This window comes from Carassius auratus, chromosome 16, assembly GCF_003368295.1.
Source record: "Carassius auratus strain Wakin chromosome 16, ASM336829v1, whole genome shotgun sequence".
Taxonomy (NCBI): Eukaryota; Metazoa; Chordata; class Actinopteri; order Cypriniformes; family Cyprinidae; genus Carassius; species Carassius auratus.
Genome location: NC_039258.1, coordinates 24264924 through 24395418, shown reverse-complemented (window position 1 = coordinate 24395418; position 130495 = coordinate 24264924). Strand labels below are relative to the sequence as shown.

Below are 130495 nucleotides of genomic sequence, written 5' to 3'. Positions count from 1 at the left end.
CTTTTTAGGACAATTGCAATAGTTAAGAGAACCAATACAGATGTATATCACATTCTGTCTGTTTCCTGTGTGTAGTATAGATTTAGTGTTCTCCCGTCTTCACAATCACTCATTATTTCCATCACCTGTCTGTAGCTCTGTTAATGAGTCTAAGTTTTCTCAACAAGTCACTCACTTATAGTAGCTTCTACTGCTGAATTACTGAATGTTCTCATGTGAACGCTGATATCTTTCTGTAAGCCTGAAAAATATGTATAGAATAAAAAAGTGAAACATGTCTTTAATTAAAAAAAAACAAAAAAAAACAGGAGCCAATAAAATGTGATTAAAGCCGGGCTCTTGGATTATCTCTGACAAGCTGCACATTTAAACGAGAGAAAGAAACCCTTATCTGACAGCCGTTTGGACGTCGGCCAGCTTTTATCGTGAAGTCTGAAAGAAACTTCACCAGAGAGAGCCTTCATTAAAAATCACTGATCTTTTTAAAGAATCTTCCTTAATTTGGGTCAGTGTTTTAAAACAAGCTCTCTCACTCCGAGTGACGTCTTAAACCAGCCATTGTTTATTAGAGCACATTAGCATGATCAAATGCAGTGGCATTGCCATGATTAGAGGCCACAATTACCATGACAAAACACTGGCTTTTCTGGTCTCACAATAAAAAAAAATATATTTTTTCATTTTTTGGTTGGCTGCATTTATGTCAAAAACTGGGAAAACAAAACTCACTAAAAGCTTTAAGCATGCAATAAACTTTTTGCTGTTCCATTATGAGTTAAAGTGCTGAATACTGTTGGTTCTGTATTTAAATGGGTCAAGCTGGACTGTAAAGCTTTTACTATTAATAATTATATGTTGTGTTTCTGTATATTTATTTAAGAACATGAACCAGAGATAATCACCAGACAGATCTATGAAATAAGACGCACATGTGTGCGCACGCACACACACACACACACACACAAACACGCACTCACTCTCACATGCACTCACACATTCACTCACTCTCACTCAGACACACTCACTCATATGCACGCACGCACTCACTCATGCTCACTCAAGCACTCACCCACACTTTCACTCACTCACTCACTCACACACACACACACACACACACTCTCACATGCACCCACACTTTCACTCACTCACTCACTCACACACACACAATCACAGACGCTTGCTCACATGCACACTCACTCTCACACGCAAGTCCTCACTCACTCACTCACTAACGCACTCACTAGCAAGCACTCACTTACATGCACACGAACGCACACACTCATGTGCGCACTCACTCACTCACTCACTCACTTGCAAGCACTCACTCACACGGATGCATGCACTCACATATGCACACACTCACTCAATCACTCACTCACACGCATGCACTCACTCACTCACTAGCTCACTCGCATGCATACCTGCACACACTTACATGCATGCACACACAGTCACTTGTGCACGCACGCACTCACTCACTTACTCACTCTCACACGCATACATGCACTCACTTGCATGCTCTCACTCACACACACACTCACTCACTCTCACTCCCAAGCACTCACACACTCACTCGCAAGCACTCGCTCTCTTACTCTCACATGCACTGACTCACACTCACACTCACTCACTCACTCTCACACGCATGCACTCACTCGCACGTATGCACACACACACGCACTCACTCACTCGATCACACACACACATGCACTGACTTGCATGGACTCACTCAATCACTCTCTCACAAGCACATGCAAGCATTGTCACTCTTGCTCTTACACTCACTCGCTTACTCTCACGCACACACACACTCATGGACTCACTCACTCTCACGCGCATGCACTCACTCGACTCGCACTTACTCCAACACGAATGCTTGCACGCACTCACACTCTTACACGTTCACTCTCACTCGCATTCACTCACTCACTCTCACTTGCATGCACACACTCACTCTCTCACACTCATGCATGCACTCACTCAATCTCACTCACTCAAACTCACTCTCGTACGCATTTACTTTCACTCACTAACTCGCACGCATGCACACATGCACTCACTCACTCTTACTCATACACAGACACACACACTCACTCACTTTCGCGCACACACACACACACACACACACTCACTCACGCACTCACTCGTACGCATACAGAGTCACTCACTCTCTTACGCTGGCACACACACATGCACTCACTCACTCTCACACGCACGCACGCACACACACACACACACACACACACACACACACACACACACACACACACACACACACACACATACTCATTCACGCAAGCTCACACTCGCTCACACGCACACACTCACTCACTCTTGATGTCATCATTTTCAGTCCAGTTTGGTTTAGCTGAATATTTATTACATTTTTGACTGTTTAATTCCTCCTCAGAAGTAACTGAATTAGACACTCAGATTTATCACTCTACACCAAAGTAAATTCACATGAAGGTCTACAGTGCTTGCAGATGGACAGGATGAGCAGATTTACTAAAGACTGAACATTTACTTCACAACCCACGTCTGTTTAATTAGTAAACTGATTAGTGCTTCAATCAGGAGTTCATTTAACAAATCAAATGCATATTGCCGGATTACATTTATAATTTAATGGCTGTGAAGTCTTTTTTCATTTATTTATTCATGAAAATGAACTTAATAACATCAGTTTGTATTAAGAATGTCCTAATGACCTCTGAACTGTTCTTTAGTACATTAATGGACATATAGTACAATAATGGACAAATCGCCAAACCAGGAGCCTATAAAGCCAATACTGAAGGGAAAACTTCAATGTGAACACTAAGTTAATGTTATGGTATGTTCTATATTATTACTGAATGTAGGGGGAGGGTGCAATGTTGCTGAACATCTCTTTTCCCCTTGTTTATACACTCTCTCAGAAGAAAAAGCTGTCATTGGGGCGGTACCTTTTCAAAAGGCACACCTTTGTACCTAAAGTGTACATATTAGTACCTAAAAGGTACAAAATTGTACCTTTTGAAAATGTACTGCCCCAGTTGTTATTTTGGCTGAGCCTGCCCCTGGAGTTACTATTCCCTTTTTGTCCTTATTGAATTTACAAGCTCTGTTGTGGTTATTTTGTTTGAGATTTCTTACACTTTCAAGTGAAAACAGTATTCTTTCTCTAGAAAGTTGTTGTGTTGATTCTGGGACAGGAGGATTGATCTGATCTGGTTCTCTCTCTTTTTTCTTCAGCTAATTGGATTATTCTTTTTATTTTCATTACTTTGTTACTAGCTCACCAACCCTAGACGGGTAGCATGTAACACATTTAAAAATGTTAGATGAACATCCAACTAAAATGTTTCAGAAGTAAACAGTTCATGTTTTTGTGCTAATATTTTGGATAACATAACTGAACGAAAGTTGTGTTTCCATTACTGGAAGAATGCTTGTTCTGAGTTCTGAGAATGTTTAGCTGGATCATCATTTCTGTGTAACTGTCTATCAGCACTGTTTGTTTTGATCAATCTATTGAAGATAAAACACTGATGTACCTGCTGACTGCAGCCAGTTCTTCAGACTGATAACTCGTGTTCATTACACTCAGAGATAAGTGTGTGTGTGTGTGTGTGTGTGTGTTTATAATGGTCATTGGCAGTGACAGTTTATGCAGGGAAATTATCCCATCAAAGTGAAAAGAGAAATCAATTAAAGGGTGATGTACAGTAAGTTTGAGGATACACAGTGGGAGACGGATGGCCCTCGTCCTGTTCCTCCAGTATCTACTGCTTTCTGTTGCGTCAGACCACTGATTCATTACTGAGCAGACAGACAGGTGTCACATTATCTGCTGGAAACAGACTGCGCTGCTGTGAGCGACACTCTGTCAACCGTCAGGAAGTGTGTGTGTGTGTGTGTGTGTTTGTGGTCACAACGTTCAGATTCTATCTGATTTTCTCAGGCGTTTAGATGAACGATAAGAAGTCAGCACTTTTTGTGAATTGAGAGTCTTATCTCCATCAGACGGGAAACACCAGACCCCAAAGCCCTTTTTAAAATATATATACGAAACATTAAAATGGCATGCTGATACTTCATAAATGCTGCTAATCTCATGAGAATTGATTACTATCTTGATCTGATATGCTTTCAACATCCTCGATGGAAAAATGCACAATACTCTGTTTCAGAGCCACAAGGTTAAAAAAGGAATACATGAAGCACATTTTCATGTTGGATCTCTGACTGATGGACTCCGTGTGTAGCAAGATGCTCCTGCCAACTTTGTTGACATTTACTGCATTTTATGTTTACACTCCATTTATGACTGTACACTTACAACATTACTATACTGCATTACATTTACAGTCCCATGTAAATGTAAATGTAAATTTCTGAAAAGCCTACGCTTCATTTGTGAACAATAACAGGTTATAGAGGTTCATCTGTAAACTGGCTTTTGATGAAGCCTGATGAAAGTTTTGAAACAGTTTTAAAGAGAATTTATTTTAATGTTCCAATGATTGTTTTCCATGCTGTCAGTACAGTAAATCCCAGTGAGGGTTAAATCATCTACAGTGGTATAATCAGAATGTGTTTTTCTCAGGCTCTGAATCACATCGATCATCACATTTTCACCTCAGCCTCTCGTCTCTATGGGTTGACTTCCTGAAGCTGCTGTGCACTGAAAACACACGTGTGTCTATAAATACAGGTCACAGGAAGCCAGCAGAACTCATATCTTCACATGAGCCAGCGCACGGCTGAACCATGAGCAGAAGGCAGGCTTTCGCACGGCTCGGGTCCGTCTGTGACGTGTCAGAGCGATGCAGGCACACCGCTGTGGGCGATATGATGCTTAGTTCAATTCAGTTCAAGTTTATTTGTATGGCGCTTTTCACAATATAAATAATTTTACAGAACAGCTTTTCTAGTTAGAGGAAACTGAAATTATAAGTGTTATGTTAAAGCAGTAGGCTAATCATCATCAGCAGAATTTAGAAGATACACACATCTGAGATCATTTATTTGAAACATAAAAAATGTAAAATAAATAGTGTATTTGCTTTTTAACTTTGAATACAAGCTTCTCTGCTTTTAGTTTTGTAGCTATTTTTCTAGTCAGCTCCTGACACAATGAGATGCACTATATGTGCAAATTTAAAGTGTCGTGTCTGGGCTTATCAACGGCACTTCTGTTTTTTTAAATTCAAAATAAGCAAGTGATCTTTCCAGAAATTATGCTTAACAACAGAACAGGTTTATGCAATCATTCCAAAATAGATGAAAACAACTCACACACCTGCATTTGGAGTACTTCTTTGAGCGCCTGTTTAGCTGCTTGCATCACATAATGCGCAGCTGAAGGACGTGTTCATTACGCAAACAGTCAGAAGACAGGACCCGCTTTAAAAATGCAAACTTCTTTGGATTCATTGCAGATGAGCGACAATTCAACTATATCCAATGTACAATGAGGCTAGAATTTGCTGCCCGTCTTGACTGCTGGACTGGCGTATACTAGGGGATGTTACGGTTATGGAGGCCCCTCGTCAAAGCATGAGGCCCGAGGCAGTCGGCCCTGCTGTAGAGGGAGTAACAGTACATATCTACACTCCTATAAATAAAGGTGCTTCAAAAGAACAGCGGTTCCCAACCTCATTCCTGGAGGCCCCCCATCTCATGATCTGGTCTCTGAACTTCTGTTAATTCACCACCAGAGTTCATCATCCACAACACAGACTCTCACACTACACAGTACACCCTGGACTACAATTCCCATGCTCCATTGCACCAATCACATTCACGTGAAAACTACCACACACAGCTCCTCTTGCTTAGCCCTCTGGATATTGTTAGCTCATCGAAGACCCACACTTGCCCCAGGATTATTCTTGTGTCTTGCCCCCTATATCCCTGTTTGCCAGTGTTTAACCCATGCCTGTTATGACCACATCTCTGTCTAATAAAAGCTTGCACATGGATCTGGACGTCTCATGACTCATGAAAGTGAAAGTGAAGTGACATTCAGCCAAGTATGGTGACCCATACTCAGAATTTGTGCTCTGCATTTAACCCATCTGAAATGCACACACACAGAGCAGTGAACACACACACACACTGTGAGCACACACCCGGAGCAGTGTTCATCATTTATGCTGCGGCGCCCGGGGAGCAGTTGGGGGTTCGATGCCTTGCTCGAGGGCACCTAAGTCGTGGTACTGAAGTTGGAGAGAGAACTGTACATGCACTCCCCCCACCCACAATTCCTGCCGGCCCGAGACTAGAACTCACAACCCTTCGATTGGGAGTCCAACCCTCTAACCATTAGGCCACAGCTTCCCCAAAAAAATTAAACCCTGTTACACCCTAACACTGCACATTTTACATCTCTCCTTCCCATTTCAGGTCTCAGAGTCTCTACTAGTGAACTGATGATCTGAATCAGGTGTGTTTGATTAAGGAGATATGGAAAATCTGTAGTGTTGGGGGGCCTCCAGGAACATGGTTGGGAACCACTGCCATAGAAGAACCATTTTTAGTTTCCATAAAGAAACATTCATTCAAAGGTTCTTTAAAGAACCATCTCTTTCTTTCCTTTTTATAATCTGAAGAATCTTCTTTTGCCACAAAGAACCTTTACGAAAAGGTTAATGGTGCTTAATGGAACCATTTACATGAAAAGGTTATTCTATGGCATCGTGAAGAACCTTTATTTTTAAGAGTGTAGATGCAAATTGTAAGAGATTCTTTGAACAGATTTTTGGTACAATAAGTAAAATCTCTGTCTAATCTGAATTTAATAGGAGAAAATTATTGGTCACACTCTGTTAGCTTAGATAATTTAGAAGTTTTATCTGGTTTGGTTGAGATACAGTATTGTTCAAAATAATAGCAGTACAATGTGACTAACCAGAATAATCAAGGTTTTTAGTATATTTTTTATTGCTACGTGGCAAACAAGTTACCAGTAGGTTCAGTAGATTGTCAGAAAACAAACAAGACCCAGCATTCCTGATATGCACGCTCTTAAGGCTGTGCAATTGGGCAATTAGTTGAAAGGGGTGTGTTCAAAAAAATAGCAGTGTCTACCTTTGACTGTACAAACTCAAAACTATTTTGTACAAACATTTTTTTTTTCTGGGATTTAGCAATCCTGTGAATCACTAAACTAATATTTAGTTGTATGACCACAGTTTTTTAAAACTGCTTGAGATCTGTGTGGCATGGAGTCAACCAACTTGTGGCACCTCTCAGCTGTTATTCCACTCCATGATTCTTTAACAACATTCCACAATTCATTCACATTTCTTGGTTTTGCTTCAGAAACAGCATTTTTGATATCACCCCACAAGTTCTCAATTGGATTAAGGTCTGGAGATTGGGCTGGCCACTCCATAACATTAATTTTGTTGGTTTGGAACCAAGACTTTGCCCATTTACTAGTGTGTTTTGGGTCATTGTCTTGTTGAAACAACCATTTCAAGGGCATGTCCTCTTCAGCATAGGGCAACATGACCTCTTCAAGTATTTTAACATATGCAAACTGATCCATGATCCCTGGTATGCGATAAATAGGCCCAACACCATAGTAGGAGAAACATGCCCATATCATGATGCTTGCACCTCCATGCTTCACTGTCTTCACTGTGTACTGTGGCTTGAATTCAGAGTTTGGGGGTCGTCTCACAAACTGCCTGTGGCCCTTGGACCCAAAAAGAACAATTTTACTCTCATCAGTCCACAAAATGTTCCTCCATTTCTCTTTAGGCCAGTTGATGTGTTCTTTGGCAAATTGTAACCTCTTCTGCACATGCCTTTTTTTTAACAGAGGGACTTTGCGGGGGATTCTTGAAAATAGATTAGCTTCACACAGACGTCTTCTAACTGTCACAGTACTTACAGGTAACTCCAGACTGTCTTTGATCATCCTGGAGGTGATCATTGGCTGAGCCTTTGCCATTCTGGTTATTCTTCTATCCATTTTGATGGTTGTCTTCCGTTTTCTTCCACGTCTCTCTGGTTTTGCTCTCCATTTTAAGGCATTGGAGATCATTTTAGCTGAACAGCCTATCATTTTTTGCACCTCTTTATAGGTTTTCCCCTCTCTAATCAACTTTTTAATCAAAGTACGCTGTTCTTCTGAACAATGTCTTGAACGACCCATTTTCCTCAGCTTTCAAATGCATGTTCAACAAGTGTTGGCTTCATCCTTAAATAGGGGCCACCTGATTCACACCTGTTTCTTCACAAAATTGATGACCTCAGTGATTGAATGCCACACTGCTATTTTTTTCAACACACCCCTTTCAACTAATTCAACTAATTGCCCAATTGCACAGCCTTAAGAGCGTGCATATCATGAATGCTGGGTCTCATTTGTTTTCTGAGAATCTACTGAACCTACTGGTAACTTGTTTGCCACGTAGCAATAAAAAAATATACGAAAAACATAACCTGGTTAGTCACATTGTACTGCTATTATTTTGAACAATACTGTATATAGTTGAGTATCATCAGCATAATAATGGAAACTAATCCCGTATTTTCTAATAATATTACCAAGGGACAACATGCATATTGAAAAAAAGCAGAGGACCTAGGACATATCTTTGTGGCACTCCATACTTTACTGGCGATTGGTTGAAATGATTCCCAGTTCAAACAGACAAAGCAAAGTGGTAGCGACCGGACAGGTAGGATCTAAACCATCTTAGAGCCTCTCCTTGCATACCTGTATCGTTTTGTAATCTATTATTATGTCAGCACTAAGATCAAGTAAAACTAGCAATAAAATTCATCATAGGTATATATTTTTTTTGCAAGGAGGAGCACAGTTGAGCAGACACAACATTTTATATAATTTTAGACATAAACGGAAGATTTGAAACGGGTCTGTAATTTGCCAGTTCACTAGGAACTCTCTAGTTGTTTTTAAAACACACAAGATGATGGCAGTTTTAGATCTTAAGATTGTTTTCCAGACATTGGTTGAAAATATACCTGAATCCATATTCAGATGAGATCAAAGTCACTGTTTGAGCTGCATACAGAGGGAAGTGTGCTCATGTCCAGTGCTTCCTAAACACCTTCCAGAGATCGGTTTTGCAGTAACATGTGTTGAGAACATGATCAGAGGTGTTCAGCGTCACACATGCTCAAATCTGCTGAGCGTTTGAAGTGGAGCAGGGGTGTTTTGCTCCATCTTCTCACTCTGAAAGACTCCTGTAGTAATCAGAGCACCTCCTCTGACTCTGCCCTTGTTACACATGTTGATGGCTTAAGTGCTTTATCTCGCCTCAGTCCCAGACTAAAAGCTTCCAGTGAAATTTTCATATTCTTCATAATGCGGTCCGGCTTCTGGATCAGCCGCAGTGTAGACGGGACTTTACCTGTCACACGACTACATGCGGTTCAGCATTCACACACTTCAGAACTGTATCATGAATAAGTGCTGTGTGTCTGATCTTTCAGAGTCTCTGCTCTCATTAGTTTGTGCAAGTCTGCAGGCCACTGATAATAACCTAAAATTAATCCAGTGTTGCTGATTATACTAAAGCCATTACTCTGAAATGACTTAAACAGGGCATGGTTCTTTAGCTTTTCTAAAGTTGTACTTTTGGGTTTGAGAGCTTCATTTACTCACACGTATATGGAGCCAGAGGAACATGACTTGATCTGTCACAGCTCCAGCACTTTATTTCATGTAGTGTGGAGTCTAATCAGATTTGTTTGAGTGGTTTTTAAACACTATTGGGTAAAAAGCAAAACACTGAATATTTTCTTCTGACATTCACTGTACATGTCATCCAACCCAATGCCAAGAAAGCAGAGATCTAGATAAACACTTGTTATATGTTTTAGCAACAGTCTCTCACTCCTAATTCATCACATATGCATGTTTGGTCAGGCTGGATGTGATTAAATAATCATTAAATCATCATTAAATAATATACTGAGGTATAATACTGCTGTTATGATGTATGTTGTAGTATAATTTTATATATTTTACATTACATAACTTGTAGCACTTAACCAGATCCCTACTCCTAAACCTAACTATCTGTCAATATGAAACATTACATTTGTAATATTTCACTTTCCTTTGAAGTGCTGCTCTTTTGCTCCCTCAACAAGCTTTTTGGGAACTTATTTTTTTATTTGTTAAACTGGTATTTTTGCTCACACTTTAGTTTGCAGACCAATTCTCACTGTTAACTATTAACTCTGACTTTTGCCTCAGTAAACTCCTAATATGCTGCTTAATAATTGCTAGTAAGGCAGTTGTTAGGTTTAGGTATGGGGTTTAAGGATTAAGGGATAAACAACGTGATCATGCAAAATAAGACATTAATATGTGCTTTATAAGTATTAATAAACAGCCAATATGCTAGTAATATGCAAGTGGTTTAGTATTGAGAATACATCTCTAAACTTGTGCTTCTTTTTGTATCAAAACAATCTATGTGGGCTAATAGTACAATTAAGTTTATATATGTAAAAATAGCTTTTCTTTAATGTTGATCGCCATACGAATGTAATCCCCATAAAAAAAGAAAGAAGGGTTTAGATCATTAGAACAACTCAAGGGTCAATAAAGGATGACATCATTTTCATGTTTGGGAGAATATTTGAGATTAGATGCTGCTTATAAATGAGCAGACAGTTTTAGATGAATGTGATTTGTTCCTCTGCGATGTTATTCTGAGTTTAATAAAGCGGCACACATCTCAGGCTGTAAGCTGTGGCGGATTCGCTGGGTTTGCTGAGCTGCACATCAGCGGTGCGTCTGATGACTGAAATCGCCTGAAAGACTCGGCTAATGTTCCAGCTCTTCTGGAGGCCATATCTCTGTCTCGCAGAGAGCAGATGTAATCACATGTCGGCTTATTTTAAGATATTGGTTTGGCTGTGCAAATGACAAGGGTTTATACCTATGCAGCGGTTGCTTAGCAACCGTCAGAAAGGTAATTTTCAGCTAGCTAGGTTTTATTTTTTTCTCTCTCTTTAATTTAATACAACCAGAGCAATGCTTCTTTTGGAGTCATTTTGGATTACCGGCAAAGCCTGTGACTTAGGCATGGAGAAATAACACCAAATGATGACATGATTATTAAAATAATCATAGTTATTGTGCTGATAATAATTAGATTGTGTAACGTATGTGAACAGTGTCTGTCTGATTATCCTGATACGTGAGGATTGTAGGAAACTGGATCAACGCCGGATCAAAAACTGCTTGTTTGCCTACATCCCATAACATCTCAGAGCAGGTCTTTGAGAAACTCGGCCTTGAATTTGGTTTAGTGCTGAATATCATGTATTTGGGATTTCTTAACTATGAGGTAAGCCAGTGGGGTCTCTTTTTTTTCTCCATAAAGGACAGTAAAAGGCGTTCAGAAGCATGCTCGATCAGAACCTGCCGGTGAAACGCCATGAAACACACATTCATCATACCTGACGCAAGGACGCCTGATATAATGAGAATTAGCATTTGAAATGGAGACTTTATGTTTGCAGGCTAAAATACAAGCAAAGTGTAAAATCAAGTGCTACTTGCTGATAAGTGTCTCATCCTGAGATTAAGAGTACAATTTCCTCATGAATATATTAACATTTTATGAGCTAAATCAGGCTACAGCAATCTCCTCTGCATAAATAATGTGTGAGCTTAATAATACTGCCTAGCAGGAGGCTGCTCTCAACATGTCACACGGTGTGTGTGTGTGTGTGTGTGGGTGTGTGGGTGTGTGTGTGTGTGTGTGTGTGTGTGTGTGCGTGCGTGCGTGCGTGCGTGCATGTGTGTGTGTGTGTGAGTGCGTGTGTGTGTGTGTGGGTGCGTGTGTGTGTGTGTGTGTGTGTGTGTGTGTGTGTGTGTGTGTGTGAGTGTGTGTGTAAAAAATAAATACACACTGATGGTCTGATCAATACTGGATGTCAAGCCTTTCCCTGAATTACTCTTTATATTACCTTATCAACTGCTGGTTTTATAGAGATGAGGCAATATGCCAACAATTGGATCAAGGTTCCTGTAAACCCTTCACAGCAGGCCTGATGCACTCACTCAGCCGTTCTCCTCATATAGGGTGCATATATTTACTGTTCTCAAGGGAACCACCGAACAACAGCGAGAGAATGAGCTTCATACCAGCAGATAACTGCGCTTGCAGCATTTGAAAGAGTGTTTGTGATCTCTCAGTGGTCTTCGAACAAGTCCTGTTCAAGGTTATTGAAGATCTTTTGTGAGATGGAAATGCTCTGTGGGTCTAAAAGCTTGTTTTCTATTTGAATCTGCTGGAGCAGAAACACTCGCAGGCCATCACTCCACGGCTTCTATGTGGGATATTTGCATTAATGATCGATTGCCAGAATAGTGAAGGTGTTTGGAGATCACACCATGAGAATAAACAAGAGTTCAAGAGGATCAAAACATGAAAAATAAACACTGGATAGTGCTGATGTAACCATTACTGCTCGTTTCCTATAGACCGATAAATCTCACTCAGACTTCCTCACTATAATATCATAAAGAGAAGCAGTGAGTAAAATCACAGTCAGTGAATCCATAAACCCTGAGGAGGACCAGCATCTCTCCTGTGGATGGAGAACCTGCAGTGTATGAGTCTTCAGTTTAGTGTGTGTTTGAGCTCCAGACACAAACCCTTCCTCAAATCATCTGTGTCGTCCAGTAGAGCTGTGTGGCTACTTTCCTTTTGTTTTGGACAATTAAGCAATGCCCTAGCAACCACACAGGGCACCCTAGCAACTATAAAGCAAGTCCCCTGGCAACAGTGAACACTGAAGAACATGTAGAACTGTACTTATCTCATTGTTATTGGTACATTTGTTCAGGTTAACACAGATAATCATAATAACATTGCATGTGTGATATGGCTTATGCATTAAACACATTCAGCATGATTGGAATTTGTCCCGTTACAGACTGGTATATGACCTCCTTCATCATCTTTATTTATTCTTGTCAGGGATAAAATGATAGCATTTCTCAGTGAGAAGCTTCTTGGATTATGATCACTAAATGTGATGCATTAAAAATCATCAGTGATTTTATAGCTGGCGTCTCACTGGTACAGACCATCATCAAGAAAAGATCAACAACAAAGACTCATTTTGGCTATGAAACACACACACACACACACACACACACGCACGCACGCCTCAGTATATTCCCTGCTTTAGTTCTTGGCTTATTCATCCTATTACTCCGACAGGATTTAAAAAGGATATTTTACATTTTAAAATGCAAATGGGTGAAACTGGTCTTTCAGTAACAAATTACCTTTCCTTGGATTCACTTCATAATGAAAAGCTATTTATAAGGAAATATTAATCACTGCCAGGTGAGAAGGCGCAAAAGCCATTATTTCCCACTACGGCGAGGCTCTTTCATGGACTCAGTGGGAGTTTAATGAGAAGAGCGGCTGAGGATGGGAGAGAAGCTCAAGGCGTTGAAAGACGGATCACAGGGTGTTTCTTTTCTCACTTCCTCCAGCTCTGCTCGACTTCCACAATAGACCTGACGACAGAGAGACCAGAAAGGGCTTTTAGCTCAACACGGCATCAGGAGCGAGAGAGACAGAGCAGTGAAAGTCCCGTCACCTTGAGAAGTCACGGGTCGTCACAGAGCCACACGACTCATGCTAATAACTGAACTATGAGCAGCCGTTCAGTTAAGAGTCAGCGACTCGAGGGACACAATCCCAGTCCCAGCAGGAGATCGGCTCGGGTCTGAGACAGAAGAAAAGGACCAGCTCCTTCAGCTGCTTTAAACACACTTGGCCTTATTTAAGCAGGGACAGACACACACAGCTTCAGCTTAACCCTGCATCCAAAAACTGTTATTCTCTGGCATCACTGGGAAGAACTTTTAAGCACCTTTATTTTTAAGAATGTACTGATTTGAAATCAAATTTATTTGTTATTTGTTATCACAATTAATATGATTTATTTTCATCATTTTCATGACTCATGAACACTTGAAGGAATATGGAAAAGCTTAGATTCAGTGGTTTGAAATACTGTTATTGTGAGGAGAAAAACTGATCTGAACAGCAATGTGTAAGTTGTGACATCACATGGGTTTCTGATATAAACTCTATAACTAGAATTATATAAAATAAATCATGGAATATGATTGTACATGTGTGTTCAAGCTACACGATGTTCACTTTAACATTACTATCAGCCACGCTGAGCGTTCATCATAACCTCTGACTGTGATCTAGTGTGGACTTATTAAGAAACCAAAACTAGATCCTAGTGAACTGGAAAATTATAGGCCTATTTCAAATCTTCCATTTAGGTCTAACATTTTAGAAAAAGTTGTGTCTGCTCAATTGAGCTCCTTCCTGCAAAAATAATATCTGTATGAAGAATTTCAGTCAGGTTTTAGGCCCCACCATAGCACAGAAACTGCACTTGTTAAAATTACAAATGACCTGCTCCTTGCGTCAGACCAAGGCTGCATCTCATTTCTAGTCTTACTTGATCTTAGTGCTGCGTTCGACACCATAGATCATGACATACTCATAGATCGATTACAAAACTATACAGGTATTCAAGGGCAGGCTCTAAGATGGTTTATACCTGTCCGATCGCTACCATTTTGTTTAAATGGGGTGTCATCTCATTTATCATCAGTAAAATATGGAGTGCCACAAGGATCCGTCCTAGGTCCCCTTCTATTTTCAATATACATGTTGCCCCTTGGTAATATTATTAGAAAATACGGAATTAGCTTCCACTGTTATGCTGATGATACTCAGCTATATATCTCAACGAGACCAGATGAAACTTCCCAATTATCTAAGCTAACAGAGTGTGTTAAAAATTGTAAAAGATTGGATGACCAATAATTTTCTCCTATTAAATTCGGAAAAGACCAAAAAACACTACACAGAATCTTGTAGATTACAATCTGCAACTAGACGGATGTACTGTTACTTCCTCTACAGTCAGAAATCTGTGTGTTATATTAGACAGCAATTTGTCTTTTGAAAATCATATTTCCAATGTTATAAAAACTGCATTCTTCCATCTTAGAAACATTGCCAAGCTACGAAACATGTTATCTGTTTCTGATGCAGAAAGGCTAGTTCATGGACTTTTGGTAGTTCCTAGGATAGCAAAGTCCACTAAAGGAGGTAGAGCTTTCTCACATGTGGCTCCCAAACTCTGGAATAGCCTTCCTGATAATGTTCGGGGTTCAGACACACTCTCTCTGTTTAAATCTAGATTAAAATCTTTCGCCAAGCATTCGAATAATGTATCTCTTAAATTGTGAGTGTAGTTGCATCTGATCAGATGTGCATTCTTATTCTTTAGCTTGGGTTAAACTCATTTTACTTTGTTGGATCAGCAGCTATGCTAATGATGTCTCTATGTGTTTCTCTGTTTCTGCTGGATCTTCATCCCGTGGTAACTAGGATTTACACAAGCTCCAGTCTGGATCCAGAACACCTGAGAAGAGATGATGCTGACCCTCAGAGGACCTCAGATGATGCTAACCCTGAATCAACAACAGAACTAACAAATATTGCTACAAGTGTGACTGCATCATATAATAATTGCTGTTAATAATGTTCATCGTCTGGCTGACTACGTCTTGTAATTAATTGTATTTAATTTTTCATATGCACACAAACTGACAGTCACCACTTATAAGCTACTACTAAATATTGTAGAAACTTAATTTTCTCTAAAGTTTCTTTGTAACGATTATTATTGTAAAAAGCGCTATACAAATAAACTTGAATTGAATTGAATTGACTTAGGCAGAAATATATTGTTAGTTACATTCTAGAAGATTTTTTAGGGGGTAAGATATACACAATTACTTGGGGTGTGAAAGAAAAGTAATGTACTAGTGTAACTAATTACTGTTGTCGGGAAGTAGTAACTAATGTAACAATATTACTATTAAAAGAAGTAACGAGTAATGAGTAATAAATTATGTTTTTGAGTAACTATCCCAGCACTGCTCAAGAGTGTTGTCTAATGTAGAAGCTCTTTCAGCCAATGTCAAACTTAGATCGATAAAGGCCACATGTGTCCGGTTTGTCTTCCATCACTTAACTGTACAATTGGTATCACTGAGACTCTTTAACAAATTTTAACAAATAAATAAATAAATCTCTTTTGGCTGTCATTTGCAGTGATGTAGAAATAAAGATGTTGTGTGGTTATACAGGAGCAACTTCTAAAGGTATTTAAAGCAATATCAGCAACACTTGTGGAGTGGAGAAGTCAAAATAAAAAGTATATATTTTTATTATAATATATATATATATATATATATATATATATATATATATATATATATATATATATATATATATATATATATATATTTTTTTTTTTATTATTATTATTTTTTTATTTTTTACTTGCAGTCTTTTAGCCCCAATGAAGGCCCACGTGCAGAAATGAGTTCCAGCAGCTGGTACTGGTGATGTTTGCAGATATAGTCCCAGTGCTTTAACAGCTGGATGAAGCTCTGGATGTGAGTGACAGGACATGTTTCAGATGGTGCTGAATGATAAAGAGCATCATGTCCTGAGGAGCGTAAGAGATTCACGAGTCTTTACATCTGAGCACATCTGATGCAGATTAATCATCATTCTGCTGTCTGTCACGTCTTTCCTGCCATCTTTCGCAAGAGCATAACAACAGTTTCCCAATGTGTGTTAAAACAGAAAAAAAGCAGACAGCAGAGCGTTATGAAACCAAAGGCTTGTTTATTCACCGGTCAGATATTGATCCATAAACTGCCTCTGTCTCAAACCAAAAACATGACATGGAGGTGTTTCTTTTTACATAATAAAATACTCATTCAGTGTATGGAACGTGAAAGAGGCTCATTGTGTGCTGGCATGATGTAAGGATATTTTATGGAAATGTCAAAGAATTTATATTACTGTGAGAAGAGAGATTTAGAGACTGTGTTCAGCGCACTGCTCTGAAAGTGAAAGTCATGACATTTGTTATATTGTAACCCATACTCAGAATCTGTGCTCTGTGTTTAACCCATCCAAGTGCACACACAGCAGTGAACGAACACACACACACACGCACACACACACATCACACACACACACACACACACACACACACACACACACACACACACACACACACACACACACACGCACACACACACACACACACACACACACACACTCAGTGTTTACGAGTCCAACTCTCTAACCATTAGGCCACAGCTGTTTTTCTGATTTGGAAATCCTCACATAGTGTGAATATATTTCATGTAAACACAGAAATGTGTCCCTGTAGCACAGAAGCAGTCATCAGTAGCACAGGTGTATATCTGTAGAAATACACAACAATGCATTGTGTGAGTCACAATTGTACATTTTGTCTTTTTATGCCAAAAATCATTAGGATATTAAGTAAAGATCATGTTCCATGGAGATATTTTGTAAATTCCCTACTGTAAATATATCAAAACTTCATTTTTGATTAGTAATAAGCATTGCTAAGAACTTCATTTGAACAACTTTAAAGATGATTTTCTTTCATATTTTCGAATAGTTGTATATTCTTCTGTATTTATTCAGCTTCCAGATGATGCATAGATCTCAGTTTCAAAACATTGACCCCTATGATTAGTTTTGTGGTCCAGGGATGATTTGGTTGCATGCATATAGCCATATAGCCATGTGTTGCCATATAGCTGTTCCTGAACATATCCTTTGTCATGAAAAACAGTGTTGGTGTTGTGTTCGGCTGCTCAGGATCAAATTAAGCTTCATAGCCCTACACTTTCTATAAGAACTGTTGTGTCTTATTCATTGTGAGAAAGCATTAAAACATCTGAAACTGATCCACTTCAACATTATCATTGAAATTAGGAAAACATGCCATAAAACCATGATGATGTGATGAGTCCCAATGTAAAACATCTCCACACAAAATAAAAACAATTCCAGCATTTAGTGTTGACTGGAGTCTGAAACACAGCGTGAGCTAATGTGATGACCCAGCCTCAGCTCGCACACACACACACACGCACAAACACGTACACATACACATACGCGCGATACGATACATGACCACAGAAACACCAGTGGTGTTACGATCACACGAGTGTGTGACTGAGACAGAGCAGCTGTAATCATGAATGATCTAATACAGCATCTGGATACAGCTCCAGGTTAAGAATCAATCAATCAATCACCTTTATTTATATAGCGCTTTAAACAAAATACATTGCGTCAAAGCACTGAACAACATTCATTAGGAAAACAGTGTGTCAATAATGTAAAATGATAGTTAAAGGCAGTTCATCATTGAATTCAGTGATGTCAGTTAAATAGTGTCTGTTTTTATTTGCAATCAAGTCAATGATATCGCTGTAGATGAAGTGACCCCAACTAAGCAAGCCAGAGGCGACAGCAGCAAGGAACCGAAACTCCATCGGTGACAGAATGGAGAAAAAACCTTGGGAGAAACCAGGCTCAGTTGGGGTCAGTTCTCCTCTGACCAGACGAAACCAGTAGTTCAATTCCAGGCTGCAGCAAAGTCAGATTGTGCAGAAGAATCATCTGTTTCCTGTGGTCTTGTCCTGGTGCTCCTCTGAGACAAGGTCTTTACAGGGGATCTGTATCTGGGCTCTAGTTGTCCTGGTCTCCGCTGTCTTTCAGGGCAGTAGAGGTCCTTTCTAGGTGCTGATCCACCATCTGGTCTGGATACGTACTGGATCCGGGCGACTGCAGTGACCCTCTGATCTGGACACAGACTGGATCTCGTGGCTACGGTGTCCTCGGAACAAGAGAGAAACAGACTAATATTAGCATAGATGCCATTCTTCTAATGATGTAGCAAGTACATTGGGTGTTATGGGAAGTGTTTCCGGTTCCAGTTTACCTAATTAATGCAGCCTAAAAATCCTTTAACGGATTTGGATATTAAAAGCATATTAGTATGTTATGTGTAAGCCATGTTAAAGAGATGGGTCTTTAATCTAGATTTAAACTGCAAGAGTGTGTCTGCCTCCCGAACAATGTTAGGTAGGTTATTCCAGAGTTTAGGCGCCAAATAGGAAAAGGATCGGCCGCCCGCAGTTGATTTTGATATTCTAGGTATTATCAAATTGCCTGAGTTTTGAGAACGTAGCGGACGTAGAGGAGTATAATGTAAAAGGAGCTCATTCAAATACTGAGGTGCTAAACCATTCAGGGCTTTATAAGTAATAAGCAATATTTTAAAATCTATATGATGTTTGATAGGGAGCCAGTGCAGTGTTGACAGGACCGGGCTAATATGGTCATACTTCCTGGTTCTAGTAAGAACTCTTGCTGCTGCATTTTGGACTAGCTGTAGTTTGTTTACCAAGCGTGCAGAACAACCACCCAATAAAGCATTACAATAGTCTAACCTTGAAGTCACAAATGCATGGATTAATATTTCTGCATTTGACATTGTGAGCATTGGCCGTAATTTAGTTTTACAAATGCTAGAAACGTGGCTTTCTAAGGAAAGATTGTAAACAAGTAGCACACCTAGGTTCCTAACTGATGACGAAGAATTGACAGAGCAACCATCAAGTCTTAGACAGTGTTCTAGGTTATTACAAGCAGAGTTTTTAGGTCCTATAATTAACACCTCTGTTTTTTTTTCTGAATTTAGCAGTAAGAAATTACTCGTCATCCAATTTTTTATATCGACTATGCATTCCATTAGTTTTTCAAATTGGTGTGTTTCACCTGGCCGCGAAGAAATATAGAGCTGCGTATCATCAGCATAACAGTGAAAGCTAACACCATGTTTCCTGATGATATCTCCCAAGGGTAACATATAAAGCGTGAAGAGCAGCGGCCGTAGTACTGAGCCTTGAGGTACTCCATACTGCACTTGTGATCGATATGATACATCTTCATTCACTGCTACGAACTGATGGCGGTCATATAAGTACGATTTAAACCATGCTAATGCACTTCCACTGATGCCAACAAAGTGTTCAAGTCTATGCAAAAGAATGTTGTGGTCAATTGTGTCAAACGCAGCACTAAGATCCAATAAAACTAATAGAGAGATACACCCACGATCAGATGATAAGAGCAGATCATTTGTAACTCTAAGGAGAGCAGTCTCAGTACTATGATACGGTCTAAATCCTGACTGGAAATCCTCACATATACCATTTTTTCTCTAAGAAGGAATATAATTGTGAGGATACCACCTTTTCTAGTATCTTGGACAGAAAAGGGAGATACTAGATTGGTCTATAATTAACAAGTTCTTTGGGGTCAAGTTGTGTTTGTTTTATGAGAGGCTTAATAACAGCCAGTTTGAAAGTTTTGGGGACATATTCTAATGACAATGAGAACAGAGAAGAGACTGCTAAACATATGACCATGCCTTGTATATTAGATCAGAGAAGATTACCCTTTGATACTGAGACACCTGAGAAGAGATGATGCTGACCCTCAGAGGACCTCAGATGATGCTAACCCTGAATCAACAAACAGAACTAACAATTATTGCTAAATGTGTGACTGCATCATATAATAACTATTAATTAATAATATTGATAGTTCATCGTCTAGCTGACTACGTTTTGTATTATTATTATTATTTTATTTTTTCTAAAATCCTGTCAAATGTGCACAAAGTACTAGCTACTACTAAATATTGTAGAAACATAATTTTCTGTATAGATGCTTTGTAACGATTTGTATTGTAAAAAGTGCTATACAAATAAACTTGAATTGAATTGAATTGAAATACTGCTAAAGAAAAAATAAATAATTTCAACGTTTTATGCTACTGAAATGAGAACTCAAATCCTGAAGTGTGAAATTTCACTCGAGACACTAGAATGAACAGAATGCATAAAGAAATGTCATGAGACCTTCGATGGTAAATGTCTTTATTCATAATTATTTCATGAAAGTATGTTAATTTCTTTAATACAAATAAAAAGCACATGGAAAATGCATGAGACTACAAAAAAGGCAGTTAAAAACAACATCATGAAATCACACATATTCATAAGACCAGACATATGAACCATATTTCCATCTTTCAGTGTTTAACTGAACACATCAGCATCTGCATGTTTCTACTTCGACCGTATGAATGTGAGGTCGATCTGAATTATTTCATATCTTTAAGTCAGACGTTCATAAGGGCAGAACATGTTCCAGCTGTAACATCAAAAATGATTGAAATTAAATTGGCTAAATGTGTTTTAAATAGAACTAGATGTCTGAAGTGATTTATTAACATTTGCAGTAACTAAAATACAATATATTTTTCATTATGTTCTTTGTCCAGCAAACATGTTTCTGAAACTCTTGTCCCAGATTAATCGATTTTATTAAACTGTAAATCATCTGTAGTTTAGTTTAAATACATAATATTTAAAACCAAAGCACAACGTTACACAGTTTCCTTGTACTCTGAGCTCCTGTAGGATAAGTCTGCATCATAACTGTCTTCTCTGAGCTGCACACACTCTTCACCTGCAATGAGCATGGAGAAAAAGGATGAGTGTGTGTGTGTGTGAGAGAGAGAGAGAGGAAGAGAGAGAGAGATAAGCGTAACACACTCACAGTGAAACAGGAGGCGGAGAGGGAAGAGATCCGGAGGATTCACTCGGAGACGGTCCGTGGCTCTCAGCTCCACAGATGCAGACGCTAGATGTGCTCCCCAGCGCCGGATGATGAGAGCGGCTCAGAGCAGCCCCTAATTCTCCATCAACGCCTGACTGATTGATCACTGCAGGAGGAGACGAGGAAGAAGCTGTTAGAAAGAGCTGTCCCCAAGAGATGTGGCGAGGTGTGCCAGTTTCCCTTCGCCCGCTCAGAGAGAGAGAGAGAGAGAGAGTCACACACACACACACTCGCTCGCTGCTGAGGAGCTGTGCAGCTGTGCTTCAGACAGCGCTGGGATGGATTCAGGTCAGTTCGTCTGGGGCAGCTCTCTCCCGTTCACCGCTGAAAGCAGGACCCGGGAATCTATTATCCAGTTATGGGATGATTCCAGCTGTCTGAGAAGCGGATAGAGACAGGCCTGTGGCCAAAGCCTAAAGTCTGAAGCAGAAATGCTATCTGAGTCCATCACGACGATCCGGTGCCACGCAGATGAAAGACACTGTGTTCACTCCTTCAAGAACTCTCGCTCCTCTGGGATCTCCAGCAAGAGCACGAACTCTTCGGGGTATTCCTGTATTCCTCACAGAACGCGAGCGTATAGATCCAAGCCTCAGAAATCCACCTCCAAACTTCCCAGGCATGTTTGTGTCCTCAGAAGAAAGCCTTCCATGCGAGAAGAGACTTGAAGAAGGAATAGTTTGGGAGAGACAAGACAAGAGAGCCGCCCCACTCCCTCCCTCCTAAAAACAGTAGCGAGTGCAGTGTGTGTGTGTGTGTGTGTGTGTGCAGTGGCTGCCGCAGTGCGTCTGAGGGGAGAGAGGAGTGAAACACGAGCAGCCCGACTCTTCCCAGAGATCACGGATCAGCTGACAGTCTTCCATCGGCTGAGGAAGGAGAACGAGAGGACCGGGAATCCCTCGCTCGCTCCGCTCCGCTCCTGATACTCTAAAGCTCCGGGCTTCTGATAGCACTGATAGTCTCCTGAACATGAGATGCAAGTTCAAATCAGTCTGTGAAAGCTGCTCCACCACTGGTCAGAGCCAACCATAATACTTTATTTGACAAAGAGGGACGTCGTAGTGAAACTTCTTAACACTGTTACTCTTTTCACTAAACATGAAAAAGCATGAGTGTGCAGGATGAAGGTGAAGTCTTCTAAAACAGTATCATCAACAACTGATAACTCTCACAGCCCTGCTGTAGCTCTGTCTGGTCCAGAGAGGAACCTGCTGAGACACGACGCTCAGAGCCAAGGATGGATGCACACAATCAGCCTAAACCTTTCTTAAACTCACACAGTTTCGTGAGGTCAAGCCCCATGCTCATCAGACGTGTTGAACGGGGGAAAGACCTCGCTGCTCTAAGGTCACTTCAGAGTCAGGTGAAGGTGTTAATACACCATATGCCTCGTCTGGTCAACACCACCTGCTCAACACCACTCTCCGTTTCATACACAACACATGAATTAAAGGCCTTCCTGAACAGCTGCTTCAGATGAAAGCTTTGGCTACATGTGTTGATGTGTAGAGTACAGAGTTTCTTACAGAAGTCACTCTCACGCTAGTTGTGTTAAAGGCACATTCTCCCATTACTGCTAGCTGCTATGATCATGACCACATACTGTCAGAGGAGACAAGTGCACTAGATTTAAAAAGAAAACCTCTGTCATAAGAAGAGGAAGGATAGAAAGATGACGTTAATGCCACTTCAGAATTTCATTTCTGCTTTTGAATGAATGGTAAACACATCTGCCCCTCTTTCCAAACACAACAAAACACACCGACCAGACAATGTTGAGTGTTTTGCATACACATTTCCTTAACATTCACATTGAGTGCGAAGGCAAACCGAAAGCCTTAACCCTTAATTCTCCATTCGTGTCTCTCGTCTGCCCATCAGGTGTGAAGAGCTCGGGGTTTGCCTGTAACTGCTGCTGAGTAACTGTTATTTCACAGGAAAATGTGTCAATCTGAAGCTTTGCTTGTGCACTTCCACAAATATATTGATATTTTGTTTAGCATTTTCCTTGAATATGAACAGCAATTCATCTGTTTTCAGTGCAGTTAAAGTATCATTTTATTCCACAATAGAAAGTGTAATAAAAGCTATTTCACAGTGTTTCTCTCACACTTTTTTTTTTGTATTTTCAGATGAAGTCAGTCACTCTTTCAGAGCGCCCCAGGGACAGAGCTGTGGTGTATATGAACAAAACCACAGGGGAATCACTGAGACTCCTCCAAACATATCTCCAACAGTGTGTGTGTGTGTGTGTGTCTCTCTCTCTGTGTGTGTGTGTGTCTGTGTGTGTGTATGTCTTTCTCTCTCTCTCTCTCTCTGTGTGTGTGTCTCTCTCTCTCTCTGTGTGTGTGTCTGTGTATGTGTGTGTGTGTGTCTCTCTCTCTCTATGTGTGTGTGTGTGTGTGTGTGTGTGTGTGTCTCTCTCTCTCTCTCTCTGTGAGTGTGTGTGTGTGTGTGTGAATCACACGTCCCAGAGGATTTCAGCTGCCTGGCTAAATCCTCTCCATCAACAGGTAGCAGGGAAATGTTTATTTTTTTCTATTAATACTATTTAACTATTAATGCTTTAAAGCTTTTTCAAAATGAGATTACACTCAAGTACACTTAAGAGAGCCACCATTCTGCATAGTCCAACATCAGAAAAAGACCAACATCTAATCTAATCTCTGTCTGTTACACTTGCATCCAACCTTGACACCAGCAGATGTACACTACTCTAGCTGAACTTTCAAAATCAAAGTTTGACAACAAAAGTCTGGTCAGTGCACGCTGGGATCTGTGTTTAAATGATTAACCGGGAATCACCAGACAGCTGCTCGGCTGATGAGATAAGATGTGTCTGAAGCAGCTGTTCAAATACACTTTGCATGATATGATGATCAATATCTTCATTATAGCGCAGCAGATGTGCTGTTTCTTGTCAGTGCGTGACACAGATTTATGTACATGTGTGACCTACGTATACGCAAGGTGTCTGTGTCTAAACAGAGAAGCACATGGATCTCGCTGTGCACACATGAACTCTGCATGTGTTCTCAGAGCAGATCAATTATTCATCACTGATCATTAGATGTGTGGGCTGTGCACTGCAGAACCGTGGAATGAAGTGAAAGACCTGCAGATGACATTACATGTCAAGCAATAAGAGTAATGGCCTGTAGTCTATACTTCATTAATAGTAGCTAAAAACTGGATATGCCAGTGACCATGCAATAATAGCCTACTGCCATTAAATCTGATAGTAGGTTGTGGTTATAACGTTGGCTTGTGTGTTATAGACGCCCTGCACCTGCTGCTTTGCCATTTGCATGTTTACAGTCGTGATCTGTTTAGCCATAAAGTTATACACCCCTCGTGAATAAAGATAACGTGTTTTATTATCATTATTTACTCACGTCCATCGTGCATTTAGGTGTGCTTTATCATATTTAATCAAATATAATGTTTTGAAAAGATGCAAAGAATCTAAAAATATTCTAAACAAAGAGAAAATAATAAAACGCAATAAAAGACATATAACGTTTTCATTGTATTTGTTAAGTTTTTAATTAGAGGTTCTATAAAGATACAATAAGCATGATGTAATTATGCCATGTCTGAGAGTAACTGTTATTAAGTGCTATTCTTCTTTGAACAATGAATATTCCTCTCATGACCCATGGACACAAACAGATGCCTGAGGTTCCTCTGAAGCCCTCAGGCCTGAGCTGATGGTAAACCATAACAAGGATGTGAAGCAAACCATTGTGAAATATCTCTTGGGTGCTCGTTATGTAATTCTCAGACAAATATACATTCTGTTGCATTAACAGCAAACGAACTGCGTCCCTTGGCTCCACTGCGCCACCTGGTGTCGGTCACTGCGCTCCAGCGTTTGCTCGATGAGTGTTTTAACCCGTTTATGGCCGTAGACCTCCAGACAGTCCTGGTCAGAACATGCAGCAGTGTCTGTGAAACATCACGGGCAGGAGGAGGAGCAGATGTACGATGCAAACTTGTTCTGGTGCATTCAGTGAGCTCATATCTAGAGCGTTTCATAGCCTTGACTCTGATGATGCACGCGCTGCTGCTGTGTTCAGGGTGAGGGGCGTGTCTTCTGTTTTAAGGACCGCCCTCTTCAGACTCCGCCACAACATTATCGCGCACAGACTGAACTCTCTCACTCTGCATGAGCTGAACCCAGCACAGCAGATACTGGCCAGTACACTGAAAGACCATCGATCACTCATAGAGAGAATACTTTCATTCACATCGACGTATTGGCAATTTAATCTCGTTTTGTTTCTTTATATGTGAGTGTGAATGCAGTCTGACATAGAAATCTCCAGATTTATTTTCTTACTCTACTATTTTCTTCTAAGGATTAAAAGATCACGCCTCCCTTGTCGATATGCAAAAATGAAAAATACACATCAGCGTTTACCTTTAAAACCAAGTTTGTCGTGTACACTGGAATGAGGTCAGACCCAAAGCTCCTCATTGCACGCGTTGATTATTATTAGATTCCTCTTTTTTTGCGCCAATGAAAAGAGAGTGGGCGTGTTTTTGGCTCGGGGAAGGGTAGAGACAGCAGCTCATTGGCCGGCCGCCGTCGCTATTATACCATTGGAAACGGATAAAGCTGCATGAAGCAGAATACAGTCTGTTGAAACTTACAGACTGCTTTAAGAGACGAACTCTTGTGCTAGCATCACATCCCGGTTTTCCCGCATGGTTTGAGCGGGGAAGGCTATGCAGAAGGATTCAGATATCTTCAGAAACTCGAACAGAATACACACTAACACTGAGCCCTCGCACCACTGCGCTCATATACAAACTTTCAACTGCTCTTCGACTGTTACAGCATTATTACTGGATGCACGGACACTGTGGAAATCGGACATGTTTTCAGCTCCGTGAACTCTATGAACTTCAGACACGCCAAGCCACGGCACTGAGCACGACTGAAAGCGCGTGTGTGGTGCACCAGCTCTCCTCAGGACTACTATCAGACTGAGTTTTCTCTGGCGACACGTTGGAGTTGAGAGTGCACGCTCTCTCGCTCTCAGACCGCTGTAGCGATGGTCCAGAAAACCAGCAGCACGGAAAACCCCGATGCGCTGTTTGCTGGGGACTCGTCCGATTCCGGCGCGCTGGATCTGGACATGGCTTCTTCCCCGACCCCCGGCTCCACGGCATCCGGGGGTGACAAGCTTGACCCCGGCTGGTGCAAAACCCCCAGCGGTCACATCAAGAGACCGATGAACGCGTTCATGGTGTGGTCACAAATCGAGAGGCGCAAGATCATGGAGCAGTCACCGGACATGCACAACGCGGAGATCTCCAAGAGACTCGGCAAGCGCTGGAAGCTCCTCAAAGACAGCGACAAGATCCCGTTCATCCGAGAGGCGGAGCGCCTGCGGCTCAAGCACATGGCAGACTACCCCGACTACAAGTACCGGCCGAGAAAAAAGGTGAAGTCGAGCGGCTCCAAACCGAGCGAGAAGGGAGAGAAGCTCAGCGGGAGCAGCTCCGCCAGCGCCGGCTCCAGAGCGACCAAGAAGAGCGGGAGCTCCAGGTCCACGAGCAAGCCGCACAAACTAGTCCTGACCGGCGCCAAGGCAGCGTTCCCCGCAGATCACCACTCTCTCTACAAATCCAAGTCCGCGTCGGCTTCCAAGCAGATTCCCGACAAGAAGGCGAAGCGGGTGTACGTTTTCGGGGGCGGCAGCGGCATAAGCCCGTCTTCAGCAGCCGTGCCCGGCAGCCCGACCCTGAGCAGCTCCGTCGAGTCCAGCGACCCGCTGAGTCTGTACGAGGACGGCGCGAGCAGCGGCAAGGAGGGGGCAGATTCCCCCAGCAGCGCGTCCTCGGACCGCCACCGGTACACCGGCATCCGGGCGTCCTCGCCCGCTCCGTCCGCCTCGCACTCCTCCTCCTCCTCCTCTTCATCGCAGTTTTCCTCTTCCTCCGACGAGGAGCTCGACGACGACATGCTGGACGTTAACCCGAGCCCGGGCTTTGACAGCATGTCCATGGGAAGCATCGGCTCGTCGGTGCTGGACAGAGACTTCGACATGCACTTCGAGTCCGGGGCTTCTCATTTCGAGTTCCCCGACTACTGCACGCCGGAGGTGAGCGAGATGATTTCTGGGGACTGGCTGGAGTCCACCATTTCTAACTTGGTGTTCACGGCTCACGTGCTGAACTAGGGGAAATGCGTCTGAGGAAGAACACCGAACACAAGGGATAACAGACAAGTGTGTTTGTTTGTAAAATAAGCCACAGTGTGACGGCTCCAGAAGCTGAACAGATGCTGCGGTGCTTTGGTGAAACGCGGACAGGATGGAGAAGCGAAGCCGCGCGTCAGACGCTTTGTCGCGGCACGGCCGGAGTCATTTCCCCTCGCTCGGAGCGAGAGGAAGAAATCCACCAGAAGTGCTTGAGAAAACACGTTCTGAACTGGAAAACTGTGATTGATTTGCACGTACATGAAGGCGGCCTTTGGTCGCCTGTTTAATCGTTTTTACTTCGGAAGAGACGTTCATGAACTCGAACTTCTTATGAACATTCGCCTTGTGGACTTGATTGTTTAAAGAGGTACTGATATTTAGGCTGAGTTTCAGCGCGGTGGATTTATTAAGAAGGTGGGTTGACAAAAGACAAGCCGTTTTTTACATGGGGGGTTGGGGGGGGGGGCATGTTATCTGTCGTCTCTTGTATCGAGATCTCTGTAAGACTGTCGAACAGTTCAACTAGAGTTAGGATGATTTAAATGGATAGATGGCGCTATGTTTGATTTCTACTCGCAGTAAAAAAAAAAGAAAGAAAAAGGAAAAGAAAAATCACCAGCTGTTTTCATTTATTACCTTCAGGATTCTAACACAAACTCAAATCTGTGCTGAACTTTATATACTACTCTCTACAATTCAGGACCAAACTGTTAATTTAGTCATGGCTGTTCTTTTCTGTTCTTCAGATGCCATGTTTATATGGATGTATTTATAATGAAACAGTTCGTCTTATTTTTGCATCTGTCTGTCTGTCTCCTTCTCCGAAGAAGGGCTAGAGTTTCACCTTTGTTTTTATATTTAAATGTAGACTTTTGACACTTACAGAGAGGAAACGTTTGATTATTTTCTCAGTGTATTTTTGTACAAATATATATAAAGGGGGGGATTTTCTAATTTGAAGAGCCAGTTGGGTCTGAATCGACCTCCTGTTTCATGTTTACAGTCTCAATCTGCAGGCGTCTTAAAGACACACACACACACACACTCCAAAAACACAGTTCAAGCCAACATGTGCTTCGTTTTTACATTTCCCTGATCGTGCCGAATTAAACCGATTGTAGCTTTAAAACGAGCGATTTTCTTGAGGTTTTATATCTAATATCTGATCGTTACACATATTCAAATGGTTCATTTGAGTTTCGCGACGATTATGAACTGTGTTCCTCATTGTATTTGAATATTTAATCTTTTCTACTTGTCGGATAAGTATAGCTAATTGTTTTAGTATCTTAAGGCATGGTGAATAGATTTGTATTTCTGATTCAGGTTTATAGATGTTGTGTAAAAAAAAAAAAAAAAGGAAAAAACCCTCTGTACAGCTGTATCATAGGCTGAAAAGATTGTGTGTTTTTGTATGTTATTGCGCTTTATCTCGACAGGCACTATCTTTATACATCCTTGCTTAGCCTTTTCTTAATTTCAAGGTGCTTGTTAAGGATTTTTATATACAGTTGAAATATATTAACTTTTTATTTCTTCCATTCTGTGCAATATGCTGTGTAGAAATCTTGTTTTGTCTAATCATGCCAACACATGCCAGCTTATCGTGTCAAGTCCCTGCCTGTCAGATTGTTATATGCTCCTGTACAGAACTTTTTCATAAAGGAAATAAACTCAGCTGGAACTGAACCCTAAACACTGCCGTTGACTCACTTTTGTTCTTATTTGCATAAGTGGGCGTGTCCCTGTGCTCCAGTTGAACCGTCGGTCTTGTCTGTTTGGACTTGCAAAGCACACATTACCTGCCTCAACGATTTTAACGCTCACATAACAGCAGCTGCGCGTTGCTTACTGTAAATGGCCTTTCTATCTGAGCACGTTTATAAGTGTCTGGGGTCAACATACAATACGCCTCATGGTGACAGTCATTTAATGTGCGCGTGCCAGGTCACTGGAGTTCGCGTGCTCCCTGATTATGAATGCACTGAAAGGTGATCCATGTGGCTTGATGCACTCAGTGACTGGCTGTGGCAGACTCTCCTCCCCTTCCCCTTCCCCTTCTCCAGACAGTCTGGGCTCTCAGACAGGGGGATGGGCTGCGAACGACTGCATGCATGATATCTCTCCTGCACTGACACGCACAGAGCAATATAAGTGAATATATTTAAGAATGCATATAAACAACCCGTGTGGCACTGGAGGTGCACGCACTCAAAAGAAGCTTTGCTGCTGTTGCACCCCCAGTAGAATATTCTGTAGAGTCTTCTGTCTCGGGTGGTGTGGGGGTCTCCAGAGGGAGGGGTGTCAGACCTGCCTGTGTCTGAGGACTGCAGTCAAAGAAAGACAGCTCAGATATCACATCGGAAGTATCCTCGGTGCAGTTTCGCGTGGGTGCAGTCATTGTCTTGTAGGCAGCACATTATATCACCGTTTCCTCCAACAACAACAACAACAAAAAAATGTTTATCCTTCATAAGAAGCCGCTAGAGAGTACAAGTAGACAAGCACAGGTTTCTCCATTTTCACTGCCTTACACAATCACAGCAGAGCCTGTCTCACAGTATTTTTCATGATGTGTAGCCAAATATTATCCCTAAAATATGAATGAAAGCACTGCTGCACAGTGAGAATACATCTGCTTCAGTTTACTGATCTGCTGTTGTTCTGTATTACTGAATATAGTTATTAATGCTTTGTGTACATGAGATCAGACATCATAAGTGATCATTAATCATATAATTATGAATTTTTAATTATTGTCAACAATTGGCCTATGAAATAAGTGACTATGACTAATCCTACTATTATACTGAACCATTAAATTTTATTGAATGTATATTTAAATTGAACAAGATTAATTCTGTGTGTTCAATTGTCAGTATGATTTTTTTTTAAATATACAGTTTGGTACAGAATTAGCTTATTGTAATATTTCAAATGGCCTTCATGTAATAATAATAGAAATGATAATAAAATCTAAAAGCATCCTGATCTAAAACTGCTCTCAGTAAAACACAGGACTCTGACACTAATGTGTTTTAATATAAAAGAGACTCTACTAATACGGAGCATAACTGTGTATGAAATGAGGGCTGAGGAAGTTGATTTGAGTTTGTTGCTGAGGTATGGTGTGATGATGCTGGCTCTGTGCTGATCTCACACTAACTAGAACACTTGAGGTCAAATACAACCTATTAAGGGGACGACGAGCTGGTGAACAGGACTGAAGACGGGAGCACAGTCTGAACCGGTGTTCACATGTGTTTCTGGCACAGTGTGTGTCCTACATATACTCTGAGAAATCAATGTGTGTAACGCTGTGCTTTAGTAAACTACATACAAATATCATGTTAAAGAGTGCAAAAACATACGTGTGTTAAACATGTTTTACATGGTGTTTTACCTGTGATCAGTCACAAAACCTCATTATTATAACTAATTTTTAAATAACAATGATGATAAACATTTGTATTGCTATTTTGGTGGAATAAAACATAAAGATGTGTTGATGTTTTATTGTTCAAAGGGAGTTATCCAGTACATTTTCTCTTTTGTCATAAACATAAACATGCCTTAGTCACAGTTATCTTTGAGTTTCAAATATTGTAGTTATCACTCAGTGACTGAGAATTATATATTATCAATGGTCAATTTGTCAGCATTGTAAGCATGAAATTGAATCAGTGTTTCCTAGAAATGCATTTTGCTGTCAATGTACTAACTATTAATTTGACGTTATTGTCATTGCAAGAGATAATGTGTCTAATATTTACTGTAGGTGTGTGGTGTGTAATGAAAATGCTAATTTGAGTAAAATGAGTGCAGTTGCAACTAAACGATGGTAGATATTTATTTTTTAGAATGACTTGTCAGTTTTGGGAGAAAAGAAAACAGTCCTCATTACTGGAAGTGCTTGAGGAAATTTGCTGCATTCATAAACAAGAGATACTTCAGATATCTTCATCTGAAGCCAAACAAACCACACACCAGAGCCGAGTGAACTACTGATGTTAAGCAGAGGGTTTTACACTTCATACTTTGCTTAATGAACTCAATAGCTGTCATTTATAATTTTTTCCTATATTATCATTAAATACACCTCATGAGTTAAGTTTACTAGTTTCTCAGTGTCAAACTCTCTGTATTTTCATGTAAACCACATGTGAATTAAATACTAAAAACTCTTCTCTGTGTCGTAATAACATTATTCTGTTGTATTTAATCAGACTTTGCTCAGAAATATAATGGGGTACTTTTTTATCACTGTTGACCTAACCAGTTTATCACATTGATTGAGTAGGATAATCTTGTATCATACTGATATAAAATGCAAAGAGTAAGAAAATATATTCCATTCGGGATCGTAACTGAGAACATGAAGTGCATTAAACATAATGTTACCTCAGTGTTTCCCAAACTGGGCTTCATGAAGGGTTCATACAGAGCTTAATGAAAAGCTAGCAATTAGCTAAATCATAAAAATGTAAAATGAAAACAAATAATTTAAAAATGAGAATCAAACCAAACCAAAAAATATCAAATATTTTATGTTTACTCAATTTTTTGGAAACTGCTTATGTAATCCAGATAAACCCAGCTCTGATTATCACATGCACAACTAACTATATTTGGGGGGTTTCTTTGCATTAATGATTCAGTACATTATTTGTGATCTTATCACTGGAGCTTTATTTGATAATTATTTGATAATACATAAGACTACATTTGAATGAACTGAGTTTAAAATTACCATATTTTCCTAACATCTATCAGGACACTCAAACAGTGACATTATATATTAAATGTAGTTAAATAAATGTAATTGCATTAATGTGCATCGTCGCATTTAAATGTAAGCTGTCAGAATTCAGGTATATCAGGACACTCTTGACATTGAAATGACTGGGACTCAGGATTAAGAGAACATTAACTTCATTTAACTTATCCTATGGCCTATATATTTAGTAAAAGAACCCCCCCCCCTTTCTTTCTTTCTTTTTCTTCATAAAATTACCAACCAATACAATGGTTTATAATCCATTCAGTTTAATTTTGGGGTAAAATAACACAAAAGCAGACACATCCTTGTTCCCAGAGAAACCTCCAATGGCACAAACTCTTGGAGAACACGACTGAGATGTAAAGAATCAAACACTCCCTCGCGGTGTTTGTACCGTGGAGAGCAAACCGATCCCGATTTACCGATTTCTCGTGCACGCGCGAGTAGCCTCCTCCAGTAAGTTGCTCTCTTTGTTGTTATTTAGTTGTACGGAGAGGGCGGGACTCGAACTGAAATGAACAAGGCGCGGCCAAGAGCCCCTTCCTTCACACGTGTAGACAAAGGGACCCATCAACACAACCCAAACATGCAGGGAAAAGTTTTCCCGTGCGCGCGACTCCACGCCAGCACCTCGCGAGGCGCCCAGGTGAGTTAGCGGCACGCGCTCAGGTTAAGCTTGTTTCGCGCCCAAATCTGTTTCGTCTGTGAGTTCTGTCTGGGAAAGTTGTCCAGGAGTTGTGCGTCAGCTCGCAAAGTTGAGCACAAAGCCGGAGGAGCGCTCCTTTGTTCAGCGCGCGACTCCAGATGCTCAAACTATTGATGAAGATGAAATATGAAGAAAGAGTGGATGGCAGAAAAACGAGAGGATGTATTTCGGAGAAACAAGAGCTTGAGAGTTATTTGACACTTTTGGCTCATGTGGGACTAAGGATGACGCAGGAAGACAAAGCTGTCAAAAGTTGATCGAAAACTACGCATTCAAAAGTATTTCTCATTTAATATTTAACGAAAGCCGAGTTTGTTTCAGGAGAAGCTCCAGGCATTGATCTGTTTAATCTCCCGGATGATGCAGTAGTTAATCGCGAGGCTGATATCTCCAGTGATCTGAGCACGAATAAGCTACATACTGATTAATTCAGCACACTTGTGCTTTTAATGTCGTAATTAAATCGTTCTCTATTAAATGCGATGCTTGGTGCCGTGTGCGGTGATTAGTGCGCGTGATGGACGCATACTGTTGAGATTGTGTGAAAGAGCAACAGGTTCAGGAGCATTCTTTGTTCCAGAACTTCGAGAGACACGACGAGGCTCTTTGTTCCTCAGACACCGAGCACAGAACACGAAGAACCATCTCAGCTAGTTCTCAAATACATCACATTGAACTGAATGGTGTTGAGTTTTTAAAAAGTTTGCTACAGAAAAAAAAAAAGAAAAGTAAAAACGATTAAAATCAATAATTTACCAAATGAAGTAAGAAGTCCATCACTCCCTGTTGAAATACACATTTTAACACAACTTTCACGCCAGAATAGGTGAGAATAAATTAGACTTTTACAGAAAACGCAGCACAGCTCATGTTAGTATTTCTGAAGTGCTCGCTTGACTTTATTTCAGTTCTCCTGGAATAAGTTTGTTCTTGACACGGACATCAGCACAGGTCATCTGGAGACCCGAGCTTAGGTCACTTCTTAACAAGTGTCACATCTTTCAAACAAATGTGTTGTTTCCTCTCTCTAGCTTTCGCTTCTACAACCCCAATGCAGTCGATAGATGTGCACAGCTGAATCATTAAAAATGTACAACAAATACAAACATAAATGTTATTTAAAATTGTAATTAAATTGCTTAATCCCAAAATAATTGTCAGCTCGATGTATTGTGTCTCAGATGAGCAGTGGGCCTTCCCTGCTTGCCAAGATGTGGAGACTGTGAGACATGTTTATTAAACGCTTTTTAATAGTTTTTTATATATATAGGCAGGGCAGGCCCACTTGCCATCTGAGACACAATACATCGAGTTGACATGATTTTGGGATTAAACAATTTAATTCAAATTTAAAATAAAATGTGTGTGTTTGTGTGTGTGTGTGTATGCATTTATTATTATTATTATTATTATTATTATTATTATTATTATTATTATTATTAAAACCGCATGTTTTGTGTTGTAGGCCAGCATGCACGGGACTTTCAGCAGACGCCCTCTGAAGGATTTCATTAATGATTATTTTTCGCTGTGGAATATTTTTACTTTCCTTCTGGATTATTGGATATTCACAATGAGAATTACTTTCATCGTAGCATTAGACACCATGGACAAACATAAGGTAAGTGCCCTACATTTAAAACGCATTCGGTAAGCTATTGTAATTTAAAAATGTGTAGAATTCATAACGTCTCCAAAAATTAAAATAGAGAGCTACATATTTTAAAATGTGTGTTTGAACGTACAGAACCGAGCACTTCATTATGAACTAATGCATGGTAAAGTCATAATAGCGTGTTACTCTAATGGATCGATGCAACTCTTCTCGACGCAATTGCGCTGGGCTTCGCGATGACGTCATTCAAGTGCTGCACCTGTCAGTCAGGAGTGATTGAAAGCCTCAGACTGTCTCTGAGAGCTGTGTGTGTGTGTGTGTGTGTTTCTTCAGCAAGTGTGGAGCTGGACAGCGCACAGTTTCCGCGGGAAACACTCAGAGCCGCACTGCAGCCCTCTTCTTTATCAGATGAAAGTGTGGGATGAGTCACCCCTTCATCTTCCTCTAACTCTTCACCAGAGTCCAGGATCGAGTGAGCTCAGACTGCGTCGGAAGCAGCCAAGCATCCAGCGCACGGCGTCTCTCTGCTATGATGTCATTAGCAGCCAATCAAACGCGAGCGGGAATCGTACGAGCCAATGGCACGCCAGGCGGCCCCGCCCACCGCACGCGCTGTCCATGTTGGAAATGAAGTAATGCAGAGAAAAGCAGCCAGAAGTACACCGAGGTCTGGTGTGTGCTGCAGTCTCAGAGGATGAGAGGACAGGTTCACCTGCTGGGAGGAAGAGGAGACTGAGAGGACACTGGAATCAAGTGCTCAGAGTTTCATTCACACTGAACACTTAACACAAGCGTTTAGAGGAGATCTCACTCTGTTCTTCTGTTCTCTAACCTGTTCCTTTCATCCGCATTATTGAGAGGAGTCTGATGTCAGTGTGCAGCTGTAGAAAGCTCAGTTCTCAGTTCAGTCTCTTCTGCGTATGAATGTGAAGCTGAGCTGACAGTGCACCTCGGCTCTCACAGCTCCAGTGCATCTGTCCCAACACTACCCTCCTGATCACAACGCCCAAATGCTCATGTCTGATTGTGGCTTTGCTTTTGGCCATTATTGCATTTTTATTATGAAAGTTAAAAATAAAACAAAACAAATCAGTAAATGATTCAGTGGCAGGTTTACATGAAAAGACTCAAATTGACCCAGTCAGATTTCTCCTGATCCGTCTGTTTCTGATGTGATTCATCTGAAGCTGCAGTCTGCTGTCAAACATCATCATTTGCTGGATCTTTATTAAAAAACACACAAATGGCAAATCTTCTTCTCTGACTGATGGACGAATATGTGCAACAGCCACCCAAAAAATAAATAAATAAAATAAATAGAAAATAAATGAATAAAAATGAACACTTGCATTTGGTCAAAATGATAAATTTTTCTTTAATACCGAAAATCATAAGAATATTAAGTAATGATCATGTTCCATGAAGATATTTTATACATTTCCTACCATAAATATATAAAAACGAACTTATTAACTACACACAGTGATTGGCTGATAGTCTATGTCAGATTTATTTAAGGAAATATTGTAGAGTGCAATATTATGTTGCCACAATCAAATAAAGATTTTAAATTGCAGGCTAAGTGTGACTAATTAAACAAGTGTATGTTCAGTTAAATGTCAGTTTAATGTGTGCTTCTTGTAAACAGTTAGCAGATATGCATATAAACAGTTTTTTAATTAACAGAGGGGAATAATCATATCTGATAGACATGTAGACGTAAAAGAGAAGCAAACTGGACTCGAGAACAGCTGTTACTTCTTCTCAGCTGGTGAATGAAAACAAGAATATAATCACAGGAACATTTGGAGTTGGGATAACCTCCAAAACCAAAGGTGATACCTGTTTAACAGCTCATTATCATCAAATGTTTCTAAAATGTTTCTGTTCTGAGGCAGATTGCTTTACCAGCTATTTTAGGAGAGTTTGTGGTTTAAACTCTTCGCTGCTCCTAATGTTTCACAGATTTAGGGTTTAGAGCTAAAAGGCTTTGTGTGTGATACTCTTGCTGAAATGTGTATGAAGACAGTGAGTGCTGTGTGTGTTCGTGATGAACTGCTCCTTCATCTCACACACACTGCATCAGGTGTGTTTGGATCAGGCTTGAACACTCTTTCTCTGTTTCAGTTCAAAGTGTTGTGAAAATCTGCATTGCTTCTGTTTCCATTGCAAATGAGCCCAAATGGTTAAACCGCACCGCTGTGGTGATGAAGGAACTACACATGTGTAATGCACGGGGAATCAGCAGTCTACAGATTACTCACTTTTATCAGAATAAAACTCCTCCTGACCTTAAAGTGACCAGCCAGTAAATGACATCATGCATGGGAATAAAGCAGATCATCTTAAAGGGGAAGTACAACAAACCATTGTTTACTCCCCCAAACCTTTCCAGTTTCTCTCTTCTGTGGAGCATGAAATACGATCATTTGAGAAACTTCTGTTTTATTGTCCATACAATGAAAGTCAAGTGTACCCAAATGGTGACCAAATCTGTTGACCATCATTCTGCAAAATATCTTCTTCTTTTTGTTCTGCAGAAGATGACCTGTCCCTTTAAGAGACCTTTCACTAAGCTTACAGTCGCTAACTTTGCAGAACGTTCACAGAAGTGTATTGCTCAGTAAAATGTGCTGATGAAGTGATAAAGATGGATGAGATGTTATTCCTGGACTGAAGTGAACTGTGACATCGTGAAGCATTTATATCTACTGTTTACTGATTACAGTTTTTTCAGCGGCTTACACACAACATCTTTCCTTGTCACACAGTTTCTGAAAGCTGTCAGTCAAACAGCAGAAGCACACACCAGATCTAAAACATACACTCATTCTCAGACTTTGACTCAGTTTTCAGTTTTATAAAGCACACAACACACACATCTAGCAGGAGTATATATTATGGCAAAGGTGTTTGCAAATGTTTGTGATGGTGTGCTTGTGTTGTTGAATGCACTGCTTCATTTTGCAAGAGATGTGTGGCATTTTGCATTTTTTGTGTGCAATTCTTTGATTTGTGTGTAAAGTTTTGAAAGAAAAAAGGCATTGGAAAACTACAGTAAAACACGTCAGAGTGTGAATCAGAATGGAGAATCAGTTCTCGGTCACTGAAAAGAGAAAAGCCTCATTTGACAGCAGTGTCAAGAGACCAAACACAGACTTGCGTCAGAAAAGAGTAAAAACTTCTCTCAGAAATTATGAATTGCAATAGTTGCTAAGTGAGGACTGGCGTGTAATGAGTTATTATAGTGTACAAGCATTTTTAACATGAATATATGAATACATAAAAGCTGGAGTCTAATGAACTACAAAAATGAGTGTTTATCGTGATGTAAGGCATTTGTTTGTGTATATAAGTCCTAAATGTAACCATTACTCTATTGAAACACACACTTTGTAACACAAACACACACAAACGTGGGAATTTCCTGAGTATCAGCGTGTGTTTATCAAGTCCAGGAGATCCATCGCTACTGCATCAGAACTCATTTAGTGATAGTTACAGCAAGGAAATAGAAATGCAGTCTGGTTATTCTATATAATCAGACAATATAAAAAAATAAAACAGTAAAAAACAGAACTTTACTGTAAAACAATATTGTAATCAGATTTAATTTAATTTTACAGTAAAAACCCATATTTTATGATCTGATACAATGTTAATATTCAAACCTACTGAAGTATTAATATCTGTTTTGTAGCATTATAATACACTGAAAAGCACCAAAAACATGTTTTCACTGTAAAATAAAAGGTGACTTTTTCTTGTTTTTATTCTCACTAGTCAAGTCAAGTCACATATAGCACTTTAAACATATCAGATTGGCAAAGCAACTGAACATTAGCTGTAAATATAACAGTAATCTTCTTTACAATCACATCAAATGTAAGGTTAGATGTATTACAGTTTTCCACCATACAGAATCCAACTGGTAACCAGTTAACAGATTTTTACAGTAGCATTTTTATAGTAGATACTTGACCAAAATGAATAAATACACACATACACAGCTTCATTCTTTTATATTTGAGATTCTTCTTAGTGTAGATTCACTTTGCACATTCATTAACCCACTTCACCAGGTGATCCTGGTAAACTAAGCTGATGTTCAAACATTTAAGCAGAAGCCTTTTGATGAAAAGCTTGTGAGTGTGTGTGTGTGTGTATGTGTGTGTGCTCTTGTTTTTGTATCATATCAGGACACAACTCTGTATAATGACATGGGTATGACACAGGTATTACAAGGAGAGGGTGACTTATGAGGACATAACCCATGTCCCCATTTTTCAAAACACTTATAAATCATACAGAATGAGTTTTTTTGAGAAAGTAAAAATGCACAAAGTTTCCTGTGAGGGTTAGGGTTAGGTGTAGGGTTGGTGAAGGGCCATAGAATATACAGTTTCTACAGAATAAAAACCATTACACCTATGAGATGAACACACTTTACACAAAAACAAACGTGTGTGTGTGTGTGTGTTTGAGCTCAGTGCAGTAAAACTCAATTCCTCATGCATGGGCTGAAGTCCAAATGCTCTCATCACATCACATGACCTGCTCGTCACGAGGTCAGAGGTCACCGGACAGTCTGTCCTGCCAGAGCAGTGACACATGTTGCTCTTTTCCAGTCTGTCTATCCATTCTCACGACAAACGAAGGTCATTTCTCTGGCGCCCACCTTCGAACAGTGTGATAGTAATGATGTTAGTCCACTCAGCTGTGTCCAGAACACAAGACTTTCAATTATAAGGCTGATTTCAGCTTTTGGCCTTTTGTTATTTGAGTCTACTAAACAGGTTGAACCTGACGTAGATTTCATTTTGGTTTTGCTGGTCACTTTAACCAACACATCATCACTTTTAGCCCAGATCTGGTTCACCTTGAAGGAACCTCATCTAGTATTAAAAGCTTTGGCTGAGAACAGAGACACGCTATAGGAACATTCCTCGATCTGCTTATATTATGAGCCCTGATCCCATATGTAATTGAGGACTGTTAGTGATTCAAGAGCTCAGCTATATAAGTTAGCAAGTGTTTATTGTAAAAGCGAAAGCTGCCAGTGGAATTGGGCTTTTGGAAGCATGCTTGACACATTAAATCTAGACCTCCTGCTGGGGCTTGAGCTGCACATGGACTTCACAGCCCAAACCACGCCAAATCAGTGTGTTAACACACTCCATGCAGCGTCACAGACAATCTGCCGAGTACCGACTGAATGAGGTGCTTTAAACCAAAGCATGAAATCTTTAAATTCTTGCTGAATGCAAAATAAAATATTATATTTATTTATTTATTTGGAGAATGAATGAATGCCCTGCTTTGAGGATCATCCCCTGATTGCAGAGATTTGCAGATGTGGGTAGACTGTGCTCAGGACGTCTGCAGTCTCTGAAGGCTTGAACATGCTCACCAATGCTTACCGTGTGACAAACACTGCTGTTAGTGTTAGTGGCTAGCCAGTTGCTCCTGCAAAATGTTGCTCCAAGCATGTATTTTCATATTAATATTGTTGTATTGTTGCAAAATAGACTTCTTCTCCAGGGTTGTTCAGTCATTGTTCAAAAAGACCGTTGGCAAAGTTTGTCCTGCTCCTCCTCCACTGTGATTGGTTGTTTGGTTGAAAAGTGGCAGGGATGAGCACTGCATTGGACCAAAAGTTTCAAATGATGGGCAGGTGCTCAGCATTAAATAGACACCAATCACGCTGCTGCTATATTTAATAAGTGACGCTCTTATTGAAAGCAGGGGAAGAACACTGTCGGCCTCAAGGAAAAGTGCTTTGGTGGACACAGGGCCTTGAGGCTGGTTGGATAAATGTGGCATTGTATATTACGAATATTGTTGGCTTTTTGATGAATTGCATTTATAAGTCACTTAAAGTTGAAGTGTTATGCATGAATGTAAATGTAAACTGATCTAAACAGTCTGGTTGATGTGAGAGGTTGTTCTGTCATCATTAAAAGGCTTTTAAAACATCAGTTAGGATTTCTACAGTACCATAAATACAATGCAGTATTTCAGCTTGGCCTATTGTGTCATCACTTTAAAAATGACATGTGTTTAAACATCATCTTTTAATGCCAGGTCTGGGTAGAGCTTTAAACCGTAATTATTTACTCATATGCAGCTCCTGTGAGTGTTGAACACACTCTCAGTCTCAGACTCTCTATCAGGTGAAAAACCTGTTCAGTGAGGTTAAAATGATACTGTGTGTGTGTGTGTGTGTTTTTTTTTTTGTTATTATCTACTACCAGATAAAACATTCTTTTGAAATCATTTGAGAGATTAAATTTAAGTGAAAATAAACCAAAGCGAAAGCATCAGAATTTGAATCTCACTCTCATATGTCCCTCCAAAAGCTGCAAAGTGTTATAGATCTCAGCCTGTAAGACAGGATCCCATTACTTTCTAGAATAATCTGAGCCCCCTGTCGCTCCCGAATCCCTGTTTCCCCCAGAACGGGGAGAGACTAATCTGTGTGCACCATGCCCGGAGGGCTAATCCTCGTCTTGTCTGTCTCTCTGTAAAAACAGTCAATGATGCAACAGACCAACACATCCAATGAGCTGCTCTCTAGCACTGTCTGTCAGCAGTGGTGCAATAATTAAATGCGATAAATTATACATGGCGAAGGAGTGGCACTGAGTGACAGGTGCAAGAGAGCCATTGTGTGGAGAGACGAGAAGCACCACGAGCTCACGCCATTTTTTTATAATTTCAGGTGAGCCTGTGGACAAGGGAGGCTGGATGCTGCGCATTAGGTTAAAGAAGGGTCCTCGAAGCTCTTTGTGAGGCAGCAATTGCCTCCTGATGTTTTACAGCCCTGGCGAGACAGGCGGCTCGTTAGGCTCCGCTCCACACAGGGAAGATGGCACCCGCTGGCCCTCCTCAGGGTTTCACGGTACTGACTCGGCTGAGCGGGTGAATAAGCAGGCGACTCTGCCCCCGGTGGCCGGCAGCGGTCATGCACGAGCAGTCTTGCACAAATCCCTACATGGTTACCTCATTCACTAAAAGGTCACTGAAGAACAGCAAGAGAGCAACGTTCTTTTCCTGCAATAGACATATGAATCTGTGAAAAAAAGAGACATTTACTGTGAGAGCTGCAATCCAATTTAAAAAAACTATTTGACATGTTCAGATGTTTTATAATGGTTTGGTCTTTTCTTTGAATGCACAAAGAAAATCTATTGATCATTAATAGTGGATACACTAATGGTTTTTAGATAAATGAAGGCAACCAGAATATTTTAAAGGATATGTCTCTAAAATGATATGTCTCTAAAAGAAGATACACATAGGACAGGAATGAATGTAATGAACATTTTAAGAGATTGTGATCCTCTGAGAAATCTAATCTCATGTCTGTGATTGCAGCGTTTCCTTGTGTGTGTTTTGGCCAACAGGAACTACCATAGACGCTCTTACCATGTGCATTAAATAAAACCATGTGCAAGAAAGAATTAAATTGTAATAATAATAATAATAAAAATAGCTGCAAGCAGCGATTACAGGGTTTCAAGTAGTTTAAGGCCATTTTTGAATCTAAGCTGTTATGGCCTAGGCCAGCTTGAAATTTTGGACTGATAATACAACACATCCATGATGAAGTCATGCAACACACACATACTCAACCTGAAATGAAAGGGCTTCAGTATAATACTTAATACAAAGTAAACATACTTACACATACAAACACATTTTGCTGAAGATATAGAGATTTAAAGTAAATGATAGGTAACAAAATGCTTACTGCAAATCTTCACTTTATAATGTAATTTTTAGGTCTCACTGTAATATTAATGAGGCATAATTGCAAAATGTGTTTCCTTCAGTAAAAGTGGTAAAGTTTAAATGCTATCATACTGACTTTATAATTCTATAGACATGGATATAAATGGCAGACCTGTAAATAGAGGTATATTAGTGAGCAGAATGAGCCAATTAATGGCCTTCTACTGCAATGTAGTGGCTAAAATAGCAATTCCAGGGATTTGGCCTTTAAAATATGCTGTTTTTCAACTTTTTTAACCATTACAGAGCTAACTAATAGCTGAGCCCCATAAATTTAGTATTTTGCATACTTCTCTACAATCATATGATTCGTGTGCTCACCATTAATGATGTCTTGAGCTTTATTTTAGGAATTATAGAGTTTGGGGTACACCACATCAAGGCTATTTTATTAAATGGCCCTTTTAATAGCTGTCCAAATGCAAAGGTGTTTTTTTTTTTTTTTTTGAGTTTAAAACCTTGGACTAGTTCACAAAAGTAGGTTTTGGACATAACAAAATTTTTTGGTAAAACCGCAAGTTGCTCCACTTCTCCATTTTTGTTTGACTCAACTCAAAGATTGAAACAACGTAAAGTTTTTAAGCCTGTGACAAACGGTGTAAAAGCTAAGGCCAAAAATGTGTGCATTTAGTTTTTGCATGTGTGTTTTAGTGCCCCCTTTGGCCAACTGGGACGAGACTTTGTCAAGCTCTCCCCAAATTGAGCTCTACGATCTTACAGTTTGGTCTCCACAATCAGTTTTACAGCAGAAAAATTATAATAATAATTAAAATCTTAATAATGAAACATTTTTACCTCATGCTTGAACCCCTAATAAAATCAAGAGCCAGATCACATAAACTGTTAATACTGACTACTGTATTATCAGCGTCAGGGTAGATTACCTGCACTCAGTTGCATAATGTTTTAATAAGATATGTACCTTTACAAAAATTAAACAGGGTTTTATCTACAAATAAATAAATAAAGGGTTAAACTAAAGTAAACACAAGTTAACAATAGTTTTACCCAAGTGTGATGTGTGTTCTCTGCAGATCCTCCCTCCTCTGTAATAAAACATACATGTTAGACCCGTCCGAATTGGAAAATTGCAGATGTCAGGTGATTAGGCTCTAAAACTAGTCCCTCCCCGATAGGACTTAAGGCTGGTTGAGGTCAAGCAATCATTTAAGTGGGAATGAGTGGGCAGCATGTGGTTTTTCTCCCAGTTGTGCAACACAAACACATCATTGATAAAATCAGCGAGGCAGGCCTGTCAGCAGTCACAGGTTAACGCTTTTTGTATTTCAGCAACTTTGACATCTGTTTCACACCTAAATCTCTCGTGCTTCACAAACATGCGCAACACGTCAGCTGGCGGTGTTAGGACGTCCCATTGTGTCACGGCACGTCTGGCTGCTTCTGGATAGAGGCATGAGCTCACGCTTCTCTCACACATGCACATATGTCCATCTCACCCTTGCTGAACATTTGTCTCGGCTTCAGGAACGCTGATGCACTTTGCACCGTGCCTTGCATGCAAATGAGAGATTCTGCTTCTGCAAACGCTTGCCAAATGTGCTCTTTCTTGGCCTGCGCAGACATGTGTGTTAAAAGTGGGCACATTTGCATGCCTTCCATCTTAATCTGTAGAGGATGGGGGGCACAGACAGGTAAATGCTCTCGAGTTTCGGCCTGAAATAACCCATCAATCTGCTCCAGAGAAATGGCAGCAGAACCTTCTCAATCCCCGGATAGCTCTGTGGACCTCTGTGGCTCATCAACCGAGACTCTTGCTGACCTGGGATATATTCAATTCAATTCATCTTTTATTGTCATTGTAGAAAGACATACAACAAAATTATAGACTTTCCAATGTATACAGCAAAGAAAAATATAAATAAGTGATAAATATAAAGTAAAGTGCACAGATGTTATTGTCATTAATGCATGCTCTTGAATATCAAGAATGTGTTGTAGTGTGTTTTTTCATCTCAGAGTTCAGTAAGGTAACAGCTTTTGGATAAAAACTGTTCAGGAATCTTGTGGTGTATGTTTTAATGGACCTATAGCGCTGTCCAGAGGGTAGCAGTTCAAACAGATGATGGCGGGATGATGTGAATCCTTTAGTTGTGTGTTTTCTTCAGGCTACGTGTAATGAATATTGTCCCCTTGGAAGTATAAGGTTCTATCTGACATTTTTGTCAAAATTGAGTTATTCACATATTCTAATTCTGTGACAATTTATTTACATTATGGGATTTTTTATTGAAAAAACAAAAAGGTTCTATCTACAGAAGTCTATGGAACCCAAAAACTTTAAAGCTCAATATCTCAAAACTACTCAGAACGCAGATAGAACCTTATTATTCCAAGGGGACGATATGTGTTCCAGGGCAGGTAACTGTTGGTTTGTGATGTTCTCTGCAGTCTTTGTGACTCTCTGCAGAGCCTTTTTGTCAGCTGCAGAGCTGCTTCCATACCACACCAGCATGCCATGTGTGAGTACACTCTCAACAGAACATCAATAGAATGACACAAGAAGCTGCTGTGACAGGTTAATCTTCCAGAGCATTCTTAAAAAGTACAGTTGCTTTTGTGCCTTCTTTACTAGCGGCATGTGTATTGTACATGAGAGGTCCTCAGTACGAAGCCTCAGTACATGACATGCAAGAAAAAATAAATAAATTGTGTGCATGATTTATTAATTTGTTCCCCCAATAAACTAATACTGCACACGATTACTATTGTGTTCCCTCGATATGCTAAATCGTGCGCACTGCATGTCATGTGTGGGGCTCCGTACCTCAGAGATCTAGACACTCTCTCCACATTTTCTCCATTAATCTACAATTGGTTTATGAACACCCTGTTTCTTTCTGAAGTCAATAATGAGTTATTTTGTTTTCTTGATGGTTAGAGACAGATTATTCTATGTTAACCACACCATTAACTTCTGTACCTCCTCTCTGTAGGCATACTCATTGCTTCTGGTGATCAACCCCACCACAGTCACATCATTAGCGAATTTGATAATGATATTAGTATCATGACATGGTGTACAGTCATGAGTATAAAGCATGAGAAAAGAGCTGAAAGCGGTGCAGAGGTTATAGTTGATCTCTGCTCAGCTGTTGTCTCAAGGCAGGTGTGTATGTGTTAAGCACATGGGGTGAGAGAAGAATTGCTCCATATCAGACAAACCAAACACTTTTATTTATTTATTTTTTACGATACAAATCATTGCAAAGCAACTTTACAGAAAATTAAGTTTCTACGATATTTAGTAGTAGTTCATCAGTGGTGACAGTCAGTTTGTACATATGGTAGAAATTTTCGGAAAAATTTATACAAGACGTAGTCAACCAGATGATGAAGACTATTAACAGCAATGATTATATGATGCAATCAAACTTTTAGCAAAATTTGGTAGTTCTGTGTGTTGTTTCAGGGTTAGCATCATCTGAGGTCCTATGAGGGGTCAGCATCATCTCTTCTCAGGTGTTCTGGATCCAGATTGTAGCGTGGTAGAAGACTAGTTAGGTACGCAGGAGCTAAACCATTTAGGGCCTTATAGGTAAGTAATGATAATTTGTAACTGATACGGGACTTAATAGGTAGCCAGTGCAGGGACTGTAAAATTGGGGTAATATGATCATATTTTCTTGACCTGGTAAGGACTCTAGCTGCTGCATTTTGGACGACCTGTAGCTTGTTTATTGACGAAGCAGGACAACCACCTAGAAGTGCATTACAATAGTCCAGTCTAGAGGTCATGAATGCATGAACTAGCTTTTCTGCATCAGAAACAGATAACATGTTTCGTAGCTTGGCAATGTTTCTAAGATGGAAGAATGCAGTTTTTGTAACATTGGAAATATGATTTTCAAAAGACAAATTGCTGTCTAATATAACACCCAGATTTCTGACTGTAGAGGAAGTAACAGTACATCCGTCTAGTTGCAGATTGTAATCTACAAGATTCTGTGTAGTGTTTTTTGGTCCAATAATTAATATCTCCGTCTTATCCGAATTTAATTGGAGAAAATTATTATTATGGTGTCGAACGCAGCACTAAGATCAAGTAAGACTAGAAATGAGATGCAGCCTTGATCTGACGCAAGGAGCAGGTCATTTGTAATTTTAACAAGTGCAGTTTCTGTGCTATGGTGGGGCCTAAAACCTGACTGAAATTCTTCATACAGATCATTTTTATGCAGGAAGGAGCTCAATTGAGCAGACACAACTTTCTCTAAAATTTTAGACATAAATGGAAGATTTGAAATAGGCCTATAATTTGCCAGTTCACTAGGATCTAGTTTTGGTTTCTTAATAAGAGGCTTGATAACCGCCAGCTTGAATGGTTTTGGGACGTGTCCTAAAGTTAACGACGAGTTTATGATATTGAGAAGCGGTTCTTCGGCTACAGGTAACAGCTCTTTGAGTAATTTAGTGGGTACAGGATCTAATAAACATGTTGTTGGTTTAGATACAGTGCTAAGTTTATTTAGCTCTTCCTGTCCTATGGTTGTAAAGCACTGCAGTTTATCTTTGGGTGCGATGGATGAAACTGAAGTGTTAGATGTTGTAAAATCTACATTCGCTATTGTATTTGTAATGTTATCTATTTTATCAGTGAAGAAATTCATAAAGTCATTACTATTTAACGTTGGTGGAATATTTGAATCAGGTGGCATCTGGTAATTTGTTAACTTAGCCACTGTGCTAAATAAAAACCTTGGATTGTTTTGATTATTTTCAATGAGTTTGTGAATATGCTCTGTCCTAGCAGTTTTTAGAGCCTGTCTATAGCTGGACATACTGTTTTTCCATGCAATTCTAAAAACTTCTAAGTTAGTTTTTCTCCATTTGCGTTCAACACTAGGAGTTTCTTTCTTGAGAGAGTGAGTATTTCTGTTATACCATGGCACAGTACGTTTTTCTCTAAACTTTTTTAATTCGATGGGGGCAACAGCTTCTAATGTATTAGAGAAAATAGTGCCCATGTTGTCAGTAATTTCGTCTAATTCATGTGTATTTTTATCAGGCAGATTATTTGTGAATCTTTCTTTGGTGGCTGGAACAATAGTTCTGCCCAGACGGTAACGCTGAGACATATAGTTAATATCAGTTATACGCAGCATGCACGATACAAGGAAATGGTCAGTAACATCATCACTATGAGGTACGATATCTATATCAGTAAGATCAGTTATATGCAATATATTTAAATCTAGTGTATGATTAAAATGATGAGTGGGCCCGGTGACATTTTGAATGAGTTAAACCTGTATCCTGTTTTCTGGGTAACATTGAGAATACCATTATATATTGACCAGAGCATTTCAATGCCACATGCCCAGTGATGGCTTTTTGAAACATATTAGCAGCTATAAAAGATGACAGAATTATTGCTTTTTGAATTCCTTCAACAGTTTTGGGTAATTTCCATAGATAATGAGCCCTTCAAAATCTGAAAATTATGAAGTTCTCCTATTTTGGAACAGTTTTTCATTGATTTATGTGAGTGATTGTCAAAAGCACACAGACAGAATAAGTGTTATGGCTGAGTTTTGTGAATGAATACGAAAGTGTTTCTTCCGTCTGGTGTGATATGAGCACATCTTCACCGTTTACACCTGTGTTTCCACACACAGCAGAGTCTGCACTTACGAGGCTCTGTGGCCCTTGTTTGCTTTCGGAGAGAATGACCTTCCTCTCACTAATTAACCTTTCCTAATGCCCTGCATGTATTAATAATGATCTGATGAAAAGGTCAACGCATCCCAGCATGCCTTGTAGCAGAAGCACACCAGCTCCCAGCGATTTACTCCGGACATTACAGGTGTTTGTGCTGCTGCTGTTCGCAGCTTCAGCCTGAAGAAAACAGACACTGATTCACAGCCATGTTTGGTTGTGCAGATAATGTGTAAATATGTTTGATTTGTTCTGGGATTCAAACTGACAGCGAGAGCGGCGTCTGGCCTCAGGTGGACGCTTGCTCCACATCCCTGCACAGGCCAGCAGATGAGATCAGACTCACAGAAACAATCACTTACATGCTTTTTACATCATGAAAACAACAGTTATATGCAAGGTCAAACACGTAACATCAGAGCAAACAGTCACTACCTGGAAAATCATATGTGGATGCAATTTAAAGTCAAAAGTCAAAACTCTGTCATGGTTTATTCTTTATGTCATTCCAAACCCATCGTATCAGTGGAACACAATAAGATAATAATATTTTGAAAATTTCTGCTAGAGAGGACCATGACACACAGATTATGCAGTTTATATGGTAGTATATGATTCATGACATTTTCTCAACTCAAATATGTAAAAATGACATAGTAAACCTATGTTTATTATATGTAAAAGTAGCCATATTATGTAGCTGTATGACATTATAATTATAAAGAAAATATACTAAAGATGAACTTCATGTATCACTTATAGTATAAGTAACAGATTCATGAAAATGTTTAATTTTAATGGCAACACTTTACATTAAAATTTTATGTAAACCCATTACATTTTGTTCACTTCTGAACAGTGATTATAGTTGAAATCTTGACCAAAGCACTGAACAACATTCATTAGGAAAACAGTGTCTCAATAATGCAAAATGATAGTTAAAGGCAGTTCATCATTGAATTCAGCTATGTCATCTCTGTTCAGTTGAAATAGTGTCTGTGCATTTATTTGCAATCAAGTCAACGATATCGCTGTAGATGAAGTGACCCCAACTAAGCAAGCCAGAGGCGACAGCGGCAAGGAACCGAAACTCCATCGGTGACAGAATGGAGGAAAAAACCTTGGGAGAAACCAGGCTCAGTTGGGGTCAGTTCTCCTCTGACCAGACGAAACCAGTAGTTCAATTCCAGACTGCAGTAAAGTCAGATTGTGCAGAAGAATCATCTGTTTCCTGTGGTCTTGTCCTGATTCTCCTCTGAGACGAGGTCTTTACAGGGGATCTGTATCTGGGGCTCTAGTTGTCCTGGTCTCCGCTGTCTTTCAGGGATGTAGAGGTCCTTTCTAGGTGCTGATCCACCATCTGGTCTGGATACGTACTGGATCCGGGTGACTGCAGTGACCCTCTGATCTGGACACAGACTGGATCTGGTGGCTACGGTGACCTCGGAACAAGAGAGAAACAGACTAATATTAGCGTAGATGCCATTCTTCTAATGATGTAGCAAGTACATCGGGTGTTATGGGAAGTGTTTCCGGTTCCGGTTTACCTAATTAATGCAGCCTAAAAATCCTTTAACGGATTTGGATATTAAAAGCATATTAGTATGTTATGTGTATGCCAGGTTAAAGAGATGGGTCTTTAATCTAGATTTAAACTGCAAGAGTGTGTCTGTCTCCCGAACAATGTTAGGTAGGTTATTCCAGAGTTTAGGCGCCAAATAGGAAAAGGATCTGCCGCCCGCAGATTACCAGTCTACCAGTCACTCACAATTGTTAGTATTTGCAGCTGGGTAATATGACAGGTGTTTTGGCTTTATAATGATACTGGAAAGAATGCAGCAACATATAAAAAAAAAAAAAAAAAAAAAGAAATACGTGTTTAGTTGTGTATTTCTCCAAAACAAGAAATACACAGTTTAGCTTAGTTTATTAATTTATAAAGCACATATCAAAACAACAGAAGTAGCAACCAAAGTGCTGTACAGAAATATTAAAACAAAAATTAAAGCAATATTTAAACAGAATCAATACACTCGATCAAAACCTTTAAAACGTAAAAATATCATCATTCAAAACATGAAGAATACAGATAAGTTTTTAATGAAGATTTAAAAGTAGAAACAGAATGGGAAGATCTAATATAGAGAGGGAGACTGTTCCAGAGTCTGGGAGCAGCCAATGAGAAAGCCAGGTCACCTTTAGTTTAAAAACTTTAGAAACAAGATATATGCAGCGTAACCTTTAAATACACTCCTTGTGACACTTGCATAGTTTTTATCCAGTGAAGCTCATTAAGCCATGCTACTGCTTTTCTGCGGCACAAGAGTGCTGGAGTGCTTTGGTGATAATCAGCATCAGCTACAAACTTGTGCGGCATTCATCTTACAATTACCTTCCATCAGAAAAATCAAGAGTATGAATTTGTAAAGCTTGGAATCTTGAAATGCTCTAGTAGAAGGCAAGGCAAGTTTTAAGAACATTTCATACACAATGGTAATTCAAAGTGATTTACGTAAACGGAAGTAAAACAATCAGAAAAAAATATTCACAACAATAAAACAATGAATTTAAAAACCTTTACAAAGATTCAAAAATGATTTAAAATGAATTTAAAATATTTAAGATAAAAAATGATTATATATCAAATACAGTGCAATCAGTTTGGACGTAGCAGTGTTCATTCAATAAATGCACAGCTAAACAGATGAGTTTTGAGTCTAGATTTAAATGTGACTAGTGTTTGAGCACATCAGATCTCTTCTGGAAGCTGATTCCAACTGAGGGCAGCATAGTAACTAAAGGAGGACTCCCCTTGTTTTGTGTGAACCCTTGGTATTTTTAATGATCTGAGTGCTCTATTAGGTTTATATTCAGTGAGCATATCTGCGATATATTTCGGTCCTAGGTCATTTAGTGACTTATATACGAGTAAAAGTACTTTAAAATCAATCCTAAATGTAACTGGAAGCCAGTGTAAGGACCTGAGGACTGGTGTGATATGCTCAGATCTTCTGGTTCTGGATGAGCTGCAGCTGTCTAATGATCTTTTTGGGAAGGCCAGTGAGGAGCCCATTACAATAGTCCACCCTGCTGGTGATAAAGGCATGAACAAGTTTCTCCAAGTCTTGACTAGAAACAAAACATCTAATTCTTGCGATGTTTTTTAAATTATAGTATGCTGATTTAGTTACTGCTTTGACATGACTACTGAAACTAAGGTCTGTCTCCAGAATCTCACCAAGATTCCTGAATTGATTTTTAGTTGTTTGACCCCTAGAGTCAAGGTATGCATTCACCTTGAACACTTCATCTTTGTTTCCAAATGCAATGACTTCAGTTTTTTCCTTGTTTAACTGAAGAAAGTTCTGGCACATCCAACTATTAATTTCATCAGTGCATTGGCAGAGGGAGTCAATGGAGCTGTGGTCATTTGGAGATAAGGCTAGGTAAATCTGGGTATCATCAGCATAGCTGTGATAGGCAATTTGGTTCTTTCTCATTAATTGACTTAGTGGAAGCATATACAGGCTAAACAAGAGCGGTGCTAGAACTGAGCCTTGTGGGACTCCACATGTCATGGACGTCCACTTAGACTTATGCTCTCCTATACTCACATATAAGCCTCTCCCTTCTAAGTATGACCTGAACCATTTGAGTACCATCCCAGAAATCCAGACCCAGTTTTCCAGTCTCTCTAGTAGTATGTTATGATCGACAGTGTCAAACGCAGCACTGAGATCTAGCAATACCAGCACCCATATTTTGCCAGAATCAGAATTTAAGCGAATATCATTTATTATCTTAATGAGTGCGGTCTCTGTGCTGTGATGTGGTTGAAAACTAGATTGAAAATTGTCCAGGTATCCATTTGAGTTTAAGTATTTGTTCAGCTGATTAAAAACTACCTTTTCAATAATCTTGCCTAAAAAAGGAAGATTTGATATTGGTTTATAGTTGCTGAATATGGTGTTATAAAGATGGCTCTTTTTCAGAAGGGGTGTAAAAAACTGCAGTTTTTAAATATTATTCTTATATATTATTAAGCTGTTAAAATCATTTATTGTTATACATTTTTATATGTATTATTATTGTTATGTACTTTAATGGTGCTGGCAGTCATGGACACTTTGACCTGTTATAATTTGGAAAAGAGTTCCATGGACAACAACTTACGGGGTTGGAATGACAAGGAAGCTGATTAAATATGAAAAAATGATTCCACTGGATTCCATTCATGTATTTTCAGATCATTTTCATGCAATCTTCTTGACTGAGCTCTCATAGTAAAGCATTTTCTGTCTGTCTCTGTTGACATTTATTAATGGTAGGCATTACATCGCACTCCCAATTACCTTTCAGCTACCGCCAACAGCGCTTCAGACGCTCCTCACACTGACATGAAGCAGGAAAACCAGTGAGACTGGAAACTCTTGTAGTGCTTTCTTCTATCAAAATATGGATTTCAGTTTGTCAACAGCATGTTATCTCTATATCAGATTCTCGCTCTGAGTGTAATAAGCACAGTGTTCTGGCAGATCCGTGTACTGTAATGAGATGAGGGAACTTTATATCAGATGACACTGAAATCTGATTAGTCGAGTTGATGGAAAATGATTGCTCTCACTTATTGTAGGTGCGTCACTTAATTTGTTTGTGGAATCATGACTCCTAAGAGAATATAAACTGTGTGAGGTGAGCAATCACATTAGGTAAAACAATTTATACTAGGCAAGAGGTTTTTTTTTCTTTTTTTCGGTTAATAAAGCGTTTGAGTGGAGATGGGATGGTGTTGTTTACACCTGCTGCTGTGCTGTGTGGATGGCAATCCAGGTAATTTTGGAGGCTTTCGTCATGTTTCCTCGTACAGGCATGTTCTACAGCAGACACATCTTAAATGAGTTGGATTGCGCTAATTGTGCAGCAGTACGAGTCGAGGGCACACTGGTGTTACAAGTAGACAGCCATCTCAGAGCGTCAATAACGCTCATTTCCCACCCAGCTCACGATCACATGCATATAAATAAGTTACATTAGTGCCCTCCGAAGTTTACTTGATTGCAAGTTTCAAAAATGCACCTTCACAAATAAATCCCAAAGCAGTTCAAAACTATCTTAAATTGAAACCATTTTGTAAGCTCTGTCTGAATCAAGATTCAATAACATCTGTTTAACAAGTGAACAGAGTAAAACACACTGACATACATTAACATGAGCTGCTGGAAAGTGAAGGCAGATCTGAAGTGAAACAAACTTCAGGTTCAGGCATTTTGTCACATTTGTCTTAGTCAAATGTGTTTCAAATGGTATAAATTTATACCAGGTTGTATTACAATATTTGTTGGCCAAAACAACTTGATATTTTAGTTCTAGTTTAGTATTTTAGTTGTTCTGAAGTGTTTAAAATGAGCAGAAATCTGTTTGTAATCCTGTTTTTTCTTTCTTTCTTCTTTTTTGCTCTATTTATAAAGCTCCCAGTTGACCAAATGTGCTGTACAATACAAATAAAATCAGGCAAATTTGAAAACACCATATACATTTTGTTGTTGGTGATACTTAGTTGAGACTTTAAGGTTTGTGTCTGTACCGAAAATAAACCCAGCCTGAGAAATACTGGGACTCTCCTGTCTCAAATCATGCAATACGTCGCTGTATATTGAAGGCCAGGGTATGTTTCTGGTGTTTGTAAGGTTGGACAGGGTCTGTAGTGTTTCAGAACGTGACTGGTTTCTGTGCTGTAGATGACGTCTGTCAGCAGCTTTATCTCACAGTGCTCAGTTTCATCATCATGAGTCTGCTGGTGTTTCTCTACACTGTTGTTATGAGGTGCGTATTGTCTAGAATGTCACACTTGAGTCATTTATAGAAAGTGATTGATTTTTGAGACACGAGGACTGTGTGAAAACAATTTCATGTAATGCAAGTTCACCAGATCACGTTTGCTCCAGGTGCCTTCAGGACACGTCTGTCTTTTTCTCATCGGGGACCATAACCTCAGCCTGAGGTTATTCCGTTCACAGCTTAATTCCACTCGTTTAAACTGGAACGGATGATTTCCACAGCCCATTACAGCTCATTTCAGTTACGCACCACGTCAGTGTTGTCTATATTTAAACAGCATGATGGTTTCATGAGCGTTGTTGGTGAGTGTGGGATTTTGACACGACGTGTCTCCTGAGCAAATCAGCTTGGTTTCAGTGCTGGTTGTGCATTAATGCTGTTTACAAAGCTCTGTCTCCATCCGAATGTCTATCCCGTATAAGCAGCTCCTCCTGCATGTGAGGATCGGTAGCACAGTTACATCTCTGTCCTCTGCCGGTGGGAATACATGAATGCTGGATGACTTCAGTGCATGAGAACAGAAGTCATTAGCACCGATTTGTGCACCCATGGGTGTGCTGGCCTGAATTAGAGTGGTATTCAGGTGAATTGTTGGTGCGCTTTTTTGAAGCAAGTGAAATAGACCTGGTCTAAAGTCAGTGGTTCAGTACAGGGAAGCACAGCAGCACACAGACATGCCAGACATGCCAAATATTAAAGGTAAAAGGATTACTATGTAAAATATTATTATTGTGTAGACTACATAAATATAAAAATGCCTACATCATGCCATAATGGATAGTCATTGCATGTATCAGAATTAGGCTACCTCTTTGCTCATTTACAAGCATGCGTTTGGTCTTTGCGCTCGCAAATTCTGCCATGTAAATAGCGAATACGCCATGGCGCGAGCACAACTGGCTCTTAAAAGGAATGGAAGATGAGGCTCAGATTGGTTTATAGCATGTTATGCCCTAAACACACCCATTACTCATTAAGGGAATAGAGACAACCCTTTTAGACCATGCCGGGTGTTCCGACCATTTTTCCTGTTGTTAAACCAGCAAAAGTGGAGTCGGACAAGCCCTAAGTGAACCTGTGCCTGTGCTATAGACCATATTATATCGTTAAAATAGGGCTTGTTTGTTTCTCGTCCCTCATTGTGCTAGTGCTGCTTCATATGAGTGATGAGCAGATCAGTGGTTACTCCGTGTACTACAAATTCACATCACATCATGAACATTTACACATAGCGATCATCAATAACCTGTTGATTTTGTCGGTGGTCTCTATTAACTGTTAGTGAATGGAAAATCTGGGCTAAAATTGTTTAACATGCTTCTCTTGTTGAAATGTGATGACCTGCTGTCAGTAAATGTGAATATTGAATCTTGATAATGTTAAGAGTGTTTACAGAGTGTTTACGTTTCATAAAAAAATAAATAAAAAAGAAAAAGCCTTCGTCATGGCTTTGTAACCACAGAAACATTTAACAGCCTGAAATCAAATTGTCATTATTATCTTCTTTAATTTAAGTATATTTAAAATGCCTGTTTTAGTAAATACATAAACATAAAAAATTGGATCTGTCGGTATATTGTGTTGGTGCATTCAGTCATAAAGAATGTATGTATGTGTGTGTGTGTGTGTGTGTATAATGACATATCAATGAATAAAATGACTCATGTAGTGATACAAATTTTGGTCACCCCATACTCAAAAATAAGGTTTTCAACATGTTACTGTTATTTATGTAGCATTTATTTAATACATTGACAGAGTTACTCAAAATGTATTACATTGTCATGTCAAATCAATCAGTGGAGCTCTGCAGGGGCTAGTTCTGACCATGTGCTCTGTTGATGGGATAATGGCCAATACAGCTCAATTCAGTACAGCACAATTCATGACCACTCTGGATGTCCATGTGAAGGATCATAACAGCACGTTCACCTGTGGTCTCAATCACCTTTCATTTCCATTGCTGCCATCCCGTACGTGCTTTTATTGTTGAAATGTGATGACCTGCTGTCAGTAAATGCGAATATTGAATCTTGATAACCTTTGTGAAATTGAAGATGCATACAATGTCCTGCCCTCAAAGAGACCTTATCATGGCAAAATGTGACTATATAAAGATATCCAGCATCACAGTGTTACAGAAATACGTGAGCCAAACGTTTACAACCGTTTGCACAATTGCTTTTATGTTTAAAATCATGAGAGTACATTATGGGGAATGGAATAGAATCATAGTGTCCGTAAGCAGTAACAATTCAAATGTTTGTTTCATGAGCACTAATGACAAAAAAATATAATTATCCAGTGTTTTCTTTGAGGTTGTTTTATGCTGCTTAAAAAGCATGAGCACCAGGGCAGCGTTTCATGTCCATTAGGCCTCCGCTATTCTTGTTCTATTGGGTAATCGGAGACGTACAGGCCACAGCTCTACCTGACCCACAGCTGAACCTGTGCACCTGACAGATATTAGCAACACAAACTTTCATTTGAGGCTTTTAATGTGTTTCACTCCAGGCCACAATTGGATCATACTGCAGGATCGAGTGAGGTCAGATTGCTGTTTGAAGGTAATAGAGCAGGGACTGCTGCTGTAGTCATGATGGGGTAATCTTTACACTGATCTTCTGCATCTGTGATTGTTAACCTTGCATGGAGAAAGAGGTCATTGAGAGGAATGCCAAGGATCTTGTGTCGGAAGCTTTCAGGATTGCTATGAAAGTGTTAGGCCAGCCGTCTCTGTGTGTCAGCAGAATGTGTAGGTTGTGTCCTGTTTGTGTTGAAACTGTGTGTATGTGAACGTCTTCACACGGAGGCCCAGCCAAGTTTCCTTGCCCAGTAGATCAGGGCTGGCATGCCGGCGAGAGCTCTGGAAGGTCATTCGTTCTGACTTCAGCTGTGCCAGCGAGCCACTGCCAAGCCTGGTTGATACTCTCTCAGCACAGCTCAGCAGCGAGCTCCTTCCGCATGTGAACCCTTCCCACTGCACGTTAGCATGCTATGGTGTACTTGCCCCCTTCTGTTCGACCTGTGGAAAAAAGGAGGTTTGACAGCATACCCGAAGCCCACCGCAGAGAGGATGTGCATGGTTCAGTGCTTGGTTAAGCCCACAAGCCCCCAGAGATCAAAGTGTGTGTCCCATTCACCTTGCATGTGAAATCAGCAGCGGGCCCAGAGCAAAGCCCTGGTGGACACCTTTGGCTCTGGACAGTCGTTATGATTGGCTGTGTCTCAAGCGAGGTCAGCAGCAGAGGAGTGTGAGTGCAGACTGAGAGCTGGTCTTTGTGTCATTTGGCTCAACTACCCACGGTGTCCAAAATTCAAGGATGCATGCATGTGCGTGTTGATGTGTGGTTTCTGTTAGGACGCAAGAGATAAAGGATTTCAGTACTGTGGAGTGCTGCAGGGATGACATATTTTTGTTTGCCAAGAAACAGAAACAAATTGGCAACAACTGTTTACAAATTTTAGCGCTTCCAGTTCTGTCATTCAGAAGTCAAGTTTCAAATTTTATACTCACATACACAACCATACACATTAAGACATGTAGTGAAGTGCTTGATGCGACTTTCTCCATAGAATACAATTCAATTATGTAGATAAGGAATAAAAGTCAAATAAAATAAATTTTAAAAACATAATATTCATGATTTTTGTATATAATTTCATATAATAAATATAAATACAGTAATTTAATATAATACAGAATTTAACAAAAATACAGTTTTGGTTAAATGCGTGAAATAAGATCAATGGCACATTTTCTTATAGTACAATATATATATATATATATATATATATATATATATATATATATATATATATATATATATATATATATATATATATATATATATAAGATTTTACCACTGGCTTTATAAACATAACTTGTTACATAACTTGTAAACATAACATAAGTTATGTCCATAAAGGCAGTGGTAAGATCTTGTTGGGTTTTTGTCAAGGTAATCAGGGTGATGTGAACTTATGGGTTTGGCTACAAAATATGTCATCACTGCAGCACTGCTGCATTATGGGCTGCCAGTATATTACCATTTTTATGGAGTTAATTGCATGATGTGCTGATTACTACATATAATGAATGACGTATCGATATTTGCTGAGAGAAGCCCCTAGTGTACATGATTCAAATACATTAGCCAACATTTTATGCTTGTGAGCTCTTAGTAAGTGCTATATACGAAAAAGCAGCACTTCAAGCTCTTATTGTGTGGAAGTCATGTATGGGTGCATTATTTATTTTTAAATAATTTATCACACTAAATTAACGTGTTAAATGGGAAGCTCTTGTTTGTATATCCCAATGCTGTTGAGTGAGAATGTGAATGTGTTTATGGAGGACACACCTGAGTTCGACTATCCTCAGGCACTAGAAATAATAAACTCTTGTTATGATGGAGCTCTGCCTCCTCATCGAGAGGCCAATGTTAATGAGACACAGCTGAACAGACCCCACGGCACGCACACGGCTCATAATCCAAGCCTGGCTTACACGGCTGGCGGTTCCTGTGCCGCCTCCTGGGTGGCCGATCGGTCAGTCTGTGAGAGGGTTTAGAGAGTAAAAGAGCACCGCTGTTGTTCTTAGTTCTGGCTGCACACACACACCACCCTCACCTCACGCAAAAAAGCAGCACTCCAGTAGCTTTCCGGTTGAAGGGAACAAGAAAGCATTCTGGGAATGTTTAGTCTTGATTTAATAAGGATTTTTAATCAAGTTGCTCTCTTTTGGTGCAACTCTGCACCAGTCACAAGTCGATTGAGAGCACGTCATACTGCTGGCACATGCATACGTTTGATGTTGGTGTAAATCAGTGGAGGGGATTTTTGACTGTGTACAGAGGCTGTATTTACAGAGCTGCTCCCCAGAGATGTGTGGCTGCTCCGGGACGAAGGGCAGATCACGAGTGCTTCACTTCAGACCGCTTGCGGTGTGCCTGAAAGTTTCGAAATCATGCTGAGAGGACATATATTTTGAAGCCTTTTCCCTAAGTGACTGAATAAAGCAGTGCTGCTCTAGTCACCGACTGGGTGGTCAGAGAGGATTCACCTACTCTGTCAAAATATTCTTCAAATATTTATGTCAGTATACTTCTGACTTAAAGCAAATGTGTCCCTGGAGCAGGTGGTGATTTCACACCTATGTTTTCTGTACAGGTCAGGCAAGGAGAATGTGAATGGCATGACTATTATAGGAGAAGCATGCAAAAAGATTGGTCAAATAACGTGGTTTGCGTCATCATCATCATCATCATCATCAGCTGCGGTCAGTGACTATACATCATAGCAGTATCTTCATTTCTCAGGGCCGAGGTCAGACATCTGTTTATACCTGGAGAAGGTATCCATTAGCATTACCATTAATTTCTATGGCAGCTGCTTTGCTGGCACATGTATGACCTGGATGCTGCCATTTTTGCTTTGAGACAATGGCTTACACCATACGGCTGTACAGTAGTAGTAGTAGCCCTTTTTTGTCACTGGTCACAGGTACCAGCGAAATCAGCCATCAACCTGTCCATACATACAATATGACAAGGGGGTAGACAGGACAGGAAGACAGGGGATTAAAGAAGAAATAGAGCATAAAAAGAGGGAGGGGAGGAGAAAACAACAGCCCCCAGACTCTGCTCCTGTGGGGAGTACAGTGTGGGAACAGGAAAAACACCTCAGCAACACAAGCACATAATCAGTACAGCATGAAAACACACGACTTGCAACAGGGGAGTGGAGATAACCCAGCACAGACAAGCAGCCATCCGGTCCAAAGCCGTGAGCTTCTCCGTGATGTTATCCATATTGGAGTTAATAAATAAAAGAGCCGCCAGACACACGACCCACGCGTCCATCGGGTAAACAGCTGCGAACGTCCCAGCAGGGCAGTCAGGTTCCTCCGAACACAAGCTCCTCGTCGAGAAGATGGTGTCAATACCGTTGAGAGACCAGTTGATCAAATCCATGATTTTTTTGTTTGGAAAGCAGTGCGGAGCACACCTCTCAAAGTATAAGACAATAGATGAGAAGAGAGGAGCCAAGCAGGGAAGGTAAGGAGAGGAGAGGGAGAGAAGATGCGACTGCCTTCGTTGAGAGCCAGAGAACTACTAACACTACTAACATGCTGATTTGCTGCTCAATTAATATTTCTGATTATTATAAATGTTTAAAGCAGTTACTGTGAGACACTGGAGAAAAAAAAAACATTTTTTTCTTTTATTCAGAAAGGATTCATTAAATGGGTCAAAAGTGAGAGTAAAGGCATTTATGATGTTACCAAATATTTAAAGAGCCAGTAAGATGAAAATTCTAAGCTTCCTATCACTGTTTATAAGTCCTGTACAACAGGTTTAAATCCATCCAAGGTTAAAAAAAACATGGTCATTTTGTCAAAATATCATTTTAAAATTACCTAAATTCTCAGAGATCCCCAAACGGTTCGCGCGAAGCTGTTCAAAAGATTCAGTTTCCTTAAACCCCACCTTTCGGTAGAAAACTGTGTTCTGATTGGTCAACTGACATAGTCAGTTTTGATTGGTTGTTCCACACACGACTTCACGGTAAATAATGTGGTAGCATCTTTTTAGGGTGAATTATGTCTTATTCCTCTCATCGCGAAGCAAACAGTAAAATAAAAAACTTGAACAGTCTCGCTGCTTTTTCTTCTGTGTGGGTGTATTCAAGCCGCACGCTTCAGTTTGAATCTGAATGGAGCGTTCAGCGCGGGGGGGTGGTCACATTAGATATAATGAAGGGAGACGTGAAAAACGGACATCACGTTGTTTTCATTTGGATTACTTTATCACAGAATATCTGTTTTCGGCAGCACTTGTTTAGTTTTAAAGAAGACATGTCAAGCTTTCTATAGATATCTCTCTCATGTCTCTTCGTTTAGTATTCACAGTACTCGGCATGATGCTCTTACACCAACCAGAGCGTCTGTGTGTGTGGGGGGGGGGGGCAGGTCAGAGTTCAGTTTCTCTCAAGACGGTAGGCGGAGATTATTATGCAAAGTCTTCTAGTGACGTACATAGAGATGGGAAAAAGATTTGAAATCTATAACGACTCGTTTCAGCGATTCAGAGTCGACTCCTTACTTTAGAAGCCAATAACTTTATAAATCGTGTACTTTTTGATTTAATTTGTTTACACTGATGGACAGCTACATCATACACTGTAATACAGGTAATTTTTGATTTCCCATCTATGTGGCTCTTTAACAAAGTACAGTGAATAGGGAAAAACATGTCTATATTTCACACTGTTAAGAACCCTCCAAAGAATCAAGAACTAAACACAGACTGAAATATAATGAAATACATATGATTTGTATCACTCTTGCTACTGTTGAAAGGCCATCAGTGGTGTATTGGGCCTGCTTCTCCACCTAATGATGTAGTAGTGACACTGTTAGTGCAAAATCCCAATGATGCCTGGGTCAAACCTCAGCACAGACAGGCCGGACCGGTCTGTCCTCATACATACTAGTGCGTCCTGCTTCTCTCTGTCTGCCTCAGTGCTGTCATTCATGGTTTTAATGGATTTAACCTGTCCGAGGCACTCCATCACCTGTGTCATCTTGTTTGGCTGTTGATCCGTTCACATACTGTGGGCCTGATGAAATAAATCTGAAAGATGATCTGCTTTGAATCTGTATCACAGAAAAGCAGGAAAGTTCAAAGAAATGGTGTGAAAATCAACACTGTAAAAAATGACCATGATTTTAACAGTAAAAGACTGTAAAAAATGCTACAGTAAAAAACCTGTTAAATGGTTAATGGTACGTTCCCCTACTATATACAGTCAAACACTGTATTAGACATTAATTAGATATTTGAGTTTCATGTGGGTTAGCATGATGGTGATTAGTGTTTGTGTGCACCTTGTAATAGGCTTTGGTTCATCATGTGACTCTCATCAGCGTCTGCTGTTGGTGGTTATCAGTGTATTACAGAGATACACAACAGATTTCACTACTTCAGTAGGTTTGAAAATTAACATTATATCAGTTAATGAAATTACCGTATTTAGATGTAAATTTAAGTTAAATTCATAAAACTTAAAAAGTTGCTACCATATTTTTACGGTAAAATTCTGGGAACCCCAACTGCTGTTTTCTTATGGATTTTTTTTTCTTTACAGTGAATGGGACACTTCAGAAGAAATGCATTTACTGCTTCATGTGTCATAAAAGCAGCTGTGTGTCAGTTGAAAGCAAGGCGGCGTGTTTGATGGGAATAATTGTGTGTGCAAGCGGCTCAGATAAGATCCTGATGATTTATTGCTGTGTTTATGGAGCGACACACAGATTTTCCCCGGGAGAGGCCGGATGTTTCCGCAAGTCTGTGTCTGTGTTTCAGGGTCGTCTGGCTTGAGGTGTCCCACCCGTGAACCCCTGCGGCCCGAACTGCACTGGTTCCAGCGCTCCAGATGATTCAGCTGTGAGGCTGTCCAGCGCTGGCTTGTGTTCTGATGTTATGAGAGCGTAGTGCTCGGGTTATCAAACTACTGGGGCCAAATTGTCTTCTTTTATGTTCAGCAGAAGAAAGAAACTGATAGAGGGTCAGAAAAATGTGAGGGTAAATGATGACGGAATTTTTGTTTTCGGGTGAACCGTCACATCCCGTATGTGTGTGTGTGTGTGTGTGTAGGGTGAGGTCATACTCTCTTCATCGGGACTCCTTGTTTAAACCACAGGTAGCTATTAAAGTGCTGCAGGAGTTATTGAAGAGATCTGCTCATTCTCTCAGTGAAGAAACACCAGTTTGAAAGGTTAAGGTGTAGCTGGAGGAGTAGAAACCTTCAGGATCGAACCAATCTTCCTCATTAGTTCAGTAATGGATTATGAAGAAAGTGATTTTTGAGTTGAGTTTGAGTTTCCCACACATTGATTTATGAATCAAACATTCCAAAGCTAACATTTTATACAAGCTGCACTGAAAAAAAAAAACCCGTAATAAACTATACAAAGAAACAGTTACACTTTGAATTAAACATGAAATTTTGGAGTAGAAAGACCGAAATAGTATTTCCTTGTAGTTTCCTTAGTTACAATTTTCTTTTTAATCGTGTTATTCTGTAACAGAAACACACTTCCACAGTGAACAGAACTACAGCTTTACTCTCCTCCAGGAAACCCTTTAAGAAAAAGGGTAGTTTCCTCCAGCTTACAGTGAATTTAAAGCAAAACTGCAACCACTCTGTTGAATCTGGCCAGACCCAGCTGGGAACAGACTATACATTAGTTTAGGACAGACTATACCATCCAGACTGATCCAAGAACAGAGGAAACTCCAACTGAAGAATGTTCATTCCTGAGCAAAATATTCCTTTAATGGACATGATTAACTGAGTGCTCAAATCTCTGATATTAACAGGCAATGACGTGACAGACATTAAGCAGATATATGTCATTATTCTGTCTGTTTGCAGTGTGTGGAAGCAAATGGAGAAACTCACTCTGGTGTGATTCATGGATCAGCCTCATCACGGTCAGCGTCAGAGCGTAATGGAAGTCAAACACAGAGTCTCGCTGTTATTGCATGATCAGCCCATTATTTTCATGTCAGATGTTTCCTAGGCCTTCCTGTGAGGGAGTACCAGTGCTTTGAGCTACATTCACATGAATCTGCATCACGGCAGACTCGCTCTGCTGTCTGGTCTGGTCTGAGGGAGAATCTCCTGATGCTGTGAACACAGATCACAGGACGCTGATGAGGCAGATTGAGCTCAGTCTGTAATTAAGTCAATCACAAACTGCGCTCATATTTCATTAGCCCTGAGGTAATGGTCCACGTCTGAGGACAGAATTCATTTTTCTGTCAGTTCTGCTGTCTCAATCATAAATGGACCTTGAAATGGACTGGAATGAATGATATTCCATGACGACAGGAGTGAAGCACAACTGATCCCAGTCAGTCTCATTTTAAAGGCTCTTTATTATTAGATTTTCAACTGCTTACGCACATTTTCAAAACTTTACACACAAATCCAAGAAAAGAATGTCTTAAAATGAAGCACTGCATTCAAAATATCACAAACACACCATCACAAACAAACATTTGCAAACACCCTTGCCATAATGAACTCCTGTTAGATTTGTGTGTGTTACACACACTAATTCTCGCACTTTGACTCAGTTTTCAGTTTCATGAAACACACAACACACACACACACACACACACTGCGTTAGGTCTAATGAAGCCCTCCTATTCCTGCATGCCTCATTTGATAGCGCATTAAGCCACTCTCTCAGTGAGTATGAGCAGCAGAGAGACAGAGGAGAAACCCCGAGCCAGAGGAAGTGAAGAGGAGCACAGAGATGACCTTTGTTCTCTTGGAGAGCTTCATTAAAACGAGCGGGTGTTTAATTCGGCTCTCCTGCATCTCTGTGATTGTGGAGCGGTCGTACAGTAGCAGATACCCGGCACCGGTCACCTGAGCCCTCTGTGATGAAGTTAAAGAGGCTCCTCTGGGTCCTGCTGACATTTAGATCGGACATGAACGTCTCTCTCCTGTAGACCCGGCTCTTAATTAGCCGAGCGGGAAGAGGCCATTTATCTTCATCTCAACCGTACGGCTGTAAATTATCTGCTCATTTTAGAGCCGCTTTAAACGCAGCATCTCATTTTAGCTGCTGTTCCAGCAGTTTGAGCAGCAGTATCGCCCTCTGAAGGCTTGTTTCGTTGTGCTCCTTCTCTGATTGTTTATTAAATACTTTATAATAAAAACAACCGGTCAGCCTGCGCACATGTAAAGACTCTTCTGCACAGCTGATTCAGGTTGATTCTCCTGATGTAGGTGCGATTCTATTCTCACCAGATGTCAGCAGGTTGTGGTTTTGCACTGATGTGGTGCTGCAGTCTTTCACGTTACCCACGTCTCGCTCTCCTGCAGTTTCACAGCGTGCACACACACCATGAGTTGTGTCTGATAGCATCTGAGCATCAACTGCTGCGTGTTCAGACTGTGACTAATACTGATACGGTTTCTAAATGTAAATGCATATATTTTTATAACAGCAAAACAGATGAAATGAAACTGGGGTCAGACTTTAGTGTCAGGGCCAGTTCTCACTATCAGCTATGACTTTTCCCTTTAATAAACTCCTAAATTGCTGCTTATTAATAGCTAGTACAGTACAGTAGTTGTATAAGTACTAATAAAGAGCCAATATTCTAGTGTAGTAATTATATATCAATATGTCTATGTAATAATTAAAATAGTAATAATAATAATAAAATGAATGTTATTATTTCTAGATAAAAATACTATAAACAAAATAACAATAATTGTAAGAATATAATAAGAATCTTGTAAGACTTCACTTAAAAAAAGACTTCACTTAAAAAAAAAGATTCTTTAGGAAAATAATAAGAAATAATTAATTTGACATTAAAAGTGTAAAATTACAATATGAATATTTAGGTTGCATACAACACAATACAGTACTAGTAAAATGTTCAAACATTTTAAACCATCAAACGTTAAACCCTTAAAGCCTGTGATAAGTGATGGAGGTTCTGTGAGATGCTTAAATACTGTGAAACTATCTGCTCATGTAAAACTGAACACAGTGCTTCACTCTGAAACACATATATTTATTTAATGAAGTTACAGCCTTGAGATTTAAACACATAAACCAAGCCATATTGTGATTTCTCTCTTATTCAGGTTAATCATGTATCCCTAGAATATTTACTAGAACAATGCAGAAATCTCTTGTTCATGCAGATCAGTGGAGGCGGTTGTCAGCTGATGCAGTTCATCTCAACTCAATCCAGAATCTGCTGATCGCTAGTGAATCAGGAAGGGCCTGGTGGTGTGATATTACACAACGATTGCTTCATATGGAATGCAATCTGAATTCCTGCTTGCCAGATGGAAGAAACTCTATCTGCGCATCAGGCGACAGCAGTGAGTTTGGTCACGGCTGTAACAGGAGCACAACTGATTTGGCTGGGTTTGCCTGGCAGATGTTGTGTTGGGCTCTGGCTCTCGGTGTCAGGTTTAATGGAGCCGTTTGGAAGCCGTCCCACCCCGGCCCTCTGAATCAGACCCCTGCTCCTGTGTAGGCCATTCAGAGCCGTGTCTGGAGCCGGTCTGCTCTGTAGGGGAACCGATACGGTGTCTGTTTCACCAGCCTTCGGCCCTCATACAGGAGACATGAGCCTGTATTATCTGATAGAGTGTTCTGAAAGGAACAGCAGATGCCTTGTGTTACACACTCACACACATTCATTCACCAACACACAGATGCATGCACACATCGACCTTATTCACAGGGGGCGTGTGTCATTGTTTTTGTTAAAATACTATCATCTCAGCCAATGGTGTGAGGTTTGGGTGGGCCTATTTGTTTTTTTGACTAATGGCCAATGGGAGCAGTGTTCACTGTTGTTTAAAGTTGTTTTTAACTGCTTATATTTTAAAAACTTTACACACAAGTCCAAGAAATTTGCTCGCTGGATTATATTTAGTTAATATGATCGGGAAGAGTGTGTGAATGTGCATTATGATACAGGTGCTGTTACACAACTACTCAAGAGGTTTTCTAAACAAAACATTGCTTAGTCAGTGCAAGGACAGGTTAAAGTTCTGCCCCAGTGTTCCCAGTGTTAGTGGCATTTATGTGATCGAGTTACTCTACATGCCTGTAACACAAAAAGCATGTCCATTCAAAACTTACATGTTCACAACATATCTGACATACATTGCTTCACTATCTTAGTCAATGTTTCAGTGGTGCCTGTTTAGTGGAAGCTTTAACAATGTGAAATCGACTTATGCTTCTTTCTGTCTGATGCTAGAAGCTGTAGTATGAGTGATCAGTCACATGATCCTTACACATCAGCTGATTGGCTGCAGAAATGGAGTGGCACTAAAGATGACCACATCAAAGCCACCAGTTGAGCCACTACTAGTGGAAATGCTAGCAAATTTCTCCAGCTGTATTAGACCTCCTTTTATAATGAATCATGTTCTAACACATTTTTTGAATTCGTCAAATTGAGAATCATCTGCTTTCATGTCCTTGCATTGGGTTTCAGGACAATGACAAGAGAGGAGACAGGAATCCTGTATAATTAAAATGGTCCTGAAGATGAAAGCGTGTAGTGTTAATGAAGCAGAAAGCGTGAGATATTGAGCTGAGCAGAGCTCCTCCCTCTGGCCGCTGTCCTCTCTGGTGTTCATTATTGGTTTCGAGGTCTTGGCTGATGGGTTGTTTGCTCTCATTCGGTCCCTCCTGCGGTGGAACGGCCTGTCAGGGGTTTTCTCAGGGGAGCTGCAGTGATAAGACAAGCTGAAGAACCTCCTGAGCGACCCAGCAGAGTACTGTAATCAAAGACTTTGGCCATTAGCTCCCTTCATTTCCTGCTTATTGTTAATTATTTCATTCTCTGTTTTTGTCCATATGCCACCGTTTCCTGTGGGCCACTCTCCTTTTCTCACACATCTAATCTATTTTCCATGAGCACTGCAAACTGATGCATATTAAATGGAGACGGGTTACTAAATGGCCTGCGTTCAGGTCAGTGCCAGGCTTTCCTGGCCAGCCCTGTTTGGCAGAACTCCTGTACCTCACTTCCTGTCTGTCACACCTCCTTTTCCCCAAGAGTTGAGTGTGTTCTGTGTAATGGGCTGGAAAACAAGCATGGCCCTGTGAACTCTTGTTTTATTACCTTTAGCTTTGTGGCTCAGATGAGTCTCGGACATCAGACACCTTACGCCAGTGGCCTTAAACTCAGTTCCTGGAGGAGCACAGCTCTGCAGGGTTTAGCTCCAACTCACACCTGCTCTGAAGCTTCTGGTGATCCTGAAGAGCTTGATCATCTGGATCCGGTGTGTTTGATTAGGGCTGGAGCTGAACTGTGTAGAGCTGTGGTCCTCCAGGAACTGAGTTTGAGACCCGTGTCTTTCAGATGTGTCAGACATTGAGAGGACTCGCTGTGTCTCCAGGGTTTCTCATTCTGCAGGGTGGCTGTGTTTCTAAGTAAGAGGCTTGTCTCAGGACTCTGATGAACTCTGTTTCAGCAGCACTAGTGGTTCTGTCGAGGTCAGTGTTGGGCCGGGGTCTCGCTCCTGTCCAGTCGAGAGCTGCTGATGCTCAAAGTCACTGCGGTACATTCATCTGGACATATATAACTGCTAATACAACACTGCCCAGTGTGGAGCAGCTCTAAAATATTAACTCTCATTAAGTAGAGATGGGAAACACTGTAAGCCAAGTCCAATCCGATCAGGAAGGATGTCAGTGTGTGTTGCAGCTGTGTCTGAGAGATATGCTTCTTTAGCCAAAACACATGATGACAGGTCAACCCTACTGAAAAAAACACACACACACACACACACAAAAACAAACATCCAAGACCAGTATGTTTAAATACCATGATGGAACTAGTATAAGACTGACTATGATGGCCTGCATTGCTGGACCAAGAATGTTTATGCTCAGTATTAATGCTGTTAGACTTAGATTAATGTGTGTCTGTTAAAACCAGCAGTTTTTTTTTTTTTTTTCCTAAAGATTTGTTTTTGTCATTTTTTTTCCTTTATTTTCAGTAGGACAGTGTAGTGAGAGGAAGAGGGGGAGAGATCAGGAAAGGTCCACGAGCCGGGATTCAATCTTGGGACACCCGTAGCGCTATATGTAGGTGCGCTGCCCACAGGAGAGCAGTTTTACATAGACAGAGAGTCTTGACCAGTCTAAACCCAACTCTGAACTGTGCAGTTTGTTCAGTTTAGGGTGGCATTTATCTAAAATAGTTCATTCCACTTGCACTGGAAAACTGAAGCACCTTCTTGCTTAAGCACACCCTTTGTTTCCAGGACGCCTGACCAGCAAAAGAAAAGTCATCTAAATATATGTGTTCTAAAATTGTGTTCTATAAATATTAAATTGTTTTATCTCCTATGACTCAAAGTCTGAAGCTAAAATATCAGCGTCTGTGACCATCGTAAACAACACAAAGTTTTATGAAATCTGTAAGCTCAGATCTACAGACTGACTCTGGCTTTTGACAACTAGCTTCAACTTGCACAGACTGAAAATCAGGGCAAAATCTGGGCAAAAGTCATGAACCGATAGCAGGCCGTCTGAGGCTGGAGACAGATGTAGGTGCTGTGATCCTTCAGCTACACAGGACCAGACTGCGTTGGTCTTCTTCTGGTTTGGCCATGGGTGAAATTGCAGGCTGAGCTCCTGTGGTGAAGCCCAAGACTCTCCAGATTCATGCCGTCAGTAATTCCCTCCCGTCTCTGTCCTGCCTCCTCTCTCGTCTTCATCCCTCCACCGCTCTACCGCAGTATTTGTCTTGTGGTCATGGGTCAATAAACATCAGTTCAATAATGATATGGGCTGAAGAAAGAATAAGACAAAAAAGCAAGAGAAGCTCTTTGAGAGGAGTGCAGCAAGAGAAAACAAACAGAAGGGAGGCTGTGTTTCTTCTGCAGGATGTTTATTATATATTAGTGTTCATAATTTATGTCTTATATGTCCAGATTTCTTCTGTTGTTCCTGAAAGCAGGAAGTACCTCAGACGAGTATGTTTGTTTTAAGGGCCCTTGTTCAGTGTCACGTCAAGTATACATGAATTTCAAGCAGATGTTGCTTGTTTCCTTAAAAATAAAAATAAAGTTATATCAGTCCAATCCTAACTTGATCCAAATGCGAGGCAGTAATCTGGCCTCATAAGAAGCCATTACTGACTTGTAATTCCCTGGATACCCAAACACAGATTAAACTGTGTATACACTCGTCAGATCTGCTTCCCTCACACACACACACACGCGGTGAGGTCAGGCGGTGTGAGCAGGCCCTGTATGAACCTCGCTGCAGTGCCAGGTCTTACACCTCACAGATTCCAGGCTGTTTTATGGGCTGTGCTCGGAGGGACTTTCCACTGCAGGCGTTCATACCCTGCTGTTCCTGCTGGGGAGAGAACTAACTCCACACCACTGATGGGCTTCAGCCGCCCAACTGTGTGACACGCTCTGTGAGATACACTGTAAATGTGTGCTTTTGCTTAGACGGCATGTTATGTAACCGCTGAACTCATGCTGTATGCTCAAATTATGGGGACCAAATATCTCAAGCTAATTTTGATTAGATTAACTCGAAACAAACAGATGTGCTGTTGTAGATGTTCTCCACCCAAAGGGGCTTATTACAACTTACAATAAAGTCATATTTTTCATGGTGAGATACAGAAAACTAATATAAACAGAGCTCCAGGCAGCTCATTTAGACCTTGTATACAATAATAAAGGAACCGTGGAACTCAAGAAATACAACTGACACAATTTCTCGAGACCTTTTATCATTTGTCTTCTTCTGCATGTGTGTAATTACTGAGGGAGTGAAGTGAACCTGCAGAACATTGTTCAGAAGAAGCACTTTTATATCACAGGAGACTTAATGGCATTCTAATGTCTTGTTATAATATCCACATTGTCTCGAGATTCTCCAGGAATAAGTTTAGATTTCCGTAAAGATTGTCTTTACTGCTGTCCAACATTAGAGATCTCAGTGTGACCACAGGCGTTTCTCTGCAAACTCTTTCAGGGCCAAACGTGAGTTGGTGTTTCTGTTTCAGCCCAGACAGCGGCTCCGTGTTTGAGCATGTGTTTCTCGTCTCATCATGGCTTATTATCTGAAGGGGAGTCTGCTCTGAGAGCTGACACTGATTGAATTGCGCTCGGCTCTCCAAGTCCATCCAAAACACTAGTATATGGGTTCATGAATTATTGGCTAACTCTAGCTGTGAATTAGCGTCTCTGAGATTATTACGGCCGATGTTGTGTTGGCCGTCCCCAGCGCAGCGGCAGTAGGGGTGCTGTGAGGGAGGTTTAATGATGTAGTGCTGTTTTATTGGGTTATTAAGTGCTTTTGTGTGTCAGGGCTATTAACCTTGAGATAATGTTGAATTAGAGAGATGAACTCAGGCAGGCATTTGAATGCGTTTGGTGCCTTGAAACTTTGAAAAGATCGTTTATCTTTATGTGGAGGATTCAAATGACCTGCCTTGATTGGAGGAGAGCATTGGGGGAAGACAGATGCAAAATGTTAATAAGGTGGTGGAGACGATGGTATGCTAATGATTTTTGTGGTTTCTCACTTCTTCATCCTCTTTCTCGAGCCACTGTGGAGGTTTGTAACCGCTGTGCTTGTTCAGACTTCACCATGGCTTGCATCTAACGATCCACAGCTTTTTTGAGCTGCATTCCAGTGTCACCAGCTACAATAAAAGGCCAATTTGTCTACTTTAGGACTCTCTGGAGGGCTGATCTGGCAGTTCAGAGCAACTGTACCAGGAACAAGCACAAACACTGAATGGTGGGAATGGCAGGCATAGAGAAATGTTGCATGGCAGTCACTGAGGTAAAATCACAGCCAGTCTGCAAAATGGTCTTTGTCGTTTACCATAAAACTGGCTTAAATGGCTGCTTTGCCATTTTCTCGATGGAATGCTGATGTAATCCGGTCAGAACATTTACTGCGGGATGGATTCAAGAGTCTAATTATTGCTGAATACGAACCCGAGGTCAAGGGAAGCTCAGTGTTTTCACTGAAGCAGTAGCTGGAGACTCTCACAGATACAGGGCATGTTCTGGCATGTCTTCACAGTGAAATACACTGCTTTGTTAGTCTGCGATGGCTTTTGCGTTTGTGTGGTCCAAATATATGTCCATTCCTGAGTTTCAGAACTAGTCTGTAAATCCAGTGACTGAAAACGTGTCTATTTGTTTTTTTGTTTTTTTTTTGTGTTGGCTTTACTCCAAAACAATTTTTTTCAGATGCCAAAAGCTTAGACTTTTGAATTAACCTAGCAGAAAAACTGTATCTACAGTGTATACTGCAGGTAGTTGAGCCTTGGAAAATGTGCATTTTTATAAGAATCTACAGGAAGTTCATCTTGCCATGCTATATCTCACACAGTAAGCAGGAGGAAATGTGTCTGTTATATAAAGATCTAACCTACAGCAATAAAAAATAAAATAAAATAAATAAAACATATTCTCATATCTATAAAACATATCATATGTAATATACAGCTCTGAATGGATCTTCCAAACTCTTTATGCATCTCTGGAGACTCCAGGTGGAGACTGTCTGGTCTGGACTCACTCCAGCTGCTGTGTGATCTGTCTGTGAAGGTCACATGATCTAAAGCGTTCACCAGCGTTTCAATGCTTTTACCTTCGGCCTTTTCTGCGTTCATGTGGTCTTGATCAGTTGTGTGTGTGTGTGTGATGCTAGTAAAACAATCATCTGTTCTCTAAAACATTGAACAACATTAAAACTTTAAGTAGGTCAGACTAATGATTCTGCAAATAATGTTTGAAAATGAAAAGCATGTTTTCGCTTCAAGCCACAAGACAGGTAGGACGTCCTATTTTAGAAGAATTACGAGGAAAGCAATCCTGCTGCTCCTCGAGTCTTTCCCATCGATTGTTCTTTGAGATTTCATGAGGACATTAAAGAGAGCTGGACATTTTAGATAGACTTAAGAGAGCCAGTGAGAGCATGACTAAAAAAGCAGCAAACACCCCGGGGGACTGTCCAAATCCTGTCACAGCCCTGTGTGATAACATCAGCACACAGGCCCATAAAGTCGAACGCCACTCCCTACTGTTTTGCCAGGGCCTAATTGTCGTGTAACAACCCTCTTCGGTCTGGCCTTGCTGTGGAAACCTCCTGGGTCTACAGCTCAGGGCTACACACTTCGACAGGCTTGGGTTGGACTCCAGTCTTGGGAAAGTTTTGTTACTCTGGAGTTTTAATAGCTCAGATGGGTGTTTTAAAGGCCTGGTTTAGAGCTACAGATTGCTGGGTGTTGTCTTGTGATTCAGAGGGTAGCCAGATATGAGCAAGGGTGGATGAGTTCATGAGGAGACACTGAGATGTGCATTTTGTCATTCGGAAGATACCTTTATCCTAAATGTTTTTACAAATAAAGATCTTTGCAAGCAGTTTCTCACATGAGAACACCAGCACTTGAGTTTCCAGAGCCATACAGAAGTGCAGAAAAGTATAATAATAAAGATAGCAGAGAGAAGAGATGGTAATCTATCGATAAAGAAACAAGAACAAGCCCTGTGTTGAAGACATTGCTATTTGTGTTTGGCTATTGCGGTCTTGTTTTTGTGCAAGAATGTCACCGTCTTACTTTAAACTAGTACAGCCCCCCCCCTCTTTTGCAAATGGCAAATATTTATTGAGATATGTGAAATTTGTTGGGTTAAAGGTGTTATGGTATGTTTGCAATGAAAGTGTTTAAATCTAAATATAAATCTCGACCTCCAGATTGAGTGGGTTATACCATACAGGACCTTACCAAGGCAGCATTTCTGATTACCCCCTGAAGAAAAAAAAACAAAAAAAAAAAACATTATTTTCCACATACTGTACACTATTGTTTTTCTTATATTTACAAAGCTCATCGGTCTAAAAAGTGAGGTGTGCTCTGATTGGTCAGCTATCCAGTGTATTGTGATTGATCGAATTTCAAAAAGCGTGTAAGGGAAATGTCACACCCCTCATCATACTGTGATGTGTGTGTCCCAGTCAGAACACCAGCACACAGAACCAGAAAAATAAAACCCATTACAAATGAGGCATTATATATATACTGTCTGAAAATAAAAGTCATGCTTTCTTTCTTTGCATGAACATTTGGGCAGCGTTATGCAAATCTTCCTATAGCGTGATGTAGACGTGGGTCATGTTAGAATGACCTTATATGAGGGCATGGTTGACTCTTTGGGTTTGAGACTTTAGTCTTTGCAACTTCACAGATCTTCTTTATGCACCAATAGCTTGTAACCCTCCAAAGAGTAAGGGAAACTTGAAATGGCATCATATAACCTTTTTAATATCATTGCACAACTTGCTCTAGGTCTTTGCTCTTCTGGAGGGATAGACCACCATTCTTGTTACACTGTCACACAAGGGACATGTTTTAACCACTCTGTTTATTACAGTGATTGTATGTATTATAGAGTTTTAATTGATTAACATGTTCTTAGATACATTTTTTGCCTCTTATCCACTTCAGTGTGTGTGTGTCTTTAAGATCTGTATGGTTGGCCTGTCAGGTGATCAGTCACCTGACAGGAAGCAGGAGCACTATAAGAAGAGCAGCATGGCACACAATGTGGAAGTCCATTATCAGCTTTCACTAACACCCGGACTGTGGAGTTTCTATTTATTGGACTTTCCATTCCAGACACTTGCAGCCACTACGATTCACTACGATTCACTAAGATTGGAATGTATTTACACAGGTGGACACTCACATCAGGACTCAACAATGTCCAGGGATTCTTGGACTGTTTTTAGGGTATGGACAATAACTGTATTGTTTTACAGACTGAGTCTACCTGGTTTTATTGTGTTGTTTTAAAGTTTATTATTGTGAACCTGTAAACCAATCTACACCAATCTTATTAACCAGATTTCTTTTTTATGTCATCATTTCTTAAAATGTTTTAAATCCCACACAGATAAATTAAAGACCCCATTTAAATTTGAGTAACCCAGCGCACTGGGCTGAGCGTTGCATATGGTGGCCTGTACGGGGATCCTTTTAAGATTTTAAACTGTTCTGAGAGAATGTTAAAACATGACGACTCGTGTTAAAAATGCTGATACTTTTAAAACTGATGCTGATGATGGATTGTACAACATTGTGACCGTGACCAGCTTCGTGCTGAGGTGCTTTCTCTTAAAAACGTTGTTTTAGAACTGGAAAAGGATTTTAAAGCCATTTTAATCGTGAAGTGTGTTTTAGAGAGACTGTAGAATTGAAATTGGTTAAAGTGGAGGAATATGTGAAAATGGCAGCGTTGAAAAAGAGGTTGTGGAGTGTTTTAGGAGGCGAGACAAACAGTTGGCAAAACAGATGAAGGACAAAAAGAAACTTCCAGAGCCCAGTTTCCCCTGACACAGAAACCACCAACCCTGTACCTTTAATTATCAGCTCCGCTGCACCTCCACTTTTCTGCACCACCGTCACACCATCTTCATGGACCGACGACAGAGAGAAACATGGAATCACTCTCTTCCAAAATATATTCCCTAAAAATAGTGTTAAGGTCTGTCCTACACAGTCCAACGTCTCCCATAGGTGTTTGTGTGGGTTGAGATCTGGTGACTGCGAGAGTATATCATGATTTACAACATTTTCATTATCATCAACCATTAACCCTAGTGTCCTATGAATCAGAAGAGAAATGTTTCATCATAGGATAAAAGTTTGCAGTGATCCTTCCCTCAAATGAGACAAGTGGACCCAAACCATGAAAGCGTAACAGTCATCAGATCCACCTGACTGTCTTAATTTGTCACCCCTCTGTATTTTAAATGCATATTTAATCAATAATGCGTGATCGGCTCTGCTATATAATGCACCCCTTCAGTAACGACTATTTTTTTTTCTTTCGAAGATAGAACAGTCTCTAGTGCCTATTATGAGTAGCTGAACATTGAGAAGATACAGCACCTCTCAACTCTGTTTTAAACTGACTCATGATTATACACTATGATTAATTCCTGTGTGCATAACATCCAGTTTGATAACTGGCTTCACCTTTGAAGAACAATACACAGAGTAGTTGTCTTTGTACAGTAAGAGGGTCAGTCCGAGAGCTTTACGTCACGGCTCTGTTATTGAAGTCTAGAGCTATTTATTTCATAGTTCACTCTGAGGACATGTGAAAACCGATGCCTCCCTCTCTCTCTCTCTCTCTCTCTCTCTCTCTCTCTCTCTCTCTCTGCGTCTGTTTGACCTGCTTTCATAGCTGTGGACGTGTTTACCACTGATGACTCAGGATTCTCAGGACACTGAGCTCTGTATTATGTCCTGTGGGTAAACACTTTTGCTTCATTTCAAGCCCTGACATGCAGATTCTGACCCACTTGTGTTCTGGATGATGCTCTTATTATTACAGATCACGGACAATGTTTGTGTAATGGCCGTTTCCAGCAGGGCCAGGGCCAGGGCTGGCATCTTTTGGTCACTCTGATTCATGTTACCGAGCTGTTCTTTAACCCTCAGAGACCGCGTCTCCACACCGCTATTGTTTGCATGACCGCTCTCAGAATAACTATGTTATATGCCATTAAAGAAGCGCTCCTGCCGGGTGACCAAAGGGGAGATTCAGCCAAAGAGTTAAACGATTGGATATTTAGCATAATAGCATTGGAATCAACAATGGGTGCTGACCTCTGACCTCACTCTTCAGGGACCAAACGGTTGCAGCCGAGGGGGTCAAGAGGTGGCTAATCCATTACCGTAGCCGGTGGGAAAGGACACCGTGGACTCTATAGAGGGCCTGCGTCTCACTAATTGAATCCAGAGCGGGGTTAGGTGTGCTAGCGGTTGAGCTGTCGTCATTCAGTCAGCGTTTGTTGCTTGGGCTGGCTCTTTCATCATCCATGACCGCTTGCTCCCGTCTCAACATGCACAAAGGTGTGCAAAGTATGATTTCTGTTCATTAACACAAGTGAAGTCTGTGCAATTACCGTGCTCTGTGTAATGTGCATTTAATTGGATCATAATCATAGATGCACTGCTGAGAGGACTGGAAATAATCTGATGAAATGCGACTCTTGTTTGGACAAACTCTGATTCACTCATGCTCAGAAAACACAAGACTGTGAATAAGACGAGGCCACACACACACACACACACACACACACACACACACACACACATAGATCGAGTGTGTTTGTATCGGTGAGAGTTCGAGTTGTGACTTGTGTCTTTGCTCTAGATGCATGAATCTTTTTCAGACCTGTTCTGATGTTTTGCTGTCGTATCTTCACAAGCATGCCTTCATGTTCTCAGACACTTCACGAGAGCAATGCTTCTGTCACTGGCATATTTCAGCATAAAACATTCAGCATCTTTAGACCTTGTTTAACCCTCATGACTTTATAGACCCACGACTGTGTGTTTGAGCTCACTGTGCTGTACTTTTCACCTCCACAGCTACAGGCATGTGACCAAAAGTCAAAATCTTATTGGTCAGTCAGTTTTCTTCAAAGTGTCTTCAATGTGATTAAAACAGCTCTCTGTAGAAATGTGTCTCATTGATGGCATGTGAATGTTTGCACTGGTCTGAATGATGTATGACCAGCTGCTCATTCAAATTAAAATATTTATCACACTAAATCTTCCACTTGATGTGAACAGGCCTTGAAATGGGAATAAATGTAATTAACTGTGGTGGAGAAAGCTTCATTAAAGTCTGTCTGCTCAGTCAGATTCATATTTTTAATGCTTGTAGAGGCTAATTTTAATTGCATTATGTTACACACATTTTAGTGCTGACATGCAGTTTTTTTTAGATTGCCAGATTTTGTCAGCCTCAATGACACCACTGCTGGAATATAATGCAACTGACTACATTCTGCATGGGGGTCATATAAGGACACCTCAGCGGGCGTTCGGTGACTGAGCGTGTGCAGACCGTGGCGTCCCTGAGTGACCGTGTTACTGGCTGCACTTTATCTGAGGAAATGCAATCGCTCCTCTGGGAACTGGCTTTCTCCGGTGCGTGTTGTCCTCTTCAGATCTCATGTGTTGGAGACATGATTTTCTTTCACCTCAGTGCCAGAAACCCACATTTGCAGATGTTCGAAATCAAACTCCATTTACTGTTTTACTGCATGTTTCTAGTTTTATTGTGAACAATTCATCAGTGACCTTAAAAACTAAGAAAAACAAAGATGTTTTTGTAATCAGCTGGATCCATTTGTTACAGAGGGTGATGAGCACTGTTTCCTGTTAACTGTTCTTCTGATATTACCAACTCGCTCTCAGCCGTATGTGAGCTCCTACACTCACACAGTGAGACACAACAGACCGATCGACACAGGGACCCTGGATCCTGCTCCGCCGTCTCTTGCTGAATCAGCTTGAGCAGAAGTAGGTCACCGACACACGCATATCATCAGCAGCGCTGGGAGAAATAAACAGCTAAATCTGATGCCGTTTTGGTTCAAATGTGATTAAAGTGGTGGAAACACTCCACAACACAACTGATCAAATCAGGCCGTTCTCACAGCACTTTAACACCGCAGACGTCTGGCCAAGTGATTGTGCATCTTCAGAAACAGCTCAGAGATGTTCCTGTCATGTCAATCAAGCCATCTTTATTTATATAGTGCTTTTAACAATACCAAAGCAGCTTTACAGTGTCAAATAGGAAAGTAGCGTGTCAATAAGGCAAAAGGACAATAGTAAACACTTAATTTTCAGATCAAGGCAGTTCATCATTAATCTAGTGATTATCATCATCCGGCTCAGTTCAGTTGGACGACCTCTGACCTCTGACACTCATGCAAAACAGTGTTTGTTGCGGTTCACGATCATACGCTGAGAATTGTGGATGCTAATGTGCAAGTTTGGTTTAATAAGTCTTCAGCAGTTGAATTTGAAAAGGGATTTTTTTTTTTTCTAATGCTCATCCGCTCTATATTTATGCTAATGCTAGTTAATCACAGCTAATTGCAGCCAGTTGATGATTTGATTCCCTTTTCATTTATAAAAAAGTACAAAAAGCAACAGGGAATAAAAAGCAACAACAAAACTAAAAATAAAACTAAAATAAATGATTTACAGAAAAAACAGGTTTTTGCCTGAAAGCCATTTGTTGGAGCGCTGGTCACGTGAGGTGTGTGCCGATGAATAATAAATGCTTGGTTGACTTGTGTCTGTGCACTAGACGGCAGCTCATGAATTATGGATTGTTATTCTTGGCTACGCGTTGAACAGGACGCGATGAGGCCAAAGTGGCACTAACAGCACATTTCTGTTTACATTTCCCTCTCTCTCTTTCTCAGCGCTTGATCTGTGCTGCTCGTCGCTCTTTCTCCTGAGGACGAATCATTAGCCTTACGCACACTTACTCCTACATCAGCGCTTCGACAGCCGGGAATTGTGGGATTGCTGAAATATGATGGTGAAGGAGTTAAGGGTGATGTAAGAGACGGTTGTGTAGATGATGTGTCACACTGTTACTTACATGAGTGATGTAAATGATTTATCACACAGAGAAAATGAATCTGCTATTTGAATAAGAGCAGGCGGGTGCTCTTGGACTCCGTTATGTCACTTGTTGTTTATCTCTGTTGTATCTGCGGTTTTACTTCCAACCCAGAGCAGTGTAGATCTGAAAAGGCACACAATGAGTGAAGCGGGCAGCAGGAGAGACTGTGGTTGTGTCCTCCACCCATCGAGCAGAAACTCCCTCAGTCTGTCCTCCAGAACAGGGAGTGTCTGCGTCTGATCTCCGAGTCTGTGCCACGACTAGCTCACGGTGGTGGCCGGGATGGGGCTATGGTTGCTAGGGTATTGCTTTTAGTTTCTATAGTGTTCTGATTCTCAGTCCTCACAGTCCAGTGATCGTCTGAGCATCCTTCAATGTGAGAATCAAACATGATCTTAAGTCTTAAGTCTCAGTGGTGTATTTGTAGAAATAGCCAAAAATACATTGTATGGGTCAAAATGATTGATTTCTATTTTATGCCAGAAATCATTAGGTTATTAAATAAAGATTGTTCCATGAAGATATTTTGTAAATTTCCTACTGTAAATATATATAAACTTATTTTTTTTTATTCGTAATATGCATTGCTAAGAGCTTCATTTGAACAACTTTAAAGATGATTTTCTCAATATTTAGATTTTTTTGCTCCCTCAGATTCCAGATTTTCAAATAGTTGTATCTCAGACAAATACTGTCCTCCGAACAAACCAGACATCACTGGAGAGATGATTTATTCAGCTTCAGATGATGCATAAATCTCAATTGTGAAAAATGTACCCTTATGACAGCTTTTGTGCTCCAGGGTCACCAATGTATTCGTAAAGCACTTTTTAGACTATACATAATTGTTTTAATTGTTAGGTCTGTAATGCTTTATCATAGTGTGAGTTTTAGTGATGGCCAATATAATAATTATAATAACAATAACAATAATAATATTAATAATAATAATAATAATAATAATAAAATCAGATCCGAGTGAACGTTTAGTCTAGCTCTGTTGTATTTATAGTGTCTCAAACACTCAACTGAGAGTTCACAGCAATTAACAGATTTAATCGTAGTCAGATATTGGTTAATGTGCACCTGTGGGATTATCTTTAACTGTTTTTATGGTCCAGCATGTGAATCTGATGCATCTGTAATGTCCTCTACCACACACAGGAATCACTAGCACACTACAGGACGACACACAGCTAGTGTGAATAGCATTAAGTGATGCTTTCTTGATCAACTGCCTCTTAAAATCATCTTTTGTCCTGAATTGCATGCATTATAAGAAGTGCGTGCACATTTTCCACGCTGTCTGTTCTTGTGTATTTGTGAAACACTTTCCTGTCAGTCTGTCAAAACGCCAAACGTCTCAGTCCTGCATCTTGAAGCAAAACGTTAGAAAATGGCTAGCAACCTACTGAAAGTGTGGCTCGATTAATGGTGTTCAGCTTTTCATTTGCCTCTGATTGTGGCCAAGTCTTTTGTGGGTGATGTGACCAATCAGACGCGAGGGGAATTAAGCTTTGGTTTCGGCAGCGAGGCAGAAATCAAAAGCAGAAATTGTTATTTTGATTTGTGCAATAACTAATTTCAAAATCAAATCGTCCCTGTATGTTCATAAAAGAAAGAAAATCAAGCATCTGTCATCCAATCACAATTAACCTCCCCCAACTCCCTCAAGTGTTCAGAGCCATTTACATAAAGGAGGCAGTACGTCTGATGTGTACGGAGCGTGTTTGTTTGACATGTACAGTATCAGCAGCACACAGCCGTGTTACTTCACTTCCCTCTGTTTAAATGTAGGTGTAAGACAGAAATAATATATTCACGTCCATAGAGAGAAGAAACATGTCAGATGGGCAATTTGAGGAGCCTGCCTGAAAGCATGAAGCAATTTATCCTGGATTGGACGGATCTTTTTGTGTTATGATAATGTCCACATAATTTATTCCAGAGGATCGGCTCTTCTTTAAAGCCGTCTGACAGACAAACACAAGGACGCCCGTCATTCCCGTTTCGTTCTCAAACTCAAAAGAAAGCTGCTAAAAGAAGGAGTCGTTTCTTAACGGCTGCTGAACACAAATAGCGAGCACAGAAGTTGAAGAAAGAGCAGGCAGATTTTGGGTGGAGTGGGTCAGGCCGCTCCTCCTGTATGTTTGGAGGCTGTGTGAGCAGAATACTGATGAGCCTGTTTTTGGGGGATTCATTTCCATTTGGAGAGGGGGAGAGGTGCGGCGGGCTCCTGCAGCCCCTCTAATGTTACTGCACCGCAGAGATGACTCATTTACTGACAGAAATGAAAGCACGGATGGAAATGCATGCTTAAGAATAAAGGTCTCTTACCATAGATGCTTCCATGAAGAACATTTAACATCTACTGAACCTTTCCATTGCATTTAGTGGAAAAAGGTTCTATAGATTATTACCATTTTCTTCACACTAAGAAAGAAAACCGCTTCCACACAACATCTTTCCTTGTCACACAGTTTCTGAAAGCTGTCAGTCAAACAGCAGAAGCACACACCAGATCTAAAACATACACTCATTCTCAGACTTTTACTCAGTTTTTGTAAAACACAACAATGCTCTGTGTAAGACACCGAAATCTAACAGGAAGTGTCTTTATTTCCTTTTCCACACACATTCATCAGTGTTTCACGCTAGCTCCTCACATGTGCAAACACTGATTGCTTTAGTTAAAACCAACCAATCATGGTTCAGAATAGGTCTATAAATACACATCTACACACCTACACATGGATTTTCTTTTGTGTTGTGTAATACTGTATTCCTAACGGTACAGTCTTGTACAGAAAAGTGCACAGGAGCTCATGAAAGAAGAGCTTTTGGTTTTGAATAACTGTGTGTATATGATATACAGTATATATCCAAAAATAATATTATATTATAGCTAGTGTTTGCAACATAAGACAAATGTTTACTTTTGAGATGTGTTTGTGATATTTTGAATGCAGCGCTTCATGTTGCAAGAGATGAGGCATTTTATATGTTGTGTGTGTGATTCTTGGACCGATGTTTGTGACGCTTGGGTCTACACTGGAGTGATTGACTTCTCTGTCTGATGGAGATGTGAGGTACGGAGATGTCCAGAACACACAGTGACTGAGGTGTTATTGAGTGGAGGATTGATCTAGAAGAATCAAAGATAGATTGTGAATTGAATTAATGACTGACAGAGGCCAGGTCTGCATTGATCTGCACTGTTTTACTCTACAGAGAGACAGAAATACATGCGCCTGCATCAACAGATATTAGTTTTCTTCTATGAAACATACATGCTTCACATCATCTGTGTAGATTAAGATAAAAGGTTTTTCTGTTTTCAGCAATCTCCACTATTGCTCGCTTTTAACGTTACGGGTAAGTGATGAAAACACACTTCAGTCTCCAGCGAGAGCAGAGCCGTCATGCGTGTCCACGTTATATATTTCCATTGCTGTGAGATGGCAGGAACCAGCATATAGATTTCTCCATATAAATGAGCAATGTAAATGTTTATTATTATTGCACTATTCCATATGCACTTTCAACTTTCAGTTATTCTGAAGAAAGAGCTGGCACGAGTGGAATTACTTAGCTTTTTCCCAGTCCCCAGTGAGCTGAAGAAGCTGGAGGTGGACGGGAGACGCTGTAGTTCAAATACTTCATATTAGTGTTGCAAACAAGATCCCTATGATGAAGCACATACACAGTCCATCCGGTCTTGAAGTGGGCTGGGACACAATGACCTGGATGTGTTGAGGAGTGGATGAGTTTTTAAATGAATAATCAGACGTAGCCCTCCTGGCACAGTAACAACCTGAGACTCCGACCGCGATTGACACGGACAGAGTGTGTGTGTGTGTGTGTGTGATCCTAAAAACACGCCTGGCTTTCACCTGCCTTCACCTTTTCATTTCCTGACAACAGCAGGCTTCATTTACACGCTCATGAAAGACGTCCCGATTTACAGCTTTAACATGTCACTGGATTCACTGCACCTCTTTGCAGTGGTAAAAAAAAAAAAAAACCCTCAGAGCTGAGCTCAATAGACTTTTGTTCAAAACATTCTCTTTTCTGAATTGATGTGTGGTTTGTATAAGCTTGTTAAGGCCATAGATGAACAGAATGAACACTAAATGCTCAGGTGTTTCTCTCATAGTAAAGTCACACTGCTCTGATCAACTAAACACAGACCATTTATTTACACTTGACAAGAAGAACTCAAAATGACAAGCTTGTGATTTTGTGAATTCATTATATTACATTCAATGTTAAAAACAATTATATAAGCACTCTAAATAGGTGCTTATATAATTCTCTGATTAGACGGATCTCATTTAAAAAATAAATGTCAGAAGAAAAAAAAACAGACTGAACAACTTTACAGTTCGAACAGTGGAAGAAATATATAAATAAAATGTACAGTTTATTATATTTATATAACTTTATACTACTATATTAATAAATACTAAAAATAAATTGTTATAAAATACTAACAAAATAATGTATTTTAGTCTAAAAAATTTAATTTATGCCTCTGGTGTTCGACATGAAATCAGAAGCTGAGTACTGAATCTGCTCAGACGTTCACGTGTGTGTGTGTGTGTGTGTGCGTGTGTGTGTGTGTGTGTGTGTGTGTGTGACTTATAATCCCAATCAGCTGTTTCTGATGTGGTGAGATGATGTTTCTCCTGTGGGCTGTAACCCTGCGAGTGTCCTCCTCTTCCTCAGACGCTGTGAACACTGCAGCTCTGTGTGTTAGACCCCATCACAGCACAGTCGATGAAACCCTGCTGAACTCTGGGAAGTTTGGTGTGTGGAGCAGATCCATCTTTACGAGAAACCGCTCCGCTGCTTCACAGCTAACTCACTTTATTTTTCCACATAACTGTTTTCTTTTTGAGGCACTGCTAGATGCCAGTGTTTCCTGTCATAGCTGTGCAAAGATTTTCTTTAAAAACGATTAAACTATCTTCTGATGAATGATCAAAACATTGACAGCCAATCAAAATCCATTTCACTTAAAAGAGCTTGAGCATTGAATGACAAAACTGCAGAGCCAAGCATAATGACATCATCCAACCTAAAGATGTGTGTATAATGATTTTGTTTATGAGCTCGGGCTGTTATGACAGTCGTCTCATGCTTATACTGACACCTAGTGGTGTGGATGCAGAATCACACAAGCTTTCAGTTATATCATGGTACAGATGCACTCGATCACAGCAGACTGATTTATTCTTTATTAGTTGTGATATGAACCGGTCGTGTCTGAAGTAAGCAGCTTTTATTGAGCTACTGATGTGTCTGGATCTGCTGTGGGGGATTTAAAGTGTTCTTGACTTGAAACGTTTCAGTAAATGTGTAAGTGCATGATTTAAAGCATTTTATCAAAAGAGCTGTTGATTACATGTACAGCTGTATGACTGTTTTCATCTTTAATGCTGATAATCAAATGTCTGAGGAGCGAGTGTTGAAGAGGCCTGAACTGAGAAACAAACAGTGTTTTAGTTTTAGTGTGTGTGTGTGTGTGTGTGTGAGAGAGAGAGAGAGAGAGAGAGTGTGTGTGTGTGTGTGTGTGAGAGAGAGAGAGTGTGTGTGTATGTGTGTTAGCAGGCTGGACCGGGCCAGTGTAGTGAAGAGCAGGGGTCCCAAACACTGGGCTGTCTTCTCCTGTCCTATAGCAGCAGGTCTGGGTCAGAGGTCACATTCCTCCAGCATCACATCACTCAGACACCACAGCACTGATCAGTGTGTTTGAGTGTGTGAGATACTATTCCTGCTGAAGGAAACACTGCTAAGTGTATCGGCTGGATTACAGGATATAAATACTCCACTGAGAAACTGATATTAAAAGTTAACTATAGACCTGAACAGCGAAGGGCACCTATTATGCCTCTTTTTATAAGATGTGATATTGGTCTTGTGTGTCCCTGCAAAGCAAACTAAGAAAGCGCAGTGATGATCAATTAAGATGTTTCAGTAATGTCCACACACAAACACATTCACAGAGGAATGAAATGTTTAGGACGATTCTGAGGCGCATTACCTCGAAAAACTGCGTGTGTCCTTCACGTCCCTTCAGTGCTCACTGCCAAGCAGAAGAGAAAGTCTTGAGATGTGCCTCGAGTCTTTTGTAAGGAACGAGGTGAAGCTTGAACGGGCTGCTTCTATTCACCAGAGGGAGCTTTGGGAAGACCAGGTGCACAATCAGACAAACTCCAGAAGATCCTATCGCATTACAACTAAAGGGAGAAGGAAAGCACAGATGTTCCCTGCAGTGACCACTCTGTGTGTTTAGAAACAGGGAAGTGTGCAGGATGTTCCTCTGATGATTGACCTCGTGTTCATATGAACCTGCTGATCTGCTGCTTTTTATCATGCGTGACAGATTCAGAGTCAAATGACACGCTTGTTTAGCAAAAGCTTCAGCTCGCAGGCCGCTCTCTCTCTCTCTCTCTCTGTGTGTGTGTGTGTGTGCGTGTCAGGAGAAGTAAACAGGAACCCCGCTCTGTGGTCAGAGGTGGAAACCAGGCCACTGTAACCGCCAGTGAGGAAGGATGAGGTACAGATACAAACCATGAGCTTCACTCCTTATTGATCCATTATGAGTGTTCACCAGCTTCTCCGTCTGTCCTACGCTCTCACATTGCCCTTTCTTTCTCTACCAAAGAGGATTCGGACGGACAGTTTGCACACAGTGAGTTCCCGTGGCTCAGAGGTAGAGCATTGCATTAGCAGAGCAAAAGGTCATAGGTTCAATTCCAAGGGAAAACACATACGGATTAAAATATATATATATATATATATATATATATATATATATATCTGCACTGTAAGTCATTTTGGATGAAAGCATCTGCTAAAGGCATAAATGTAAAACCCGTGGGATGTGGGGTCTGTCAGCGCTCCAGAATGAGTGTTCATGTTTCTTGTTCATCTTTCGGCTGGGCTTGTGTGTAAAGAGACCCAGACTGACTCAGAGCAGTCATATTAAAATATCCCACAATGGACACTTGTTGGTAATGCGTTTAAACTGTTCTTGCACAAACAAGTCCCTTCAGTACACAGTTATCTAGCTGTAATAGTCTGTTACACGTCCCTGTTTACTAGTTACTGTACTTGAGTATCATTTTAACATTCTTTTGTGGTTTTACTGAGTATCAAAGATATTAGCAACTTTTACTCTCTACTTGACTTCATTTCTGAATCTGTACTCTTTGTGATGACTAATGCAATTACTAGTTACAGCTTACAGAGACCTTTTCTGCAGCAGTTTCTGTCTGCTTTACGAAACAAGTGAAATCACCAACTACAGTACATGACATTACAGGTGTTGTCTCTTGTGCATTTATCCTCTACTCACCCAAACTGCTCAAAAAGGCTGTTTTCTAAACACTTTAAATGAATTGTAATGGTGACTATATTTTACAGCTTTATATTCTGCTTCTACGCTCCTCTCATCCTTTCTTTACTTCACAGATTAAACCTCATGCCTCGCCTTCCTTTCTGTCGTCTCTCGCTTTTTTCTTCCATCTCTGATTTGAATTTCCTGACCGCACACACATTTCTGTTTTTATTTTTTATAAGAGTATGCCATCTATAAAATAATCAATGGATGTTAATTCACTTAATTAATTTGATCATAATTACTAAAGGTTAAAGGTCACATTACTGGCCCACTTTATCTAACACATTCAGCTAGAATAATATTTGTTTAAATTTAGTAATCAACCTTTTAAGTTAGAAACAGACACTTATTTCAAAGGGCTTTCAGTACTCTTTAGGGTGTGGCCACACCCACTGGTGTCATATATATATACAGTATATTCAGTTTTGTTTTGATTTTAGAAAATAAGCAATGATTGCTGTCCTCACCCATCACTGTAAGTGTTGGGGACTATAACATACTCAAATACTGTTAAAGTCAGATACTCGAAGTCTTTATTTAAGTTGGACTTGGTGACTTGTAACATGTAGTGGAGTGATTTCTACTGTAAGGTCTCTGTACTTTTACTCAAGTATGGTTCTCAGATACTCTGTGCTCCTCTGAAACATAGCTAATGTCTTCTACCGGAAAAGCAGATCTTCAATATGCCTTCAGCTCGTGAATATTCACTTCCATTTTTATTCAAAACCGTATCAAAAAAAGAACCTTAAAATGTGGAGACGGTATTTGTGCAGGCAGCCTGCGCTCAGTGAGTGCTCATGACAGGATGTGCTGTAATCCACTTCCTGCGTGGCTCAGACGTCCTGTGAAGGCTGTGACTCTCTCGGCTGTGTGAGTGGTCATTATTAAAGACGAGTAACAGTGAGAGCATTCCATCGCTCTGATGTCACACGCTCACGTTACACTCAGAGCCTGGCTGTGTTTAAACACACGGACCGTAATCTCAGACTCGGTGAGAATCTGCTCGCTGTCTGCAGTTACTGGAGTGAGTCACTGTGTGTTTGGAGGATGACTGCAGGGAGGCCTGGGAAACCAGACCAAGAGCAAATAGTCATGATGTCTTTGTCTCTGCTATTGGGAATATTGACATTCTCTGTGTGACCTCCTGTCAGAGCGGAGTCAGGATCGAGCCGCTGAGTGTTGATGAGCGCTGACTGCTGGAAACACTACGTGTCTGTGTGAAGAAAATACAGTAGAACATGAAATATTAGATTTTTGTCTGATTACTTTTTAAAAGATTTATTAAATTGTTATTGTTTTATGCCTTCACTTAATTAACACAGTTCTCTGGAAGAAAAAAAAGAGCCCTATTATTGAAAGAATTCAATAAAAATTTAATTCCAGAAAAAATTCTGAACAGAATATACAGAATTTTGAAAAATAAACCAAATTTGGGATTAAATAAAACAGATTACATAAGGCCCTGTATTTATTTATTTATTTTTTAGCGTAATTTTAGTTTAATAAAATGTTGTTTAATTGTGTAAGTTTCATGATTTCAAGAGTCATTCAAATTAAAACGGAGAAAAATAACGGAATGAGAAAAAAAATAATATGGCCCTATTTATTTACTTTCAATACATTGTTGTTAATTGTTGACTTGCTTTTTGATTATTGCAATAACATTTAAACAGAATGAGCAGTAAATCATCATATTATCATGATTTCTGAAGATCATGTGACACTGAAGACTGGAGGAATGATGCTGAAAATACAGCGGAGCATCACAGAAATACATTACACTTTAACACAGATTCACACAGAAAACAGATGATTGAAAATGCTTTTACTCTATTAAATAATTTCAGCCTTAGTGAGCAGATGAGACCTCTTTCAAAAACATTTTAAAATCATCATAACGTTTCCAAACTTTGTACAATTTATATATTTATATGAAGTATATATATGAAGTATAATATAAGTTTATGGGGCCGTACTAGTGTGTTAAAGTAAGTCCTCTTGTTTACTGTCGTGGCTGAAGAGGGAGTTCTCAGCGCACGAGTTGAAATATTGTTTTGCAGTCATTTGCAATCTTCCATTTAGCTTAATTACCCTGCAGCTGGTTTGAGTTCTTCTGCGGCACAACATCTCACCGCTAATTTGAACTGGTTCCACTGCTGCTGAGAGTTCGAGCCAAACACACCCAACAATTCAGAAACACAGCAGCCGCAGCACAGCCCAAGAGCAGATCTTTGTTTCATTAGCACTCTTAGCGGCTTCCAGGCTAATGCTAACCCAGCATCACTGAGACAAACAAGATGTGAATGCAGATGTGAGTCTCTGAGGTTGGCGTGCTCCGCTGGGACTCGGTTTATTGCTCCTTTTCCCACCAGCAGAGGCTCATGGGAATCTGAATAACACGGGCTTCCCAAAACACTGCTTTGAATCACCCTGGCTAGTGTGCATGCTATCAGCCTCTGATTCATCCTCAGAGAGGGCAATACGAATGAAAGCTCATTCATCCAGTCTGTGAAACCGGATCATTCTGTGATCATTTACTCACCATCATGTTGCTCCAAACCTGTGGCTTTTGTTCATGTTCTGTCTATCCATTTCATTCTGTCTATCCCAAAATGCATAAAGTCATTGTTAATGTAATCCGTATAAACAGGGTGCTTTAATCCAAGTCTTCTGAAGAGACACGATCTGCTTCTAAGTGTTCTGCTGGACTGTAATGGTTTGATGGATCACTAACACGGAGTAGTTCGAATAGAAACACTTGTTCCTAAACCTGCTAGTTGTCTAGTTAGCATGCTTCCTTGTGTTGTTCAGTGTGTCATTTCAAAGATGTGCCGTGATCTTGTTTCTTTCAGCATCAGATGGATCTTCTGCAGCGGTGAGGAGAGGAACAGATGAGCGGCTCAGGAAGTGTCCTTGTCTTCTTCCTCTTCACATGATGATCTTGTGTGTCATGGGCCTCTGCTCTCTCTCAGGTGGGTCAGGTGTAGGGTTTTAACATCACACATACACAGTATATGGAGTCTTCATAGAGCAGCCCAGTCTTGTGCCGTACATGTGATATTACAGTAATTCAGCATTATTTCAGATTATTTTTAGAATCAATCACAGGTGAATTCATTCTGAGTTATTCAGACAGTGACATTTCTGAGTGTTTCTGATTTACACTGATGCAAACTCTTCAACTTTTAATAAACATTCAATGAGATCAGAATAGTTCATCTGTGAGGCTGGCGTAGATCTGATGAGACGGTGTTGGGAGGAGGTCACGACTCTTTCAAACGTGCATGTGCCTGTTTGTGCACACATCAGAATTCCTCAAGTTTACGGAGTTCTGCATGCTCACAGATATTCCCATTATAACAAGAGAAAAAAGCATGCACACATGTGTGTGTGTGTGTGTGTGTGTATATATATATATATATATATATATATATATATATATATATATATATATATATATATAAAGATCATTTGTACGTGTACGGGTTTTCTGTAAGTGGTAGGTTTAAGGTTAGAGGATTGCAAATATTGTTTTTGGTCCGTTTAAAAGTAATAGAAGTCTATGGAAATTCCCCACAGTTCACAAAAACAAGTGTGTGTGTGTGTGTGTGTGTGTGTGTGTGTGTGTAGCCAGCAGGTCCAGTCTGTCAGGTCACTAGGTTTCTCTGAGACTCAGGGTTGTGTGTGAAGGTCGAGAGGAGGTGTACATCGGGTGACATGCCAAGTGTGGACTGTGTGTGTGTGTGTGTGTGTGTGTGTGTGTGTGTGTGTGTGTGTGTGTGTGTGCGTGAGAGCTCATGGTCCACATCCGAGCCGTGCCAGGACGGGAAGTGGAGCATCATGGAGACGCTGCTCTCCTTCATGAACAGATCTGTGTGTGTGTGTGTGTGTGTGTCTACACAATGAGACGCCGGAGCTGAGAGAGTGTCGTACTGTCTGCTCACAGTGAGCTGTTGTGTGTTGGGCTTGTAAAACAGTCACGTGTGTGTGATTTATTCCTTCTGTGTGTTGGAGCTCATTGTAATCTGCTTCACTGTCTCTGATGAATTATCCTTCAGAACGTCATGATATTCAGCGGATACTGACTCACTGTCGTTCATAGACACAAACACTCTTCAGCACATCATCAGTGCATCATGTGAAGGAGCCTTTGACCTTTGACCTGCTCTAAGCATTAGTGTCCTCCCTGCATCTAGTCATCAGTATTAGGCTTTTTCTTTTTTGAGATTAAAAGTGATCGATGATTTTATCATTTGCTCACCATCATGTTGTTCCAGAATGAGAAAGTTTCTTTCTTCTGTTGAACACAAAAGCAGATATCCTGAAGCGTGTGGGTTTCCGTCCCCTTGTCTTACACAGTGTTGTGGTTCAGAGGAAAGAGACTCAGAGAGACTTGAAGATGAACGGTCCTTTAAAGAGCAAGACGCACCGGGCGCCAAACCACACACAGACATTCATTTATAACTTTATTTCTTTAGTTTATTGTTGTTGTTTTTTCTTTTCTGTTAATTTGTATTAATTGAAAGGAAAATGCTATAATCAATTTTATAGTGTTGACATTCACAAACTATGTGTAATTGGAATCATGATTATTTATATTTATTTGAGATCTCTCACATGATTCTTAATTGAACTGAACAATAAATGAATACACACAGTATATACATGCATACATACAAATGTATATACTCAAAAAATAAATAAAAAAAATAATAATAAAAAGCATCCTCTGGGACACTTGAAATTGAGCTCAGGGCTTTTAAAGGAATCTTTTGAAAAAGTGATTCAGTGACTAACACAGTTTGTCCAGTCCCTTGTCCCCCCCTGCTGGAGTATAATGTAATGTCTTTCTTCTGAAGGTCAAGTCACTTTCGGAGAGGGGTTTGCTCTGTAGTGATCACTGCTCGAGATAATATCAGATTATACCCCAGTATCTCTGTGATTATTTGGATGTTTGTAACACAGAAATCATGATATTATGTGATTGAAGTTCCATGCAGCATGAACACATGTTAAAATAAGTTTTAATAAGAATAGACAAATCGTTGTGGTTTGATGTTTGATGTGGATGTTAATGATCATTAGTGCAGCTCTGTGTATGTGACATGAACATTACCTGCTCTCTATTTGAGAAAACTCATTAGTGTTTTTAACTATTAATTCATTTATGAAAATATTGTTGATAGTAGATATTATGCATGTGTTGTGATCTCATACATGCCCTGCCCTGATGTAGATGTTTGTGTTTTTGGAGAGGACTCGTCTAGCATGAGAGGTTCAGCGTGTGTTCTCAGCTCTTGTTGACTGGTCACGAGAAGCAGAAGCCCTTCACGCTTGTGTGTTTGTGTCTGCTGGCAGTTTGCTGGCGTCCCACGCTCTGAGTCAGGTCTGTTAGCGCTGATCCAGGGTCAGTCTCTGTAGACCAGCAGAGCGTCTGAGAGAGCGTGGACTGAGCTCAGATCAGCCGCAGACGCACCGAATCGAGCCTCTTCCTCAGGAAGAAGCAGGCCTCACTGTGTGGCACGAAGCTCTCCTCCAGCCGGATGTTTGCAGAGACACGCTCAGAGTCACAGTGTTTACTGGGCTGCTGCGGTTCAGATCTGCTGCTGAAGTCTCTCGCAGAGGAAGCACCGTGAGATATTTGGAGAAAGAAGAGCGCGTGAATCTTCATGCGCTCCAGGCAGCGCTGGTTTGATGTTGGCTTCTGGTTTCATGGTTTACCCACACAGTCACACTGTTCACCAGCAAAACATGAGCGTTGACCCTGGCTTGGAGGTGGTACATCTTAAAAAGCACTGTTTTTTAGTTTCAAGGTTTTTGTTAGAAAATGCAAGGAGAGTTTCCTCAGAGGAGGATAAATTGGATGAGAAAACAATTAGATGAGACACAAGCAGTTATAGTTTTTCTTCTTCATCTGCTCACAAACACATCTTTCCCTGTCACACAGTTTCTGAGAGCTCACACTCGAACAGCAGATCTGAAAAACATACACTAATTCTCAGCCTTTGACTCAGTCTTCAGTTTCAGAAAACACTTTTTGCAACGCAACACACAATTCTCTGTGTAACACACAGATCTAACAGAAGTTCATATTATGGCAGAGGTGTTTTCAGATGTTAGTTTTTGAGGTGTTTTTGTGATATTTTGAATGCAGTGCTTCATATTGCGTGAGATGGGGCATTTCACATTTTATGTGCAGTTCTTGGATTTGTGTGTGAAGTTTTGAAAAAGACGGTAAAGTTACAGTGGAAGTCATCGACTCTCGTCTCGCTGAGCTCATTGAGTTTTATCAAACCTCTGAAGCGTGCGCTGGGTCTGATGAAGCATCAGAGAATATAAGGAAGACATGTTTGAGAAGACAGTGCCTCCATGGCTCGATGATTGGCCTATTACTCAGTTAATTGTTACACAATCGTTGTTGTGCTTGTTCTGCATCCTCAAATCAGTCTGAATGAACACATAATGGTGTTAATGGAAAGACTGGTAAAAAGAAAACAACAACTAACCTCTTGAATAGCATCAGTTTATGTCACGTCACATTCAAACTTAAAATTACTTAAAAACCTTATCTTTCAGTATATATATTTTTTTGTATGATCAATCATCTTGGTGAAGATAAAGTCTCATCTCGGTGTCTGTGAGCATCATGTTCACTGAGCTTTGATTAATGATGTTCAGACTATTAAAAGAAAGCTGAACATCAGTTTATGAATAAAATATACACAAATGTGTTCTTTTGGAATTGATGTAAACATGCTTAAAAACACTGATTTATCCTTGAGTTTAATAGAATAAATGTATTTATTATTTATTACATATTCATTGCATTTTGTTAACGCAAACCTACTCAATAGAATGGAATCGGTTGTTGTTTTTTGACAGTGTATGTGTGTTTAACCTGTGTGTATCTGGAGCATGAATTAAAACACAAACAAGTCAAACAAACAGGGCGAGTCCTTATTCGAGAAGCACTGGAACACACTCATCGCTCGGCTTTCACAGCTCAGAGAAATGTGACACACTTTCAGAACAAACCGTTTCAAACAGGAAGCAGTGGGTTCAACCACTAAGAATATTTCCAGACTGCATCTGTAAGAGTACGAGAGCAGCTTTCATGTCTTCTTCACTGACTGCAGGTGATGAAAGACTGGCACTGCCTGGAATCACGTTCGCTCCGACTGATTCATTCCTCACTGATGAGTCGAGCCTCTGGAGCGTGTCCATGACGCTCCTCTTTTGAAGTGCTTGGCTTTCATGAACCGTGTCACAGAGGAAGGTCAGGCCTGAAGCTCGGGTCATTAGGGCCAGTGGGCCGCAACAGATGCAGGGAGAACCTGAAGAGCACACGAAGACCCCCGTCATGTCTAGGTGTCACTGACCTCTCAGACGGGGTTTGAGTCTGGTTTGTGTCCTCTGTTGTGCTTTATCTTAGTCAGGAAATCCCTTTGAGCATGAGTTTGGACAGTGTACTTCAAATGACGTTGTATGATAGAACACATTCATCATTTTGATCTTGACCCCAAGGAGCTAAATTTCAAAACTCAATATGCCCTCATTTCTCATACATATTTTGCCTAAAAGCGTCCTGCATGTTTGTTAGAAAAAGCACTAGCTTTCAAATAAAGAGTAAAAATAGCCCACCAGGCTGATGCAATGCACAGAAAGCTGCAGCGGAGCATGCATCTGTGCTGAATGTGTGTGTTTGGGTTCATCGCTCCACCCCACATGTCTCTGCTGGTGCTGGTTTGGATTGGCCCCATGTTTCCCAGATGACCAGAATGAATTACATAACATACTGGCAGTGGTCAGCGCTCACAGCCCTGAATGACTCTGTGTGCACTACAGCAAGATGCATCTGATGCCAGAGTTTATGGATCAGGTGATAAATCCACACTTTCTGAAAGCTGCATACAGATACAGAGATTATCTTTATATGTCTCCCTGGACCACAAGACCAGTCTTAAGTCACTGGGGTATAGCAATAGCCAAAAACAAAACAAAAACATTGTATGGGTCAAATTATAGATTTTTCTTCTATGCCAAAAATCATTAGGATTTTAAGGAAAGATCATGTTCCATTAAGATATTTTGTAGATTTTCTACTGTAAATATATCAAAACAAAATTTTTGATTCATAATATGCATTGCTAAGAACTTCTTTTGGACAACTTTAAAGATGATTTTCTCAGTATTTTGAATTTATTTATTTTTTAAACCGTCAGATTCCAGATTTTCAAATAGTTGTATATCAGCCAAATATTGCCCTATCAATTTTACAATTTACTCCTCAATTATAAATCTCAACACACACACACACACACACACACACACACACACACACACACACACTTGTGTTCTGCATGTTTGCTTCTCAAGTTGTGTATGTTTCTGTTTTGTGTCATTGCTAATATTGTTGGTTCTTTTAGGATAAATTAGGTTAGTGTTTTCCCCCTTTAGCAATAAAACTTCTAGACATTCAGATAAAGGCATCTGCCAAGTGAATAAATGTACTATTAATATATAAGTTTAACTGGTGAACAGTACTCAACCACCACTATCTGGCATTAACCAGCCTAAACATGGAATACTGGTCATTTGAGGCAGATTTATAATAATCTCTAGTGTATTTAGTGCTGTTTGGATGTAGACGGTCACATTAAAGCTACAGTCCAGAGTTTGGGTGTGTCTTCTGAAGATGTTCTTTTAAGCGTGTGTTTTCGCCTCCTCTATAAATAGTGTCTCATTCAGTGTCTTCCTGTTCCTCCCACTCTCATTCTCACTCCTGCTTTTCTTCTCATCCTCGTGTTAACCGTGAGTCTGACCTCAGATCAGCCGAGTGTGCGCGCTGCCGGGGTCACGGGGTCATGGTCAGCACTGACCGGCCGCTCAGCAGGAAGCCTCTCTGACATTTCTGGGTCTGTGAGGTGTGTTCATCTCCTCGTGCCCCACAGAGCTGCTTTCTCATGAACCGTGCACTAATGTGACCACAGCTACCCAACATGTACAAGAAAGATTAGTTTCAAAAATTCATGGATTGTCGAATATCTCTTGGACCTGAGGGCTTTGTGAGTCTGTGTGTGAGTTTAGAGAGGGTATTGTGGATATTAAATGATACTTACATATTAAATTATACTTTAACAACATTATACACATCAGTTCATAGAGACCGCTGTAACAGATGCTGTATGTTTGAGTGGTGCTGGTTAGACTGAGAAAAACCATGCACTGAAAACACATCTTCACTCTGAAACAATCCTTACAAAAATTGGTTATAAATTTCACAATTATCAAATTGAAATCTTGATGACTCATGAGAAATGGTAATAAGAAACCTTATTTTATTTGATCTTTTTACATATAAGAGGTCACTGTACTATAAAAACATCCTGTAACTTTCAGAACTGAAGAAATACTGAAGCCAATCTGCCAAAACTACAGCTTGTGGAATGCACAACTCTACGATGTAATAGTGTGGATAAGCACTGCCTCCGCAGAAGAATCGCTGCCTGTTTAGCCCCGCCCACTGAGTCTACATCGCTGCCTGTTTAGCCCCGCCCACTGAGTCTACATCGCTGCCTGTTTAGCCCCGCCCACTGAGTCTACATCGCTGCCTGTTTAGCCCCTCCCACTGAGTCTACATCGCTGCCTGTTTAGCCCCGCCCACTGAGTCTACATCGCTGCCTGTTTAGCCCCGCCCACTGAGTCTAAATCGTTAGGTGCGTTCCATTCGACGGTGGATGTATTAACTGTGTATATATATGTTTTTAATAAATGGTCATATAATTGCATAGCGGTCTCGTGCGCCTTCTTCCCACGCACAGCCGTATAAACACTGAGATAAATAAAGTAAAATAAAGAAAAATTGCAGAGCCTCATCTGTTTCTAGTCGCTTTTACATTATCATACCTTTTTACAATCCGTAATGAATATGAACGCATACAGCGAAGACGGCTGTTTTGACTGGTGATGACGTGCTGCGCGCAATGACAGTTGGAGGATAATCGGTCTCCACTTCCTGTGAAGTGAGGTATCGATGTTACTCCCTGTGCCGTGCGCAATGCCCTTCGAACTGAACATGTTCGCTCCCTTCGGATTGGAATCTCACTTAAGATGGCAGAATACCCTGTGAAGTTCACTTCACAGTACACTTACGGTCGAATGGAACGCACCTGTTGACTGTTTAGCCCCGCCCACCGATTCATGCAATTTAGTGTGAATAAAAGAGAGATGAACGCAGCTCTGTGCAAAAATCAAACAATTAACTTTATTTGAAGAACTTTATTTTTAACAAAGTGGTACTTCAGTAAGAAATTGGTCCTTTGTTCACTTCATTTTTGCTATGGATTAATTTACAAACAAGATTGAAACTAAAAGATGATGCTGTGTGACTAACCAGCCGGCACATGAGCGACCTTCAACGTTGAAATATGATTGAAATAAGGTCAGTTGTGGTTTCAACGTTGAAACAACGTTGATTCAACCATGGTACCTGACTTTATTTCAACATTGAATTAACATTGAAATGCCGGCTGGGTATATTGGATCACATAGTAATGTCGCAACACTTGTGAGAAACTGTTTTCATGACGTTGTCACTATTGCTTTGCCTAATATTATATATGCAGCAATTACTTGCTATGTATTGAGTTACTTGTGTGTTTTTGACCTAAATCACATCACTGCCTGTTAAGCCCCGCCCACTGAGTCTACATCACTGCCTGTTTAGCCCCGCCCACTGAGTCTACGTCGCTAGTAAAAATCTAGATAATATAAGTAGACCTCAGAGAACAGTACAAAAAAAACAACACAAATACAAAGGCAGTTCATGACCCCTTTCAAGCAGTAGGACTGAAATAGTCTTTTTATTAATAACATTTACAACGTCACAAAGGCAGTTTCTGTAGTGTAGGTTTTACACTCGTGATTGTTTAGTTGATTTAAATGTTGATTAGCAATCTTCACATTTATCTGTATAGAAGCAATAGTAGTATAGTAAAAGCAACGGTAGTAGTGGTCTATCCATATCTTTTCTTCTTTTGTGAAGTCATAGAAACTCTATTGTGGGTTTTTTTCTTTTGCTGTTGGGGCAAATGGGAATGAAAAATGAAAAAAAAAAAAAACCTGTTATTCATAGAAACATAACATTCTCTCGTTAACTTAACTGAACTCATATCCACAAGACTTGTTCATCACAGAGTCGGTGTGGTATTGCACTCATCCATTCATCTCTCTGTGGCCGCTCTTCTCTCTCTTGAGCAGCTCATTTCACACCAGATCATCACATTTCATGTAACTGTATTCACACGTCGTTCTGAGCTCGTCTCATTGGCTGCTGCTGTCCTCACGCGGGCTTGACCCACTAAACTCTGTAGTGAACCTGAATTCCTTTCGTCTCATTGGTTCTCGTTTGGTCACATGACTCCTCATGCCTCTCCTCCCTGTGGTGAAGAGCGCCCTCCACAAACCTCAGTGTGCGCTCCTCTCGTCCGTCTCGAGGAGCATCGGTGCAGATTCTCCTGCGCTCCTGTGAACACACAGCCCAGCGATCATTACTGTGATCTGTGGGGAAGTACACAGCGAGAGTTTGTGTGAATCTGCTCGTGTGCTGCCTGCGAACGCTGTGGACATCTTTGTTTCTCAGAGTTGTGACTTCCTTTGTAACTTCCTTGTGTGTGTTTGGGTTTAGTTTCCCACAGTTCTTCTCGTTTCCTCTTCCCATGGCTTTCTCACGGCCTTCCTCCTCCAGCGCAGATGCTCTGATCTGTCCAGCACATGGAGGCTTTGAGAAGAAAAAAACAAAAGAAGACTTTCCTGTGCTCACAGGAATCTTTTCACAGGCACACGCATTACAGTGTCTGATTTATATAAAGTATAACCTATTTTCTTTTTCCGTCACCACAGTTTTACTATGAAGAAAATGAGCATATGGATGCACGATTTCATAGAGACCTATTTGCTCAAAATTGAGCTTTTCTGCTTATATCCCAGCCTTATGTCTGCTTTAAATGCATCCTCTGTGATGGCAGAGAAACAAGGTGGAGTAGGTGGAGCAGGACTGTCTGGTTTGAGAGTCAGGACTGCTGAGAGGATTACTGGTCCCCCTCCAAAATCTTTACACCTCCAGAGCGTGTGTTGCTGTGTTAGGAGTTTAGAAAACTTACTTTAAGGATAACACTTTATTGCACTTGAGGCGTTCTACTAACAGTCATTGGAGTTTCAGTAGACTCAGTAGAGTAAATAAAGTGTAACCACAACACGTGTTAGAGAGAGAGGAAAAACAACAAAAACAAACTAAATCTCTTGAAAAAGTTTGTTAAAGTGTAAAACATGTCACTTCTTGTTGCAAGCAGGTGGCACATGAATATAACTGAATACTGATCTTCACAATTGAACATCACAAAGGGCTTTAGATTACACTGATCTAATTTGATGTTGAGCTGATTAATCAGGAGGATTTCGTTAAAAAACAACACCTGAAAATGGCAAAAATGAAAATAAAATAACCAACTTCCTGTTAGGTTTCGGATTTTGCGCGAAACATAGTGGAAGGGGTACATTCGCTGAATGTGAATAGGTGGCGCTGTTGAGCCATTTTGGCACACAAACTTCTGAAAACTGTGTCAGATATACATGTTCGGCACTTCTTGAGATTACAGCATTTTAAGGCCCTCAAAAATGCACTTTACTTTGGAGAAGAATTGAAAGAACCATTATAAACAGAGCAACTAAAGAGAACAGACAATAAAATAAAATAAAAATATAGAGATAAAATAGACACAATGATGAATGCACCAATGTTTTGAGAAGTTATGTAGAGCCCTGAGATGTTCTGCATTGTTCAGGTGGAATATAGCCTGAGGATAAAAGCTGCTGTTATGCTGCTCGTGATGATTTATCTGTGTCAGAAACAATGTCTTCGTACTGAAGGCCAACTTATAATCTCAATTAGGCTGATTCATGCGGATCCATGCTTGTTTTTGTTTGTTGTAAGATGGCAGAAGTGATGCTTCTGGAAACTGGAACGCATGAGCTCACAAACACTTTATTGTGCACGTCCAAAAGTCTTCATTTTTTTATTTTTGCAAATATCCCTTTAGTTTCTTATAATGATCATATTAAATTATGCAGAATTACAAGCAAACAATTCAAAACCAACCCTAATTCTATAGTAAGTACAGTAGTTAGTCAATTTCAAAAAGTACTCATTTGTGTTATTAAACTGTAACAGCTAACACATGTACATTAAAATACAGCGTATCCCAAGTTTAATTCAGCTAATTTTGTTTCCTTGTTTTTATGCATACACTTTAGATTTAGTACAACAAAAAAAATGTAGAGGAAAAACAAAACCATATCCTATGTTCTGATTGTCAGTTGATTTTAGATATTGATATATAAAAGCAACAGGCTGGTTTCCTCCAGTGTGGAGGTGAAGGTCTGCTCAGACAGGTTTTAATATGATTGCTGTAGGCACAGTGAACTTGAGCTGTGGAGCAGGTCTTTCTGCATGGCTCATGTGCTGGAATGAGTGGCTATCAATCAGAGATGGCATCTGTTATTGTGAGTGCTGTCAGAAAGAGAGGACCTCACTCCTGATTCACATCCACAGACATACAGCTGCTCTTCAGCTCTCTACAAAACTTCAAATACAGCTCCTCAACTGACTGCTTCATTATGGTTTTTTATTGGGTTTTTTATGGTTTTTTATTATTATTATTGTTATTTTTTTACAATATATATATATATATATATATATATATATATATATATATATATATATATATATATACACATTTCTATTTATTTATTAATGAAAGAAGTCATTGTATGCTGTGTGTTGCTAGTGTTTTTCAGGTTATAGTTTTATGAGTGACAAAGTGACATAGTTTTATGAGTGACAAAGTGTCTAAATTGGGTGAAAGACTTGACTATTTGAAATGTATGAAATGTTTTGCTTTTTTTTTTTTTTTTTTGGTCAGAAGAACTGAGTGACCAGTTTTCAAAGAACTACTTAAGTATCGAGAAGTATGTCCTAATGATCGTAAGAAACTGTTAATGAGCTTAGTTTGATGTCAGTTTTTATTTGTAATTAATTAATCAAATAGTCTACGATGAGCATATAAAGAACCAGGAATAAGACTGAACTATAACCTACAGTCATCCCTTGATCCTTATTGATTTAGCAGAAATCTGAAGTACTTTGTTTGGGAGAATCAGTTTTTTCTTGTTCTCTTCAGTTTAATGACTCTTTTATGTTCATCATGTAGTTTCTGTGTTGGTTCTGTAAGAGGACTACTTAGATCTCCATTAACCCGCTCCAGAGGAACACAGGAGAAGTGTTTTCCGGACACTGATGACTCCCTGACTCAAGCTGATCACAGCCAGTCTTTCCCTGATGAAGAAATAATAGTTTGGGAAATGATTCAGTCTCTCTCTTTCCTTAGGCCTTGGTCATAGCTTTTTCTTTAAAAAAGTCTGTCATTCCTCTTTTTTTCAAGATTAATGAAGCACAGCTAATAATGAAAGGATTGTGTTGCACTTCATTTCTCAGTAATGATAACATGGTAATTAGTAATTATAAGTAATGCCACGAGAGCAGAACAGCTGTGATTAACTGGAGCCCTACTTACATACATGATATTCATATTCACGACCCCTTTATGAAGCACACGCTCATGCACACGCTTACTGTATGTGTGCCGCTGTGCTCTGTTTGTTTTCTCAGGTGGGATTTTTTGGGATTCAGGAAACTAATCGGATGTAAATGAATGTATTTACCTTCCTCTGATGGCAGAACGAGAGTGGAGTAGTTGGCAGGACCACCTGTTAATGAAGAGCAGCTTCACACAGCGAGCCAGCGATCGCAAACATCGTCTTCTGTTGGCTGCGGTCTAACACTCTCCAGGTTTAGGGAATGCTTTGGGAATATCTGTAGCTGCTCAAACCTGCTGGAGTTGAGAGGTTCAGACCACCCACCTCAATCTGTCTCACTACATCACCCTCACGTTCATCCCCGTCCGTCTGAAACACACACACACACACACACGTGCATCACAGCTTCATGTCTTTCTCCTGACAGCAGTGAGATCACATGCTTCTCAGATGTTTCTCCTGAGAAAGAGCTCATGATCTGACCACATCTTATACCTTCAAACTTTTACTGTATGACCGCTTGATTCTTTTGAGTCTACTTTCATTTCTCAGGACTTTCAGGAGAAACATGGGAGATAAAGTTGACCATTAAACACCCTCCTGAGCTATGGAGAAGTCTCTGAACGATAAAATGTTCCTCTCGGTTGAAACAGCCTGTCCAGGTTACTCAGTGGGGAACACAGAAACAGTCTTGTTGTGCGGGTTATGATGTAATATGTTTGAATCTGGACGACCGTGGCTTGAGGAATGTTTCATCTAGTCAAAGAGATCCATGATTATGTCTGTTTTCAATGTCAGGTCAAGTCAACTTTATTAGTTCTTTTTATTATTACTGTTTCACAGTAATAAACTGAACAACTTTATGCAAACAACATAAATTATGAGAGAAATTAAGATTATTGAAGTGGTGATGTTGCAAAATGCATCCATTATTTGATTTAAGGTTTATTGTAGTTAACTAAAACTAAAACTGAAGCTAAAATTAAAACTAATAAAACAATAAACAAAAATGCACCTAAAATGTATACATACAGTATTCTTTTTTTTTCAGCTTTTTAATTTCATTTAGATTAACTTGATGTACTAAAACTAAACAACTAAAGACGTAAAACTGTATAAATATAAAATTGTATTAAAACTTAAGACATAAAAAAGCACCCAACAAAATGACTAAAACTACTTACAATTAAAACAAAAATGGAGAGTGTAAAAATAAAAACTTAAAATTATAAATATGAATAAAAACTAAAGTATTATCTCACTGATACTACAATAACACAGTTTGGTTCAAGTATTAAGCAGCTTTCATTATTCAGCAGGATTCAGTTCAGGTTCTGTTCTCTGATATGAACTTTACTAACAAACTGTCACACAAAATCGGTAGCTCTTGCTCTTCAATGGATGCTCTGTGGTGAATGGGTGCCGTCAGAATGAGAGTCTGATAAAAACATCACAATAATCCACAGCATCAGTCCATCAGTGAACATCTGGAGAAGACAAAAGATGAAACACATCCATCAAGAAGTGTTTAACTTCAAACCATTGCTTCCAGCTAAAATGATGCCACAATTGTGTTTGTGAAGCTAATTAATTACACTGATAGTTCACATGAAATGGCAAAAAAAAAAGCTAAACTACTAACATTGTCAGTTTTCGTTGATGGCAGGTTTAATTCATGTTTTATTTAAATAATCTGTTTTAAAATGATCACTGTATTCTGTCATAAAAAGTGCCCAATTAGATGAATGACTGCTGACTTAATGACTGAGAGATGTGTAAAATAATTAACAGATGTGTGTTACGTTTTCTGACTCACTCTGGAGCTGAAGCATGAGTCTCCATTAACAGCCATTCAGAAGCCACATAATCTGATGAAAAAAGACAATAACACAACCATTGTTGTATTACAGATATCTATAGATACAGATACAGATATCAGTTTATCTAGAAGACTCATGAAAGCATGTGAGAATGTTTTCCTTCTATAGTATTTCTCCTTTCTTCTTGTACAGTCTGCTGCTTTGGACATCATATCCTATGCACTGAGATGCACTCTTGCATTTTCAAAAGCATTACTGTTAAGCTGTATTGGATTTAGAAGACTTTCCATGCCAGTCCTCACCCTATCAGCTTTGTTCACTATTTATAAGATCTGCTCATATATATATATATATATATATGTATGTATGTGTATATATGTGTATATATATATATATATATATATATATATATATATATATATATATATATATATATATATGTATGTGTATATATATATATATATGTATATGTATATGTATTTTTATTTATTTTAATTTTTAATTTTTTTGCATAATGATGCATTTAAGAGTTAATGACCAAACAGATGTTCATGAAAGTTCAAACTCTTGTTGTTGGAAATAAAATGTAAGGTTAAATGGTGATTATTAGTAATGAAATCCCCCTCATATAAACCTTATATTTTAGGTCCCACTTTATATTGTGTCTCTTATACCCGAGTACTTTCATAGTAACTAGATGTGTGTGTAGTATGTAACCACAGTGTAAGTACACATTGGTACGAAATATCTACAGCTCTAATGTTTGTGTAACTACACATATAACAACCCAATGCATGTTATATGGAAGTATCAGTGTGTAACAGGACATTGGTAACAACACTTTTTGGTAATGAAATTACCCATTGTGTACATGTGTACGTACACATGTTGTTACTACAGTATGTAAGTACACAGGTATTAGGGACACTTAATATAAAGTGGGACCATATTTTGTAACTAGCTATATTTGACTTGCTTATTATCATGAAAACAATAATAACTTGCAGTCGCCTCAGAAGAGTGGATGTCTGTAAATCGACACCAGCACGCTCAAACACACGCCCACGACTCCCTCCGCTCCACCGAGAGCCACGGTCGGCCGGCTGTTGTTTTGCGAGACTTAAGGGTTTTAGGAAAAATAATGAGCTCATCGCTCTGGCCCTGAGGTACCGCTGGCAATTACCATGATCCATGCTCCTCTGCTCAGCGGGAATTCACTCCTCTCTCAGGTTTTCTGGGACAGAGAAAGAAGACCTTCGCAGGGTTCAGACATTCTTTTCTTCTGACATCTGGATTCAAGGGGGCCACATATTCAAAGCAACACATTGGTTGCTAAATAAGGCCGCTTTATGCACACAGCTCTGATAAAAATGGCTCCCGTCCAACAATAAACAAACGTCCTTGAAATCAAAGTTAAGCATTTTGCCAGAGTTTGAGCGCAAGCTCGATGAACAAGATCATCGGATTGCTATCCATGCTCCCTCCACCAGCAGAACAAATGTGGAAGTAGTGAGGCTGTACAGACGTGTTTCCTCTGAATCTGCTGGGGGCTGCTCGCTGTGGGGTTTGTGTGAGCAGCAAAGTCAATAAATAAAGCCAGTGAATCAGTGCCATGTTGAAATCATCCGCTGCCTTCCACTCAATCTCCCTCATAGCCTCACGCATAAATGCTCCTCATGGTAAGTGAGACTGACATCATTTATAATTGACACTTTCTAATCTCTGGCCTGAGGCATGGATGAGGAAATTGTTTCCATTGCCCTTTTCAGGCTCTTTCTCACCGACGGGCTCCCAGAGCAGCACTACGAGTGTAATGCTTTATTACCGCTGTGCTTTACATACGCCACTTGTATCACATATGAATCTGCTGCTGGACTGAAGATTCAGTGGATGTCAGATTCAAAAGCTTACTGAACAGTAGTTTGTTATCACACTCTGGACATACTGTGTACCCACTAGTGTCAATCATCAGAATACCCACATTGACAATCATCGTAGCACAATTGAAAAGCGGAGGAAATGACCACAATTAGACTAAATTGCCTTTGGATGATGTCAGCATCCTTGATTTTGTTGTATCTCACCCCATGTCCTCAGATTGTCCTCATGTCCATTTGCACCAAATTTCACAATCCTAACCCTAACTGTTCCCAAGATATAGGTCAGCAAGTTTACGTGCTCTTTTTTTTTTTTGGGCTTGAATCTGCAAAACAGTTCAACAGCTTGAAATTCCCTCAATATCTTTAGCTTTCATCGTCTCAATACTGACAGTGCTTAAACTTTGCGTGAACAGCCATCACGAGTCAACATCGCTACGCTAGGATATTTAATCATGTCTGTTTATTTGTCGTGGAGATCCCAGATGTCAGAGACGAAGTTTGCGCGTCTAATGAGAAAAACACACAGCTCCATTTTTAACCCAAAGATGTTGGCAGGTGCAGAGCTCAGAGCCGCTGATGTTTCACAGCCCTGTTATTAGATTCAATATTCTCACTTCAGCAATAAAGAAAAGGCTGTTTTTCATTACTCTGTGAACTTATTAACAAGCTTACTTTATCCTTAAAGGCTCACACTTAATTGCATTTGGAAAGGAAACGAGACTTGGCTTGAATGCCTAATGAGGATTTTGAATATGATAAAGGGTAATTTTTGGATTACATCTTTTATTTATAGTTAATTTTACAATATTAGTCACAAATGGCAATCGCTCACTCTTTTATGGAACTCCTCCAACACGAGGAGCCTCTGAATAAGCTGTAACTTCGAGGATTTCTGTGAAACACTACATTGACACCTCAGCTCTCATTATACTTGTAGAGAACAGCGTGACTGATTCAGGCTGCTAGTTTAACATCACATCAGCAGTCTTAGCTTGTTAACATGAAGGATTTCACTGACTAGCAAACATGCATCCGGTCTCCAAGTTAAGGGATCGCTCCTGTCAGAAAAGTGACAATTTATGAGTGTGTTACTCTCCTCAAGTAGGCGTCTGACTGATGTTGAGACGTAATGGTCGAATCCTGCAGACAGACTGTGTTGGTTTGACCACAGGCTCCTCTGAGTCTCTAGAAGCAGAGACCCTCACAGCACCTACTGACTCACTCCACCCCTGCTGCGAGACCCTCTGTGTCCACCTTTACTCTCGCCGACCAGACCAATTACTGCTGCACGCTGTCATTTCATGTGTACATATGTGGCTCGCGATGTCATGGTTTAGATTAAATTTTGGCTCCCGCTGCTCTGAGAACGTGGTGACTATATGGAATACATGGTCATGTGACTCCTTGTTGTGGCCAGTGCTGTTTTCAGCTAATTGTGATGAAGTAAGCATTGGTTTTCTGAGCTTATATATGTGTCGAACTCACAAAGGTTTGCTAGACCACAAAGCAAATGTGTAACTCCAAGACGTTGTTGTTTATGTTGAAGGATTGCAAGCCAATCTGTTCTCAGAAGGGAATACTGGCACGCTGCTCGCTGAATATTATGCAGGATGTGATATGTTCATGTATTAGGATCAAATTCTGGGGACGGTTTTTATGGAGAGGGTTATTAAATCAGATTCAGTTCAATTCACCCAAAATCATAATGTAAAAGAGAACATGAACACTTCTTACACAAAAAAGTAAACACTAAAACTGCTGTATATAACAATTTGTGTGTTTTACAAATTATAAATATTATAAATGTAACTGTTTTAAATATATATATATATATATATATATTTATACAGTGTTCATAGTGCAAGATTATGGGATTGATTTCCACTGAAAATAAACATGCATTAACTATTAAAAATGTCTTTCAAAGCAGCGCACATTTCTTTGGATAGAAGCATCTACCAAAAACATAAATGTAAATGTAAACACCCTCAGAGTATAGCAGAGAAACTGACATAACAAATATATCCAAAGAAAAAGTTTTTATTCAGGTTCTGTAATGGTAGCATAAATATTGTACGCACACTACAGCACATCAGAGCATTGACACTTTACAGGCGTCATCCGAAGTGAGGAGAGTAGTCTGTGGAACAAAGAGTGCAACAACTGTCCTCAACATATACTGTATTTAACTCTGTGAATGGCATTCAGATATCGTCTTGGTAATCAAAAGTGGTTATTTCATTCTTTTAACAATGGGTAAACAAGTGTGTGAGTGATCGAGTTCATTTGACACATATCACACTGGAAATGGAAAATAAGATTGCATCGCATTGCAGGATTCCAAGAGTGTGTTGTTATTCACTGGTGATTGAGTGCATCAGGTCCTTTATTTCTACGAGTACTCACAATTCAGCTCCACTACACACAGTGAGAGAAGTGTGAGCTCAGTCCTACTCCTGATGTCACTGCTGCTCGCGCTGATGTGGGTGATTCACATTCTGTGTGATGTATTTTTTATCTGCAGTACTTCATTGCCCATGGACTCTGTAAGATATATTGCAAACCATGATGTACTTTGTTTTCTTCCCTCAGAAACTGCTTTTTGGCGCCTGGCTCAGAATGAACATTCATCACTGGTGGGCAGGACGCGGCGCGAAACTCTAACGGCCAAAGTTCACGCAGAGAGGAAAGCTGAACTCCTCAAGAGCAGCCCGAGAAATCCAGCTCCAGCACAGAGGAGCCTCATCGCCTCATCGCCTCCTCTCCGCTCTGCTCCAGCCCTAGAGGACCATAAACACAGCCTCTCCTCACAGCAGCCCGGGCCCGAGCCCAGCATCTCTATTACTATTCCTGTTGCCACAGGGCATTGAACCGCGGCGAACTGCGACCCCTGGCCTTATTTTCAAAGATGATCTGTGAACTCGACTGAGGCTCAGCGATTCGCTGTGAATGCAGCCGTGCAGAGAGGGGAGCAGGTGAATCGCTCTTCCTCTGCTGTTGTTTTTGATGTGGAACATGGTCTGAGGCGATTTCTCAGTGTGTGCAGAGAGCAAACACAGGGAAGTCAAATAATTTGGCTTGAGACATTGAGAAGTCCACAACTAACAATACAGATGTCAGCGAAAGCTGTGTGCGTTTTGATTTCCAAATGCTTTGTGCAAAGCATACTTTGCTTCCTCTTGCATCAATTAAGACTTTAGGTGATAAGGTCCGGCATCTGAAAAATAACCCCAGGAAGCAGAATTAAGTTAAAACATGCTCCTCACATCCTCCTGTCCTCACTGAAATAAAGGCAGCTAAATGTTGTTCGTTTAGTTGTGTACATCACCCTTTTACTGCCTCAAATCCTTCCTGCTTCTCTCTGTGTGTGTAAATCAATTTGGGCTCTAGGCTGATCTGCCTCACAGACACCTTTTCCTTTGATTGGGTTCCCACCGCAGCCTAGTGCAGGACTGCAGCCAGCATTAAGTTCTTTGAGGGATTTGTACTCCCCCTAGTCCTGGCTTACCCGCATTGACTCTATCTGCTGTCCTCCACCGGCTCGGAGAATTCACAAACCCGGGATCTGTTGGGCGGGAAGGAAAGAGGCTTTCGCGGCAGACCTACCTGCAGGGCAAACGTCCTTCACAGGCCAGGATCAGAAACTCCTGTTTGTAATGAATTCAAGCCACATACAAAGAACAGTTTTTGGCTTTTGGGACAGCATCCACTGCATCCTTGAAAGACAACCAACCTTGTGTGCTTGAATCTGGGTTAATTGAAGCTTAAATTAAGACTTGGTTTGGTTGTGATTTTGATGGAAAACTATTAAATATACTACCGTTCCTCTGTGTTGCGTGTATTTTTAGTGCACACACAATCTAACCGCATTACTTCTGTACAGCTCCTACTGTTGCTGCAGTAATAATAATGGAATTTAATGCATATCAAAATGATGAGGTCATTGATAACTCTTTATTGTGTTATAATGGGCACTGTAACACTTCCAGTTTATTACTCTTAGGGTTAGGGTTAGAGTTACTTTTATCCTTTAGCTTGACTGTGTTGTCTAATAATGTGTTGCAAATGCTACACAAACCATGTTTCAAACAATGTTAAAATCTTGATTATACTTAAGCCTTTTATTGTTCTAAGCAAACAGAGTTTGTAATCTTAAGAGCCTCTAATAAAGAGTTCCAGACCATATGCCGACTGTTAACTGCAGACACATAATGAATTTTCATGCTGAGTTTTCATGAAAATAAGTAAGTTGTCCCTTGCAGTGAAAATGAGTTACAGGCCTTGAATTCCCCTCTTAATTAGCAGGGTTTAAGATGACGGCCTCAGAAGAAGCTAACACACACTTTCATTTCTTTACACACTTTCTGAAGAGAGAAGGACTGTGAAACAGCGCCACCTGTTGACAGACTGCACTGCAGTCACACTCACTCAGTCTGCCACCGATACAGCAATTATTCAGTGCAAGAGAAAGGTAAAGATCACACGTGACTCAGTCTGCAGGTCATTTAATCTTCGAAGGTTTAAAGCATCAGAATGATCCAGGAATGGTGCTTATCAAATTAACTGGCAGAAGTTGCAAGCACTCATGTCTGGAGTTTATGTACCTGGGACAGAGTTAGTTAGGCTTCAAAGAAACATATTCCTGTGATTGAGGTCGACTGTAATGATGTTTTATGAACATGCTAGAGGGGGAAACTGCACAGAAGAAATGTTTTAGCAGCTCTCACTTTGAACCTCCGAGGTTTCTGCTCGTTCACTCGACCTGCTTTATCACCTCGTAAAAACACAGGCGTGTTGGTGGACTAAGATTTGCCGTTTTAAATGAAAGCTTGAGTCAAGTTCACATTTACCTGTTTAATTGCTGCTACTTGGGCGCAATTATCGCTGAACCAACAAGTGTGTGTTAGGTTTGTCTGCATGTAGATCAGAGTCCAGATGCTTTTTACTGGAAATGAACTCACGCTACAAGACAAAATAAAGATGTATGGTGTTTTTGCAGGTTTCTGTTGCATGCAGGGATCATGAGTCTCTACCTGCCTGCAGAGATGGAGGAATGATCCTCAACGTCTCTCTCACAGTCATTCAGTGCTGAGGAGGAAAACACCCAGATACCATCAGCATCACAACAGAAGCACATGTGGGCACGATCTTACATTTCACTCTGTAAAGTCCTCACTGGGTCACCTGTCTGCCACTGCTGACACACACACACACGCACGCACGCAAGCACGCACGCATGCACACACACACGCACACACACATGCGCGCACACACACACACACACACACACACAACGTCTGTGTCTCTGTATGGTGTTACAGTCTAGATATATGTCTGTCTGTGTTTACTGCTCCATGTTTGAATCACTCTTTATGAGTAATGCAGAAATGATCAACTCCAGGCAGTGTGTGTGTGTTTCATGGGTCATGTTTCACACACATGGACAGCGGTGCCTGTCTCTCTCTCATTCTCACTGCTTCTATACAAACATATAAGATCCAAGATGCCAGCTGGGACGTTTGAAGGCTTCTGCGCCTCAGAAAGAGTTTGTTCTCGACAGATGGCTGTCTGTACGGAGACTGTAGTGTTCTCTCTATATTTACTGTAGAGCACTTTGGATTTGCAGTGTAAACGCTCATTTATCTGATGAGCACCGCCTACTCACCTGTCAATCAAACCTCGAAAATAACAAGCAGGTTAGGTTTATAGAGTTAATGTGTCCAGTCAAATGTATATATCAGTTTCTGATATGTTCTGATGTACACTAAAGCATCAAAATAATCAAAACTTAACTGTTAAAGCTGTTTCACACACAATCTATCCATAACTTCTGTCTGATTGATAGTTTTTATCCAGTAAAAGCTGTTTTAGTGTAATTGTACAGACGTCCAGCTTCAGCTTGTGCTTCATGTCTTTTTTTCAGATCTTGACTGATTTTTATCAACGTCAGTAATATCTCCAGATGAACTCTTCCTGGACTGAAGCAGCTCAGCTTTACTTGATTCTCCATCAATCATGTTTTAGAGTCTCAAATCTGATCCTCAGGATCTTTTGAGGAGCGTTTGTTTCCAGAAGCTTTACTTTCACTGTTCCTCAGTGGAGGAATGATCTTCACAAGCCTCCAGAACATCTCACATCTTCTGAGGAGCCTCTATCAGCACTGGATTGCATTGCATTATCTGTTTTTCTGAGGCATATTATTGGAGATAAATGACAAATGTTCCTTGAAGATATTTTGTACGTTTGCTACCATAAATGTATCAAAATGTATAAAAAATAAATGTGTAAAATTTTTTGATTAGTAATATGCATTGCTAAGAACTTAATTTGGACAACTTTTTTTTTTTTTTGCACAGATTTCAGGTTTTCAAATAGTTGAATCTCAGCCAAATATTGTCCTCCTAACAAACCATACATCAATGGAAATATTATTTATTCAGATGTATAAATCTTAATAAATAAATATGAATACCCTTGTGACTGGTTTTGTGCTCTCAATTCATATATCAGGCTAAATGAGCCATAAAATGTATGAAATGGTCAAATGTATACCATGAGTGCTGTTTAACACACTTTGGGTAAAAGTATCTGCCAAGTGCATAAATGTAAATGTTTACGGCTGTCACAGATGTCATACTGACAGACGTCTCTGACTTTGGTAAACCAGTAAAGCTGGAGTGAATCAAACACAGCTGATGATTTGAAGTGTGTGTGAGTGACGTTCAGATTCATGATCCTCAGCTGTTCATGGGCCGCTGCTTCCCAACATCTCATGCCATGTTCATCTGAAATAGCTGGAGATGGAATAAAGAGTCTTTTAGTGCTGAGTCTTCATTTCCTTTTTAAAAGCTACGAGCCACAAGATAGTAGCTCCTCTGAGTGTAAAACTTATGGATGTTGAGCCATAAACGGGGCGGCAGGTTACGAGGTAGTGAGTGGTTTGTGTTTTGGCACAGCTGTCCATTTCCCCTGGAGAGGAAGACGTCCAGTGTGTGTCATCCTCACAGACAGCGTGACAGAGGAGTGATGAAGACATGATCGACTGGAGGCTGTGTGTCTCTGATTCAGTTCAAAATAAGCATCAGTCACACATTAATAGACAAAAAGCAGACTTTCTTAAGAGACTTCTGACTGCTGTGTGTTATACAATGAAAGCTAAGCTCCAAAAGGAAACTCATAAGAATGCCAGTAATTAATGAGATATGCATCCGACGTCATATCAGGTTTTTGTGAGAGTCAAACTAATACTACTTTTTTACTTCTATTAAAACTGTTATTCACTTGTTGCTCAGTCTGTTCCTCACACAAAGCTTTGTATGACTTCAGAAGACTTGAATATAGCAATAAAGTCAGAATAAAGTTATAGTTCATCCAAAAAAAAAAAAGGTCATCATTTCCTTGGCCTCGACTTGCTTCAAACCCGTACAAGTGTCTTTCTTTTAAGATATTTTGAATAATGTGGGTAACCAAACTTCCATAGAAGTCGAAAAAAAATACTATGTAAGTCATTGGCTAACAGCAACAGTTTGGCATTGATTAAAGTGTAAAGAATAAGCTGCTACTTTATTTCCTTTAAAAATGACAAATGACAAATTTCTTCACTCATTTGCCACGAGAAAGTGAACGTGGATTAAGGGGACTTGTGTGTGAGTGTGCATGAGTGTGTGTTTGTGTGAGTGAGTATGTGTATGGCCTATGATGCAGGCTGGCAGCAGCTGGTAGTAACTCTCTGAACTTCCTCATTAATAAATGATCACACACCACCATCTGGAAAGAGCCCAGGCCGCGTGCATGTGTGTGTGTGTGTGTGAGTGCGCGCGGAGGCAGCGAGGTTTGACCCTTTCAAACATGGCTCTCAACTGTCTGGCTGCTGGGGTCAGAAGAACCGCAGAACGAGAGAGAGAGAGAGAGAGAGAGAGAGTCAATCAGGGCCATTACTGGAGCGTTCAGAGATTGAGCTCGCCCTATGGCTCCTGCTGTTCTCAACCCAGGCGACCCGTCCACACTCTTACAGCGGCGCTCACTGAGATGTCCTCCAGCAACACAAGCATGATTTCTGTCATCACTTACTGAGTGCCTGCTTCACTTGAGCTAAAGATTGAGTTCTTCGAAGGTTGTCTGAAAAGCAGATTTGTGCATGTTCTGATCAGTATGTGAGAGATGTGTGGTTTCAGTGGTCTTTTTGTTCTGGGTGTTTTCTTCTTGGTTCTCTTTGGGGAAAAGCTGTTAGCATCAGTGAGCTTTGTGAGAGTTTTCTTCTCCTTATTTGGTGTGAAGCATGCAGTAGTGTAATGTAACAAAGTAAAAATACTTTGTTATGGTACTTAAGTATTTTTTTGGGAACATCTGTACTTTATTTGAGTTTTTATATTTCAGGCAACTTTTACTTTTACTGCACTACATTTGCTTATTAAAATGTATACTTTTACTCCGATACATTTCCCCTAAGTATATTCGTTACTTATTACAAAATAGTGAGAAGAACACAGACTGCAGGAAAGCAGGTTTGATGAATCAGTGGTCTGGCATTTGCAAGCTAGACTCATTAAAACACCTTTGCTCATGTGCAAATAAGTGCGTGACTCGCAGAACCGCAAATTATTTTATTTCACACTGAACTCGAGTCAGGGGTGTGCAATACAGCATCGTCTGCGATAATATGGTAAGTGTTTTTGTAATGATGTGCCAACAAATATCACCAACCACACAGAGTGCATGCACATTGATTTATTATTCTATTAAAACTCAAAATTCCAGGCATTCTTAATTGTAGCCGCCAATTTTTTTTAATTAATTTTTATTTTTATTTTATTTAATGTAGGCCTAGTTAACTTAATCTATATAACACAGAGTATCGTTTTTCGCCAGATGCAGGAACACATTAAATAATAATTTTATGCAAGTTCAGTAAAGCAATAAATTAATAAAATTTTATACATAATTTTGCATGTTTTTGCTCAGTTTAACGGTGCCCATGAGAGACTTGGTCGGTTCACTTAGTTTTGTCGTTTCCACAAATAATTTTTTTCATGGCCACAACAAAACTAAGTGAACCGACCATGTCCTTTCACAGGCACCGTACAATTTTGCCAACGAAAGTAGTTTCAAACAAAGATCACAGCACTGTTTTGCATCTCTGAGCAATGGAAGGTGTTTGCTTATTGAATGAATCAGCTGTTTGAATGAATCGGTTGAATCTCAATGATTCACTCATTAACCTTCACTTCCTGTCACCTACTGGCGGTTTTAATTTCACATTTTGCAATTTCTTTTCACGTTTTAAATTATTTAAAATATCAATTTTCAATGCTTTATGTTAATCTGCAGTTTTAAATGCATCCATGTCCCCTCTGAGATCCAGTAAACTGTGTAAATACATGCTTTTTCAGATGCATACTCCAGAAGTGTTTTCTTATGTTGTCCTGTCTTTAACATGCGCTGACAGAAACACATTAACTGAGATGATGGAGCTTAAGGATGCATCCCACTCACTTTGGTTCTTCCAAGCTATTTCTCTTAATTGACCAGTCAATGTTTGCATTGCAGAAGAGTTATTACAGTATAGCCATCTCCATTTAGTCATGTCTTTAGTGTTGGAGTTTAATGTGCTTTATAGACTCTTGAGCATCACCTCAGAGCACAAGAGAAAGTTTCTGTCTGTTGCTGAGTCAGTCACTGGCATGAATCTTTCATGAGGGAGGTACGGGGTTCACTGGAGGATCTCCACAGAGGACCTCCTCTCATTAGCATTGCCTCTCTCTGGCTCAAACTCGTTCCTTGACCTCTGTTGATTTTCTGTTTCCAGAGGAAGGCTGGCCTGTGTGTTTACATTTACTTCGCCCATGAGTTTTATCAGGCATTTTAATATTAATTAGACAGAAAAAGCCTGTGATTAGTGTGTTTATGAGGGTCTTAACCTCCAGGGCTCACATTTGTTATGTGGAGCTTATCTCTGATCAGATCAGCGGCTCTGACAGCTTGAGGAAGCCATGCATTTTGAAATAGCACTTTTCTTCTAATCGCAGACTGGCTTTGTGAGTTCCTAAGTGGCCTGGTAACCCCTCTTTGTCTTTCTTCACCACCAATGTAATGTAATATCCTACATGAATCTCTATGCTGGTTAGTTCTGGCTGGCAGAAAAACTTGGGTCAACCAACATGATCTTTATAAATAAGTTTGTTAAACTAGTTAAGGGTCTGCTTAGGCCATCAGAATCCAAAACACAATTTATTAAAAGTAAAATAATAATAAGGATAATAAAATAATAAAAAATCGTCCAAACTCTGCACATCTATAATATACTCTGTGTTCATTGTACTTTCGTTTTGCTGTGTAGACTGTTAGTTTGTTGTCTTGTCTTGTCCTGTTTCCTGTGATTCCCTGATTACTCTCACCTGTGTCTGGTTACCCTCTTGTGTTTCTTATGTTCCTTCTTTGGTCTTAATTTTACATGGCATTTTGTTGGTGTCCTCAGTTTTTGTTAAGTTGTTTCTTGTTTTAATTCTTTGTTTTCTGGATTACTTCTACCTTTATTACATTTGAAACCTCTGCAAATGGATTCTGCTGTCCTTCATCTCAAAAGGGTGTACTAACACTAGACATGGTTGCCTTGAACTGAGCCTGAGCTCGATTGTCTCTCCTCCATACACTCACTGGCCTACACTCACATTGCACTAAACATTCCAGGGTGGAGCAGGCTTATGCTGCCTTTCAAGTGCTATCAGAATTATTGTAAATGCAAGTTGCCTAATCAGACATTACTCATATATGGCCTCTCAAGTCCTATGTACTACTGGGAGATAGTTTCCAAGTTAATAAACTTTAAGCATGATGGAGGGGACAACAATAGCTGCTGTTAATGCATCTTGTCTTGTCATAAATGTAGTACATATTTGGTGTTCTCATTATAATGATATGGGTGTGACAGTCCAGTCATAGTTATAAATATTCTGCATTGTAGTTTGACCTGCTCATGCTGCGCGCTGAAGAGATATCACCGTAGTACTACAATGAAGCACTTAACTCGAAACCAAATGCATCTTATATCAGGTAAATAAATATATCCACGATATATATACACCGGCTGAAATGTTTTGAAATCACTTGTACCCTATCTGTTTGAAAAAATCCAGTCTCTGCCTGTGTCAGTTTGAGTCTTGGTAAAGTTTTAAATCCCTGCCGCTAAGATGCTCCTCAGTCGCTCATGGATTATAGAAGTGAAACATAAATCTATAGGTGTGCTTGGAATTATTCACGCACTTTAAAATATTTATTTGAAGCTTTTTTCTTTTCAGATTCTTATTCACGACTTTATCATAATAGGCTGCATATTAACTTTTTGGGAGAAAACCGCAAGTTCTATGTGAAATCAGACATTTGAGCTCCCCCATATGGACAGAATGGCATAATCATAACAGTTCATGAATATTTGACTGTGAGACTGGTAGTCGAATCAGGCTCCTCGAATCGAAGCATCCAATTGTCGACTATTTGGGGTCACCCCTAGTAAACAGGTAGTTTTATTTTGCATGTGACTAATCGTGACGAGCTCATAATCTTCATAAGTGTGAAATGAAGTAAGAAGGCACTATATGTTATTATGATGTTACTGTTTTGAAGTAACCAGGATAAGAAGTGCTCTCGCTCAGCACAGTGGAGTCCATCATTTTGTTAACCAAATTCGTATGCCCAATCACACTAGTCAAACGAACCAGGCTTTGGGGATCTAATGCTCTCGGGCACAGTTCAGATCACTTAGTGTGATTGCACACTGAGTCACCTTCCAAATGTTACAGAAGACCTGACCATGAAAAATGGAATCCAGCGGAAAACTCTGCAGAGAGGGACATTCAGTTTTGGAATACCTGGCTCGCTTTTGCTAATTAGTAAGTTGGACTAACTGGGACTACACTCATCTCAAGTTTGGTGTGTGTGTGTGTGTGGGTTGGGGCTCATTATTATATTAATATAGACTTACCAGCGTGGAGGTATTGCATTAACATTTATTTTGAGAACATTAACTCTTCACATGGAAGTGATAGTCTGGTGGTCTCAAGTACAGTGGTCTCAGCACTCCCTAGCCCAGGCCTCTCGAGCTGCAGGCAGCTTTTTCATCCCTCAGTGACCCCCTGTAGCATGGGTGTACAATACGTGGGGAAGTACTCTTGTTCAACCTGTATATGCTCAAATAATGAGAAGTAACCACATTGCCTGTCACACATATGCAGATGTCACTCAGATTTACTCATCTCCAAATGACAACAGCCCCATTGACTTCCTCTGCCAATGCATTGATGTAATTAACATCTGGATGTACCAAAACCTGCTTTAGGTATACAAAGACAAAACTGACTAAATGAATGTATACCTTGACTGTAGGGGTTAAACAACAAAATGTCAACCAAAAATATTGGTATGATTCTTGGAGTCAGATTTCTTGGAATCAGACTACATGTCATAATAGATAGTCATTGCATGTATCTGAAATTAGGCTGTCTATCTGCTCGCACATGTGCAGCTCCATTTCATCTCGGAGACGCGTTCTGTCTTTGCGCTTGCCAAATGGCACGATCGCAACTTGCTCTTAAAGGGAATGGAAGATGAGACTCTGATTGGATTATTGCACGTTACGCCCAAAAAACACCCATTACTCATTCAGAGAATATTGACAACCCGTTTAGACCATTCGACTGGGCATGGTAACCGTTTTTCAATCGTTAAAATAGCAAAAGTGGATTTGGACAAGCATACCTGTCAAGTATCCCGTTTTGGCCGGGAAAGTCACGTATTTTACCCTTCTTTCCCACCTGTAGTAGCCTGTCGCTAGGGGTGTGTGAGGTCAGATGACATGAGTTATAACGCGGAAAAAACAACAACAACAAAAGAAAAAACAGACGGATGATGGATGCTACGATAGAGAGTGAAGGCACACCTGCCAAAAAACCAAAACCCATGTGTAAATACCGTGATAAATGGGACAGCGAATTTACTTTTTTAAAGAATGCAAAGTCTGCAACAAATTTGTACAACTCACTAAAAGAGTAAAAGAAAAGTTATGTGAAATGAAAAGAAAAACTGTAAAAGAAAAGCAATATGAAATGAAAAGAATGTGTGGAATGAAAATAAAATGTAAATGTGAAGACAAGCAATGTTAAATTAACAGAAAATATGCAAATAAGCCTTTAAATAAATGCTCTTCATGTATACCATTTTGTGTTTTCATTTGGGCTATAACACCTGTCTTAAAATGTAAGGGATACTGGAGCTTTGCTGGGACAAGCCCTGAGTACACCTGCGTCGTGGGCTTTACACTAGGCGTTTACATCCTTAAAATAGGGCCCTGAATGTTGTGGTCAACCTTTAACTCAAAACAGAGTTGTCTATTCTAGCAATAATATTTTATGTATCCTAATCAAGAGATAAATCAATTTGTTGTTGAAAGGAAATGCTGCTGTTAAATGCTTCTGGTTCTCCGGATGTATTGAGACCAGTTAAAGAGTCGATGTGAATGAACAGAAATGCAACAGCTCGCAGCACTCTCGTGAAACAGTTTACCCTATACTTGCTCTTCATCTCCGATGTCCCAGAGCTCCTCATTTAGACTTAACTGCAGAAGATGTTTCAGTTTAGAAGCTCGGTGGATGGAATGAATGTCATTGTTATGGAGTGAACAGACTGAGAGACGTACGGTCCATTTGCAAGCTTTATTTAAGGACGTGGTCAAAACAGGCAAGAGTCAGACAATGGCAAACAGGTATATTGAGGGCAAGACACAAGAGTAGTCCAGTGAACGGACATGCTCAATCTCCAGCGAACAATGTCCAAACAGGTTATCCAAGGGGTAGCTCCGAAACACAGGCTATGGTCCAGGAGAGGGGTAAGCAGTATCCGAACAGGGCGAGACAAGAGGGGTAATCAAACACAGGCTATAAACTTCAGGGCAGGCACAGAACACTCAGAAATGAGACACCGAGGCTAGGATCAAGATCCGAAGTATTCAAGCAATGAAAAAGATTAAACTATGATAACAAGGAATGGCTCCGTAAAGTGCAATCACTAACTGAGAGATAAACACACAAAAAACTTATCAACTTGAGCAGCATCAGGGTGTGTGTTGTACAGTGGGTGTAATAACCTTCAGGTGAGTGTGTGATTGGTTACAGCTGTGTGCAATCAGTGCAATGACATGTAGTGATGGGACATGTAGTCACGAGTATATTGTTACAGTCCATGTAGTGAGCAGGTGACCTCTGGTGGTGAGTGAACAAGGTTCATAGACCGGATTTGTGACAGTCATCTTGAATTTAGCTGTTTGTCCTTCAGTCTGTTAAACTGGTCAAGGAGCATTTAGCAATGGCACTTGTGCTGAAATGTAATGAAATCAGAAGATGTTTTGATTTTGTTTTTCTTTCGAGAGACCAATAATTTGGTCTAAACTTGACTAATTCTTCAGTATCTGTGGCAACAAGGCTAAATTTACATAGGGCTATTTGTGTTTGCATCTGATGTTACAGGAGATGGAGAGATGTAACAATCAAACCTCAGAGACTAGAGCCCAGCACTAATTAATTCTCACCTGTCAACCAAACTGCAGTTCATTAACTACATAATGATCATCATAATGGAGCTGGAGATGATCATTACAGAAAATCAAGGTTTCTATCTTTTTTTTTTTATATGTGGTTTATGTTTTATAGTGTTTGGTACATTAGCAAGCAAAAATGCATTTTGACTGCGTTGTCTGCAGTAGTCTTTTACTTACTACAATGTGACAACCAGTCACTAAAATAAAAGTGTGTGAAGCCAAAAATAGTGTCATTAGAGTATGTTCTCTCACACTGCAGTGGTTTTGCAGTTGCACACTATTTTACTCGTCTGCATAATATATTCGAGTTGAATGTCAAACGCTTCAGCATCCTGTGAAGTTCTCCTTCATCTGATATGCTCTTATTTGATGGGCATTGCACAGGCTCGTGGAGCGACCAAAGCCAGATAACTGCTCGAGCTCAGAGCACTTAAAAGCATTCTCAATCATCTCACTGTGATTGCTTTGTTTTATACATGTCAGGCAGACAGTGGATTCAAGCAAAGAATCAGATGGACCGAAGTTACCTGACAGAGGATGAAACAAACAGAGATGCGAGATGGTTTCTTATTTGTTGGGTTTGTTGTTTTCTTCATCTTTCTTCCAGACATCTGGACCTCTGTCTAACGCTTTCTCTCTTCAACATGTGTAAACTATCAAACGTTCACCAGGGAAGTTCTCACCTTGCCAGTTTTGTTGTGACAAAAGCGGTGTATCAGATGTGCGGCGGACCGCCTGCGGTGAGAGATGCTCCTCGTCTGACAGCTCGGAGAAGCGCTAAACCCTCTCTCACTCTCTTCAACTGCTTTAATGATGAAAGGAAATATAAGGTTTGTTTGGCTTCTTTAAAAATACATTCAGCTAACACTCAAATATTTCTAATGAATATGCAACAGTGGATTGGTGTGAAGATGATGTGAAGGCCATTCTTTAATTCTGCTTGCAGTTAGAAAGTGAAGCAATCCATAGTGGATCCAACAAATCCCCAAAAATACAAAATAATTTTTACGTAAAAAGACAAATTATTAAGATTACGATAATTTACTTTTGCTAGATCATTTACAAGAAGATCTTGCACGCAAATTGTAATTATTTATTTTACTGTAAACAGCATTACATGTACAATTATTAACCTCCATCTGTCATTTCATACTGACTTGAGTGTTTTCTGATAGAGCTATTTTATAGTTATTAGTAGTAGTATAAATTGAAAGACTTTCCAATATTAACAAAAGTTTTAGTATGAGTAATTTACAATCCCACAATATGTATTATTTTTTGATCAAATTAATAAATATTTTCATTGTTCTAGTGAATTAAATAATTTACAGATTTCCAAAAGATTAATATACTGATTCAAACATGGTGTTAGACTCAAAACCGTCAATCATGGTCAGTCTGATTGGATGAGCCTCATTTGAAGCACATCAGATGAAATCTTTATTAATGTGGTTTTTGTTGTTGGTTACACCACTTACCGTTTTCTACGCATGACGTGTGGTGTCAAAACTACATTCCCCCCAATATAATCAATGAGGCTGTCTAACTCATGCTAATCTAAGGCCGTTTGCAGAGTAGAAACCATTTTTATGATAAGAATAAAATTCATGGGCCCGATGCTCATCTGAGCATTAACTGGGATCAATCTCTCTTTCCTGATTTAATTTTCTTTTTATGTCAGATGAGATGCCAGCAGAATTTAAACCACTGACTGTTATTTTTCCCAGAAAGTTTGTTGTAAGGTCTAAATCCATAATGAAGGTGCACCAGACATGAAAACTGTGGCTTTAGATAAGGTTTTCAACAAAGGTTTCAAGGCACTGGTTAGAAATGCAATATCCACAATCACAGATGTTCCCATCCGGACAGGATTAGATTCCTCCGAGGACACTGGAATACTGCCGAAAAACAGCAGGTAATTTGTTTTATATATTTCACCCGTAGAAAAACATAGATATGTTAGATTCAGCTGTGGTGGAAATCACAAAGTACGTCTGCGAGCCTCCTGAGGGAAACTAGTCCTGTCTGAACCAAGCTTATGGCTGAACAATGTTTTTAAGTGTGCAAAGATGCACAGTATGCCTAAAATAAAGTAAAAGCTTTAAGCAAGAAACCTTCAATACAAATTTCACATTTGCATTTGATATGGGTTACATTGTTAAAAATTGCTATTATCACATGCGATTAGCATACACATGCGACTCCTTGAAATAAGGTGATTCTTACATTCCAGCTCGAGGCTCAGTCAAAGAAACTAATCCTTAATTGTGTACGTGCTTGGCATACTCATGCCTGATGGGCCGTGAAGGATCCGGAACGAGTCCGACGCGCTCCTCTCCCCACACTTCTCTTCTTTTAAAATTCTAGCTGTTAAATGGATTTATGATCAAAGCGTCGTACCAGCGTATTGTCTTCCACGACGTTAGTCACACACTGCTGGGCTGAATTTGATCTCCTCGAGGCTTAAGGGACTAAAAAGTAGACAGACGGCAAAAAGGGAATAAGGAAGAAAGGATTGAGAAGAGATGGCAAAGGACAGAGTGAGATGTATTCAGTTCTGGGATCATCTTTGTGTCTGCTGCTTTGAGTATCTTGAAGGTTGGTGATTTGAGTGTCGCCCACCAGATTCCCAGGGACATGGAAGCTAAAAGCTCCAACTAAAAGCCAGAGTCGTGTCAATAAATGCAGAGATTGCCTCTGGCCTTTTGGAAGCACAGCCAATGATGACCAGACATACTGCATTACTGTACATACTGTATCACTGCATGGACAGATCCTTGTCTGCAAGAGTTGTGCACTAAATGACATACTATACCCAACCGTGCTTGAGTTGTATGAAGTAATTCTGTCAACCAACATGGAATGTCCACACACTCTTTAATCAAAGCTGCTACAGCTGAGAGCAAGCCATTTGTAACATCCCATACTGCATCTTTCCAGTTAAGTGCATCACGCAGGTATCTGAAGAGCACTTCTCATTGCTGGAGTTTTCAGTGTGAATGCACTACTCACACTGTTTATGTTGCAATGTCACAGAATGTGTGATTTAATAATAATTTGTGTGCCAAATATGAAAAGAGGTCTTATGGGTTTGTAAGAACATGAAGGTGAGTAACTAATGACAGAATTTTTTGGTTGAATTATCCATTTAAAGCATGACATGATGCTTGTGTTGAGCTGAGGCTGATGTGAGAGTCCATCCATCATTAGATTTTAATGCTCAAAGAAAGCTGTTGTTCATGTGTCACACTTCCGTCCATCTATGATAGTAATATATTATAATAAAATCGACAAACAGTGAGGTTTTGACGTGTTTCAGTTCTGTGACATGTATTTTTCACATGTTTAGATGGTTGTTCTCTAGAGGACGGATACTCTCATAAACATCCGGGTGGAGATGAGCCCTGGGGTTTGGTCCTGCTCAGATGGATGTGGACAGACAGTCACAGCTGAAGTCGTTTCCAGCCGTCTGTGGGGACGGAGGCGCAGCAGCTGAGTGATGGCCACACACCTGAGAGACGCTTCTGTCTGACGGTAAGCGGAGCAGAGCGTCAGAGGTGGGCTGAGAGAGGATGAGGATCGTGACCCTTGGGGCAGCGGGCCGTCCCTCTGATGCCTCCAGCCGCCACACAGAAGATGTAATTGGTGTCCGGCCAGCCTTCAGCAAAGATCCCAGCACACCCGAGCAGGGCAGAGGTTAGTCTGACATATTCTCTGCATTCACTACAGAATTTGCTTCACCTTTGGAAGACCTCACACTCAGAAACCAGTCACAACCCGTTCACATCAAAAACTATATCTTTAACTATACTGGCATCCAGAACAGAATATAACATTCTTCAGAATTATTTATTCTAAGCAAGTGTTTCAGATGCATTATGTGTGTTTTAAATATTAAAGGAGGATTTTGATTAAATGTCAGTGTTATCTTTGCTGTTGTGAGAGTTAGAATGATTTTTAACCTTTACAGTTTTCACTATAATTGTTGTGTCGTGGTGTGAACAGGATATATTATACTGAGAAACGTTGCTGTGGTTAAAACAAATGTGTTAACTATCTATAGTTTACATTTTCAAATATTTCCTTTACGTTTTCTCAAATAAATGTATATGTGATAGATTGATTATCGTGTGATAGAAAAAATGTCATCCGCATTTGCATTAATCATCTCTCATCATCACCAGCCGTATAAAGGTAACCTGAAACATACGTTGATTCAAACTTAAATTAACGTTTTAAGATTCAATTTGATCATGTAGAGACGTTTGTGTGGAAACTGAGTCAATGCTCTGGGTGTTTAGTGGTTCTGGTGAGATGGTATCAGCAACCAGTTACCTAATTACTTTACAAATATTTATGTTGTAAAACGGGTTGATATTTATATTAAAATACACACTAAAATATTAATCTTTGCACTGAAACCAGTAATGCCATTTCATTTCTAGTCCATCAAGACCATATGCATTAGTAATGCCATTTCAGTTAACATGCTTAAACTATGCTCAAAAAGTGATATTACAATAATAGATGATGTGAGATGGCATCATGCTGCCGTGTCTGTTTTAAAAACAATTTATTGTCCTCTATCACTGCAAATCTGCAGCTTTATAGGACATGCCTTTATTATGACAATTATGTACCTTGAGGTTGACTTATAATGTTGCACAGAAAAATGTCATACAATCCAAAAGGTGTTATTTTGTACATGTATTTGAGTCTTTGTCAGAAATGTTTTAGGGCTGTCAGTATACAGCTACTGATGTCATTGCATAAAAAACATCAACATCCCCATCCACTATTGCATATGAGTGAGCGATTTGAAAACATTTTCACATAAAACCATAATTTCAAAACAAATGAAATTGTTTACTGATGTTTTGTGATGTAGCTGCTGTCTGCTAGTAAAGTTGACATCACTTCATCTTTCAGCAATAGTTTCTTTGTGAACCCTGTATTACACTGTGCCTCATTTCCAAAACAATCCACAGATAAATGCTTCGAACAAACGCACAATCCAGTGGGCATGGCCATAATATAATGATGTAAAAGCAGGCACAGATGCCAGTCATATGCTGATGTATTTTGCCTGTGTGACAGAAAAACCCCCACAACATCTAAAAAAGAATGGAAGTCAGTGGAATGGAAAGTGTGGTGTAACCAGCCCTTGACTCATTTCACTCTCAGTCTGATGATTTGTTTAGCTTGTGTGTGTGTGTGTGTGTGTGTGTGTGTGTTTGTGTTTCATCTAGTATGAATGTTCCAAATGTTTAACGGTGTACTGATTATGAATTAATCAGACTCTGTATATCTTGGTGATTAAATTAGCCAGCCAGCTTCCCAAACAGAGTCAGCTACACTGCCCAAGCTTTCTCATTCATATTCATAAATGTGTTTGTGAAGCATTAGGATACAGGACTAAAATTCAGGTTGTACATGTTTTAGCCTAATTTAAACATCCTTATTAAATTTGAATTATTATTTAATTAAAATATATATATATATATTTCATTAGAAATAGTAGACACCCTGAAAACAGTGTAAATATTCCGAAGACAGCACCATAAGCATACATGTAATTTGTTTGTGAATAAATATTTAATAAATATAATTTTTGGGGAATAAAACATTTGGGGGGGGGGGGGGGGTGAAAACCATATTGCACTTGACACATTCATGTAAATTAAAGTAAAACATGACAGTCAAGTCAAGTCACCTTTATTTATATAGCGCTTTAAACAAAATAAACAAAGCACTGAACAACATTCATTAGTAAAACAGTGTGTCAATAATGCAGAATGATAGTTAAAGGCAGTTCATCATTGAATTCAGTAATGTCATCTCTGTTCAGTTTAAATAGTGTCTGTGCATTTATTTGCAATCAAGTCAGCACCACTGTACATTTACATTATGCTTTTATCCAAAGCGACTTACAAATGAAGGCATGACACTCAGAGAGACACACTGTCATGATATGTGTAGAAATAATGAATTTTGCACTTATAAATCGGTACAAATCCTGTATGGAGAAATTATTAGCTGGTGACATGGGCTTAATTCAGCACACAGTAAATAAAATCAGTCCACAGACAGTGGTGCTGACAGCACATGTGCCCAGCCGTCAGACAGCTTTAAATCCTGGCTGACCTGTCGCTGTTTGTCTCTTCCCTGTTAGGACCCTTGTGTCCTCCTGGAACTTGTTAAGAGGACCGCGTCCTGCCACATGAGCGCTGAGAGCACAGGGTTAGTGTCAGGGGTCTCTCTCTCGTCCAGATCTTTCACTGCCCACCTGTCCGCCCTTGCCTTTCAAGGAGATTGCATGAAGGAACACAAGTCTTATGTGTTTAGAGGATGTGGACTCAATTACTAATTGGAAGAATTGTACTTTAAAGAGCCAGTAATATGAAAATTCTAAGCTTCCTATCACTGTTTATAAGTCCTGTCCATTAGATTTAAATCCATCCAAGGTTAAAAAACATTGTCATTTTGTCAAAATATCATTTTAAAATTACCTCAATTCTCAGAGATCCCCAAACGGTTCGCGCGAAGCTGTTCAAAAGATTCAGTTTCCTTAAACCCCACCTTTCGGTAGCATACTGTGTTCTGATTGGTCAACTGGTTGTTCCGCACACACCTCCACGGTAAACTATGCGTTAGCATCTGTTTGGGGTGAATTATGTCTTATTCCTCTCACCGCGAAGCAAACAGTAAAATAAAAAACTTGAACAGTCTCGCTGCTTTTTCTTCTGTGTGTGTGTATTCAAGCCGTGCGCTTCAGTTTGAATCTGAATGGAGCGTTCAGCGCGGGGGCGTGGTCACATTAGATATAACGAAGGGAGACGTGAAAGATTGGACATCGCGTTGTTTTCATATGGATTACTTTATCACAGAATATCTGTTTTCGGCAGCACTTGTTTAGTTTTAAAGTAGACATGTCAAGCTTTCTATAGATATCTCTCTCATGTCTCTTCGTTTAGTAGTTACACTTCATTTTAATGACGTGTTTGTACATGACGATCAGCGCAGACAAAGGCTGCAGACAACACACATACTGATAAGACTCTAGGGAGAAAACAGACACATAACTTCATAATCATACTTTGCGTTGTGATTCGGAGATGCTCGTTGTTATGAATAAAGTTGGTAATGAACCCTCTTTTATGGCCAAATGCTTTGAAAATCCAGCTGTACTCATCGAGATTAGAAAAGCAGTCATCAGTGAAATGTTGTGAACACAAAAAAAGGGATTTGTTGTACTGCTCTGGTATTGTGGTAAAAATGAGTTAGCCATTGGTTCTTCTGATCTTCATTCTTTGGCAGTGAAAATAAAACAAACTTGCCTTTACAATTAAAAACACACTGTCTCCTCAACATGATGCTCTTACACCAACCAGCGCGTCTGTGTGGGGAGGTGGGGCAGGTCAGAGTTCAGTTTCTCCCAACACGGTAGGCGGAGATTATTATGCAAAGTGTTCCTAGTGACGTACATAGAGATGGGCAAAAGATTTGAAATCTATAACGACTCGTTTCAGTGATTCAGAGTCGACTCCTTACTTTAGAAGCCAATAACTTTATAAATTGTGTACTTTTTGGTTAAATTATTTGCACATTGTTTACACAGATGGACAGCTACATCATACACTGTAATACAGGTAATTTTTGATTTGCCATCTGTGTGGCTCTTTAATTTAAAAAGTAAATAAAAATGTTAATTACATTTGAATTAAAATTGTACTTGTAAGGATAGATATGTGTACACAGCATCTGTTTATTTATGAGTTCGGTTTATAGGTTCACTATGCAGTCATATTATAATTATTGAATTATGTTTGTTCCTCCACAGAGTTTTTAAGGTTTCATCTGGGACTGAGGATGTCCCTTATTTAGATGTTCAACCCCAGCAAGCCTACTGATCTGCTAGTTAACATCATATTGAGCAAAACCCAACACATCGGGAGATATTAGCCTAATATGAGTTCACACTCAGGCTTATGAGTGTTAGTTATAGGGAGTGACTTACTGTCCAACAAGCTACGGTATTAAACAAGCTAAGATAGGTTACCTTATAATTGCTCATAGAAAAAAAACATTTTTTGTAATGAATAATTTATTAATGATGCAGCATCATCTGTATTAAAGAGAAATAATCACTTCATCTGATGTTTAAAGTAAATAAAATAGACTAGACAGCCTACTTACTAATTGCTGAATAACTTTGTTCGACTAGTGTGTGTATCAGTGAGGTGAAGGGGGCTCAAAATGTTTCTGAACTAACTTTTTTTGAGTATATATTGTTTTACTACGTACAGAGTTATTTTAAGTATATGTACATTATATTATTTACAATATTCAGAGTTTGTAATAATTAGTGATGCTCTGATACCACTTTTCCCAGTGCTCACCCGATATCGATACTTTTATTTTTGGTCCTTCCCGATACCGAGTACTGATACCGATATTTATATTGCATTTGTACATTTTTTAAGTATTGGGTACAGAAACCAAAAGAGTCTGTATAATGATAGCTCTTTAACTTCTTTTATTAAATTGATACAGTCAAACCTAAATTTATTCAAACACCTTCAGCCTTTCTCACATTATCACATTTTATTTGCTATAGTTTAGAAGATGGTAATAAAATATGACAAGAGCTCATAGTTGAACTGTGTCAGAATACATTCAGCTTGATAATTTTAGATTTATCTATCTTAGACTTTAATAGAAAGGTGGATTAAAATCAACCAAAAATTATTCAGACAGCTCTTAGTATGCCAGTATTTACACAACTATCAATACTTAGTCGGGCAACTCTTAGCCTTAACGACCTGGGCATGCTGTCATCAAGCTCCATAAAAACCTGAACTTTAATTTTTTCCCCAGACTAGGTTTTTGGTCCCAAATTTGTATCAGTTATATCTAATTTATGAAGAATTTTTGCATAGAATTTGTCACATTTCACTTTATTGTGCTATCCTCACTATAGTGTCCTCCACTCACTATTTTTTTTGTTTTGCTCTGTGGTTCATCATCTTCAAATTGAATAGCATTAGAGCTGCTCCACTCCAATTTACTTGTTTTTGACATATCCAACCAAACTACAAACTTTCCAGTGATGAAAGGTATATTCACTCGACAAGCTTGCGCATCTCTGCCGCTGCGCGCTCAATACACTCAGTGTGCTTGATCAGCTCGCACACGTCAGCTATACAGGTGTTAATACTGAAGGTTTAACATTATATTCATTGTTTACACATAATTCATAGACATCCTTAGTCTCTAATAACGCCATTCTGCTGTCTGTTGTTCTGTTGTCTGTTTCTTTGTTTGAATATGGCCCTTATTACTGTGTGGTATTGGCAGTGGTGTGAAAAGTATTGACATTACTTAAGTAGAAGTATAGATACTAGAGTTTAAAAAGACTTTTGTAGATTAGAAGTTGAAGTATCAACTCAAGGTTTTCACTCAATTAAATTGTATAAAAAATACTTAAAGTATAAAAGTAAAAGTAATGTAAGGGGAAAAAATGCCATTAAGAACAAAAACTTAGGCCGCACCACAGGGGCCTATTGTGCACTACCCCTTTTCTAAAGGCCATAGGCCATAATGACTATAATGTTATATTCAAATGTTCATGTTGAAAAATTTGGGATGCACTAGGCTACCTGTTTCAGCCGCATATATGCACATTGAAAATGAACACACTTTAGTACAATGCAAAAACATTAAAGGACTAGAGATATGATGACTAGTTGCCTATAAGTATTGTAATTAAGTAAAAAAGTCAAAAGTCAAACTTCAGAGGCATGTCATCAATAACCTTTAATGGAATGACGAAACCTTGGGCCAAAGCGGGCCAGCTGGGGCTAGAGGAGGGGTTAATAACAAAGGCGGAGTTTCTCAGCGTCTGCAGAGCGTCAGCGCGGATCATTTCAGAAAGATAACAGCTTTAAGACCAGCATTAAAGACATTTTAAAATAAGTTGAGCTCAAAACTCACTCTTAGTTAGCAGCAAGTGTTTGAAATAACTTGATCCGATGTGGATTATAATCACTAAACAAGGCAGAAATATTTATAAGCGATGTAAAAGACTATGCACACTAAACATTAATGTTACTATAGTAAACATGGTAAATATGACCGCTTGAAGTAATCAGACGTCAGCTTCTTATTCTCTATCACAATCGTGTATTAAGTAAATTATATTATCTGTCACAAGCCTCGTCTAGAGAGTTTTTCTCACGTTGCCTATCATAAAAGAATATAGCCTAATAGCCTAATGTTTTATGTTCGGGAGCTTTTATAAAAAGAGAGATATTATCATTCATTCTAAATATGACGGCTACTGTGGCTAATAAACAGAAACAGACTCGACTGAATAAGCAGGCTATTTTCATGAGCGTTAAAAATAAATAAATAAAATAGAAATAAGTGTATGTATGTGTGATTAATTTTGAGTCCTGATAAATAAAATCAATATGATCAATATATAACTTGTGCTATAGTTAAAACATTGATGCTTTTGAATGTGAATATATAACAAAGCATGCAAACAAACGGCCGCTTTTATCATGTTCGTTTTGTGATCGCACATGTTCCAGTGATTTATTTCTTAGTTTTCTGATAACTTCTCTTTGTTGGAGAAATAATGAGGTTGCATGACGTTGTTCTGAGAGGCGTGTAAAGGGCGTGTTTCAGTGACGTGCAGCGGTGCTTCAAGCTCCACTGTGGAAACCCTGCTTTAAGCCCTGGCTCGCACTGGCCCAACAGTGGAAATGCGGCTATTATAGTGCTGTCAAAATGAATGATTAATCCAAGACACGATGTCGG

General features: G+C 39.9%; 1 protein-coding gene and 2 long non-coding RNA genes across 3 annotated transcripts; 2 read left to right on the top strand and 1 right to left on the bottom strand.

Annotated features, from left to right (window-relative positions):
* Window positions 1–20884: 20884 nt before the first annotated feature.
* Window positions 20885–22977, bottom strand: LOC113116592 (uncharacterized). The gene is made up of 3 exons (XR_003294045.1): window positions 21870–22977; window positions 21582–21747; window positions 20885–21491 (listed from the first exon to the last, which is right to left on the bottom strand). It is a non-coding gene; the product is annotated as an uncharacterized LOC113116592 (long non-coding RNA).
* A 2826-nt stretch (window positions 22978–25803) lies between these two features.
* Window positions 25804–29549, top strand: LOC113116591 (transcription factor SOX-4-like). The gene has a single exon (XM_026284831.1). The coding sequence runs from the start codon at window positions 26702–26704 to the stop codon at window positions 27830–27832; it is 1131 nt and encodes a 376-aa protein (XP_026140616.1). The 5' UTR covers window positions 25804–26701; the 3' UTR covers window positions 27833–29549.
* A 3566-nt stretch (window positions 29550–33115) lies between these two features.
* On the top strand, window positions 33116–108911 carry LOC113116590 (uncharacterized). Its single transcript, XR_003294044.1, has 4 exons — window positions 33116–33279; window positions 34805–34960; window positions 89588–89707; window positions 107680–108911. It is a non-coding gene; the product is annotated as an uncharacterized LOC113116590 (long non-coding RNA).
* The last annotated feature ends 21584 nt before the right edge of the window (window positions 108912–130495 follow it).

Excerpts from the sequence above, each read along its gene's own strand:
- LOC113116591 (XM_026284831.1), top strand. The coding sequence starts at position 26,702 with ATGGTCCAGAAAACCAGCAGCACGGAAAACCCCGATGCGCTGTTTGCT.